This window comes from Pezoporus flaviventris, unplaced genomic scaffold (assembly GCF_033815535.1).
Source record: "Pezoporus flaviventris isolate CSIRO_AGI_PZ_B2104156 unplaced genomic scaffold, CSIRO_AGI_Pfla_v1 ptg000057l, whole genome shotgun sequence".
NCBI classification, from domain to species: domain Eukaryota; kingdom Metazoa; phylum Chordata; class Aves; order Psittaciformes; family Psittacidae; genus Pezoporus; species Pezoporus flaviventris.
Window position 1 is genome coordinate 7,612,091 of NW_026892605.1, and position 141,637 is coordinate 7,753,727.

Sequence of the window (141,637 nt, forward strand, 5' to 3'; positions counted from 1 at the left end):
AACACCACCAACTGGCTGCATACCCTTGCGACAGGTCTCCTATCCTGAGCACACTTCGTTTCTGGTCCATGGGGAAGCTGCCTTCTTCTTACAACCCCTCCATCATTGCCTTACAGAAAGGCTTGATGCCAATTAATACCAACAGTAAACCACCAGGTCAGAGAGCACCCTTGTCCCACAGATTTTAAGACCAATGGAAGGCATACTTACAAACCCTGGAGGAGAGCTGTGACCCTCCAGTTTCACACAAGCAGTCCTATAGCACTTGGCATATTTGGGGTGAGCAGCAGGTGCATGCTGCTTGTGCCCTGAGGTCTGTCCTCCCTTTTCCTCTCCCCAGAGCAGAGGGGTTTGGGCCCTGCTCTTCAGGACACAGACTTACAGGGATTTTTATGATACACGTGAAAACGCAGAACAGATGAAGTTGCCTCAAAAAACTGTGTCAATTTCCCACCATTATTCCCCAAAAAACATTCTTCCTTCCCTTCACCAGAAAGTTCTTCCTTGTTTTCGTGGCTATGCCAGTAAATTGCACTAGCAGCAACGTAAATGTAGTCTGTAGGACTACAAACTGCACCACAAAAATCACAATGGGCTAGAGACAGAACTTTATACTTTAATCCCCACTTTTTTACTGTGGCGCTTAGGTCCCTTGAGTAACTGAGCAGAAGAAGTAATTGCTCTATATTCAATATTAAAAATGGACACAAGAGATCCACATGGATCAGATTAATGCACAGCTAATAAACTTGTAGAGAAAACACGTAAGAAAAATCACAAAGATTAGCAGTGATCAAATTCCACAGGATCTGTGGGTCAGCTCTGCACAGGAAGCAGACTGGAAAGAGTCAGACATTCAGACAAATGAAAAGAGATTTAACCTGAAACTGGCTTTAGGCAAAGCCACAGGAAGCCAAATATACATCTAAACACTACTCCATCTAAGAGTTTAAGATAGATTTTGATGCTTGCTTTGTAATATTTGTTTAAGAATGAACTAAGACATTGCTCTCTAGCTGCAGCAGGTTTATATGCAATCAGTCATATGTTGCTTAAGTTGCAGATCTTCCAAAAATAAGGAAAATATTATTAAAACCTGAAAGAAAATATTTTAGAATTATATTTCAATAAGCTAAGAAAAGATACCCAGGGCCAAATTAATCTGTTGCAATCACAGTGACCACAACAGAATTGCATTTGGAAAGTTTTTCATTAGCTTTGCCAGCCATGTATCTACATCTTACGAAACTAAACCTAATGCAATGAGCCACATTTCTAGTGCTATCTACTATCTTGCAAGCTTATTTGCTTTCACAGCCACTCAGAGGGAAACCTGTCAGTTCAGTTCTGTCATTGCATAGGGCTGACCTGCCAGTTATCAGAAGAAGAGCAACAGAGCTGATGAAGGGTCTGGAGCACAAGTGTGATGAGGAATGGCTGAGGGACCTGGGGGGGTTTAGTCTGGAGAAGAGAAGGCTCAGGGGGGACCTTATCACCCTTTACAACTGCCTGAAATGAGGATGGAGCAAGGGGGTGGTTGGTTTCTTCTCCCAGATAACAAGCAATAGGACAAGAGGAAATGGCCTCAAGCTGCAACATTTAATCTAATCACTGCTCAGGTTAATCAGCAGGTGCTCAGCCTGACACAGCTGGGGGAGATCCTGCTCATGAGTGAGAACCAGGAATGGGACCGCCTGCTCCACCCGTTACATGTCCATAGAATCACAGAATCGTGGAATGGTTTGTGTTGGAAGGGACCTTAAAGCCCCTCTCTGCCAGTTTAAAGCCATTTCCCCTTGTCCCATCCCTACAGGCCCTTGCTCTCCCTACAAGAAAAGAGGGAAGATCCCAGGATTTAAGGCAGCCAGAGCGCTTGGCTGCCGGCTCAGCCAGCAGAACTCTCATACCGTGTCCAAAGCGGTGACTCTGGTGAAGTCACTTGAGGTGTTCTTAGTAACTCCTAAAGCACCCCAAGAACATGATTGTCACCCACCTCGTTCCACGATCATGTGTCCACAGGCATCACCAGCACCAAGACACCGGGACAGGAGCCACCAGAGGAGCTGCTGTTGCCTCCTCCACCCGTGGCTTGTGTTTCGTGTGGCCATTGTTGTCTCTCGTTGCCCTGGTGATGGGTTCCATGGAGTTCCATGGAGTTCCATGGCCTCGCACACCCCATTCCCACTCCAGAACCAGAGATGTTAGCAACTACATTCCTCCTTGTTTTTTTCCCCTTACACACGTGCATTTTTCAGATCATTTTGGGCCTGCCCTTACCACCCCGTGTGGCAATAGGCTGCTGAAGTGCTTTCCTTTTCCTGTCTTAAAACTCTCTCGATAGACTACATCTAGTGCCACCTATTTCTTCTGTTGGGGGACATGTGAGAACAGCAATCCTCCACTTCATTTATCTGCCACCTTCTCGATTTCCTAAATTTAATTGTAAACCTCCCAGCTATCTCCTCCCGAACTGGGGAGACCCAGTCTTTGCTGTGGCCTCAAACAGCCACAGCAACACCACGGATCGATCTAGATGTTCAAGAGCATCTGCCTTTGAATTAAACTAGTAAAGCTCTTGGCTTTCGGCAGAAAGCAGACAGGCAGGAATTGTCGTTGTTGCAGCATACATACATTCAGGATGAAACCCAGATGGAGAGTAGGCAGACATAAGGTTGGAAAGGCAAATATTTAAAATCTCATTGAGTCTTTGAAATGTTGTTTTCTAATAGCATAAATAAATAATTAATAAAAAAAACCCACAACACTCCTCATTATGGACTTCACAGCATCCTGGAATGGTTTGGGTTGGTTTGGGTTGGAAGGGACACCTTCCACTAGAGCAGGTTGCTCCAAGCCCCGTCCAACCTGGCCTTGAACACTGCCAGGAATGAGGCATCCACAACTTCTCTGGGCACCCTGTGCCAGCGCCTCAGCACCCTCACAGTAAAGAATTTCTTCCTAATATCTAATCTCAATCTCTCCTTTGTCAGGTTAAAGCCATTCCCCCTGTCCTGTCGCTACACTTCCTAGAAAGCCCCTCTCCAGGTTTCCTGCAGCCCCTTTAGGCACTGGAGCTGCTCTAAGGTCTCCCCTTCAGGAGCCTTCTCTTCTCCAGACTGAACCAGCCCAGCTCTCTCACAGCAGAGCTGCTCCAACCCTCGCAGCATCTCCATGGCCTCCTCTGGACTCATTCGAACAGCTCCACATCCCTCTTGTGTTGAGGGCTTCAGAGCTGGACGCAGAACTACAGGGGCAGGTCTCATGGGAGCGAAGTAGGGAGGGAGAATCACCTCCCTCAGCTTACACTAGATGTACATTACTGAAAGAATTTTTATGTTGTTAGGCACAGACAAGTTGGATTTTAGTTAAAACAGATTAGAGCATCTTCCATAGAATCTCTGGGAAAACTGTAATCACAAACCAGCCAGTGGGAACAGCCATTCCCTGCAGATCCTTTGGATTAGATTGCCCACCTGGAGCTGGAGTTATGCTGTCAAAGATAATCATACTTATACACTAGCCTTGCCCTGGGGCAATCAAATTGTAATAAAGATTTCTCAGTCATCACCTTGTCACATTAGGCCTTTGCAATTGGTTTTAACAGGGCATTCAGAACTGCCAGGCTCCACTATGTAATGCGGTCACGCTAAAATGTAATGTACAGAAGCCCTCTAACTGAAACTACTGGTTAGAAACTGTGAGATTCAAATATACAGTATAGTGACTGCAAAGTAATGAAGCCCACATCTAAAATAAATCACAAATGTCCTGACAGGAACTGTGGCAAGGAATAACCTCGCTTAGCTTAATGAAAAGCCTTAACAACATTCTCCACATTTCCTGTCTTTTCTAGCATGAAACAGTATTTTGCAAAGCAAACGAGGAACCAGCTGACATTTTTTCCCTTTCAGATTCCTTGCAAAGCTGAGGGTCTAAACAAATCGCACTCACATTTCAGAAGACATCAGCCTCCCACCCTGAATGCGCATCTGCCAGATTTCAGCCTGAAAGATATTTGGGGCTAGGGGGTTGACATAAAATGTAAACTTCACTGGGTGTTGTAACAGAAGCACTGACAGCACAATGACATCAACGCAATTCTATCTTGCTGGATGTTCCATAGGACCAGCTGTCTTTCCCAGCTCCTGGTTTGAAACCAGGAACTGCTGAGATGTGCTGTTTCCAGCCCTATCTTGCGTTACTTGCACTCGGTGTAAACCCCTTCCGAGGACTCGGGGCCCCTTTCTTGCAAGCTGATGCACGTGAGCCTGCACAAATTCAACATTATCCTCAACAGGGCTTTGTGTGGGTGTCAGGGTTTGCCTGAACAGATCACTTTGCAAAATCAAAGCCTAAGAGACTGCACTTAAGTGCATTTTCATCTCTGTCTCCTCTCCTCCCTGCAGCTGGGACCTACTATCTCTCCCCCTTAAAACATCCCTCCTCTTCAACTCAGTCAATCAGTCGAGGCTCATATCCCAAAGTTCTCTGCACTGAAGTACAGACTTTCTTGATCTCCATCTTTTTATTCAGAAAGCAATATGCTTCATTCACCAGTTTTTTTCTTCTCCTCATTACCAACCGCTTCTTTAACCCCATTAAAAGCTCAGTCTGCTGCCCAGTGGATCAGCTTAAGATCAGCCTCACCTCATCATAACCTCCAGGTCTGGATCACAGCTGACACTTTCATGAACTAGAACAGGGTTAGGCTATCTGATTCCCCAGACAAGGATTTGAGTCTTAGGGTCATATGTTTATGATCAAATTCTATTCTAGAATAAACTTCTTACAGATTTGTTTTTAAACTTACAAAAACCCTTGTTTGTACTAAGCTCTTTAAAATGTGTTTCTAAAGAAAAGCTATAGGTAGTGTAACCAGCAAAACTGCCCTTTTAAGACTGGTGTAGCAGCTTTCACTTTGAACATTTAATTTCAAGGCCAAACTTGCAAATCTACGGATACCATGACATGGGGGATCCTTAATTCTCTTTGATTTCAGAGCCTGGTTTTCACTGTCATTGTTGCTGCAATAGTAAGAGTCAGGTTGTTTGGCTTTTGTGATTAAAAAAAAAATGTTGCTGGAAACTAAATATCTGGTAGGAATTTTTGTTAAATCTTTCGCAAGGGGCTCTGCAACCTAGTTCTCAATGAAATCAGTTTGTCACAGAAAGGATGTGGTTGGAAGATGATCTGCAGATCATCTAGTCCAACCACCCTCCTGAAAGGGGACAAATGGAGGACGTTAACCAGCATCATGCCCACCTGGGCTTTGAATATCTCCAAAGCTGAAGACTCCACCAGCTCTCTAGAGAACCTATTCTGGTGTTGAATTGCCCCTGGGATAAAAAGGGGGCTGTATGTTTAAACAAAATTTCCAGTATTTCAAGTTTGTGCTCACTGCCTCTTGTCCTTTCCCTAAGAGGCGTCTGGCTCTGTCATCTTTAGTCCCCTTCATCAGGGGTCATATGCATTGATAATCCCTCCTCAATCCTTCCCTGCTTCAGGCTCAGCAGACCCAGCTCTCTCGGCCTCTCCTCACAGGACAGATGCTTCAGTCCCTTCATCGTCTTTGTGGCCCCTCATTGGACCCAGCTCAGTAAATTCATCTCTCTCATCCTGGGGCATCCAGCACTCCAGCTGAGCTTCACCAATGCTAAGCAAAGGGAAAGGACCACTGCTCTTGACCATTTGCAATCACAAATAAATCCTCGTCATGAGGAGCAAAGCCACACAGCTGATCCTCCCTCTGATCTCAGTTTCTCACCTCTTCTCATGGACACCCTAAAAACTCAAGTGATTGGTCCTCCTGTACAGAGTTATTTGCCAATGTTTTCACTGGATTGGGGCACTCATGAGGTATTTACCAGTTAATCCCAGGTCTTGCTTCTATCCAAAGCAACTCCCTTGCATAACAAATTTCCCAAGTGTGCATATCAAATCCAGAACTCCATGGAGGGGAAGGCAGGCATGTTTCCACACTGATTTTTCCAGCTCCATCCACTACTACTTGCATTCCTGAACCTGCAATGTTTTGTCTCACAGACATCATCTGATTTTCCTTCACGATGAGGTTTAACTCAATTTCTTTTTTTTTTTTTCCTTTTGGTGCATTTTTCAGATTGGCAATTTTAGAATACACTCTTTTCTGCACTTCCCTGTGTTTAGAAAACTGGAAAGAAAGACCCAATATTGTCTGAGAACTCACACTGGATGAGAGATCTTCCTTTATGTCCGTAAATTCTATACAAGCTAGAAAGCATAAAACACTCCACAATCATTGGATTTTAAATGTGAAGAGAGGCTGCTTATTTTTTTGCATTTCACTGTAACAAGGTAAGTCTCTGTTGGTCAGTAAAGGTTTTTGCTCAGTTATCCTCAGCAATTAGCTCTGGTGAAACTCTTAACTACACAGAATAGCTTCTTGTCGAAATGCATATTTGGCATAACCCTGAATAACTTACTAAGCAGTTAGATTTTGCTCCTTTCCTAAATCTTTACTAAAGATTCCCCTTTCATGCTAAAGAGAAGGAAAAAAAAAAAACAAACACCAACCTGAGCAGCAGGTACAAGAAATGTACCTTCCCACTTCTATCATGGGAAATATTCACCTGGCTTTCTCATAGTATTTTATAACCAGACTCTTTCCTGAAGTTTTCTGTAAGTACCATGGTGAGAGGTATATTGATTTAGCTGAATGTGGCAGATCTTTTTCAAAAATGTAAATAACAAAACAACCCTTTTTTTTTGCTCATTTTTTCCTGTCCTCAATCCTGCAAACCCCAAGAATCACTTGAACATGAGTAAACAAGTTATCACTAACAAAACAGATGCGCTTTGAAGCCCTACTAACAGTATCACTTGGCTACAATTCACACACAGACTCCCCACCTGGGGCATCCCAACTCCCTTCTGTCCATCTGCTCCCCCCCAGCAGCCAGTCCTCATGCACCTACCACACAACAGGGAGTTGCTTAATTATACCGTGCCTTGGTTCTATGCAATGCAGGAAGCCTGCACCCCAGGGACAGGTACATGCATTATAACTTCTGAGACATATAAAAGGTGTAATAAATTCAGTGGCTGAGGCCCTTTTGAACTGACAGGATTTAAAGTTCAGAGCAGGGATGGGGACTCTCAACGTGTTCAATCTTCACAGCTTTTGAAAAATGCTAAAGGGTTTCTACCTGCAGACCCACAGGAGAGGTGTAGGAATAAGATGCATCTTGTCATTGATGCAATCCAGATCTATTTATCCCTACTTTCCATCTAAATAACCTCTAAAACTAGAAAAGATATTGCAATTTATTACAGTTTAACAAGATTGAAAAATCCTGATCTTTTCCAATATTTAATTGAAGTAGAACAAATTATGATGTTCACCCATTTTTCAGTGCTAATTTTCTGTTTCTCCCTTGCCCTCCCAAAACAGCAACAGAAATTATGTGTAAAAAACTGTTTGTTTGGGTTTTTTTTTAATTAGTTCTGGGCTGAGATCAAGTTTCTAAATGGAAGCAAATTTTCATTTCCAACTTATAACCTCAGAAAAACAGCTTATAATGGGAATGCTGACACAATTCTAAGTGGAGTGACATGAATGGCGCCAATATAATGTAGTCAAAACATGTGGGAAATAAAGTATTTTGTTTCAGAAGGATATGAAATTCCCAACTCAGAATAAAGTGTACGTCTGGTATTTACTGGATTCTACCAAACTTAACAACTTTGCAAAACGTACAAGTGCTTCAGGGAGTATAGGATTCAATCGCAATTCAAAACCGCTTCATCTTGGCCACATTTGAGACAAAGGGATTCACGGGCCACAGGGGATAGCTTCTTTCCTTCCGCCAGAAACTCAAGTGGGCTTTATCCCAAGCGAATAATGGTAATAGATAAAATAGGAGTTTAGCAAAAGATCTGCCTAGGAGAAGCGTTCATAAGCCCACATAAAATCCAAAATGTTATAAACCACTTAGAATGATAAACTACATCGTAACTACACAGCCTGGGAACCAAAACGATATACCAAAAAGGAAGAGGATGGGAGCTCATACATCTTTGAAAGTCAGCAGAGGTAGTTTCAATGCTGACATGAAGCAGAGCCTTAGATGAGATATTATCAGGTTATTCTTTATTTGTTGTTAAGCACTGATGCTGTATTCTGTTCTTTGCCAGAGAGCCCTTGTCCTAATGGATTTACAGTTGCAGGCCCTCAGCCATTTCTTCCAGCCAACTCTTAAGTCTTCTCAAACTCCTAATGTCAAGATGGATAAAGAGATCTGCCAACACAGTGATTGCATGATAGAGCACACCGGAGAAATGATACAGTGCTACAAATACAGAAAGAGTTAATTGCACTTCTACAAATCTCTTACTTTGGGAAATACAGAGAAAGGAAATGTTTAAGAATGATGTGAATGGGAAGAGATGGATTAGTGAAACAATGGATTAGTCCCCTCCTGAGGACAAGAAAACTGGCACAGAGTAGAGAACTGCAGAAGACACAGAGCTCTACCCAGCCTCTTCAATAAGACAGACACAGGAAGGAATAGCCATGAAAAGCAAAAGGAGCAAGAGGGGATGGAAACCAAGGTTTGTACAGGATAGGTAGCTATTGTGACCCCTGGGCAAAAAGAGCAAACAGAAATTAAGGAAAACCTAATGATTTGCATTTGTCAAAAAGAGTTGCCCCTTTGCTGTGCAGCTGAGGGCAGGTCTGATGAAAGGCAGAGGAGTATCAGTCCTGCCCTCAGCTGCAGGCCATACCCTTTGTGCTGACACAGGCATTCATCTGATGGGAGAGGGATCATCTTCCCTCAAAAGAAACTTACCTGCTGTTCCTGATGGGTTATTTTTCTGCCAGATTAGCCACTTGAAGTGCAATGGAGAGAGGAATGGGACAGTATCTTTTCTACATCAGAGAGCCAGTAAATTGGTTTAGCCCATTTCCCACCTAGGTGTAACCCTCATCTGCACACAAAAGCCCTTCAGCTTTGCTGGGGTTGGGGGGAGAGGTCCAGGATGCAAAACCACTTTTGCAGGCAGGAAGCTGCCTCCCTCACCTCTTTGATGGGTACATGCTTGAGTGCAAGCACAACTGAACGTCAAAGGTCTTATTATTAAATCTTGCTTTTTTAGCTTCTTTTCACAAGGTCTAAAATGTAGGAAATTATTAGGAAAAATTAACCCTGGTGTGCAGCTAGCAACATGGGTTTCACTGAGCAGTCACAAATACAAGAAGCTGCAGCCTCTTGGTATTAGCTACCAAGTTTCATGTCAGAAATCAACATCGCATCAGCACATTTTAAGCAGGAACGGCCAATTGGTTTCTCAGTTGTTAATATTTAAAATAATGCTGACATCTAGTGGCAGGCTGCACTCATACATGTCTGTGCAGGGCTCTCTGTCCAGCAAGATCTTTACCCTTTGGAATCAACAGGCTCACTTGGAAGCGTCATGGCCCTCCCAGTTGGGCACTGTTAAAACAAAGAAAATACATCCTAGTTCTACAGAGATCATAAATTCAATTTAAAGAGATGGGTGGGAAGAAAGGACAGGAAGAAGATATTATTCCCCTTTTGCTTCTCCTCTTGAAATTACCACTGAACAAAAGAAATTATATGCCAGATGATTAAAAGCTGATGGGGTCAAGACTGCAGCCAACTAGAGCTGAAGAAAACTAAAGCAGAGTCCAGACTTTCCCAAAAATCAGGTGCTTGGAAATGGTCATATTTGATGAGCTGGAGTGAGGCACAGTGAATACTGGCCCTACCCCAACGTCTCCTTGCTGTGAGCTAACAGCCCCCTCAAAGCACATAGCTGCTGGCTGGCTCTGCATTAGAGCACTGCTGCTCCTGCTCTTTCAAGGGGAAGACTTGCTAGGTTGAAGTGTCTTAAGTGGGCCATGTACAAAGGGAACACACCCAAAAGAAGCAGCCAGACCTCAAAAGGCCCCAAAGATAGTCAAAGATGAGCCTGAAACCCAGCTAGCACAAAGATTAACAATGTCTTATACTGTCTTATCTGGACAGTGAGCTTTCTGTTGAAAGACCTATAAGCTACAAATTAAATAAAGCTATGCAAAAGTAAGCCTATTCATAAGAAGTCCTGCAGAGACAACTTGTGTGGCTCCCTTTCTGCCTCCAGACTTCAGTTCTGCTCACTTTAAGCGCCATAAAATCGGAAAAACCTAAGTAGATACATCTCCAACAAGTTGATATAACTGTCCATACATCCCTCCCGCATTGCATTTGCCTCCTACTATGCCAAAAAGCAAGAACAGACCCTTGCTTATGCAGCACATTTAAATTTTCCGGTATAAGTTAAACATCAAGCCCTTAAAGATGAGACTGGAAAGCTTTGTATATATTCACATGCTAAACTGTGAGGTGGCTCCCTGTCTTCAGATATATGCAAAGCTGGTCGGAAATTTCTTAAAATGTTGATTGTTAGTAAAGCCTTTGATGATAGAAGAATGGAGACTGATCCTCCATCTTACCCGATGCAGGAGAAAATCAGATAATAGACTGATGAGAAAGTCATCTTCCTCAGGATGGAGAAAGAGTTGTGGCTCTTTCTAGTGACAACAGGCACATATTCATGTGGAAACAAGTTACTGGACTAGACATATAGTTTATACAGCTGCTCTTGCATTATTTTTTTTCACCAAGGATAGTTCAAAGAGACTATCACTGTATTATGCAACAGTGCCTTGCCTCATTTCAGAGCCGAGTTAGGTGAAGAAAAGCTGTTCTCCTTTTTCCAGGTGCCAAGGAGTGCTGGAGGGAACAAGGAACAAAGCAGACAGCAAAATCTCATAGGTGACCCAAGTGCATCCCAGGAGGTATGCCCACTGCCACAGAGAAGCTGACAGGGATGAAAGATAGTTTAGGGATATTACAAAAGGCAGGACCATGGCAAGGTCCTTCAGGAAAACCTGTTTGTAGCAGAAACTGAATTCTCAATCCATATCACAAAAAATACTATATTTAAGTACCAGAAGATATATGAGCAGAGCCCACCCCATCAGAGGATGAGCCATGAAGTCCACATACAGACAGCAGACAGCAAAATCTTCACAAATTTCGCAAATTTTCTTATACTTTACAGCAGTAAATGCTCATTGTTGTTTGAAATAGTGAAATCCTGAGACAACAGAGGCATTAGGTGGCTCATGTGGCCTGCACTGCTTTTCAACTCATTGCTCTGACAATGTTCCTATAGGCTAAAACTAAACTCTTAGCAGTACTAAACACATACTACTCTAAACATCTTGAACCATTATCTTGTTTTAACATATTGCTCAAAGTAGTCATATTGAGACTAAAATACATCTCCAAAACACTGGCCAATTAAGTCATCAAAGGGAATGACTTAAATTGACTTCCTGAGGGCTAAAGTCAACTGTTCTCTAATATTCCCAGTCCCACCATTAAAACAGTAAGAGGGTGTTAAGACAATGCTTTAATTTCAACTCTCATTACTTTGAAAACAATTACTCAAATCCCTGTTTCACTAAAGTCAAAGTATTGACTGAAGGTTCATGTGTCAAGAAGCAGTGGAAACATTCACTTCATTCCTAAATGCTGCAAGTGACTCCTCACTACTGGCAGTAGTAGCAGTAGAGCACTTAAGCAAGCTTTATTCGCAACTATTTGCTGTCATAACTCAATACTATCTCTGAGCTGACTTTACTCTTTATACAGTACAGTCCTCTATAAAACAAGGAGCAGGCTGACTCTAAAAGACCAAGAAAATATCATGGAGATTTAGAAACACTTTGAGGATTCCAACCCAACAGCTCAGCATTGTTATAAGTCACAAACATGCAGATTTTCAGTAGTTCTACAACAAATACTTGCAGTGACCTTTCTAGTCTACAACATGCAAGAAATCTGAGTGCAGATTGAGCACTTAGTAGCTGTTGCAGCTGATTTATTAAGAGAAGTCATTGCTATGGAGATAATTAAAAAGGTTTTATTAATGATTAAATTATCAAATGATTGAATGGGAATTAAATGGTGGTTAAGCAACTACTGAATTGTAATTTAACAGTGATTTGGCAATTATTTACAGGATGATTTAAACAGTAATTTAGGCAGTGGTCAAACACTGCTACTTACTACACTTCTGATAATTAAGCTATAGCTGGATATATACAAATGTTGATAGCATACAATATACTTTGAGATGAATGTAAGCAAAATGCCACTTACCTTGCTGTAGGTGCTTGGCTGAAGAGTTTCTCAGTCTCCATTGACAGACATCCATGCCCTTGGGCACTCTGCTGTACAGGAGAGTTCGATGAGCCTGGGGAAGCTACTGGTATTTATAGCATGAAGCCATGGACTTGCAGTCAAACCCTCCTTGGTGCTTGTGCTCCTACCTCCTGATGCGTATGGACTCCTTGGTCCCTGAGAGGATGCGTCCTCGCAGGGTTCTCATGGTTTGCACAACAGGTCTGGTGTAGGTCAGGCCTGCTTGACTGTGATGTCTGAACCAGAGCGCTGCTCACTCATCCATGGGGCTTTAGTCACAGTACCACTTGTAAACTCACCGGTGCATGCATACGCTGCACTAACCTCTACTGAATCATTACTGAAGTATTGTTGCCAGCTATTTACACAGAGGTTTGGCTGAATATTTGTAACAGAAAATGTAATACTTACTAAAAAGTAATTATTGAGATTTGCGCAGGAAAAAATATACACACTGTTGAAGATTGACCAACAAATTGTCAAACTGTTTTATAGGGTTTCAGTTCAGATCTGGTATACTTTTAATGTGAAAAGCAAGCAATATGGGTTATTTTATTCCACTTCTTTACACCTTTCATACATGTTGCATTCAAAAGATCTGTAATGAAAAATATGCCTGGTAACAGGACAGTATTTCCTTACCTTGCACCAGGCCTCCCATCCTAAGCACTGCAGCCATCGATGATGCCTACAGAAGTGCATTAGCAATGACTCAAGCAGGAACATAACCAGATGCAAAACAGAACTGAAAATTACCTAAACTGTATGTCAATTTCAGATTTACGGATTTTTGACTATGTGCTCATCTCAAGTTTCTTGGAGACAAAACGACGCAAAATCAAATCTTCCATTAATAAAGCTAAGTATCCATCCAAATCTGATTCCAGTAGAATACACCAAGAATGCTAAAAAAAAAAAAAAAAAGTCAGTTGTGCTCTTCAATAACATGGCAGACTGCTGATGCCAAAGTTCCAAGGCAATACTGACCTAAAGCAGATCAAACTCATTGCCCAAAGCACAGAGGAGCCCCTTTGTTCCAGAACTGCCACATAATAAGTCAACAGGTCTCTTCCTTCACCTTCCATCTGTGGAAGGCTCCGAAGTTCTCGCAAAGCTTCACAGAAATTTACCTATTCAGTTAAAATGAATGCTTTCATGCATCAAAACCATAAATAAACCACTTAAAAACTATATATTGGTATAGATACAGTTAGCTTTAAAAGTTCTCTGGTGCCAAGCACAGTGTTTATCTAGGCAGATTTCTAAAAAAAAAACAACAAACAAACATTGCTATAACATTTACCAAAATATTACATAAAAAAGGATATGCCTGGCGAACCTGCATTTGAATAGCAGTTCTGTGTTTTTTAACAGTCTGGAGTTTAGTGTTTGCTTTCAAAGTGAGAAAAATACTGTTTCTAGAATATGTCCTGAAAAAGTTCAGAAAACAACTCACTTCAGCTGCACTTTTCCTTCTCTTCACTTTTTCATGTGGCACATTGCAAGCTTGCAATTCTGTAGTGTTAACAGGCAGCTCTCTCTTTTCAAGTCATTCAGACTAAAGAGCAAACAGACTCAGGCAGATAACAACCTAGGAATCTAACAAAATCTAGTAAGAAATGCAGCCATGCATAATCTTTGCAAGTTCATTTTCAAAAGCTGCAACTGGACCATGTTAAAAAGGGAGTTGCAAAACTCCTTAATGATCAGAGACAAAAAAAAAATCATTTTGATTTCCTGCAAAACAGTACCATAAAATTAAAATACCAAGGCATGAACTAATTTATAGGAGGTACCAAGAAAATGCCTAGGTAACAGGTTACAAAAACCTGACCCCAAACCCCACAATGTTTGTTCAAAAATGTTTTAACAAGTAAGCCACAAACATTTTCCACAGGTTACTACAAAATGTTTTGATGGATGAAAGGCACATTATTACGGAATAGTTGCATAACAGATGGTGAATGGAAACAGGGAAACGATACACACTTTCCCTACACAGAGGAGTGACTCAAGAGTGATTAGCTCTCCCACTACTGAAACAGGCCTACAACATACACCAAAAAATCTCTCTAGAAAAAAAAAGGAGGGTGAAAAGTATTGTATATGTAGGGACAAGCATACTGCAAATTAACGCTGTCCAAATTTTTCTTTGAATAGACAGGAGCATTTACGATTTCATCAGAATGCTGTTCATGTCCTACACGGCACTGTAGGAACTTTTCAGGCTCCCCAGGCAACTGTCTTTTCTTTCCATTACCAAACAATCGCAACTACAAATACCACTGTTTATGGCAAGCAGAAATCCAGGTGAAAACTCTTTTCATTTTAACCTGAGAATAGTCTCATTGCAGCTATTTTCTGAGTTGTTAATAATTCACTTCAGGGGAAAAAGCATTTCACCAGTTCTTTCATTGCAGACAATAATCCAAGCTAGTATGAGGAAAATTATTTCCTTTGGGAAGTATCATGTCGGCTGGAGTAACCCAACTCTTTTAAGTATATTTTATCACAATGCCGAAAAAAAACCCAATATATATATAAAACCACTACCATTAATTAGCCAGTGTTAGCAACAGCAGCTTCATCTGCCAACTACAATCAGGATCCAATTCCTCATACTCTAGTAACATGAATGCAGCTAGAGATTCTTGTGTTCCAAGGAATGGAAGGATATTTCCAGTCAGAATACAAATAGCAGAGAAAATGCAAAGGCAGCTGCAGATATCAGTAAGAGATGGCAAATGAAAAGCAGACTTAACAGCAGAGCCCTGCAGAGCCATTTCAGGTTGAGATAGCTGGCAAAACGCTTCAAAGATTACATAAAAATCAACACCACAAACACACAGCGAAGTTTTATTGCTACATACCACCTAACTTCAAATTTCAAACAGTTAATTGTTAGGGTCACATCTTAGGCCTCAAGTTTGTTGTCAATATGCAGTGTCATTCACCTCTCCCTGAGATATACTGTGTGTTGACTCAGCGAACAGCCCAACTTCGGAGTCTTTCTAGTCTTAAAATGTCATGGGCTTTGTTTTCAACGGCATGAAAATTATTCTGACACTTTAGCCCATTAGCAAAAGTATGAATCATTTAAACTCTTCAGGTGTGAAGGAGATCTTAAGATAACACACAAGTAACAGGGTTATGTAGGAATCTTACCATTTCTTTACTTCAGAAGTTTTTTATCTCATTAACTTCTGTGAATTGGTAACAGAAGACTACTAGGCACAGTAGCTGTGTCAGTGACAGTAGATAATGGTCCGTGGTGAAACACACAAAACCAGAAAAGTACTGTTACGCATGGGTTATGAGAACATAACCTTGAAAATAGCTGAGTTAACACCGCTGTTAGCAAAAGGGAGTCTTATACCAGTTGCAAGACACACGAGGTAATGGTCCGTTGGTGGCTCCTTCCTAAAAATCCCCTAAAAGTCCTGCAGTCAGCTTTGGAAATCCCTGAATAGAGACCCTTTTGTAATAGCTGCGCAGTTGCAGCAAACAGCCATAACTGGCCACTCCTTCTGGTGTAGGCTGGCCCCCTACGTTGGAGTAAGTATGCATTTTTGCTAGCATAAAAGCCCAAGCCTCATGCAATGTGTGGAGGCAGAACCTCCTACCACCCAGGCCAATGCTGCCTCTGCGGGGATGCCTGCTAAGGTTGAGCCTGCCACCTCGCACACCGCAATGCGATGATGTCTCTCAGAGCTGGTTTCCTCACTGGCATCACATGGTCTTTGGGGTTAAGAAAAGCACTCACCAAAAATATCCATCACAGTTTCTTTTACCCTTTGCTGGCTCTTCCTCCCTCTCTTTTCCTGTAGTAATAAACTAGTTGGGGTTTTTTATCCACTGTGTCTCTTCTCTCTCTCAACCTGGAATCCTTGAACTCTGGAAGAGTGGCCAAGGAGGTATAAACTTTATTTCTTACTTAGCCTTACCAAATACACCTAGAGATTTCCAAGAACAGCCTGTTCATTCCACCAATTTTTGCAGTTTTTACTGAGATGAGGCACAAAATCACAAAATTAAATAGAAACCTTTGTAAATAAGTAGAATCAGTTTTAACTAATATTGATAGCTTTGTAACAGTAGCAATGGAAAATCAACTGAGGCGCACGATTCACAGAAAGAAAAAAAAATAAGAGTGTGGCTAGAGAACATACTGAGAATGTGTAAGATAAACCACTGTAGTTGACGTAGTTGCAGGTCCTTATGACCTTATTACAAAATAAGTGTAAGAAAAACAGGACAGTAAAACAGGAGGTGGGGATGGGGAGTATCTGGGAACAGCAGGTGTCCAGGATGGGCTGCAGCTAAATTAACTGACAAGTAGAAAGACAGGATGATTGCTATGACTGTGGTGTTAATGAACCAATCAAGCTGGTATAAACATCCACTGCACATGCATCAAAGGCTGCCAGAAGTGATGGAGATTGTTAGAAGAAGTAACGACCCTCAGAAACCACCACCACATTTTTGTATGCATGCGGGGAACTTTCTGAAAAATGATGTAATTCATAAGTATCCTCGTGAATATGCATGTATGTAAATAATTACTATGTATGCTTAGCAACTATGTAAGGACAGCTTGTTTAGCAATTCGGGGAGACACACTAGGAGGAGCTATCCCCCATGTCCCCCGGTGCCACAATAAATAATCCCTGCTTGTCAACTTAAGCTTTGTTGGCGAGTTCCTAGAGATTTCTCCAAATCATCACAGAAAACTCTATTCACCTTTACGACTGAGAGAACACCTCCTTCCAAAAACTTGAGTCCTCAAGCCAGCCTCAGCTCCTACCTCATTTGCTATCCCATTCATGATTAAGTATAAGGATCCAGTAAAAGTGAGAAAGTATAATGAAAACCTAGTTAAGCAGATCTTAACAGAAAAATTATGGCATTTTTGTTAAATGAAGCACAATACCAAGGCAACAGCTGTCACCGTTCCAGGCCTTTCCATTATTCCCATGACTAATGGCATGTCCTTCTGCTCACAAGACAGAGCAATTTAAGCTTCCCTGACAAACCACCACTAAGCCAAGGACCATTTATCTCAGTTCTTCAGCAGATGTCTTCACACTTTTACATGACAGTACCAAGTTGAGAGCAGGGGACACACAGGCTTGCTTCGCAACAGGAAAAATTGCCTATCAGATTGCTTTTCCATGAAGTCACCAGAGCTACAAAGGCGAATCCTATCAGTAAGTGGACAGCAGTACACAAGGAATAAGTAGGACACGGTAACGCTCCATTTCTTCCCTTTGAGCCACAGTAATTTCTGCTTCTGTGACTATAAATTGCTTATCAACATTACTTGAAGAAAAATCCATTCAGTTGAAGGCTACAGTTAGTTAATCCACTCCCGTACAAACCAGTCACAGCATGCATGTGAAAAACAAATACCCTTCCCAGAGAAGCCTACACTGACCTAACTTACCAATGATAGTAAATAAATGGGTGAGAAGCTTTTCCCCATCTCAACTATGGTTACATTTACTGTCAGATCAAAAAGAAATTCCACTGAAAAAGATAATCAGCCATTTTCTTAACAGTAGCGATTTATTAGGCACTTCCCTTCTGTTTGATGTTTGGAAGTGTGTTTACATCTTCTTATTATTTACATGACATTTGCCATACTATCATAGTGAAAAACTTCTATCCCTCCAGGCTACACAATCAATTCCCCCACCCACAAACACAGACCATGTACGAGACAACGAAGTCTTCAAATTTGCAAATTGACAGCAGTTGCAAGAAATACACAACAGTTTCTTTAAGAAAAAATAAGTTTTAGTGCAGCTAAATGTCTATTAATAATAACACTATGGCAACGGAAGTCTTCATTTATTTCCACACATTCAAGTTGTTATTACATGTATGCCATTTAACTATTTTTTTATTTGAACATTAAGGTAATTACAGTTGGAGGGCTCATATTCCCAGTGGCCTCTCTGCAGCAGATACCACCAGAGCAAAACATGAAACATTCCACATGGTTAACAATGACATGTGTGTTACCAGAAGTACAATAATCAATTTTTTTGCTAACAGATCACATAAAGAGTATGTAACTGGATCATTTCCTTTAACAGAAATATCAGACTTAGTACTGCATTTGTTTAATTTCAATATGAACATCTCCACATAAGAGCAACATTGTACATGATATATCACACATATGGTACTTTGGCAGCTCTAACTGTGATGAATTTTCCCTCCTAAGCTCCACAATAGGTTTAACTTGTAAAACATATTGCTAATATGTCCCACATAAATATCAAGAACCAAATGCATCTTTCTTTTGCTACCTTAATAGGAAAGGGAGCAGTGTTTTTATCTCTTATTACACAGCCTTTTCATACATGCACCATCTTCTTCTACATGTCCCTAACTACCCTTTTGTCTGCAAGAGAAGTCTTTATTCAAGAAAGTCTGAATTTTCTTCTCAAATTAGAAAGACTACAGCCCTAGACAATTTCATGACGAATCACTACCAATCACTATATTAAAAGCTTTTCACTTACTCCCACTCAAATTAATGAATTTAATTCTCCACCATCCTGAACACTATCATATTCTCTGATAGACAGCTGGCATCCAATGACCTGCTACCACAGCAATCAAAGTGAGGACAACATTCCCTCTAACATAATCATGTGCTTTGGAGTAGTCATGTGAAAGTATTGAGGTAAAATGGGTGAAACCTGGCTAAAAAAATTTCAGATTTAAAGAAAAAAAAAAATCATACGTACATACCGCAAACACCTAGAACCTGTTGATAGCGATCTGAAGGAATTTATTTCATTCACTCATCTGTGAAATTTTAGCATATTTCATATTTATTCTATTTGTCCAAAGATCCCTACATTTAAGAGACACTCAAAGAATAATGTTGTGCTCAAAAATGCATTTGCTCCCACAAAACGCCTCTTTACCCTTTTATTCACTCTTAAGCAGTTCTTAAAAACTCGAAATTTCCTGAGCTGTACAAAAAACAATCTTAACTTTCAATATGCCAACAACGGGTACGTTAAAGAGCAGGCAGAGGTATCTGACATAATATTAAACTTAACAATATGTATTTAATTTGATGAAGCCACCCTTCCTCACCCTTCAACAAATATTTGCATTGGATTAAAACTGTGCAACACAGGAACAGTCTGTGTATGCACATCCATGCATGACTGCAATAAAACCGATCCTATGAAGATATTCCAGAATTAAATACTAAATTCTGTCTGTACAAAACTTGAAAACTACATTAACACTGAATGAGAAAATTACAGCCAAACCAATTAGGTAGTACATTCACTACGTAGTCTTGAAATGTCAGTTCTTATGAAGTGGATTCATCTTCTTCCTTCGATTAACTGAACTAAGTCAGAAAATAAACTCTCCTCCTATTATGCTTATGTACATGCCTTCACTGTAGGCATTATGTCAGCTAACTTTGATCTTTCACTATTAACTTCCGTACTGGTGTACCCTTATCTCTCCAAGTTCTACTCAAACATCATATTCTCCCTTCTTCATCCCATTGTTTGTGACAGCTATCAAGAAGCCCCTTCAAATGGGGCAGCATCTGGTCTAACAGAGCTTCCACTGGGCAGCAGCTCATCAGAACAGTACAATGGTTGACAGCGAAGTCCACTATAGTCATGATGCACTATGCACCAGTGCTCCGCTGTAAGTGCCAAGTATCTTCTGTACAAAAGATAAACCAGTTGTGTACATGTAAGCCACACAAAGCAAGGTAAGTGGTTTGGGCAGGCAGTATGGACAGAGCGAATGCTCCATCCCTGGCAGTGCTCACAGCCAGGCTGGAAAGGGCACAGAGCAACCTGGTCTAGTGGAAAGCAACCATGCAGGGCAGGTGGAAGTAGATGATATTTAAGGTCCCTTCCAACCCAAACAGTCCTATGATTCTATGGTAGCCAGACCATTTTGGCTGAGGAAGTTTTAATACTGTTTAACTGTTAACCTGTGTTACAGCCTAGTTTAAGCATCTTTGTTTATGCAGTACACTCAAATGAACAAATACAGGTTAACTGTTCTTTTCTGTAGCTGACTAGTTAGTGTGTTCAAGAATGATCTAATGCAAAGCTTGAAAAGGGTACGTAATAACCACATCTGGAGCTTTTCAATACTATCTTACTCTGAGGTATATGTCTATTACTGTAAAAGTTTATGCATCACATTCTAAAATCTAGGGTCCAAGAAAAAAGGCTAATTTTATTTTCTAAGTCAAGCAAGCTAGAGAAAGAATTAGAAGAAACAGCATGTGGCTTGTGTTCAAGTGTTATTGTTTAGCATAACACTTCATGCAAGTAATGCAAAAAGTCTATACTCAGGACTGTTTACATCAGAATAAATACGGTAAATTAACAAATACCGTATTGAAAATTATCTACAAAAATGTGTTTTACCAAGTATTTGCTGTTTGTATCAAGTCTTAGAGCAGAAAACTGTCAGGACAATACCATGGAGTATGAAATAAAAGAAAAATTTAAATGGAGACATTTTAAGAAATGTCCTCAGAAAACAAACTAAACTGCTAACTAAACTGAAACTAAAATAAAGACTAAAGCTATTAGGTGGCCTTATCAGCAAATACCTTCAATCAAAAGGCCATGAACAAGTATCCTTTGCATATTATTTATTTTACATCATGAGGCAAATGCAACACGTTTCCTTTTAGTAAAGTATACACAAATAGCCTCACTCAAAATACACTTTTAATGCACATAAAAAAAGTATTCATCTTACAAATTGTTTTGCAATCCAAATATACAATAGCTTGGAAAACAATGTTTTAGAAAACTAAAGCCAATGCAAAAAGACTGCTTAGAACAACTGAAGTGATACATGTTTCTGTATGGCTCTCTTTAAAGTTTTCTTACTGCATCATCAATATCAGAAATCTGTTCCTTCAGCTGGTTCCATTGTTCTGGATTTAAAGAAATACCTGAAATGCATTAAAAAAATGACACTTAAGACAAAAAAGAAAATTGTGGTACAGGATCTTGCATATTTACTATCAAGGCTGGCTTCATACACAAAGTCTATGTCATAACTACTATCTTTGAGCTACTTCAAAAAGCATCTTAATTACTCACCTGGATCACTTCAGTTTAACCTTTGACTTTAGCTTATCTCTGGTCAAGTTTAAATTACAAAGAAAATGAGTACAGTGCAACAAATCCATTCACAAGCAGGGAAATACAGGTCTGGCCTTGACAAAAGGCCGCACAAAAGGCCTGCGTTAGAAGTAGGAAGTCACTGGTATTCCCATTGGCTCCCAAAAAGCTATACCTCTGTGGACTAACTGAACTTCTATGCACTTTTAAAGTACCGTAATACTGGGGGGGGGGCGGTGGTAGGGGGGTGTAGGGGAGAATGTTCCTCCTATTTCTTAAAGCACTGTAAATAATTCATACTATAAGTAACATTTTGAGTTACTCCGCTCCCTAGCACTCCCAAGCAAACATGGAAGTTACTTTCCCACTTCAAGTTCACCACAGTTTCTAGGGACAATTAATAATAGTTCAGTGCCACACATCCCATCTTCTCAGTTCTAAGTTTGTACTGCCTCAAATTTGAGTCCGGGCACATAGTTCCTTTGTGCATTAGTCTCCTCATTCTTCCACTACAATCTCTATGCCACATCTATGCTAGTACAGACTCGCAGGCCTACCTCTCATACTCTCTCCTGCCAGGCTCTTCTACTATTTACCCCCACTCTCCCCTCTCAGTGATCAGGCTTCCTTCCTTCATTGCTTTCTCCATGTAGGTGGAGCAGGACCTGAAAACAGGTGAAACTCTGAATTTCCTTTCTGGGGCTCATTATCTTTTTTTTCTTCTACCATCACTGTCTTATCAGAGCATCACCCTAATTTTGAGCAGCAAGTAGTCTGCACGGAACAAATCTAAGAAGTTTTCCACCAGTCTTTAGTGGGCAGGTTTCTTTAGAAAAAATTTAGACCAGATGCATTAACCACTTTAGGGAACCAAATGTCCCTGAACCACATACTAGATGAATTGCATGCAGTTCAGATCTGCTGTTTTATACAATCTGACACAATAATTTAAACAGACTTTTATTACACAATTTCAACTGCTTATACCGTGTTTAGGATAACTAGGTAAGCAGCTTCTAAGTACCTAAGTATTCTATTTTAATAGAATGCAGACCCTTTTGCCACATAGATACACATTTCTACCTTATCGTGTAATTCTTGTCACTTGGCCTACCCATCAAATTTCACTGTAGTCTGCCACTCAAACTGCATACACTTTTGACTTCCACCTCAAAACACAGCAGGTTAAAGTCCTTAGAAGACAAAGACATCTTTTTTGTTAAGTAGCAATAACAAATCCAAACCAAGGTATTTTCCTGTACCATACCACTGCACCTGTTCATACAAACCTATTCTCAGTGGTCATCTAAGAAATTATGAAAATGCTTCTCAAGCTTTCCAAACGTCTGTTCATTGAGTTGCCCCAGGACGCATCAGAAGAATGTGACAAACCTTACATTGATTGTACATAAAATGTCTAGAGTCTCCATAGCAGAATGTTTCATACTTACCTCTTTACTTCGCACAGCATGGAAACCATTTAAAAGTAGGCTTTTCTAACAGAAGCAGTATGAAATTAATTTAAGCATTGCTACTCAACTAGAAAGAAGTGCAGCAGGAGGGCCAGGAGACCTCCTTGGATGGATAAGGAGCTGCAGAGGAATATTCAAAATTAAAAAGAGACTTATAAAAGGTGGAAGCAAGGACAGGCAGCCTGGGAAGAATACGCGGAAGTTGTCCAGGAAGCTAGGGACCAGGTTAGGAAAGCTAAGGCCCAGTTAGAATTAAACTTGGCTAGGGATGTGAAAGATAACAGGAAGGGATTCTACAGGTACATAGCAAATAAAAAACAGACTAGCAACAACGTAGGTCCCCTCAGGAAGCTCTCGGGAGAACTGGCTACACAGGATTTGGAGAAGGCTGAGGTTCTGAATGACTTCTTTGCCTCAGTCTTCACTGGCAAAGGCTCTGACCAAACCACCCAAGTCTTGGAAGGCAGATGCAGGGACTGTGAGAATGAAGACCTTGGGCCCACTGTAGGAGAGGAACTGGTTCGAGACCATCTTAAAAATCTGAATGTGTACATGTCCATGGGACGTGATGAGATCCATCCACAGGTCCTGAAGGAGCTGGCAAATGAACTTGCTGGCGAATGAAGTTGCTAAGCCACTCTCCATGATATTTAAAAAACCATGGCAGTCAGGTGAAGTTCCCAATGACTGGAAAAAGGGAAATATAACCCCCATTTTCAAGAAGGGGAAAAGGGACAACCCAGAGAATTACAGACCTGTCAGTCTCACCTCTGTGCCTGACAAAATCTTGGAGCAGATTCTCCTAGAAGGCATGCTAAGGCACATGAAAAACAACAAGGTGCTTGGTGACAGCCAGCATGGCTTCACTAAGGGGAAATCCTGCCTGACCAATTTGGTGGCCTTCTATGATGGGGCTACAGAACTGATGGACAGGGGTAGAGCAGTTGATGTCATCTACCTGGACTTGTGCAAAGCATTCGACACTGTCCCACACGACATCCTTGTCTCTAAATTGGAGAGACATCAATTTGATGGATGGACCACTCGGTGAATAAAGAACTGGCTGGATGGCCGCACACAAAGAGTTGTGGTCAATGGCTCAATGTCCAGCTGGAGACCAGTAACAAGTGCTGTCCCTCAGGTATTGGTGCTGGGACCGGTCTTGTTCAGCATCTGTCAGTGACAGGGACAGTGGGATTGAGTGCGCCCTCAGCAAGTTTGCCGATGACACCAAGCTGTGTGGTTTGGTTGATACGCTGGAGGGAAGGAATGCCATCCAGAGGGACCTCGACACACTTGTGAGGTGGGCTGATGCCAACCTTATGAAGTTTAACCATGCCAAGTGCAAGGTCCTGGGTCAGAGCAGTCCCAGGCACAGCTACAGGTTGGGCAAAGAAGAGATTCAGAACAGCCCTGCAGAGAAGGACTTGAGGGTGCTGGTCAATGAGAAAACGAACATGAGCTGGCAGTGTGCGCTCACAGCCCAGAAAGCCAATTGTATCCTGGGCTGCATCAAAAGGAGCGTGACCAGCAGGTCTAAGGAGGTGATCCTGCCCCTCCACTCTGCTCTCATGAGACCTCACTTGGAGTATTGTGTGCAGTTCTGGTGTCCTCAACATAAAAAGGACATGGAACCGTTGGAACAAGTCCAAAGGAGGGCCACGAGGATGATCGGGGACTGGAGCACCTCCCATATGAGGACAGGCTGAGAAAGTTGGGGCTGTTCAGCCTGGAGAAGAGAAGGCTGAGTGGAGACCTGTCCTGGGTTCGGCAGTAGCAGTCATGTTTCTCCTTTGTGTTAGCTGGTGCAGTGCTGTGTTTTGACTTCCATCCTGGGAGCAATGGTGGTGAAACCGATGTTTTCGGTTGTCGCTAAGTGATGTTTACCCTGACCAAGGACTTTGTGAGGCTCATGCTCTGCCAGGGAGGAGGGGAAGCTGTGAGGAAGCGGAGACGGGGCGCCTGACCCAGGCTAGCCAAGGAGGTATTCCATACCACAGCATGTCATGCCCAGGGTGGGGGGCAACTGGGAGTTACTCGGAAGGACACGGTCTTCCGGGTGGGACTCATTTCTTGGCCGGTGGTATCGTATTCTCTTCCCCTGTTATTTTCCCTTATCATTGTTGTAGTTGATGGTAGCAGTGGTGATTTGTGTTGTACATTGGTTGCTGGACTGTTCTTGTCTCCACCTGTAGGAGTTGCACGCTTTCGATCCTCCTCCCCGTTCCTCCGGGAGCGGGGAAGGGGGGAGCCCTGATTGTTGTCAGCTCGGCACCACTCACTGGGAGTGAGTGAACAAGTTGCCTGACTGGGTTTAAACCACGACAAGACCTCACAGCAGCCTTCCAGTATCTGAAGGGGGCCTATAAGGATACTGGGGATGGACTATTCATTAGGGACTGTAGTGACAGGAAAAGGGGTAACGGGTTAAAACTTAAACAGGGGAAGTTTAGATTGGATATAAGGAGGAAGGTCTTTACTGTAAGGGTGGTGAGGCAGTGGAATGGGTTGCACAGGGAAGCTGTGAATATTCCATCCCTGGCAGTGTTCAAGGCCAGGCTGGATGAAGCCTTGGGTGGCATGGTTTAGTGTGAGGTGTCCCTGCCCCTGGCACAGGGGTTGGAACTTGATGATCGTAAGGTCCTTCCCAACCCTAAGTATTCTATGATTCTACTCCCAACTGTCCTTGTGCCCTCACGCTGCAGGTGGCAAAGCTCTGAGAACTGTTCAGTGAAGGCACGCCATAAAAAGCTAGCATGGGAGTGACAAAGGTAAAATGGCTTATGCTGTGCTGCAAATTAGAAGCACAGTGAACACCCGAGGTATTTGCACCTCAACTAAAATCTTTACTCATTTTTTCCAAAATTAATCATATCAAATGTCTTAATTAAAATTTGATAGAAATTGAAGGGCATTGTTTAAAAGAAATTAGAATCTTATCACAAATGAGTAGGTTAATTTTTTTCAGTGAATTTTGAAAAAAAGGTATGAAATTATAATAAAAGAAAAACTGCATCAATTTAATCAGGGTGGTGGAGTAGGGTGTGTACAGCTACAGATGTAAATCCCACACTGAATTTGTTTGTATTTGATGCTTTGTTTTCCATAAGTCATGGAGAATCCATTTCAGAAAAACAGATTCAAGACAACAAACCCAATTTGCTTTTGTGTATAATCTGCAGACAAAACTAATCATTTTTCAAATATAAATGATAAAGTAAACTGAAAAACAATGCAGCAACAAAGTATAAAGATTTCATATACAAAGCACTCCAGCAAACTGCAGACAACATTTTAATACAAAGTAACACAAAGCAGAACAATACCTTTTCTGCCAGGCTTCATTTCACCTTCTTGATCCATCCAATATTCTCTAATATCAATTAAGACTTTCCCTTTAAAGTCACGAACACTGACATATCTCATTTTGCCAATCTGTCAAAACACATATAAGGGCATTTCAGGTATTTTACGTATTACAGCATTCACTTTTCACAGCAGTATCAGGATCTAACACGTGACATTGCACACTGCAAGCTTATTTTAGACAGCAGAGAAGCAACTAGATAAAAAGCTTAATCCAGAGTAGTCAGTAGGCTAATAAATAACTTCAAATTAGTTGAGCGCTCAAAGCTTAATGCAAAAATAGCTCTCCTACAACAAAAATACCTATACTTTTAACATGCTTACTTCTTACAAAAGCCACTAATTCACTGTATAATTTGTGGAAATAAAATTTTGCCTTAAAAAAAATAAAATACAAGTGTTTGCTGAAATAAAGTCTGTCTCTAAAATTTTGCTGAAATAAAATTTTACAACCACCTTCATTTGCAGCAGCTGTAAACAAACAGGGAAAGAGGGAGCTCTCCTCCAAAACAGCTTTTAGTCAGTTTCATGCGTACAGAAAGCAAGTTAGATACTCACATGTAATAACCGCAATTTTAGAGGTTTTTGGTTTGGGGTTGTTTGGTTTTTTTCTTTTTTAAAATACAGTAAATACAGATGGAAGTGAAAGTTAACCAGCTGTCCCATGCCCACTCCCAAGTCCTCATGGCACTTCTCATGGGAACTGTGGTTAAAAGACTATCTCTACCAGGTATCCCAAAGGAAATATTCAAATCCTTTAAGTTTACCAATATGTAGCATTGTATGAAATGACTTTGGAATTTCAAATTTCTGCACCACAATGGCTTGAGTTATGAGGATGCAAAGAGCAGGGAGCAGGGACAACTCATACTGACAACTATATATCACACTACATGTTTAGGCTTATTAAAGATCTTTCCAAATCTGATTTAAAAAAAAAAAAAAAAAATTTGTTAACATAAATTCAAAGTACAATGTGAATCTGAGAATCAGGAATTGGATAATAAAAACACAATCAAATACAATTCACACAAAAAACTCTTTAAATTCTGTATACACCTGGATACTTTTTATGAGGAAAGAACACATTCTAAAGTAAACAGTTTTAAAACAGAATACTACTTCCTATTAAAACATTTCACTTTAATTTTCAGTTTCACTAGCTGATGCATCTTGCATTTTGATACGATTTTAAAGGGCCCACACATATCTGCATTTCATAAAATAGATATAAAGAAAAATGCTTTGTGTTTGCTTAAAGCAATTTTTCTTACGTAGATCATTAACTCTGAAACTGATTTTAAAACCATTAGGACATCTTTAGATACTATAAGCCTGAAGCAGTTTTCTTGCTTCAAACCACCCTTTAAAAGGAACAAGATCTTACAGTTTATAAGATTAGTATTTTTTTGAGTGATTTATTAAATACGTTCACAAATTTAATATTAAAAAATAGGGTACAATGTCATGATAGAAGAGTTCTTTCAGACCAAATTTGGTACCATGCCCAAGTCCACCAGCGCTGCTGGCAAAGAATATCCTAAATAGCCTACATGAACAACATTTCTCGGTTTTACACTTTAATGCATCAGTGACTTTTAAAGTCACCTCTAAGATCAGCTTTAAGTAGTACTACACACAATGCTTCCCTCCCTCCTGGCATTGAATAATTTCTGACCAATTCATTTTCCACACAGCAGCTGATAGTGCTAGGATAATTTCTCTGATCCAAGACATCTTTGTATCTCTATAATCACCGTGGTGTTCCATGGGTTGTACTGATTTAGCAGCATAGTTACTGCAGTTCAACCTTCATAGACAAGTTTGATGCTTTTTTATTACATATTACATTGAATTACATACACCAGAAGACACTGAAAGCATTGTTTCCAGGTTTCTATTTCTTTGAATAAAAGGCACTGAACTGTATCTCGGTTCCTTTCAATGGAACGGACTTCCTGTTATGAGCTTCAGCAACAACCTTCTTCACCACTTTTCCCATTTCCAGTTTGTCTTGATTAAGTAGAAATGGCCAAAAAACACCCCTCTTTCTTAGGTGATAACTACATGTACTGCATTAGGAAGAGCACAATAAAAAAATCCTGTAAACAGTGAGATCTGCAACACAGCAAACTGATTGTGGTACACATCAGTGACCACCTAAGCTTCAGAATTAATGTGCTAAACCAATGACCCTTCCAGAGCATCACAAATTTATATTTCTCTACTGTCAGAATATGATAAAGACATTACACTGGGAAACTGACGAACTTATTTTTCACAAGTCACAAAGCAAATAAAACCCAAATTTAAAAAAAAAATTATATATATACATATATACACACACACATACATATATGAGAGAAAGGAGAGGGGGGAATAGGCAGAACAACTCACAGACAACTTTTGAAGTAATAATTTCACTGAATGTGATCATGCAATGTGGTTCCACTCTGGGTAGTCATTAATAACACATACTGACAGCATTAAAAACCTTATCCAAATCAGGCACAGGTAGATGACAGGATTTGTCAAACTAACCAAAGAACATGATGCAGAGCTCATGTTGGCTTGAAGTCACAGACAGGAATCCAATGTATCAACACAAAACCCTTCCACATAATCATGAATAACACTTGTCCTTTGGGCATCCACTAATACATCACAAAAAGGAGTAAGATAAATATCCACAACACAACTGCACCTAAATCCTTCAAGAAATTCCAAAGTATACTAGGCTAACTATAAAACCCAGAAAGACCAATACATCTAAATAAACAAAATACACTTGGTCTCTTATATTGAAATAATTCTCTCCAACTTACGTTTATGGTATTCTCCATAAGTAGTTTCAAAAAATACCATCACACCAACATTAGACACAAACAAAAAAAATTGTAAAATGCACATCTTGATGAAAACGCTGAATCTTCTGAATACAGCAGTCACAATGAGCTCTATATGAAGGAAAGCTGTATACTTCAGGGTACAGAATAAAAAGCCTTTAAGTTTCCCATCATTTGGTGCCACTCCCACACACAATACGGAATTAAAGAATTTCTGTCCTACGAATGCTTTACAGCCTGATCTCCATCAAATGCAGCCACACTTGTAAGTTACACTGCCCTTGCATATCAGACACGATTTTACTGCCATAGCAAAGCAAAAAGGAAACCTTCTTATACTAGTAGCAGCCCTAGAACAAACAAAATACCTAAAAAAAAAAACAAACCCAAAACAGTAAAACAAATCTAGATCTTCTAGCATGCCCTCCTGGGGTGGAGGGAGAGAGGTGTAGTATCCCTAGACCTACAGTGCTGTTTGTACTTTTAACAGTTACATCCTAGTTAACACACATAAGCTGATGTAGTATGAAAAAATTCACCAAGCTTCACATAATACAATAAGCGATCTAAAAAAAAACTTTTGTTGTCCACTAACTGAAAGGCAGGCAGAAACTAAGTAACACTGATGTTTTAGGTCAAGATGATTATCAAAATATTTTTTCTATATTGCACTCAACACTGGAAGAATCCTGTTAGACTAACAGGAGTCCCCTGCTGTCTGTTTTTAGTAACTTTTTATTGTCTTAGGTCAAAAAGATTGAAAGAAATCAGAGCACGCAAATACTTTTGCTTTTATCTGAAAGGATTTTGGGTTTTTTGCATCAGGGAGAGTTAAAAATTTAAACATCTTTCTCCAAATCTGGAATTTCTGAACTTATTACAAACTTGGCATAAAGCTTATACATAGCTTTTTTGAGTTCTAACTGCAATTCACCTCATAATGCGTAGAAGACATGATCTCATTTTTTCTGGCATGGCTCAAAACATGCCCCAGGAGAGCCAGAAGCATTATATTCTTCCTTTGATGAGGAAGTCCAGGCATTGCCTTCAACTGAACTTCTCTCTCCCAGATATATATGAAGAGGAAAGTGAGAGCTGATTCAAAGAAAAATTATATATATATTAAAAAAAAATCCTGTATTACAGTGTTAAGCAGATCTTCGCTCAGAAAAGACTGTTGGGGGGGGAGGGGGGGGGGGAGGGAGCCGAGGCTGTGCCACATCACTTTGCACAGCTGCAGCCCAAAACCATTTATTTTGCCTTACTCAGTGTCGGTGCCATCTTATTAGGCACCTCTCTCATACCCTTTCATAAACTTAAGAATCAAAGTCTCTAAGTTCCTTTCTCTAGGCTGCTACTCAGAGACATTTAGTAAGTCATGATCCATAACCATAAAACAGGTAATTCCAAGCCATGTATATTGATGCACAGAGCTTTTAGCACACTGCTGTTGCCTTGGCCAACCGCCGGAACTACAAACACACTGACTTCGCAAATGCATCTTGCCACTGAGAAATATACATTCACCTTGAACTGTACATCTTAAATACAAGGACAATAAATTACAATCTTTCTGGAAGATCAGTAGGAAAAACAAACAAAAAGAAAAAAACAAAACAAAAAAACAAAACAAAAAATCCCACAAAAAAAAATCCAAACCCCTGAATCATAAAACAAAGGAACAAGCAAAACTTAGTCCAAGACACTGTCTTATAAGGAGCGAAACTGCCCTTGACCTAGATAAATGGGAACAGAAAGTCCCTACTTCGGTTTCTAAGAACCTTTCTTTCTAGAGTCCTGAATAAAAAACATTTCTATGTAGAGACAAGTCCTGATCTAACATTTAAAGCATGTAAGTGCTGTATTTACCAACAAAATGACTACCCAGAATTAACCATAGGCAAAGACACAGGGGTCAGCTCAACTGCTACAACTCAGATACTTTTTACTCTGCTGAAACCTGACAACTCCTTTTTTGAGCATCTCATCTGCATGCTACCATTGCAATCCCCTTCAGTAAAGGCTTCAGGAGACCAAGCACTGTGCCCCCAAAATATTCAGAGCACCTCATAAAACTTACCCTGATTATGACACAACATGTTAATCAGGCTCTAAGAGTCATCAATTTTACCTGAAACATATTTTCATCTGTGGTACTGCTTTGCTTAGAAGAAGCTGCAGCACCTTTTGAACTTTCTCCAGTCTTTTGTTTCTTTACAGGTTTTTCTGGAGTTGCTTGTGTTTTCCTCTTTGCCTTGGAACAAGAATAACAAAAAAAAAAAAAAAAAGCATGAACCACAACTCATAAGTTACAGAAAACTTCGTGCCAATGGTCACAAACTACTACTACGCAATGCACATTATCACATTCCTCCTGTGAATGCAGGAATGCAATACTGTACATTTAGACTGGAATTTAATTAAAAATAAATTATTCAAATGACTTTAATTCTGTTCACAGAGAAGCTCACCATAATACTTCGTCTTTAAAGAGAACTGAACTAGATCAAAACACATTTCAAATATCCTACTCTTTCTGTCCAATAAGGCTGTCAGTTAGTACTTTTAATGAAAAATTTAAAGTCTGACAGAAGTTTCACCTTCCTTTCCACCGAGTAGCACAAAAAATGCAGGACAGCTTAAAAAACTCTTCCAAAAAAAAAAAAAAAAAAAAAAAAAGATGAGATAGTGAAGAAAAAGCTGGAAACCATCTTCAGAGTAATAATTTATTTTTTTTTTTAATTAAGTCAGTGTTGAATCTCTGTCCATAGCACAATAAATAAAATGTCTTTAAATCATTGGGGCTGTAAATCTGATTACCCACGGATGCTACAAAGTCTCTATTTCTACTAATGGTTATATGGTAACTATGTCCATTCCCAAAAAAAGAGTAAGACCAAGATACCAAAAGCTAGTCTTACGTGCTAGAATCATACTAAGGATAACGGCCTTTAAAGACAAAAAAATTCCAGCAAGTACGGAAGGCTTAAATTGGGTGGAGAAGGGGAAAATGATACACCAAGCCAAAACACCACCACTTCACTGCCCACGAAAGCAGCTAGGCTCTGTCTTGTCAGGAATTCAGTTCCTTATCAAAAAATAAATTCACCAGCTTGTTTCCTCTTCTATTAAGATCTCACAGAACACCTAACTTGCAAAGTGCAACAAAGTCACATTTGAACCAATTCAATAAAGCAGATTCTTTTCATACACTACATTAAAAGACCCGATTTCTGCATTGTAACCTTGCATTTCTTAAGATAAATTCAGTTTTTTCTGGTTTTGTTCATAATGACTGGTACATCTATACAAGCTTATAAATTAAGTAACCGTTAAACATAAATGGGAACACAGAATTCATGTAACAGTCAGCATGTTAAAATTAATAATCTCTAAAACATCAATTTCAGTTCAGCTTTTAAGTGAGGAGCTAGCAGATGGTAAATGTAAGAATCTGAAACAGAAAAAGAACATGCAAATAAGATAAGCAAGCAACACATGGAGGACAGGGCAAGTGACGGTTTTTGGTTTGGACAAGTAATCTGGATACCAAATTGAATGAGGCAGGCACGGGGGTGTTATCTTTGTCTTCAGAATTAGTCCAAATTCTTGCCACCAGGGCCACAGAAGCCTGCTATCACATGCCACAAAGCAGCAAAGAATTCCAGAAAGCTTACAGTTAGATGTATCACATCAAAAACATTGACAAGAGCAAAACTTAAGGAAAAAAAGTTTACTGCAAGGCAGAAAGCATCCTATACACCCAAACCCTGATCTTGGGAGGTGGAGGAGTTTTTTTGCTGCTGTTGTAGTTCTTGGGTGATGTTAGGGTGCAAGAGACAGTGTTTTGGGTTAGGTGCCTGACAAATCACATGGAATGACATGCATGTTGTGACATAATGCTCACCTAATTCCTTAAGACCAGCCTAAAATCTACGAGTTAATACAGTAGTAATAAACTACACATAATGTTCACCTTTTTGTCAACTTCACTATCTGAATCACTGGCAGATGAGCTTGACGACACAAGTTCCTTTGATTTAGGCATTCTAGGAAGAGAAAAATAACATTAGAACCCTGCAAAAGAACTATATCCCTTTATGGCTGAAAAGCCATCTGCAAACCTGTTTGTAAAGGCTCATCTTCTCTAAAACTCTTCTAAAGACTTTCTTGCCTTTTTATACAAGTTTTAATACACACTGTAGATGCAATATCAAACGCTCTTCCTGTTGATACCTCTTCCTCTTTTTGGCGCAACTGCATTAAATGCAGTGATTTTGTTTCCAAGTGATTTACAAAGAGACAATTTTTCACCAGTTTCACATACACCTAGATATGGCAGAAACCAAAACGTAAAAAAATACAATAAAATATTTTCCTCCAGTTGAACTCCTTACATTATATTCACAAATATAAACTATTAAGCCCCCTAGCATTATCTCTACTCTTACACATCCATTTCACCAGCTGGATTTGCAAGCAACGTGACACATAATCGTCACACATAAAGCTAAACCTCCCACCAATAAGACAAAAGTCTGAAAAAAACACCTCAGTTACAGTGAACTACGGTACTGCAATTAATATTTCCACTGCAGCTTCAACGCATCAGACACTAGAGTCTATTTATTTGCAAACAAGAGGGCATTCAGCCTTCCTCGAAGGCATGCCACCAGGTGTGCTTCTGTATCTCTCTAGTATGCAAACGTGGTTAAATATAGCAGCCATACATCTTGCCTGCTACTCTCTGTAACAAGTAAATAGCTCATTTGTTGTTTCACAATAAAAATAAGCATCCCTGAAAGAAACTGTATAAAATAACTACAGCTAGGAAAGGCTAACAAAAGATTAAACAAGCATAGCTTAGGGGAAAAAAAATAAAAAAGAATAGTGGTGTTTTTAAATTGGTAGAGAAAAATCCATATGCAAATTAGAAAAAATTGAATTTAAATAATGATAATGGATCAGCGTGATTCTAAAGAAGGGTAATTTCTGCCGTAATATCTTCAAGCACGATGGTGGAAGCTGTAGCACTGCAAATTAAACAGGGCACGGGGAAGCACAACTAAGCCACGCTGCAGGAGGGAGGCAGAGGAGAGCTGCAATGGGACAATGTAAAAAAGCACAGCGAGGACACGAAACCGGGTGAGCCGAATGAGAACATACAGACACGCGGTGGGGCGAGTGCAGCGGCAGTGAACAACTCCAGGGTCCAGATGAGGGAGCGACAACATGGAGGAAGGTGGGGGCGGAAACTGGAGGGTAAAAATCAATGGGGGGTGGTAGGGGTCCCTCAGGAGAGACTGGCAGGCGCAGAGTGACGAAACACTCAAGCACCGGGGAGAGCGAGGGCGGAATGAGACGGGCCAAACGAGGACGAGGGGAAAAGACAGAGAAGACAAGCCAGGGCGAGCTAGGAACACCAGGTAGGCGGATCCCAGCCGCCATTTTCCTCCCCTATTCCTCTTTTCTATGGCTCGTGTTGCCCCCCGGGGGAAAGCAGCGAGGGCCTGAACAGAGGGGCACAGGCAAGGACGCCCAGGCTCTCCCGAGGCAGGGTGGCAGCAAGCAGGCTGCACGTCACCAGCGAGGAAGTGGAGAAAAGGCAGCACAAAAAGAAAAAGGTCAGGGGTCTTCAAGCGAGCAGGGTCAAATCTCGCAGCGGGGGGGAGGGGGGGCCGTAGCCAGGCAGCTCTCCGCCGCCATTTTCTCCCTCACTCAAATCCTCTTTGCCCCCTCAACATGGCAGCTTCTCCTCCCGCCCCTGGCCTGCTGCAGAGCGGGGCATCCCTCCCGCGGGGCACAGCAGGCACTCGAGGAAAAGGGGAACCCTGACCACCACATGGCTAACCGGGCGCGACTTCCACCCCCTGCGCCCGCCGGGGTTACCAAGGAATCAGCAGTCAGCGACAGAGGTGGGGAGGGGGGGGAGGAACTGGCGCCGACCCCGATGGAGCCACACACGGACCCCAACACTTACGTCCCGCTTCACACGCTAGTCCCCTCCGCTGCGAAAGAAGCGGAAGTGACGTCCCGAGCAGTCCCCGCCCCTTCTGTATACCATGTGGAAGGGCTGGGGGAAGCGCTTAAAGGGGACGCGTCCCTTTGTTACGCGTGCCCGCGCATTCCCGTGGGGCCGCTGGTGCCGCTGCCTCCTCTTCCTCACGCCAACGGAGCACTGAAGGGCGCAGGAGCGCCCCTCCAAAGGGGACACCGGGGCGGCGGGGGGGACACGGGTAACGGCAGGGCTTTGCTCGCCCTTCGGCCCAGCCTGAAGCCCCCACGGTTGTGGCCTCGCTGCGGGGAGGTGCCGCCGGGGCTGGGCTTTCACCTGCCGCCTGCTCTCCGCTGGGGAACTGCGAGGGGAGGGAGGACAACTGGAAAGGAACAATTAAACAATTAACAGTAATCTGGCAATGGGTGTTTTCTTCCGCCCGCCGCAGCGGTTCCTCGATGTAGTCGCAGCGCTGGCCCAGCAGGAGCTCCGAGAGGCGGCTTTGCATAGGGAAACCGCAGCGGGGGGCCCCGCAGCGCTGTTGAGGAAGGCGCCGGTTCCTGTTCCCGTCAGCTGGTGGCGGGTTCCCGGCATGGCGGTCACCCTCGTTGGGTCAAGCGCAGGTTGGAGGGTGGAGGTTAAAACAACCTCGGCTCCTGTTTTAAACATCTGCTTTTCAAATGTCCTCCAAGCACCAAAAACCGCCCCAAAACAACAACTTGAAACACAGTTTTACAATGTTAACTATTTGTGTGCCATGTTACAGCAGAACGCGCTGCCTCCACGGTGCCCTGCTGATGCTGTCTCCCGCACCAGGATCTGAAAAGCAGCTGTAGGCTCAGCACACCTCCACAAGTAAGCATTAGTTTCCAAGATAAAACAACACCTCTTTGGAGGAGAGGTGAGGAAAGGTTCTTCTGCCCCCAACTTTGTGAAAGGAGAAGACTTTCAGCAGCCTTTGGAGGCTGCAATAGGCCAAGCAGGCTGTTGGAGCATGGGTGGTTTCATGTTGTGCCTTCCTGGGTCTCCTATTTCAGCCTGTACTTTATGATGAGATTTAACAATATATTATAGTCAACACAGCTTCACGCAGAACTAGCACAGCCTGTTACTGTTTGCTTATCACTGTTCATACTGATGGGTCACGTAGCTGTGCTGCAAGCATGGCAGGCTGCCAGTGTTTAAGATGCCTATTACCAGTCTTGTCCTTTTCTCAGTGCTATTACCTTTAGACCTGCTTTTGCTGTAATGTAAGCTTTTAGTAAAAAGTGCAAGCAGATTATCAGAAACGGGAAGTGGACTTCACTCCCAACACCAGTTTCCAGATAAAGCTATGTCAGGCTTTAGAGCACATGTTTTATGAGCAATGCCTGAGGGTACTGGGGTTGTTTAGTCTGGAGAAGAGAAGGCTCAGGGGGGACCTTATCACTCTTTACATTCTTACACTCTTTACAACCTGAAATGAGGATGTAGCCAGGAGCTGGGTGATCTCCCAAGTAACAAGTGACAGGAGAAGAGGAAACGGCCTCAAGCTGCACCAGGGGATGTTTAGATTGGCTGTTAGGGAAAAGTTCTTCACAGAGTGGGTGCTCAGGCATTGGAACAGGCTGCCCAGGGCAGTGGCGGAGTCACCATCTCTGGAAGTATTCACACACCGTGTAGATGAGGCCCTCAGTGATGTGGTTTAGTGGTAGCCTTCGCAGTGCTGGAGTAATGGTTGGACTTCATGATCTTAAAGATCTTTTCCAACCAAGGTGGAGCGGGGTGGTGGCTGATCGGCCTCTGTAGTTTCAAGGACAAACACCTATTAATAAAGTGTTTAAAATCAAATGTCTTGGGCTTTTTTAAACTCCAAAGATCCCTGTTTTTTAACATGGACCAGAAGGATAAACATAATCTTTCAAAAGACGATAATTTTCCCAAAGTCAGCATGAGCAGCTGCAAGTGATATAAGGAAAGCAAGTGCGTGGAAAACATAGGGTTAAAATACTTTTAACTTAACTTAGGTCTAAGATGGAGAACAATGTGTTGTAAGTCTGTGGTGTGATAACAGAATTTAGTAGTCTGACTAACAAGAGTGAATTGTTTCCTTTCATCCTTCTAATGTGTGAAGTATTTCTTACCATCCTTCTAATTATCAGTTAGTTTGGAGACAGTGACTCCTGAACATCTGCTAGCTTGGGAGGCAATAAATTTTGTATAGAAGGTCACACTGTTTAAATCTTTGCCAGCTATAGAAACTTGCAGATACGGTTGGTTTCAGCTAATTTGTGATTACTGGGACATCCACCTGTGCTAAAGGTGAAAAGTGCACCCTGAGGAAGACTGCTTACTTCATCTTGAAGACCCCTGCCCACGACCCTCGGAGGGCAGTGTGCAAGCGCCAAAAGGGAGGAGACGTATGATAATGAGTACCTAAACTAATTGTAATATCCCTGCCAAACTCTGGGGAACCTAATGAATATGTATGTTTGTGTGTAATAAATATCTGCTTTTTGCCTAACCCCTCGGTGTGCAAGTTAGGAGGAGCAATCCCGCTTGCACCTGGAGCCGTAATAAACATACCTGCTTTATAACTCTCTCTGAGTTGTAGAGCCTGATTCCATGCTTCACATGTCCTAAGCAGGACTTTCAGGTTTCTGAAAAAAAAACCACTTACAGGAGGTGGGCAGCAGAGGTTTGTAGAAGGGATCCAGGAAACCTTTACAGCCCTCACCATGAGGTGAGATAAACTGACTGCCACTGTGAGCCGGTTTTTCACCTTTTCACTTCAGTTGCAGGAAAACAGTAAGTCAATACCAGAAATAAGAAGTGCACTCTTCTACCTAGTTCTTGGAAACTGGCTGCTTTATAACATGATATATCTTGCAAAACAAATATAGGAAATGTACAGTTCTTAATTTGTGCCTGATGCTTTGATTATAATCAAAAAGCACAGTAAACGATGTGCATGCAAATATATTCATTATCACCACTGAGCAAATACCAGGCTTATCGAGCCATATGACTGAAGATGAACAGATGATACTTTAATACTTAATGCTTAACTCCAACAAAAAAGGAAAACAAAAAACCTGTTGCACACAACATAATCTCCTCATGTAGAATACTAATTTGAAAAAAAAAGCCATTCTTTTCAAGGCTTTTACTGACTTTCATATTAGAACACCAATGGCAGTTTAGGTCTTTGTAATAGCTGCCCTACTTTCTTACAGGGCAAGACCCGGTACATAAAGAATGCTATGGTTTTTGGAGCATCACGTTCAAATCAAGAATTCTTTATGCATTTTTAATCAAGTTCTTCAGCCTTGAAATAAATCAAAATTACTAAAAGAGATTTTCCCATATGACCTTAAGGAGTTAATTTCTCCCACCTGCAACATTTCCTCCAAAGCAAGCACCGAGTTTATTTTTACAGTTGAATTTCTGAATAATAGGTCAGGGAAAGGGAGTGTTTGTTGGAACTAGGGATTTCACATTCTGTTTTTTTCAGTAATGATAGGTTTCTTTGATAATTGTTCTGGTCATTTAGTATAGTGGCTGTTGAGCTTTTTGATAAATCACCCTTACTATATGTTAATCTATTTAAAGACAAGAAAGCAGCTACTAGGCTTTAGAAAAGTGGGAAAGAAGCCTTAATTTTCCTGAAGTAAATTTCTTCTGTTACCTTCTCAGTGAGTCATCTATCCCCCCAAGGGGTATAGCACATCTTCTGAGCTCTTAAAATAGATTTTTGTAATAGGTTTGTTGCCTCATCAGACAGTTTCCTTCTGTAGCTGCCTTAAAAGGGCTTAAATTCTTCTAGTTACTGCCTGATTGCCTCATTTCATATCACACATGTCTTTGGCTGAGAAGAACGTTGAAGCATTAGCTTTTTCTTCAAAGGGAAATTTTAGCATGCAGATTTGCACACGAATGCTGAGAAATACATGCTTACGCTTCTGATCACACAGCTATTACTAACTGCAGTGGCTTACTCCTCTAGCTACAAATAGTAGAGCTGGTAGGAAACACATTTAGTGGCAAGCAGAAAGAGAAAGAGCTCTTTAAATGTTTTAGTATTCGCTACTTACTAGTTTAAAAGCTGGATGAAGAAATCAGCTGAGAAAAGGAAGGATAACCTATAATACGGACGTTAACTTTATTGAAGTGTCAGGAAAGAAAGAGTGAGGGATACTGCCAAGCGGTATTTCGTTTGTGTAGTGTAACTGGTTTGTTTCTCATGTGCATACGATGTGTAACTTGAGTTTGCATTAGCACTTGCATAATTTTATCTTGCACTTGGATTTGGGTGGTGGGGTTTTTGTATGTTGTAATTTGGTATTCTAAGCACTGATAACTTCAATTTGTGATTTAATAAATTACATTTATTAACACATCTGTTGTTATGGTTACTGCTCAATGTCTAAATCCTGTTGTTAAAAGGTAACACTTTCTTGCTTTAATCACTTAAAATCTTAGTGAAAACATCGGGCCTTTGTTTTCATTGCTTAAAAAAAAACAACATAATTTCACTTTAAAATAAGAAGGTTGATAAGCTAATGAGGGTCCTGTCTCTGTAGCTATCAGATCTGATTTCCAGGTGAGAACGCAGCACTGGACTCCTTATACTGATTTTAAACCTCTTCCTATCTAGGACTTTTACAAAGAGAGCACTAAGTATTAAATTACCTTTTCAGGAAATGAAAGTGCAGCTTTTATTAACGTGGTCTGTCCTCTACTGAATAAGGAAGCTTCAATCTTCTGTTATACTTGTCCTGCCCTCTGGTGGTCGCACCAAGGCGGGCTGAGAGTCCGGTTTTACATAAACTGGAAGGTTGCCTCTAATAAATCTTGCCTCCCATCTGTACCAAAAAAAAATTTAAAAAAAAGAAAAAGAAAAAAGTTTATGTTTGCTTACTTTCAGTGGTTTGAAGAGAAGGTACAAAATATTTAAAATTTTAGCATTTTCTCCATCGTTTTTCAACCAGAGTTTTGCAGCCCTGCAGTAGAAGCAGAGACGCGTACCTTTAAGTAAAATATTAGGATTGATGACAGTGCATGTTACATGGTACTTTCTTCTTCGCACCATATTTTGGAGATCTCCTGTCCCATAGCTGAAATGAAGTTAAAAGATCTGTTTTTCTTAATGCTAGCTTGACATTTTTGCCTGTGATATTTTTAGATGCACTGAACTTTGCACAAGCAGAGTAGCTGTACTATCTAATTCTGAATTAAAGCTTTGTGATCCAGTGTGTGTTTTCATTCTGGAAATTCCTGGCTGACCTTCTGCAATCTTAACAGGAGCACAGGTGGAGAGGTTTCTTTTTCCTATTAAACAAATAAGACAAATAAGCAAAAATAAACACCACTGTGAATGTTTCACTAAAACCTTCCTGTCTTTCTCCCTCTTCCACATGATTTGCACTTTATCACTCCGTTTATTTTCCTCCCAGGTAAGGGTACAGAAATCAGTGAGGTTCAGAATGCCCTGAAGGATCTAATCTGAGTGTATTACTGTTTCATTTTGAAGCAAATCTGATACACGTCTCACAGAGATGCAATCTTGTTTTATAACCCACTGAGGTTTCTTAAGTGTAGACTATGAATCTGATCCTGCAAGCTAGTAGTAACATAAATAGATGTTATGTAATGGTTCACAAAGTCACGAGGAAGCATCAGGTTCTTATTAGGAAACTGCTGAGGGAAAGGCTTGTATAATACCACTGGGTTGTTTTATTTTTTTCCAAGGAAATGGGAAAGCTGCTTGAGTTTAATTTGGTTTTTGTTCACACTTAGTACATGTGTGTAGTTGTAGTCTTTCTAAAGTGATACATGCACTGAAGATTCAGTATGCAAAACTCACCCTGAAAAGTAACTGGAAACTTCTTCTGGAATTGCAGCTGAATTGGGCTGCCAAACAGGAGCTTCTGCTCAGACATTATGCATGGCTGAAATCACAAGATGTAGGGTGCAGTGTCTGAATTAGAACTACTAAGAATTGTTTGAATGAAGGAAGTTAAGAACCTAAGGCAGAATTCTGTATTGTGCATAAGAAAGCCTTTTCTTTTTCCCTTCAGCTTGTGGAGCTAAAGGTTGAAAGGAGGGTAAATATTCCAAGTTTACCTCATCAATGAAAAAGAAGTAGGCAATTGCAGACCTACCCACTTGCAAATATAGCTTTAGTGATACAGTGTTAAAAGGTGTGTGAATGTCTGTATGCATATAGATGCTTATATTTTAAGCAAAATGTATATTGAATACTGTATATTTATCAGTATATTGGGAGGTTTGTACTGAAAAAACTTGAAAAAACAATGGAACAAAGAAAATATCAATGTCCTTTTTATCAAAGCACCATGATCCGGTGGTCCACTTATGAACAATCTTTCATAAAAATAAAGATGGGAGAGTATAAATACTTCTCGATATTAGAGAAATGGCATGAGTCAATTGAGGTTCTCATGGCAGAAGAGGCCATGCCCTGTGGGAACTGCAAGCTGTCCTGTCCCCACTATGTGGATAACTAAAGAAGAAGAAGAATTGCTGACAGTGCACCTAGGTCTTGAGTAAGGCAGGGAGTGTTTGGGTGCAAGGTCGGGCTGGGAAGAAGCCTGAGGATTGATTGTTTATAGAATGGAATTTATAGTGACTGAAAACAGTCACTGGGAATGACGTAGTTGCTATTTGGCTTCACGGTTCGGACCCGTATCTGTATGCTATATATTACCATGCTTGAGTGAATAAAGGGGAACTAGTTGTGAAAGCAGTATGTATGTGTGTGTGTGTGTGTGTGTGTGTGTGTGTGTGTTTGTGTGTAGCCTCTTTCTTTACAGATGCCGCAATGCCCTGTAAGTTCTTCTACAGAAGGTTTGCATAAAGCCCTCTCCTGAAGTACTTTCATATATAACTTCAGGATTAGGGCTTTTTTTATAAGCATTAGCAATTAAGTGTCTTCACCCAATAGCTGCTTTCTTCACTGTAAAGCCCTTTGAGTGGACATGCACTGCAGAGATTAGAAACTTATTCCTTTTCCCATGCAGGTTCCTTTTCATGTTGTGCTTGATTAGGATAAAAATGAACAAAAGGTACAGTACTGTTTAGTTCCTATGCAAAACTAGTAATAATGACCAACAAATTATGTTCAGTGAATTGGCAAAGATGTTTGGCACCTTAAGTAGCTACAGTTCATCTGCAACTGCAATAATATAAGCTTTAGATGAGAAATTACTTTCCTCTTCTTATTTGTTTTATGAACAATAATCTCTTTGTTGAAGTCTTACAGCCTAAGATGCCCGCACATACCATGGGATAAAGGAAACCCCTGTTTTTGTGAGGGCGGTGGAAGGTCCCAAGCAGGGGTGATTTTGTAAGTGTGGCTTGCAGAAAATAAGTACTTCTAAAATGATCACTTATTAATCCAGAAATCTTTTGTAAGTCCTGATCAGTTTATGAAAAATCAAAGCACAAAGTACACAAAAAGATGCAAGTATTTAGGGATTTAAGTTTTGCTTTGTTCCGAGGCTTGAGAAGAATCTGCTGCTCGGAGGAAAGGGTTGCCTGAAGGTGGCACAAATGCGCATTCAATCACTCTCCAGGGGCGGTTAGTGCACTGGCTGCTGCCCAGCGGTTTTTAGGAACAATGTGATGGAATGTGGCTGCCTAGAAACTTCAGATTGATGGGCCCTGTGTGGGTGAGGCTTTACGTTGTGTGCAGTGAGCATGTAGGTACTATGGCAGAACTAATTTGTGGGCACGTCAGCTGTGGTGCTCGGGGACAGGTCAAACAATGTGCAGGAGGCTTTAGCTGGATGACAGTGATGCTCTTCGTGTATGGTAATGCAGTTGTATGGTGCAGCTGGAGGCCCAGGTGAATCTAAACTGTAGACAAATGATGGTATCATAAAATAGTTTGAGTTGGAAGGGACCTTTAAAGGTCATCTTGTTCAAGCCCCCTGCTAACAGCAGAGACATCTTCAACTAAATCAGGTTGCCCAGAACCACATCCAGCCTGGCCTTGAATGTCTCCAGGGATGGGGCATCCACCACCTCTCTGGGCAACCTATGCCAGTGTTTTACACCCACTTTGTGAAGAATTTTTTCATGACCTCCAGCCCGAATCTCCCCTCTTCTGGTTTAAAACCATCACCCTCTGTCCTGTCACAACAAGCCCTGCTAAGTTTTTCCCCATCTTTCTTATAGGTCCCTTTTAAGAACTGGGTGGCCGCAAGAAGGTCTCCCCAGTCTTCTCTAGGTGGAACCCCAATTCCCTCAGCCTTTCATCAGAGGAGAGGTGCTCCATCCCTCTGATCACTGTTGTTACCCTTCTCCAAGGTTTTGCTATGAGCTCTGCACACGTGTACTAAGTGCAGATGCTGCCGTCTACCTCTGTGGCCTTGCAGGAGTGCTCACTACCTACTTACTGCGTGCCATGATCGGGCAGACCATGTGCTTGTGTGGGGTAGCCGGCGGACACTGGCGTGTGCGGTCCACGCGCACAGACACAGCAGGGGCGGCAGTGACCCGCTTCACCAGTACCTCTGTTATTAAAACTACCCACTGCTTGCGATGTGCGCTCGCGGGCAAGAATGAGAAACCCACCCTTCCTCGGCCATACGAGCCCGCAGGCCGTGACGGATAGAGTAAGGCCGAGACCGGGCTAGTGGGGCCCGCAGCAACAGCCCGACAGCAACCGCACGTAGGCCCCGGGACTACAGCTCCTATGAGCCTTTGCACATCCCGCGCATGCTCGCGGGGAGGTCCCGCGGGCTCTCACGGCCCGCCCAGCAGCGCAGTGCAGGGTAACGGTGGTGGCGCGGCCGCGGGCCGGACTACAGCTCCCAGTAGCGCCCGTACATCCCGCGCGTGCGCACGGCGTCGGCCCGGCCGCACTCCGCCGTTGTCGCTGTAGGTGGGTGGGTGGGGGGAAGGCAGCGAGCGAGCGCGGCCCTGAAGAGGAGGAGGCGGTGGAGGGAGGAGGAGGAGGGGGGGGGTGGTGGTGGTGGTGAGAGTTGGAGAGTTCAGCCGCCGCCGCCGCTGCCAAGGCCGGACTCATGATTCCCATATGCCCGGTAGTTTCGTTCACCTATGGTAAGTAACGGCGCTCGGGGTCTTGTGTCCGTGCGCGCTGAGGGGGAGGGGACTGCGGCCCGCGCGCGCGGGGCGGGTGTCCTGAGGCGCTGTGTCTGACCTGGTGCTCACGCGCTTTTCCTGTCCCTTGTCTCTCTGTCTGTTCCCTTCTGCCTCCTCTACCGTTCCCCCACCCCCTTCCCTCCTTCTCTTCCCCTCTCCTTCTCCTGCCGGGCCTCCTGTCATGGCCCCGGCTGCCGCTGCCGTCTGTCGGTTGTCGTCGCCACAGTGCCCAGCCGGCTGGGAGAAGATGCCAAAATGGCCACCGGCAACTACTTTGGATTCACCCATAGCGGGGCTGCTGCCCAGTACAGGTAACCGCCGGGACCCCTCCCTGCCCCACCCCGTCCCTCCCCCTGCTCGGGCCCGCAGCCCCCGCCGTCTTTCTCGCCGCTGGGCCCGCGTCTCCCCGCGGGATCTCCCCGCCCCCTCGGGGCGGAGAGCTCGAGGCTGCTACGGTCTCCCGCTCCGTGCATGGGCCTCCTCTGCGCCCTGCTCCTCCCGGGGGTGGTGGTTATGCCCGGGACCCTTCTGCTTGTGTGCCCCGCCCGCGGGTGTGTTTTCTTCTTCTCCCGGTAACGCTGTGTCCCCATGATGCGAGGGTGGGGAGGTGGAGCTGAGCACGGAGGAGGAGGAGAATAGGCGGCAGCATCAGGTCCCGAGGCCCTTAAATTAAAATGGCCACTTGCAGGCAACGTCGCCAGCACGTTACCGGCAGCCGCCTCCGGGCCCTCCTCCTTCTGCTTCACTGAAGATGGAGCTTGCTGCCCGTGTGTTTGCTCCCACTTCGGTCAGTGTGGGATGACAGAATCCTGTTTAACATAGGTTAGAACCCAACTATGGAAGACTAGATGTTTAAGGGAAGAGCTGAAGCACAGCAAGATACGGGGCACTTCATTACATTGAATCAATGTTATAATTAATATGTTTAAGAAAGTAGAAAATGTACTCGCAGGGCCAGGCACCTTTAAAAAAAGAGTTCCTAGTGTGATATCTAAGGCCAGGAACAGGTCTTCTTAGGGAAGCTTACGTACCTGAAACTACAACTTTTATAGTCACACTGCCATAAGTCTTTGTAGGTTTTGTGAATAGAAATTGTGTATCAGAGTATTAAAATAATTGGTAACATCCATCATCTCATGTTTTCAGACATGAGATTACTGCAGTTGGCAAATACCAGATAGGAGCTTTCTCACATTTTTGGCACGTGTTCGAACAGGCACTTAAATTCTACATTTGAGTCTGTGTTACTTTTTTAATAAATCTGTAATATACAAAGACAGATCTTCCTTATTGCGTAAGTCCTGGTTAATGAGGAAAAAAAAAGACAACTAGAGCGAATATGAGGGATTAAATATATATGAGGGGTTATTAACAAACAAAGGCAGATGTGTCCTACTCTTAACTAGGAAACAAAAATCACATACTTGAGATAGGTTTGGGAATATACAGTTTTATGGAGGTCTTGGAATGACTCCTAATCTATTATTTATATCTATTGTTTTTCCTGGAAATGGACATAAATACATTAATTTACTCCAGTGTTTAATAGTTAAAAGAGAGATTTAAAGTTAGTTTGTCTTCTAGTTCTTTTAAAGTTTTGTGCTCACAGTATGTTTGTTTTTTATGTGACAGTTATAGTAAAATTTGAAACCGAGTTGCCATGGGGTATGAAGGAGTTTCTAAATAGGATTGTGTGGGTTTTTTTTTTTTTTCTTTTTGTTAAAGTAAATTAACTTTACATGAATAAGTGGGGATGAATTTTTAGAAGTATTGACTTTATTGTAGAGCTGAGGTGGTCTCTAGACTTGCGAACCTGAAAAGCTTGTTTGACATTTCCTTTTGAATTACAATATAAAAACATATAGTAATTGGAATAGCATTCAAGTTCAAAGCTTGCTGTCAGAGTTAATCCTAAATATGTTCTTGAGATAATGGAAAACTGGTCAGAAGAAGCTTTTTCCTTTGTTATCACAAGTGCAAGATGCTATTTCATTTGCTGTTTGGAAAAAGACGCTGTATTCTGTAAGTGTTTTGTACGTTTATCATATCTGAAAACAGTGTTGAAGCAGTCTTCTCACAAGAATTAATATAATATTTTGAGCAGAAAACAGAGGAGTCTCTTAAAATATCAAAAAGTGAGCTTACAGTCAAGAAGGCAGACTTGGCAGGCCCTTAGCAAGTTGTTTGCAGAATGCTACAAAATGTGTATTCCACTTGATTATATTTGAGAAAGAGATGGTGGTTGCAGGGGTGGATAGCAGAAGATTTAATATTGCAACAAGTCTTCTAAGATTGTTACTGGTATTTGAAGTAACAGTTTATTGAATTATAAAAATTCTACATTCTAAGGAACCAAGATAATAAATAAACAAATGGATGTTTATCTGCATAGTTTAAACATAGGTGAACCTCATAAATCTAAAAAAAAAAATAAAAAAAATTCTGGTCACAGTACTAATCCATGGACTAAAAAAAAATGTTGCTCAAAATAGCAAGATTTTTAGGAGGGCACATCGGACAATTGCAGTTGAAGACCTTAGTTCTTTGGTATTTGCCATTTAGATATACTAATGCTATAGCTTTTACAGTAAGTAACAGAAATATTCAGTCAGTGGTTCCTAGTAGTTATATACTGAAACCTGTTGACTTCACCACTTTAAGTGCAAAAAAATCTGTGCTATTCTTTTTAGGAAATATATCTTTCTAGGAGTATCTCAAGGTATGAAACTGTTGAATCTTTAGCTGGAGACATGCAGGAAAAGTTAAAAACCCCTGCCACATCAGAAAGAAGAGAATCTAAATAGTTTCTGATCATTTTCAAAGAATAAAATAAACTATTCTAATTGGAAGGGATCCACAACAGTCACCTAGTCCAACTGCCTGACCACTTCAGGGCTAAACAAAAGTTAAAGCCTGCTGTTAAGGGCATTGTCGAAATGCCTCTTGAACACTGACAGGCTTGGGGCACCAACCACCTCTCCAGGAAACCTGTTCCAGTGTTTGACCTCCCTCTTGGTAAGAAAATGCTTCCTGAATCCAGTCTGAACGTCTCCGGATGCAGCTTTGAACCATACCCATGTGTCCTGTCACTGGGTACCAGGGAGCAGAGCTCGGGGCCTTTCTCTTCCTCTCCTAAGGAAGCTGTAGGAGATCAAGGAGGTCAGCCCTCAGCCTCCTTCTCTCCAAACTAGACGAGCCCAGAGCCCTCAGCTACTCCTCACAGGACATTTCCTTCCAGTTCTGTCACCAGCTCTGTTGCCTCTTCTGGACACATTCAGGACCTTCACCTCCTTTTTAATGGTGGGTCCCAGCACTGCCCGCAGTGCTCCAGGTGAGGCTGCACCAACTCTGAACACAGTGAGAGAATCACCCCTGCTGACCGGCTGGTGATGCTGTGCCAGATGCACCCCAGGATGGGGTTTGCTCTCTTGGCACACGCTGCTGACTCACAGAGAGCCTGCTGCGGACCAGCATCCCCGGAGCCCTTTCTGCAGGGCTGCTTTCTAGACACTCTTCTAATCTCTGCTTATGCCCGGCATTATTTCACCCTAGGTGCAAAACCCAGCATTTGGACTTGTTAAATTTCATCCCATTAATGATTTCCCATTGTTCCAATCTGTCTAGATCCCTCTGCAAGGCATCTTGTCCCTCAAGAGAATCAACAGCACCTCCCCATTTGGTATCTTCAACAAACTTGCTAATGGTGCATTCAACTCATGCATACAGATTGGTGATAAATGTATTGAACACAGCAATTTGTACATGACTTTCCCCTAATTTCTCATACTGAGCTACTATGTTTCTATGGTATCAAGAATGTCACCAAACATTTTCATTCCCAAATGCATTGTTTCCAATGCATCTTGTTTGAAGTCCATTATAATTTTGGTGGTCTTCTGCAGAGCAAGGACACACATGTTTTAGCATCTTCATCAGATTTGTTAATGGTGCATTTGACTCATGCATACAGATCATTGATACATGACTGAACCGAACTGTCCCTAGAACTGAAGCCCGAGGAGCACTGGTTACTAGCCAGATGTATCCCTGTTCCCTAAAGCCCTTCTGAGACCTGCTGTCCAGCCAGTTCTTCACTCAGTGTACCATGAACCTGTCCAGGCTACTGCTGGACAACTTTTCCAGAAGGGTGCTGTGAGGAACAGTATCAAAAGCCTTAACAAAATCAAAAGTAACTACATAGTAGAATCATAGAGTAGTTTGGGTTGGGGGGACCCTTCAAAGCTCATCTAGTCCACCCCCCCTGCAATTAGCAGGAATATCTTAAATTAGATCAGGTTGCCCAGAACCACATCCAGCCTGACCTTGAATGTTTCCAGGGATGGCACATCTACCACATCTGTGCCAGGATTTTATCACCCTCGTTATAACTAATCTTTGCATCACATCCAGCCTGAATCTTGTCTCGTTTAGTTTCAAACCATCACCTCTCATGACAACAGGCCTCCCTGTATTTATACAGGCCCCTTGTAAGAACTGAAAGGCCACAATAAGGTCTCCCCGGAGCCTTCTCCAGGCTGAACAAGCCCAGCTCTCTCAGCCTTTCCCTATAGGAGAGGTGCTCCAGCCCTCTCATCATTTCTGTGGCCCTTCTCTGGACCCTCTCCCAACACATCCATGTCTTTCCTGTACCGAGCACTGCAGAGCTGGACACAGGTGGGGTCTCACCAGAGCAGAGGGGCAGAATCGCCTCCCGTGACCTGCTGGCCATGCTGCTTTGGTGCAGCTGAAAATACAGTTGGCCTTCTGGGCTGCAAGCGCACGTTGCCCTCTCATGTAAAATCTTAAATTCATACAATCAACTAGGTTAGAAAAGACCTTTAAGATCATCAAGTGCAACAGTTACGCCAGCACTGCCAAGTCTGCTGCTAAACCATAGCACTGTATCTACACGGTTTTTGAACACTTCCAGAGATGGCGATTCCACCACTGCCCTGGGCAGCCTGTTCAAGTGCCTGAGCACCCCCTCTGTGAAGGAATTTCTCCTAATACCCAGTCTAACCCTCCCCCAGTGCAGGTTAAGTCTGTTACCTCTTGTCCTGTCACTTGCTACTTGGGAGAAGAGACCAACCCCCACCTTACTACAACCTCCTGCAACTTTCAGACAGTTGTAGAGAGCGATAAGGTCCCCCCTGAACCTTCTCCAGACTAAACAACCCCAGTTCTCTCAGCTGCTCCTTGTCACACTTGTGTTCCAGGCCCTTACACCAGCTCCATTGCTCTTTTTTGGCCATGCTCCAGCACTTCAATGTCTCTCTTGTAGTGAGGGGCCCAGAACTGAACACAGAATTAAGAGCTGCAGCCTCACCAGTGCAGGGAGATGCTCACTGTCCTGGCCCTGCTGCCACACTATTGCTGATACAGGTCAGGATGCTGTTGGCCTTCTTGGCTGCTTGGGCACCAGCTGGCTCCTGTTCAGCTCTGTCAGTCAGCACCCCCAGGTCCTTTTCTGCCAAGCAGCTTTCCAGCCACTCTTCCCCCAGCCTGGAGCATTACATGGTTGTGACCCAAGTGCAGGATCCAACACTTCGATTTGTTAAACCAGTATGCCCAAGTCCTTCTCAGTGTACATTTACTTCATCCCCTAGGCAGGTGACTTTGTCGCACATGGGTATCTAATTAGTTAAACAGGACTTGCTTTTCCTTTGTTAACTATCACTGTGCCAAGTGATTGTTTTGTTCTTTGAATGTCTTTCAACAGCACCCAGTATTAATTTCTCCATAATTTTTCAAGGAACTGAGCTGATACTAGCAGGTCTGTAGCTTCCTGGGTCTTCCTTCACACCCTTCTTATAAATTGGAGTAACAATGGCTAGCTTCCAGTCAGCAGGGACCTCCCCAGACTCCCAAAATCTTTGGTAGAGGGTTGAGAGGGATCCTGTCATAGCATCTACTGGTTCCTTCAGTGCTCTGGGTTGAATCCTGTTGTGCCCTGTGGACTTGGGAACATTCATTTGAAACTGCTGATCCCTTAGAATTTCAGTGTCTACACATGGGAAATCACTATTCCCACAGTCATGGTTTTCCTACTGAGAGGACTCAAAGAAGAAAATCTGCTATATTAAGTGATTCTTGAAAGGTGCTTGTGCTAAAGGTTTTCTGAATTTAATTCTAGACTTGTTGGAGCCCAGTATAAACCCCACTGGAATTCCAGTTTCTCAAAATGACAATATTATAATTTGCTTTAATCATAGTAAAGGGACAATGTATTGGGTTCAAAGAAATAGCTTCTTTAAATTAACTGAAAAGGTGAAGCTATTACTGGCATAGAAATCACTGTGTCTTCCTGTGATTATGTATGGCCATGGTGGATCATTTAAATATTTTCCTTCATATGAAAGATAATTTAAAATTTGTCCAAGGAATATAGTCTTAACATCAAATACTTAATATTTGAGGCCATTAGAAAGGCCAGATTGGTAGCTGCTCAGGTGTTAGATCTTGCATTTGGGAAAATTATGAGTAGTGTGTGCAGGAGTTGGTAAACATACTCACTGTGGTAATAGTGTAAGCAGTATAGTTCCCTAAATTGACTAGATAAAAAAGGGATTTAGTATCTGTCTTTATTAATTCAAAATACGATTTTTTGTAAAACACATTTAGAATTTAACTTGTTTCATTACTCAAACGCAGCAGAAGAGCTGAGTGTTCTTTAAGCCTGTAAGTAACAGATTAGAAGCAATCTTGTTGCTTTCAGTGTTGTCAGCACATAAAATTTCCTGCTGCCCCACTCATTCAGAATTCTTTGTGTGCGTGACCCGGTAATAACTTAATGAGAGAATCATTAAATAATGCAAATACCAGTACAGGAAATTTCTCTGAATATTGCAGTACCTTTACAATATGTGCTTTCTGCTAGTGGTGGTTTTAGGGCCTTAGGTTATAAAATTCCATACAATGCAACTGTTACTCATTCAAGAAACTGTGTTAATCTGTCTATTTAGAGCCTGAAATAAATGTGGAATTTGGTGATAATAGTCCTGTTTTCTCTGTGTGTGTGCATGCTCTGTATGTCGTCGCCTGAACCACTGTGTGTCTGTTCAGTTTGAAGCAGACAATATTGACTGGTCTTTCATATGTAAAAAATATTAATGTTCTTGAATCAGTGGCGGAGGGAGGCATAGTTACGCTTTTTCTCTAAAGCTGGCTGATTGAAATGTGGGTATGCTGGTGAACAGATAGGGGCATTGAGAAATGTTTGGACAAAGAAGTGTGCAAATGTGGTAATCTCATTTAATTAACCTTGTGTTAAGATTTTAGTTTCTGTGAAGAATATGAAGAATCTTTTTAAGTGTCTGAGTTTCATCTATGTCATACTGTGCCCCTGCTCTAGTAAGACAGGACACAGACAGATGGGAGATTCTGGGGTAGTTAGGAATGATTTGTTAACTTTGAATTGCCTTCAGGTAGCATGACTATTACTAAATCTGGCAAGCCTTCTCAGATAAAGGCAGTTCTAGCAGTTCATGTCCGGAGCAGACCACAGTGCCTGTGAGTTTAGGTTAAGATGCAGTCTTCTAGGCAGCCTTAGGAAAGCGAAGGTGAAATGCTGCGGATGGACAAGCTGGCTATTGAGAATTGTTTGGGGGTGGAGTCTTTCTTTTCACATTTGATAGTACTTCTGATTAGCTTCAGTTTTGTTGCCCCACTTACCTCTTCTTACAGCTAGATACTGGTTTCAAAAGTGTTCAGCCTTTCAGAGGCACTAGGGGTGTAATTCACACAAACCTACTTGCCCAAGCTTAAAGTATCACTAAACATATTCAGGCTTGTACTGGTGGATAACAGAAAAATAAAGACAATATGGAGCAGGACTCAACACTTCTTCTGAAGTGTGCTACTACATTTAAACTTACGTTAACAAAAACATTTCTTCATCTTACAGGACTGTTACATGCACCCCATTCTAAAATGCATGGGAAATGAAAATACTTACAGTTTTATCATAGGATGAAGGTACCTATATCATTGTATAAAAACGTCAGTTGCTTCTTTTTTTCACCATGAATATTATGCCCATGCTATCTGGAGTTGTGTCACATCTTAATGGATATGTGTTTCTAGTTAAGAGAGTTCTCTGAGTACAGTAGAGCTGCATGGTACAAATTCTCTTTTGTTCAACCAATGTTAGTCTTAAGTGCTGTCCTCAGTGTGCTGTTCTAGCTTACTTAATGTACACAGGAAGCCTCCAGTAAGCTACTACTGTTTATAAAAATATTTTGATAGACTTACTTTCCAATCAGTGAGGTCCGACTCTCAAAGGAGGTATTCCAGCATTAGAAAGGCAATAAGGGGCTCTCGGTTTGTTAACAGACTCTGGGCTCTGTGCCAGTATTGCAGTTGACTAATGATGAGGAGTCAGAGAACATGGTGGTAACCAGGGAGGAAAGGTACTTCACTAATTAGAGGAGCCTTTGTCATTTTTAGAAGGGAAGGCAGCCAACTAGCTGAAATTTGCAGCAGGTTCATGGCTTAGGAACTCAGCAGCTGGGGTAACTTCTCTGTAATGGCATGGCTGCGTCCTTTGTATAGTTGTAGCCTCAAAATGGGTTGATGGTTGTAGGCCTTAACTCTGGGGTATTAAATTATGTGTAAAATTTTGTCTGCTAATAAATGCACTAATGGTAGGTTGAAGTGCGGTTGCATTATTGATACTAGAAAAGTGAAATAGTAGCTCAAGGCAGGAAATACAGAACGTTTTAAGAATTGAGTACAGTTTTCTATACTAGTGAAGTTTCTTTACTTTTGTAGAGAGCTTGCAAATTTCAGCATTTTTTTCAGTTTAACATCTTCATTAATGGTCTGGGTGACGGGGCAGTGTGTACCCCCTGCAAGTTTGCCCATGACACAAATCTGGGACAGCTGGCCCACATACCAGAGGGTTGCACTGTCATCCAGAAACCGGAGATCTTGATGGTCTGGAGCAATGAGCTGACAGGAGCCTCATGAAGTTCAACAAGGGGAAGTGCAAAGTTCAAGAAGGGGAAGTGAAAAGTTCTGTACCCAGGGAAGAGCAACCCCCTGCACCACTTTATGCTGGAGGCCACCCTGCTGGAAAGCAGCTTGGCTGGAAACACCCTGGGGATCTTGAATGTGGGCCAGTAATGTGTCCTTGAAGCAAAGAAGGTGAATGTCATCCTGGGCTGCAGTAGGCATGATATTGTCAGCGGCTGGAAGGAGGCGATCCTTCCCCACTAACTCCACCCTGGTGTGAGGCCGCTCCTGGAGCCCTGTGTCCAGTTTTGGGCTCCCAGTACAAGAGAGACATGGACATATTGGAGAGAGTCCAACAAAGGGCCCAGAGAGATGGTGAAGGGACTGCAGCATCTCTGTTCTGAGGAAAGGCTGGGAGAGCTGGGACTGTCTAGCCTACAGAAGAGCAGGTTGAGGCAGGATCTTAATGTTTAGAAATGAGTAAAGGGTGCAAAGAGGACAGAGCCAGGCTCTTTTCAGTGGTGCCTACTGACCGTACCAGAGGCAGTAGGTTGAAATACAGGACATTTCCTCCGAAACACTTTTTTACTGTAAGGGTGATTGAGCCCTAGCACAGGTTGCCTGGGAAAGTTCTGGAATCTCCATCCATGAAGATACTCAGAAGTTGCCTGGACACGGTCCTGGGTGACTGGCTGCTGCCATTTAGGTGGCCCTGCTTCAGTGGGACTGGACCCCAGGACGACCTCCAGAGGTTTCTCCCAACCTCAGCTATTCTTTGATTCTGCGATTTTTACAGGGAAAATCTTGGTGGTTGGTACTTTTTTGGACAAAACATCTCAAGTTCAGTACTTTTTGTCTTGCGTGTTACCATTGTGAACACGGCTTTTGTCTTAGACTTTAATAAAATCAATGTCTTGATAATGAAGAAAGCAATATAGGCAATGAACTGTCTATTGTGTGTAACTGAGTAAAGGGAACTAGGTACATGAGACAGAACGTTTGTTATGATGTACAGTAAGGAAAAGATAACAGAATTTGATTGGATTTAAATCAGGTTGTGAGATTAAATATGAAGATTAACAAAGCAGTAACAGTATATGAAAACCATGAGGATGTTTGTCATTGTGGTGAATTATTAGTAGTACATGGTTTAGATGTCTAGTAGTAAATGTTACTTTTTGTTTGTAATGGAGTGACGCAAGGCTATTTGTAAAAACAAGGAAGAGAAAGGAAAACTCAAAACTGTTATAAAGAACTGTCATTTTTAGGCCTTGCGTAGTTAAACCATAGGCTACATTACTAGGAGCTGCTGAAATTTAATAGAATTGAAGAAGGGATTGCACATTTGCATGCTGTCAAGCCTCTCTGGATTTTTAGTGAATTGCATTACAATGTTCTGTTCACAAAATTGCAGCAGTAGGAAATAATTTTCATTAAAGTTCTAAAAAGAGATACTCAGTTTTCATCGAAATTTAATGCCTGTAGTGAGTGACAGGCTTTAGAAAAGCAGAAGTCACTTCTAAAGTACCACTTCATGTAGCATGATATTTCTTTTCAGCATTTTATGCTGTTTATTGTCAAGTATGTTTAGGAGGAAAAAACCTATCTTGTTCTTCTTTGATTTTGATTGTTAATATTTTGTTTTTACATTGCCCATGTTAGATTAACACACCTGTAACTTCATCTGACCAGTTACTCAGTAATGCCTCTTCCTAGGTTAGGGTCTGAAGAAGCAGCAGATTAGTGCTGCTTTCAGTTTTTGTAGAGTTAGGTCATGCTTGTTTCAGTCTTCATACGCCTGAAAGAAAAACTGCAAAAGTGTATTTTTTTGCTATTCTGCCATGTCCTGGTTTCTTCTGGAATGGAATTGTTGTTCTTCCAAGTAGCTGGTGCAGTGCTGTGTTTTGGTTTTAATCTGGGAATAATGCTGATAACACACCGATGTTTAGTTGTTGCTCAATAGCGCTTACCCTGATCGAGGACTTTTCAGTCTCACGCTCTACCACTGAGGAGAGTCACAAGAAGTTGGGTGGGAGCAGAGACAGGACTCCTGACCCTAACTAGCCAAAGGGGTATTTCATAGCACAGCACATCATGCCCACTGTATAAACTGGGGGAGATTGGCTGGAAGGGGCTGGACACTACTTAGGGATGAGCAAGGCATCGGTCAGAAAAAGGTGAGCAATTATATTGTCACTTTTTTTTTTCTCCTTGAGGGATGGTGCTTATTTCTTCTTTTCTCTATATATTTCCATTACTGTTGTTATTATTTCAGTTATTTAGCTGTTACTATCTCAACCCATGGGTTCTTACACCTTTTTTATATTCCCCTCCCCATCCCACTGGAAGGTGGCAGGGGGGTGAGCAAGTGGCTACATGGTACTTCATTGCCAGCTGGGCTTAAACCAGTGTGCTACTAATAGAATAATCTATGAAAACTTGAGAAATTTGACAGATCTCAACAGGTATGGTTTCCTTAATGCTAAAATGTATAAGTGTTCTTTAAAGTTAGAATTTACTTTAGTAAATTAGTATTTTTTTGTTTAGTATTTTAAATTTTAGATTTAGTATTTTACTTTAAAGTTAGAATTTACTTTTGTGATTTCTTGAAATTTCAAGAAATAAGTCTTAATTAGTGGGGGAATTTAGTTCAAGATATTCATAGTTTAAAAATTACTTTAGGAGGGTCAAAATTTTGGTCCTGATCATTACATCAGAATAGCACTCTTCACAAAACTAAAAAATTTAAGATGTTCTTAGCCTCTAGGAGAGTTTTTAGTGTTCAGCACCCTAAAAAGGGCTGGAATAGCAGCATTAATGTCTGTGTGTGGGATCTTCTCTTGAATTCAGCAGTAGCAGTTATTTTTCTTCTTCCTAGTAGCTGGTGCAGGGATGTGTTTTGGTTTTAGCCTGAGAACAGCGCTGATAACACACGGCTGTTTTAGTTGTTGCTCAGTAATGTTTACTCTCTCCAAGGACTTTTCAGTCTCTCATCATCTGCTAGTGAGGAGGGGCACAAGAATCTGGGAGGGAGCAGACACAGGACCCCTGACCCAAACTAGCCAAGGAGGTATTCCATGCCACAGCACATCATGCCCAGTATATAAACTGGGGGGAGTCACGCAGATCACTGCTCAGGTTGGGCTGGGTATTGGTTGACGACTGGTGAGCAATTGTATTGTGCATCCTTTGTGTTTATTGGTGGGATTTTTCCCCTTTCCCTTTCTATTTTATATTCTTTTACCTTGTTATTTCCCTTATTATTAGTAGTAGTTTTATATTATACTTTAGTTATTGGACTGTTCTTATCTCAGCCTGTGGGTCTACATTCTTTTGATTCTCCTCCCCATCCTGCCTGGAGTGGGGGAAAGGGAAAAGGGGGGAAAGTGAGTGAGCAGCTGCATGGTTCTGAGTTACTGTCTAGGCTTAAACCACAACAGTTGTTAGTTCAGATATGCACTGGGGTTGTTTTTTGCTTTTATTCAGCTATGTGCACATGAGTTATAATTCTCTTTTGGTTTTATATCAGTCGTGTGATGAAAAACAAGACTTAGAGGGAACCTTATATGTGCTTCCTCTGTACATTTTACGGAGCTACAGTGCTATCTATCTTAGATGAAAATATGTTGTATTTCTCTGACAATAATTGCTACAAATAACTTACTAATTTTCTTAATGCGTGACTTGCTCCACAGATAACTTAAAATGGAAGCTGAAGTATCTTACAATCTTAAGTCATCCTAAATTATTACTTGGCAAAATAGATGGCATTATGTCACAGTGTTTTATTTTCTTGATATTGTTAATGTGCAAAAAATAAAGCTTTCTGCTTTCAGTTTACTTTTTTTCAGAAAAAGCCTCAACACATTTTTACTAGAAATAGCCAGTAGCTGGAAAAGGAAAAGATCATAAACCGGATGTTCTACAGAAGATAATTCAGTATTGATTTCTTAATTGCTCTTACTTCTCAGTCATTCTTGGGCTGGTACATCACAGGAAATCCAGACCTAGCAGTGTTGCTACATAGGAGTAACCAGCAAGTGACGGTTCTGCTATATGTGATCTAGTAGTTATAACGTAAGTTCTCATCTAAGCATTTTGTGTAAGAACGTTGCCCATTTGCAAACCTACATTTTGTGGCTATTTAAGTTAGACAAATCTGTGATTTTGGAACTGGTTGTTAAGTGGACTGTTTATTAGTAATTTCTGCGTCCTGTCCAGCTTCTGATTTAGTAATTTTAGGTTGTGCTGCTAGCTTGTTGCTTCAGCTTGGAAGTCCATGTTTCTTTTTCTGTATTAAAAACACTGCTACACTGTCCTTGAAGATCTTTGTGGAGTTCAGAAAAGGTTTTTAATTGCTGCTTGAATATTCTGGGTGTTCACAAGGAGAAGAAAAGTTACCAACAGATACATGAAATTATTGTAGTTGGTTTAATAACTAATATGGAGTAGTGGTGGCTAACAAATTCTGTTGAGAGCTTGTCAGGGTGTGGACAGTTTGTTGCTGAAGTTTTAATACAGCTTGACTAAATATAAGTGTTCAGGCTGGAATTTTCCTGGCCAAGTATCTACCTAGAATTAGACTTTTTTAAAAGCTGTACTGTAGCTGAATTGATTTTGTGATGTAGAATTGGGCAGGGAGTAACTCTTTTAAGTTACCAGATCAGTGAGTTAGCTTCCATGTTTGCTGTGGTACCTGTTTGTTTGTGTGTAGCCCATAGAACATGCAGAGTAATTTGTTTCAACGTTTCCTCGCTGTGTTAGGGGATTAAGCTAAACTGAATTACTTTCTTTGTTGCGGTGAAGAACATGCTTGTGGTTTGTTACCTTAGCTCAGCTGACATACTCTATTTCATTGTTGCTCTAATAACTAGATTATGTGCCTGAATCGTTTGGAGTCTTATTTATTGGGACTAAGCTGAAATACTTGATGTGGTGCAGCACAGAAAATCATTACTTCAGGTAGAGATTAGTAAAAGAATTGTGGAGAAGGAACTGGTACAGGTGGTTAGTAGAAGAGATTTCTGTTATCAAATAGAAACAATTCCAGTGGAGTTCTCAGTCGTACTTAGTGTATTAGTATGGCATGTCATACTTTATGCAAGGAAAATGCTGTCAGTACACAGGTAACTTTACAAAAAATTGCCCTGAGGAAACTAGACTGTTTGAAAACACTGGGACAGTAGACTTTTAGTGTAGCACAACTGAAACTTCATCTGAAATGAGGCATATGGTTCTTGCCATCTTTAGTCAAGAGAGAAGGTTAGAGAATGCTAGGATAGGTGGAGAGATGAACAGCAAGGAAGATTAATGGAATAAGGAGTTCAGCAAAATAATTTAGGAGGAAGTAAGTTCATATCAGCAAATGTGCTAAGGCAGTAAACAAGATGATGAAGTTGGCACAAAAATCTTTTTATGTAAATTAGTTACATGAAAGTGTCTGGTCATCTTTATTTCTAAAGGTTTTCAGTAAGACTGCGGGGAGAGAAAGGAATGTCATAAATGTAGAAAAGATGTCACCATAAATTTCAGTAACACAGCCTAACATTTAAAAAGGAGGAAGCAATCCACTTGTAATATTTTTCTTGTAGTCATGCAAACTCGATCACTAGCTCTGCATGATGTTGCAGAAGCAAGGGGAACAGGTTTGCTAAAATAAACATGGTCATAGAACTGTATTAGCCCAATAAATGAAATGATTGGGGCTGTTACTTCTATACCATGATAAGGAATCTTGGTACCAAAAATAGCACAGAAGATATTAAGTTGTCTATACCAGAATCTTGTTAATAGCCCTGCTGAGAATGATCATAATCTCTTCACAATATTAAATACTGAAAACTGTCACATAGCTTTAATCATACGTATTCTGAGAACAAAAGCATTTCTTTGACAAACTGACTGGTAGTATTACTTCACAGATGTTGTCAGCACTTTGTTGTATTCAACGCAGTTTCATGCAACTTGGGAGAGCCAACTTAAAGCTTCCTGGACAGGTCCCTGTTCTTTCTTCTCTCCACCCCCAACCCCTCATCACCTTTTTTTTTCCTCCTTGTTTCCTTATGTATAACTTATGTGAGTTATGGCACTCAGCAGACTTGTTTTGTAAGCTTCAATGTTTCTAACATTTCTACCATGTTAGAAAATGAGCCCAGGATAAAAAAACAGCATGATTTTGTTCTAGATTAATGAGTTGAATCAGTGCATTGAATAGCTTGAGAAGCAGCAGAACTAACACCAGGGGTGGAATAGAATGGCATAGCTAGGTTTGGTATGTGTAAGAAGGGAAGAATAAGAGTGGAGATAGGGGGAAGCAGCACTTTCCTTGTTGGCAGTATTGGACTGTTGAGGTGTTCACCTACAGTCCAAGTCTGACAGTCTGCTGTCCATTTTCTCAGTTCAGTTTATTTTTAGTTGATATATATGATAATGGTAATGTCTTAGAATTAGCGAATATTTTACACTTCTGTACTGTTAGTTATGTACGTAATACAGACTAATTTTATACTTTTACCATCATAAAATGATATTCCTGAATTTTCTGGTGAAGCTTGATTTCTGACCTTAAACTGACAAAACAGAGAATCTTCCTATGTACATCAGGTAGGAGGAATTGTTTCAAATGGTGGGAGCTACATCAAAGCGGTTTAGGTCTTTTTGTTCTACTGTTATGTTAAGAAATTAAAATGAAATAGAGTAGTGAGTACTATTCAAAACTGCCTTAAATTTGGATGGAATGCAGGTGATCTTCTAAGCAGTTATGGGCCTGTAATGGGAAGAATGTGGAGTTCAGCTATGGAAGCAATAAAATTTTCTCTGTTTCTGCAGTGAGAATTCTTTTTAATACATTGAAGTTAATGGATTCTTCTTTAATTAAAATGCCAAAATATTTTTTTATAAAAACACATAGTTTTACTAAATGTAAGGGAGTTACAGAAATGTCTTTCACAAAAATAGTAGTATGTGTAGTTAAAAGGTACTTTGTTTCTTGTAGTTGTGTCAGAGAGAATATTGCAGTCTTTACTTAAAAATAATGTAATTTGTTTCTTTTGGATTTGAGCATAACCATATGTCCTGGTTTCAGCTGTAACAGTTTTTTTTCTTCTTTCTAGTAGCTGGTGCAGGGATGTGTTTTGGTTTTAGTCTGAGAACAGCGCTGATAACACACGGATGTTTTAGCTGTCTCTCAGTAATGTTTACCGTGATCAAGGGCTTTTCAGTCTCTCATTCTCTGCCAGTGAGAAGGGGCACAAGAAGCTGGGGGTAAGCAAGTAGAGGACCCCCGACCCAAACTAGCTAAAGGGGTATTCCATACCACAGCACATCATGCCCAGTATCTAAACAGGGGGGAGTTACCCAGATCGCTGCTCAGGTCAGGCTTGGTATTGGTTGATGAGGAATCGGTTGATGAGCAATTGTATTATGCATCCCCTGTGTTTATTGGGGTTTTTTTTCCTTTCTTCCCTTTTTAGTTTCATATTCTCTCCCTCTGTTATTTCCCTTAGTAGTAGTAGCAGTAGTTTTATATTATGCTTTAGTTATTTAGTTTTTATCTCAACCAGTGGGGCTTGCTTTCTTTTGATTCTTCTCCCCATCCTGCCTGGAGTGGGGGAAAGGAAACGAGGGAAAAAGTGAGCGAATGGCTGCGTGGTTCTGCCTTACTACAGGACCATACCGCAGCTCCATTGTGCCACTGAGTATATTTGCTTCAAGTGAGATTTCATTCTTCTATTTTCTTCTGAAAAACAGGGGATTCTACCTCTTTGATAGTCATGGAGCTGGTTTTTAATTATCTTGTTTTAATAGTGCTGTGGAGATGTGAAAGCCCACAGAGGTTCTTAAGTATTACTGAAGAGCAGTGCAGGAAGTGTACTACAAAATTCAGAAAAATCACGCAGTCGCCACTTTTACATCGTTGTTCCAGATAGTGGTATTTTGCCTATTTCACTGTTTAAAAATTATAATAACTATTCTAAGCTTCTAATCAGAAGACATCTCAATGTTGGACAATATTGAGGTGTTTTAGTTATTGCCTAGTAATTTAGTTTAAATAACTAAACCTTTGAGGCCAGAATTTTTTATTTCCACTGTTAATAGTTACTCATTCTTAGTAAATAGCCAAATGTTAATGTCCTACCTGCAAATTTTAGAGAGGCAGATTAGTCTCAGTATGTGCCTGGAAGATTGCCAGAGCTCTCATAGCAGTTGTCTTGCTCCACCTCATTGTCTGTTCTTTTGATGCAACGTATTGTGAGACAGTGGATTTCTGTATGAGAAACCAGGGCCAGCTGTTACAATGCTAAAGTTCTGTGGGAGAAGTTCCCTATCCTAAGTGTGTATTTAATGTGTCTTTGCCTTAATTGTAAGAGTTCTGAGCTAATTTTTGTGGAAGCTTTAAAATCTCATTACTTGAATATGCTTTATTGAAAAACATGCAAATGCAGGTCAGTAATGAGCTCTTACAGAAAAGTTGTGTTTTTCTTAATTTGACAGGCAGGTTAGTTTTATTGAAGAACTACATCTAAAAACTTGTCAGTTACAGAAAGTTATCAGTTTAAGACTTCTGTATTACTTTGAATTAAAGACTTGTATTCCACCACTTGGAAAAAAAAAAACCAAACGCCCTCCCCTTGCTAAGAAAGTCTTCACCTACACAACATAACATGCATCTACAGAAACTTCAAATGGTAACAGCCTTTTTAGTGGGGGTGAAAGAGAGGTAGTAACAGCCATTCGAGTGTATGTATACTAGCTACTTCAGATCTGTTTTTAGAACAGGCAACTATTAATAAAATCTTGGATTTTGAAATGCGTAGGCATCAGTTTTGTGTGCCGGATTAATTAATTATTTGCTTACTGTCTTTTTCCCATGTAGCCAGCAGCCAGCTTCGGGTGTAGCCTACTCCCATCCAACTACAGTTGCTAGCTACACTGTCCACCAGGCACCAGTCGCTGCACACACTGTTACTGCAGCCTATGCTCCAGCAGCAGCCACAGTTGCAGTGGCCAGGCCTGCCCCTGTAGCTGTTGCAGCTGCTGCAACAGCTGCTGCATATGGAGGCTATCCTACAGCGCACACAGCTACAGATTATGGTTACACACAGAGGCAACAAGAAGCTCCACCACCACCACCTCCTGTCACTACGCAGAATTACCAGGTGGGTTCCAAGAGTTACTTCTGTTGTATGATTTTTAAATGATGCATTAAAAGGAGGAGGCCTGTTTGGGTAAGTAATGTTGATATAAGTAATGATGGGATGATATTTCTGGGGTTTTCACTCTCTGAATCACAGTTCAAGTATGACTCAAATTACTTCGTAGCAAAGACTCATAGAAGGTGAAATGAGTGCGGTCTCTTATGGCCCGTATAAAGGACTATCAGCAATAGTACTCCAGGAGCTAAGATTTAGACATTCACACAATCAGCAGTTAATTGATGTTTACCTCCAAGTGATTTTCTGAAACTACTGCTGAAAAGAGTAGTTTTCCACCACTTACGGAAAATGATATAGGTGATACAATAGTCTTGTTTCAGATATTTTAAATATTCAAGTGGCGTGCAGTAAACTATGCCATGGAACTGATGTAGATGAAAAAAATGGTCCAATAAAAATTTTTGGTGCAGGTAGAAGTAATTCTCTTGTCAGACTTGTGCGTGCCACTTGAGTTCTAGTACCAAACATACAAGAATAAAAGATTGCCCTGGAAGAGGAACTACACTTTTGGTAGTTTTTGGGTACCTTTTGTGAGACCACTGCCTAACCTCTTGTGGCTACAGGCTTCTACAAAAGGAAACTGTTTTTCTGTGTTCGTGTAGGATGTTAAAACAGTATGTCTCTTGTAATAATCTTAGCTTTCTAATTCTAAATTTAAGGCATTAAGTTTAAGCATAGTATTTTGGTTTGTTTAAGAGGACTATTGCTGCATGTTCTCAATTCTTTCATATAGCTTTTATGGTTTGTTACATATGTCAATGAATTGTAACTTAAGAGGCTTTCCAGTGGTATGTATACTCATAATTACAAATAATTTGGTAGGGAAAGAGGTTTAATAGAATCATAGAATGGCTTGGGTTGGAAGGGACATTAAAGATCGTGTAGTTCTAACCCCTCATGCCAGAGACAGGGACACTTTCCACTAGACCAGGTTGCTCTAAGTTTCGTCCAACCTGGCCCTGCTGGGGATGAGGCAGCCACAACTTTGGGCAACCTGTGCCAGTGTCTCACCACCCTCACAGGGAAGAATTTCATCCTAATATCTAATGAGTTTAAAGCCATTCCCCCTTGTTTTATCCTTACAGGCCCCTGTAAAAAGTTTCTCTTCATATTTCCTGTAGGCCCCTTTAGGTACTGGAAGGCTGCTGTAAAGTCTCCCTGGAGTCTTCTCCTAGGCTGGACAACTCTAGGTACCTCTGCCTGTCTTCATGTGGGAGAGACCACAACTCTTTTAGTGGAACCATTGACCTCATAGCATGAGGTTAATTCCTGTATCAAGTCTGAAAAAGACCATCAGGGTTGTTTTCAGGCTTGAAGTATCTGTAAACATAAATCTTATTTCTTTAATGTATTTATTTGTATGTACTATATCTGCACACTTTTTTAATTCTAATGGACAAGAAGAAAATACATTGTTTGTTTGACTCTGCTAATGGCTTTTAGTACTCCAGGCATATATTTCAAGGAGAAATCTGCTGATTTTCCTTTTTTTTCATTTTTAGGATTCCTATTCTTATGTTCGGTCTACTGCACCAGCTGTAGCTTATGACAGCAAGCAATACTATCAGCAACCAGCAGCAACTGCGGCAGCTGTGGCTGCTGCTGCCCAGCCGCAGCCTTCAGTAGCTGAGTCGTACTACCAGACAGGTGGGTGGCATTATTCAGACTGCTGTCATTCCACACAGTCTGTGTGCTACTTTAAGAGCTGAAAATAGTTTTCTTAGTATTTCACATTATCCAGATATGTTGGGGTATTTTTGTTTTATTTTGTCATGTAATTGGTGTCAATGAGTAGAAAAATTTGCTGCACTTAGACTTTGAACATTAGTATGATGTTGCCATAAGTAACTATCTCTCAGGTTTATACTGTTAATAAGTACACTCAAAACACACTTGTAGGCAAACTTTTTGTTGATGTTTCTAGAAACCTTACTGAAATAGGTTCAAATAGTTCATGATGGGTTCAAACGATAATTTGATTAGAAAGACTCATTTTTAATTCTTTAGTTAATGCATGTAGTTCTTTATGATTGCTGTATGTAGTTATGTCATGATTGCTACAAAACATAAATTCTGTTTATTTTAGAAATAATAGAAAAGTTTAGGTTTGCTTTGGTTTTGTGTACTCTAGTAAAACCATGGAAAGAAAACATAGCAGCACAGTTAATACATCTGATGCTTACTAGTGTGAGCTGTGACACTGATTAAACAGTTGTGTGATACACAGTATACATGTGTGAGACGTGCATGACTTTAACTAAAAAAAACAAAACAAAAAACCCACACCAAAAAAAGAAACTTCAAAGAAAAACAACCCAACAAACAAATCACAACACAAAGCCCAAAAACCAATCAAAACAAAAGCACCAAAACAAAAACCACTTGTTACACTTTTATTCCCCAGCATATAGTTAAGTATCACTTAATATGGTTTGCATTTCATTCAACTAAAACATGGCAATGTTTGCACATTTTTATTTTCTATCCTAATTAGCTCCAAAAGCAGGATATAGCCAAGGAGCAACTCAGTATACCCAGGCCCAGCAAACACGGCAAGTGACAGCTATAAAACCCGCAACCCCAAGTCCAGCAACAACTACGTTTTCTATATATCCAGTATCATCTACTGTGCAGCCAGTAGCAGCTGCAGCTACAGTGGTTCCATCCTATACTCAAAGTGCGACATACAGTACAACAGCAGTTACTTACTCTGGTAAGAATTTTGCATATTATGTTGCTGGCATCTTTGCAGTTGCTACTTTTGAGTACTCAGGATATTATCAGTTGATGTTCAATTACATCATAATTTACTGATAAGTATCAACCAGTTACATCACTAGAATGGCAAAATATTTTGCTGTAAAAGAAGTTTGATGTTTTTATGTGCCTATTGTGTTATATGTATATACAAAGTGAGAATATACAAAGTGTTTGCATTGCTGTGTGCATAGTGTACTGTGACTTCCTGTAAGGTTTTAGAAGAAAAGATGGGGGATAGAAAAAATAAGGAAACGCAGCCACACAAATACTACCCAAGGAAATTGGAAGGGAGCGTACTGGAATCAAACAGCAGTTACAGAGACAGAGAGGAGCAGTCCAATGTAAATTTGGGGTATCTTGACACAAAATGGGAAGAGGATAAGTGCTGAAAACCCCACTTTCCTTCAAACATGAGAAATCCAAAAAGTAGTTAAAGATTAAAAGATGTTAAATTTAAAGCAGATGTTAAATCAGCTGGCATCTTACAGCTGTCTCGAACTTTCTGGTTTTTCTGTTTAAAAAGGGATTTTAAGACTTCCTTGAGGCAGAGCCTGATCAGAGGATTAAAATAGTAGAACCAGTAGGTATAGAAAGTTTATGGGGAAACTGGCTTAAAGGTATGGAAGCCCAGTTTCCTTGATTTAATCAACTTTGGTACTACAAATCAAGGACTGTATAATCAGGCATTAGCAGGCAAACAGCTTTTCTGCACAAAAACAGCTTAAAGCAGTGCGATAGAATGGAATAGTACTTATCCATTCTGCCTTTTATCTTAATTTTTCTTTTTTTTTTTTACACTTCCTGTACATAGTGTTTCTCCTCCTTGACATTTGGAAACTTGAACAGCAAATCTGTTTCTGGAAGACTGCTTATTTCAGTTGGCCTTTGATAAATCTTTTACAGCGTACTTGGTCTTACCAGACATACCAGAAATTTCACATATTCTTTAGGGATGCTTTGACGTATGCAATACAACTGTGTGTCTGCAGAGATGTGTCTAGAGTCAAGTACATTCCTGATAAAACTGCTAGCTATATATTTGTGTAATTTAAAACATCAAGGAAAATTCAGACTGCCTAAGAAGATCTCAATAAGTCATTTATGTCCTGTCCCCTACCTTCCAAATCTATTATGCAACATGTTTTGATATTAGTATATTATGTAATTGATACATGGTGAACAGTGATGTAACATTATTTTATTTTGATCTTTGAGGTACCTCTTATTCTGGCTACGAAGCTGCAGTGTATTCAGCTGCATCGTCCTATTACCAGCAACAGCAGCAGCAACAGAAACAAGCAGCAGCAGCCGCTGCTGCTGCAGCTGCAACAGCTGCTTGGACAGGGACCACCTTTACTAAAAAGGCACCATTCCAAAATAAGCAAATGAAACCAAAACAACCTCCCAAACCACCCCAGATCCACTACTGTGATGTTTGTAAGATCAGCTGTGCTGGACCACAGGTACCTTTATTATGTAATATTCTGCTATAAAGTTTAGTCATAATTTATTCAGCTAAGAAACTGACCCTTTTAAGAATATGTGTTAACTTTTAAAGACCTGATTCTATACTTCTGTCAAAGGAATAATTAAATGAAAATGTGAGCTATTGTAGAAAGAGTTCCTATGCGAAGACATAAAGATACATCCCCTGAGCTTCTACAGAGAAGCTTCAGCTGTACTTTGGACTTCAGAATTATTCTAAACATTAAATTTGATTTGCTTTTTTAGCATAGCAAACCCGTTAGAGAGTATTTTTTTTAAAACTGTGGAATTACATTAGTTTTGTTAATGGTAAGCCTGCAAGTTTATTCAGATGCGTAGGAAGTAGATACCAGTTCATGCAGCGTGCTTATGCTTGTGCCTGGCTGAACAGTTCTTAGTCTTTCAGTAAACTTGTCAATACTTCCCACCCTGCTGCTCTCTAGATTGCCAGAGAGCAATCCAGAATAACTGTTGTGTATGAACGAATACCAACTTCTGCATTTCATTTTCAGCACAGCTTTATTTATGCACTGCCTTCTTTTAAATTGATTTTTTTCCTTCTCTTGATCACTGTGCTCTTGTTCAAGGAAAATTCAAATCAAGGAAGTTGAATGCAGTGCATTCTCCATGCAGTTCTCTGATCATATCAGGTTTTCACCAGTAATATGTGTTGACCAGTATTTGATTGAGGAAGTGAGACATCAGAGGAGAAAAGCCCACATTGTATTACCTAATGGAATCCTGGCAGTGGAGAAGACAATATATTGGTCTTAGAAGTGTCCTGCTAATGCCTTAGAGCATGTCATGTGGAAGAAATGCTCAGTGTAGGAAATATTTGTTATACAAAGCATGTGTTTTATGCCATGTTCTGTATTACATGTACTCACATGAATGATGCACAAGCAGTACTTAAGACAGCTTATTGTGTGCGTATTGTTTAAACAGACTTATAAAGAGCACTTGGAAGGCCAGAAACACAAAAAGAAAGAAGCAGCATTAAAAGCTTCCCAGAACACCAGTAATAGCAGCACTTCTGCTCGTGGAACTCAGAATCAGTTGCGCTGTGAGCTTTGTGATGTGTCTTGTACAGGGGCAGATGCTTATGCTGCCCATATCCGTGGAGCCAAGCATCAGAAAGTAAGAGATTTCTCTTGTTCTTTCTATACAAGTCATTTGTGTATTTCTTCACATAATTTTTTCTCAGAGAAGAGAAAATATGCAAAACCCTATAATATAATTATTTTGTTTAAAGACATTTGGTTCTGCTTTTTATTTCAAAATAATCTTTCAGCTTACTGTTGGAAGGGCCTTGTTGGAAGAAGGTGGGACAAATGCTACCATGTATCATCAGTGGCAAGAGGGTGTATTGGGGGCATGAATGAGAAGAGGGTGTCTTGGGGTATGTGAATTGTAGGAAGAATGTAGAGTAAGTTGGGGAAAAGGGTCAATGAGGACATGCAGTTGCATGTTTGTGCCTCCTCATTCTTTTCAGGACTTTTCTTGGTATTTTTCTTAATCCTCTGGTGCTGTGAAGCTTTCAGTGCACTTTGAAACACTGTAAACTGAGTCAGTGCTGAGGGACAGGAATATTATGTATTTTCCTGCAAAGAAAATTGGCAATTGGGAGTGAAGAACAATGTCCTGTAGTAGATCTTATAAGGAAATTGAAAGACTTTTGATAATCATGTTTTCCCTATTGTTTGGGTGCAGTTAGGTGGGTATTGTGGAATAAAGACTGTGGGCTGCTCTGCAAACCCCTGTGACCTGTGTTTTAAATTCAGCTATACAATAGTAAATGCAGTGTCAGCATACGGATTTTCCTCATAACTCTGGAGAGATTAATGTTAGGAATAAATACAGTATTAATATTCAGGTTTTGTAGCTGAATATTTTGCACCTTAGAACACTGTACAAAGTGGCATCACTAATTGTATGTATTAAAATACATAAATCTCACTAGATTTAAAACACATTTCCCACAAGAGCAAAGATTGTATTTAGATAGACTTGCTTAGTGTTCACAGGAGGAGTTCACAGTACTGCTGTGATTTTGCATGGTTTGTTCTTATGGACTACGTATTTTGCTTTTTCAGGTGATAAGCTGTCACCAAAAAGCAGTATTACTCTATTTCAAGGATGTTGTGGAAAGGCCTCTGCTTGTTGCTTTTAAGAATAAGCGTATACCTCTTTACTTTCTGTGAGATACTAAAGAGCTCTGAAGTACACCTCTTGCATACTCCTTAACTATCTCTGCAGATAGGCCTTTTTTTTGTTGTGGTTTTTAAAAAAAGAAAACCATTGCCTAGGGAATCTGTTTGGTTTTGCTAGGCAACCTGGAAATTCTTTAAATATGAATAGTCTTGAAATACAGCGATCAAGGGAGACAGTGTTGTTGAATCTCTATTAAATATCTCTTTATTTACAAATATTACTTGAAAATGAGATATTTCTATGCACTACACTGTTGGAGGAAGAGTAAAAGCAACCAGGCAACAAAACAATCACATTGAAACAGTTGGAGCATTATGTTTCCTGGAGTTGCACTGACTTCTGAGTTATTGGCGTTCCGTTCTCATCTGCACAGCTTTAGGAGTAAATGTCTGAATTTCTAATGGAAATGAGCAATGTGAGGTAACTGTTAACTACTTTCTTGTTACAGATGACAAGAGCTTTTACATGTGTAGGGATTTTTTTGTGTGTGTTTGTATGATTGCCAAGATCACTTTTTGTAAAGAAGCAATAACTAACTTTTAGTTAGTTGATTTTTTTTAGTTACGTGATGTTTGTGTTACATAACTTTTTATAGTTATTCCAGGGGGTTCATATTAAGATTTTTTCTTCATTTTTACAGGTGGTGAAGTTGCACACAAAACTTGGCAAGCCCATTCCTTCAACTGAACCAAATGTGGTTACACAAGCTACTTCTTCAACATCTACATCTGCTTCTAAACCAACTGCCTCTGCTTCAAATATAGCAACTAGCAGCAGTACTGTGAACTCCTCTGTTGCATCTTCTGCAGTGAAAATTCTTACTCCCACGACAAACACACCACTTAATACTGCATCCAGCAACAAAACATCTTCAACTCCTGCTAATATACCTGTAAAGAAAATATCTACACCGAAAATAAACTTTGTTGGCAAGTACAGAAGTCAGTCTTTATTTTGAAACCTAACCTATTCTATATTTGTTTATAAGACTTAATGCAGTAAATACAAACATATTTAGTTAACTTTATACTTGAGTAACTCTGTGTTTAAGAGAATTACTGGTGAATATAAGAATTTATATAAAGATTGTGCTTTAAAATTTATGGTGTTTTCTGCCCAGTTGTCTCCACCGGAGCTCTCTCAGAGGCTTTTCCCACCTTCATAAGAAACCTTCCACCTTTGGTTTCTTACATTGTAGCTGCTGCTGGTTCATAGTCCAGTTGCTCTTGGTTTCAGTTTACAGCCTGGACTGTTAAGGCAACCTGGGGGAGGTTGGCAGTTGATAACTGGGCAACTGAAACATCCTTGTAACAGTGGAAACTTTTTTGAAGTTTCTTTTTAAAATGAGCATGACAGATATTAAGAGTTGAGAACCAGCAATTCCACAATAAGCTATCCTGCTCTTCAAGGAAAGACCTGTGCAATTGCAACATTGAGAGTATATTACATTTGTTAGTACAGACATTTTAAGATTTTAAAGTGCTTTTTAGGTTTTTTGTAAATGGATAAAAAAATGATGACAAAAAGGGTATTATTAAAATATATTTGCTGAGTTGTTCTCATTTAGTCCATTCAGCATGAAAATTATTATGTATAATATATCTATAATATATATAATAAAAATGTCAGTTATATAAAGCAGAAGTTTTTCTTGCTGAAATGAAAAGTGAAGTGTCTAAGTAACTTGAATATTGTTAAACTTATTTTCTAAAATGTTTAATTGTATTTGAAATATGTTTAAGTTTTAATTCATTTTAAATGACTGATAATGCTTTGGCCGTTACATTGATATTTGCAGAAAAAGTCTTCAGTTTGCACATTATGTGTAATCGTATTCTCATTTTATGAAAGTTAATGATTTAACTTTTTTGATTTGTAGGTGGCAATAAGCTTCAGACAACAGGAAGCAAACTGGAAGAGATGAAATCAGCCGAAACTGTTAAAACAACTCCTCCTGCTACAGTACAAACACAGGAAACAAAACCAGAGACATCAGCTGAACCAGTGACTCCCACAACTCTTGCTGCTTTGCAGAGTGATGTCCAGCCAGTGGGCCATGACTATGTGGAGGAGGTATTGATATGAAAACATGTAATATTTTTTAACTGTATTAGTGAAAATTTGTTCAACATTAACCAGAATCACAGAGTTGTTGAGGTTGGAAGGAACCTCTGGATGTCACCTCATCCAGTCTTTCTGCTCAAGTGGTGCCACCTTGAGCCATTGCCCAGGACCAAGCCCAGGCAGCTGTTGAGTATCTCCATAGATGGAGATTCCAGAGCTTCCCCAGGCAACCTGTGCCAGGGCTCAGTTACCCTCATAGTAAAAAAGTGTTTTGGAGGAAATGTTCTGTGTTCCAGTTTGTGCCCACAGCCTCTAGTCCTGTCCTGGGAGCCACTAAGAAGAGCCTCGCTCTGTCCTCTTTGCACCATTCCTTTACACATTTCTAAACATTAAGATCCTGCCTCAACCTGCTCTTCTGTAGGCTAGACAGTCCCAGCTCTCCCAGCCTTTCCTCAGAACAGAGATGCTGCAGTCCCTTCATCATCTTTGTGGGCGCTTTGTTGGACTCTCTCCAAATATGTCCATGTCTCTCTTGTACTGGGAGCCCAGAGCTGGACACAGGACTCCAAGAGCGGCCTCACCGCCTCACCAGGACAGAGTTAGTGGGGAAGGATCACCTCCTTCCAGCTGGTGGCAATACCGTGCCTACTGCAATCCAGGATGGCATTCACCTTCTTTGCTGCAAGGACACACTCAGCTTGACTCACATTTAACTTGGGTGTCCACCAGGACCCCCAGGGTTTTCAGCCAGGCTGTTTTTCAGCAGGATGGCCTCCAGCATAAAGTGGTGCAGTTGTTCTTCCCTGGGTACAGAACTTTGCACTTCCCCTTTTTGAACTTCATGAGATTCCTGTCAGCTCATTGCTCCAGAACATCAAGATCTCCGGTTTCTGGATGACAGTGCAACCCTCTGGTATATGGGCCAGTCGTCCCAGATTTGTGTCATGGGCAAACTTGCAGAGAGTGCACACTGCCCCGTCACCCTGATCATCAATGAAGATGTTAAACAGTACTGGATGTAATGGTGATCCCTGGGATGTACTGCCAGTTTCTAGCCTTCAAACAGGCTTCTTTCTACCGATCACCATTGAGCCAGTTTTCAGTCCACCTCTATATGCTTATCCAGCCCACAGATCAACTGTTTCTGTATGAGGATATTATGATGAGGCTGTGTCGAAGGCCTTACTTAAGTTCAGGTGGGCAACTTCAACTGCTCTCCCCTCTACCAGGCTGTCATTTCATCACAGAAGTTTATCAGGTTGGTCAAGCATAACTTCCCCATGGTGAAGCCATGCAGACTATTCCTGATGATTTTTTTTTTGCCCTTATTATGCCTGGAAATGGTTTCCAGCATTAGCTGCTCCGTCACCTTCCCAGGGATCTAGGTGAGGCTGACTGACCTGTGATTCACTGGGTCCTCCTTGAGTATGAGAATGACAAGTCATTGAACCTGCAAAGGCTTGTGCATGTTTGCATATTTGTATTGTGTGTGCTTCTTTTATGCTCAGTGGGACATTCTTCATGTGAGTGACATGAGAAAGGCAAGTGAAGTCTGATTTAAATTTTTCATGATTTGCAGGTTTGTAATTCAACTGAGCATATTCAGGCTTCTGTTTAAAGATATGTACTCTCTGAGATGGAAGAACTTTGTTCTTCATTACCAAGCAAAATGGTGTGTCTGTAAATTGAAAGCTCTATTTTGCCTTCTTTCAGTTACTGTGTGAACTTTTTAGCATGTAGTCTGAATCTAGTGTCAGTGAATTAGATTAATTTTTACATCAGCTTTGTTTTGGGGATTTTGTTGGTGTGGCTTTGTTTTTTTTTTAAGCAAATATCCCAAATAACACATCCCAAATGTGGTATCACTTTATTTTCCAGGTAAGAAATGATGAAGGCAAGGTAATCCGCTTTCACTGTAAACTTTGTGAATGCAGTTTTAATGATCCTAATGCCAAGGAGATGCACTTAAAAGGGCGGCGCCACAGACTTCAATATAAGGTTAGTAGAAATGCTGATGGTTCTGTTGCAGTTCGTGACAGCTGACTGACTGCAACTTCTTACATTTACAGAATTGAACAAATCAGGTACTCTTGAGTAAGCAGCATATAAAAAAAGATACAGGAATATATTTCTTAACAAGTATAGCCTTTAAAGAAGTAATGCAGACTGTGAAGTTGGATTTTTGTGGTTTTTTTTTTTTAAATATTTTGAACGTTGCTTTCAAGTAACCTTTGCAACACTAAAATACAGTACAACCTGTGCAAGCAACAGTAGGTCCTTTGTTATTTACCATGAATAACAAATAGTGTAAAATAGTAGTGCTCAGTGTTTTTGGCAGGATAAACCACATAAACCTTTTGTGGAGTCACAAGTGTTGCAGATTTTTTAGTCATGAATGATACCTCTCTACTGACATATGGTGTGCATGCTGATTATTGTAAGATTATATTGGAAGAATCTACTGTGATCAGAGGAGAGACAGTGGACCTGCATAATCGTGAAAGAGATGAAAGAAGAAAACTGCCAGAAAATTTTACTCAGTAACTCATGGTTATGCCCCTGTATGAGGAACCCTTGAGGAGCAGGGCATCAAAAAGCATACCTTAGTTAAGATGAAATGCTTTTTCATCTTGCTACAGAATGAACAGCAAATTATTTAGTATTTCACAACACTTAAGTCTAAAATTGCTTTGTTCTCACGTAAGTGAAGAGGGAATTATGCTGTTTGTAGTATGTTGATATTTCCTTTCTTTAAATTACTGGAAGCAGTTCCATAACTGCATTTTACTCTACTTGATTTTACCATAGACCAGTAGTGTGTGCTAAATATTTCAGAAGAACTCTGTAACCTTGAAAAGAGAAAAAACAACATTTAATTCATTATTTTTTCTGAACTAGAAAAAAGTAAACCCAGACTTGCAAGTAGAAGTAAAGCCCAGTATTCGAGCAAGAAAAATTCAAGAAGAGAAAATGAGGAAACAAATGCAGAAAGAAGAATACTGGCGAAGGCGAGAAGAGGAAGAACGCTGGAGGATGGAAATGAGGTAATGCATTCTCTTTTATCAATGAACAAGACAAAGCTGCAGTCAGATTATCCAAAACTAACCCTGCTTCTGTAGTTACGTTTCTTGAATACTTGTTTTGGGAACTCTGTACTGTCTTAAGTTTCTGTAATACCTCTGGTGTTTTTGTTTTAGTGTTCAGCCTCTCAAGAGGAATGCAGACTTACTAGAATTATTTTGCTGTAAATTCAGACTCACTTCCAAAATAACCATTCATTTTAGTTAAGTCTCTAGAGTTCTGTGGTATTTGCTTATGACTATTAGAAATGAGTTAGTGAGGACCTACAAGAATTTATTTAGAATGTCTGCAAGTAATAACTGCTGTGTAAAGAGAACACTTTGATTGATGTACTTCAGGAGATATGAAGAAGACATGTACTGGAGGAGAATGGAGGAAGAGCAGCACCACTGGGATGACCGTCGCAGAATACCAGATGGAGGATATCCTCATGGTCCTCCGGGACCTCTAGGCCTGCTGGGAGTTAGGCCAGGAATGCCTCCGCAGCCCCAAGGACCAGCTGTGAGTTTCTTAACTTGAAGAAAAAGACAAAATCATAACTTACCAGGAAGCATAGTTAAGAGCTGTAAATTATTCAGTGCTACTTCTGTTGTCTCCATTACTTCTTAGAGGATTTGGAAAAGTGAAGAAAAAATTACATGCTAATGAAACTGTGTAGGTGGACTTGTCTTCCAAAATAAGTCCACTGAAATGACAAAAGGATGCCTTCGTGACAAATACTATTTCTTCTGAGATAACAAGTCACTCTGGATTTGTGTACTCCTTTTATTTAATTGCATTATACAATATTATTAATCTAATTGTGGACAAATGTATGGATAAAAAGTGGTTGGATTCTTAGTCTCAGAGGATAACGGTTAGTGGTGTGTCATACTCTACCTGGAGGTCAGTAACAAGTGCAGTAGTACGTGGGTTTTATCCTGGGTTTTGTCTCATTAGCACTTTATCAATGATTGAAAGGTGATGGAGTGAGTGCGTGCTTATAACGTTTGGAGCTGGCATGAAACTGAATCATTTTGGGGTGGAGAGAGTAGTTTGTACCTTTGAGGGAAGAGCTGCTAACCAGAGGGACCGAGGCAGACTGAAGGAATAGACTAACAGGAACTTTACAGAGTTCTGCAAGGACAAATGTCTAATGCTGCACTTGGGAAGGGATAACCTCGTGTTCTGATAACAGGCTTAGGAGTAACAACAGGCTGGGGAGTGACAGACTGGGTACCAGCCATGCTGAAAGGGGTTTGAGGATCTTGGCAGGTAGCAAGCTGAACGTGGGTCAACAGTGTGCCCTGGCAGCAATGAAGGCCAACAGCATCCTGGAATTTATTAACAGGAGCATAATCAGCAGGTGAAGGGAAGTCAGCTTTTGTTAGACCCAGTCTGCAATGCTACATTCAGTTTGGGGCTTTCCAGTACAAAAAAGTATGGGACTACCAGGATGGTCAGGGGTCTGGAGTGTGTGCCCTCTGAGAAGAGACTGAGGGATCTGGGCTTCTGCTTCTTCAGCCTGGAGAAGAGAATGCTTCACAGGGACGTAATAGCCTTCTAATATCTGTGCTTTACAAAGACAATGGAGCCAGGCTCTTTACAGTCATGAGAGGGTGAGATACAGCTAGCTTAAGCTGACACAAAAGAGGCTCAGATTGAATACATGAAGTAATTTTTTGTCCACATGAACATTGTGCAGCCTCTGTCTCTGGCAGTTTTCAAGAACCAACCTGATGAAGCCCTGAGCAACATGATGTGGTTTTATAGCTAGCCCTGGTTGCAGAGGAGGTGAGGACCTCCTGAGGTCCCTTTGTATTTGAATTATGCTATCATGGATACTTTATTCTGCAGCAATATGCAAGTATTTCTCAGTTTATAGACAGGTAATAGATATTTGTGTTGGGGAGATAATTTTGATTCTGGGGTTGTTAAATTTATTACATTTCATGTTTTTTCAGCAGTGATTGATTGTGACCAGTGAAAAATGCTAAGGACACCAGTTCATGTTTTGTTACATTTCAGTGATTTAAGGTTTGAATATTCTGTTGTTTAGCCACAATTGCTTTTCGGTCATTTATTGGTTGTGAACTTAGAAGTATACTCAGATTTCAGAAACATGCTTTTTCATCTCTTTAGCCTCTTCGCCGCCCTGACTCCTCTGATGACCGCTATGTGATGACCAAACATGCCGCTATATATCCAACAGAGGAGGAACTTCAGGCAGTCCAGAAAATTGTTTCCATTACTGAGCGTGCTTTGAAACTTGTTTCTGACAACATGACTGATCATGAAAAAAGCAAGAACAAAGAGGGAGATGACAAAAAGGATGGCAGTAAAGACAGGTATTTTTGATTTTTTACTTCTTAAGAATTTCATCATTTATTTCTAAAGTTTTTCCTTGCACTGTTATCAGTGCTTCTGTTTGGGTTTTGATATGGTATATGTCATTATGACTTCAGAAGTATGTGGAATACTCTGATTTTATTTCACTTTTCTACTTTCAGGATTAGTTTTAAGGTTTTCGTATTATTTTAAATGCAACTTTTAACTGTAATTCACAGAGCTTTGAAAGGAGTTTTACGAGTAGGCGTTTTGGCTAAAGGTTTGCTACTCCGTGGAGACCGAAACGTCAATCTTGTTTTGTTGTGTGCTGAGAAACCTTCAAAGACATTACTCAGTCGTATTGCTGAAAGCCTTCCCAAACAACTTGCAGTAAGTAGAGTACAGATTTTTGGATTTAGTATTTTTGTAAAGATACTGTGAAACCTATCCTGAATTCAAACGTCTTCAGGGCTCACTGTGCCACATTTCATAGCTCAGGTTTAGTTTCTTTCCATTTTCTGGGTGATTCCATATGAATTCAGAGACTAAGCTGCATGTTTGGCTTTCTGTATATTGTGCCCATACAAGTATCTAGGTGTGTATGCTAGTGGTTTAGTATCAGTCATCATTTAATAGATTTCATTTAATTGAGAAATAAAAATTAACAGAAGAAAGACTGTTACCTATTTACAAGCAGCAATAAAGGTAATCTGTGCAGCGTTACAGGAAGCTTGTTGCCTGAAAGTTGATGTTGTCCATTAATGCCAGTCTGTTTGTACTCATAATCTTGTTTCCAATTGGTGTCAGCGGCTTGTGGTTCCACAATTAGTTACCTAAGTCTTGTGTGGTTTGTTTGTAATGTGTTTTTTTTTTTGTTTTAATTTGGCTATTTGAAATAAAAATAATAAAAAAGGAAGTACTTCAAGTACTTAGACCATTCATGGGAAGTAATATAAACCATTTGCTGTATTTCTACCAGAAGGGAAGTACAGAATAAAGTCTGTTCTCTGCCGAACAAAACCTGTTCACCATTGTTATAGAATGCTTGTCACAGCATTAGTATTTCAGTATCGCCTGCTAAATTGTTCGTCAGTATCGGTGGCATGGTAGAAGCTTTCGCAGGATCAGGTTAATTAGAAAATAAGCTTGGCTTAATTCTTGTTAAGAACAGAAGAAAATTTTAAAAAATACACATCTTGGCCTGTCTTTGCGGAGAAGTCACTTGTCCCTCTAGTTTGTGGAAGAACGTGACAGATGTGTCTACAGCTTCCTTTTGGGGATATTTAGAATGATTAGTTGCAAGAAGCAGTTCAGAATCACTACCTTGTTAGTTAGTCTTGCATACTTCTCCCTCTCGTTTGTCTTGTCCTTTGTTCTTAGCACATTGTGACAGCCAAGTATAGAATGTACCTAGCAGTACCCATGCTGTAACTGCAAGCTTGAAGAACAACCACTGCATCTTTGTGCTTTTTAAAGGCTCCTATGTTCCAATGAGAAACATATCCAGCTGACATTTTAAGTGGCACTGAGGTTTTTCTTTATCTCAAAAACTGTCAAGATTCTTATTGTGTAACTTACTTGTCTATGAATTTCCTTTCTGGGTAGTTCTTGTTTTTTGTCTTTTGCATGCTAGTGACTGCTCTGTATTTTTTATTAATGATTTGGAAACAGTATGGAAGTCCACATGTATGTCTAATTGTGTACACTGTGGTTTCTTTGAATAGAGAGGTATCTGCTTCATGTAATTATATCATGTTTCTGTTTTTCTGTTAAGAAGACTGTGTTGAAATCCATTTTCTTCCCTATGTTTTTATTAGCCACATGCTAACAGAAATTTCTGTTTCTCAATATTTAGGTAATAAGTCCTGAGAAATACGATATCAAGTGTGCAGTCCCAGAGGCAGCAATAATTTTAAATTCGTGTGTGGAACCCAAAATGCAAGTTACTATCACACTGACATCTCCAGTCATTCGGGAAGAGAACATGAGGGATGGAGGTTGGGAAGTTGTTAAAGATGTTACTTCTTTCTCACCCTTTTTTTTCATTTGTTTTTTTTGGGTTTGTTTTGTTTTGTTTTTTCCTTTTTTTTTTTTTGTTTTATATATTCTGCTTAAGATGGCATTAAGGTCCTGGAAGGCAACATGCTGGCACATGTATTTGATCGAAACCTTGTTTTTCAATGAGTCTTGGTAGAGAACAGTTGGTTAAAATAAATGCTTATATGATGAGTTTATTTAATTTTTAAAATTTCTAATTGCATGTCCAACCTCAGCTTTCTGGAAAAGGTACAAACTTAACTGCTTTTTCCCCTCTTTTGAAATTATGTGGAAAACTAAGTATTTTATAGCAAGTGGCTATAAACTGGCTTTCTAGAGCAGTCTTGCCCAAAGAGAAAGATTGTACGGTTTTAGAAATCAGATCACAGGTTTTGGGGTTTAAACTGGATCAGTATTACCATCACACGTTCCAAACAGGAGCACCGCTTAAAATGCACTTCTGTAATACTTTTGATGGTAACAGTGCTTCTAACTTAAAAAGGCAATGAGATTTTTTCCAGCTCTCTGAGGTTGCTTTTTGGTCTGGAGTGCTTTTTGAGTATATTTAGGCTCCTGGTATTACAATCAGTCTTCTATCCAACTGGCAAACCCAGACTAGTACAATGAGAAATGGCTTTGTCGTTGAGCTGAAGCAGAAAGGTGGAGCTTGTAAATCAATTTATATTTCTGAAATCCACAGTTTCTCTGGTGCCAGCAGTGTTGCTTTAGGGTCTGTTCTATAACACTTTCAAAGCTCCAAAAGCTTTTAAGCCAACAAGCATGATTAATGTCTGCAGTACGTTGGTTCTTTTTGTTTACGGGTCAGATAAAATTAACTTTTGTTTCCTTTTAATTCTGTATTTTCATAGTGGAAAGAGATCATGGCAAACAGGGTTCTGGTGTTTGACAGTGAACCTACAAATAGGAAATCTGAGACTATCTTAACACTTCTTATATGCAAGTTAAAAAAAAATTGTATGTGTGTATGTATACATGTGCTTGTGTATATACGTATTTATAAGTCACAGAGGTTGGGTTTTTTTATTTCATCTCATTACATGTCCTCTAAAATACTTGAGGTTTTTATATTGCATTAGTAAATGTCCTGTAGCTGTGACTAGTGCATTGTAAGCAAGCTGTGTTAACAAAGTCATCCTACATAATGAGGCAGAAAAATTTTAAGCTGCATTCTCTCACTTGGATGACTTCTGAAGAAGAGTCATAAAGAGTGTTTTGTACGTGATTTTTAAGCTGTGCATATTATTACTAGCTATAAAGGCTTTGTACATGTACTGTCACGCTCAACCGAATTTACTTGGTTTTTTGACAATCTTAAGTGTAACAACACTCTTGGTTTGCCTGTGCCGAACCCAACATCACATTTAAGTTTATAAAGACTACTTTAACTTAAAAGATTTTATGATTAAATTAGATTATCCATGAAATTAAGTTAACCTTAAACACCATGTTTATTTCCTAATGTACTGTGCAAAAGTGCAGTCAATACCGATTTCTGCCACAGTACTCAATTTCAGTTAGGTAGTTTCTGGCCTAAAATTCTGTGATGTCTACTAAAAATAAAATAAATTTCAAATTACTACCATTAATCCCTCAATTTATGCCACCTAAAGGAAACAAATCTCTATTTTTGTCTGACCCACACTTGAGTTAAAATGATCATTGTGAGTTTATTCACTGCTGAATGCAGTACTGCCTCTAGGCAAGCAAAATCAAGTTAGATTTCTCTTCCAAGACACTGAGCAGTATAAAATGGATGTACAGAAAAGTTAACTTTGAAACTACAGCTAATAGAAGACTGAACTGCAAATTACTGCAGCAAAGAAGGCATTATTACGAAGACTGCTGCTTATCTGCTGCAGAGTAACTGTATGTGTTTGTGTTTTTTCTTTCTGCAGCTTCTCATGCTCTGTGTCTTACAATGATTTAAAGTTTTCATTTTTTTTTAGCCCGCTTGGGGAGCTAGTTCAGGTATAAGGAAGGCTTTACCGGAAGAACAAGTTTGAGTAAAGATGAGACTGAGACTTGCACATGGAGTAGAATCATGTTTGATGTATAATTATGTGAGAAAAAGCTAAAAACAACACAGTGAAATAAAATTGTTAACCGCATAGCTACTGTTTCTTACAGTATTGTGCGTTTGACAGTTTGCCAAATCTGATATCTTCAAAGTGCTCTAACCCCTGCTGTGGATGGAGTCTTTCCTTCGGCAAAGTGTACATACTTATAAACACATATATGTGTGCGCGTGTGTCTTCTTTTATCCTTAGCTAACAGCCCCGGTCCAAAGCCTTCTAGCAGAGGGACTTGATTCCTGTCAGGGGTTGCTGCCAAGACATCGGAAGGATTTTTGACCAAGGTTTTCTAAAGCTCAGTGTCACACCTGCCATGCTTTAAAAAGGAGGGGGTTTGGATGCATAGTCCTAGCATCTACTGTTACTTTGTGTTTTGTTTTTATCTTTTTTTTTTTTTTTTTCCTCCTTTTTGTCTTTGTCTCTCTCCTAGAATTAAGCAGTGTTCACACTAGTCTTGAAATAGTTGACTGGGTAAAATGTATTTCACATAATAAAACTTACTGAAATTGAAATACCTGTTAACTTTTAATGAAGAGGTAGTGTGGACACAGCATGTCTAACTGAAGATTAACCCCTTATATTTAGGCTAGTAATAAATTAAGTTATACAGAGTAAGAATTCACACTTGTGTTTTTTAAATTAATTCATTTTTTTGTCTTAGCTTAACAGGGTGGTAGGTTAGGCATTTGAATTCAGTTAAATAGTCTTTAAGGGGTTAATCCTGAAATGTGAAACAGATGCAAAAATCCACAGATTAAATATTAAGAGTTTCCTTGATTAATTTTTTCAGTCAATGTATTCTCAGTGCAATAGGTGCCTTGGCAACTTCTGACTTTCAAAGTCTGTTTTAAGTTTCAAAGGTATTCCCGTGGTATCTATTTAGTAACACATTTTAGATCAATATTTCCAGTACGGAGTAAGATTCTTTTATGCGTATTTAAACTGTAGTTCTTCTTAGTAAAATTATTTACCAAATTGAAGTTTTTCAGAGCTAGAAGTAATTGGACTTTCAAATTATGTAATCATTGCGCTGAAAGTTTGCACAGTGTCACCTATTTGCATATTAGTTTTAGAAGAACATAAAATTATGAATGTTGATGTAAGCAATTGGCTGCCCATGGCAGGGGGTTGGAACTACATGATGTTTAAGGTCCCTTCCAACCCAAACCATTAGATGATGATGAGGCTACTAGGCCCATTTTTATTTTTCATTTCTCAGCCTTACTTTGCCACTTTTTTCCTGCTGTGGGTTTTCTCTAAATGTACTCCTTGTCTCTTATACCCAGATTGTACTTGTTTCATCAGTTATCTTACCTGGCACCTCCCTTGTATAGGTTTGAGGTTTTGTTTTGTTTTGTTTTAAAGGGAATACCACTTTAAATGTCTTCATTTGCGCTGTAAATGACTTGTTCAGTGCAGATTTTCATCTCTCCACCTTAACATGTAGTCTGTAAGTTTGAACATCTGTGTGAGAAGATACCTATGTTCTTCTCAGCTTTGTTCATATTTTAAAATCCTCTGCCTTTTAGGCCTGTGCAGAGCAATGGGACTAATTGGTAAAAAAATGCTCAAATCTGAATGTAATACTTCATATGAAGTTTAATTATTGTGTTGCAAAATTGTACCATGTTCATTCATGGCTTTTTAGCTCTCTGTAAACTGTTCTACTACTTGGTCTGCATTTGTGTAAAAACAGGTGGTTTCAGAGCTATCTTTCTGCAGCAACCCTAATCTCATTGTAGGCATGTTTCATGAGTTTCAGTTTTTTTAATCTTTTTTTATTCTCTGACTTGCCTAAATTTGTATCTTGCTGGAGTAAATTACATTGTTCAATACAACCAACTCCTCAAATTTAAAAAATTATCTTGTGTATCACCAGTTACGCTACCGATATACTTTGTTACTGGTCACAATAGCCATTTCCACAATCAGTAAATCAAAGATTGAAAATTGATCACTGCATTATATCTGTACAATTTTTAAGTAGCCCGAGGATACCATTTCACTTTGTTCAGTGGTTCCACTTCCATTGCTTAAACCACTTCCAAAAGGGCCTGTAGTCTCATCCTTTTTGGTAACAAAGCAGTCAGTTTGGCAATTAAATTCTTTCCTGAATACTTAAATATACAACAGCTGCTCTATTTTCTTTAAGACATTCTGCTTTTTCTTTATTTTCTTAACTAATCCTTTTCTTTTTCTGCTGAATCTTAAAGCAGTCCCTTTTCAGAACTTCCTTGCATCCTAAATGATACTGGAGCGCATATATTATGGGTTGAGGAATTTCATCTGTATAAGTAAGGAAAAGGTCCTAGAAAGTATTAGAAATCAGTAATATTGAAGAACATTTCATGTTCTTTTAGTCAGGTTTTTAAAGCAAAATAATTTCAAGTTCAAGGTATGGTAAAAATAACATCATTACTAATCATCTAGTGCTTTTAAGATTTGTTATTCTTAGTTTTTCTTTTAAGAACAGGTCCCAAATAACAGAGGCCTATTAAAATTTACAAGAAGCTAAGTTTGAATGTTTCTACTTGGTTAAAGTGGATTTTTGTGTTCCTTCTGTCTTGTGTTCTCTGTGCTGGTGCACTGTGTCCAACCATCCTTCCTTCAGTATTTAATTTTAGGGGATATGTGTTTTCCCAATGTTAGCTTAAATAAAGAAGTACTACGCATTGCATAATCTGCAGTGCATTTGAAAATAACCTCAGAGCTAAAGTATACTATGCTCTTGATCTTTATACTGGGTAGATGCCCTAATCCTAATTGAACGGCTTTTGTTGAGCATTTACATTTGTTGTCCAAGGGTTTAAACTTTAAATGGCATGTGTGACATTGAAGCTACGTTGAGGAAGTGTCTTGCTCACCTGGTCAAACACCCATTCCTCACTGCATTTTGCCAATTCAATCCATTTTAGATGTAACCTCGGGTATGGTGAAAGACCCACCGGACGTCTTGGACAGGCAAAAATGCCTTGACGCTCTGGCTGCTCTACGCCACGCTAAGTGGTTCCAGGTTCGGAACATCATTTTACTTTCTTCTTGTAGCCTTATGAGAGATTAGTTCAGTTGCAATATAAATGTTTAACTGTGTGAAAACACTCAGCGTTGTTCATGCTAATAATATTTTTCTGGTCCCTAAATTTAAATGTAGAAGGTTGAGTATGAAGGAACTGCTTTATGCAGTTATTGCTCATTTGACGTGATTTTTTTTTTCTGGTCATTGAGAAGGCGATGTTGAAAGCTTGACTCGCTTGGGGTGATCATATGTTGTATATTTGTTATATATTCCATAAGGCTGCAGAGTAACTTTGCTTTAAATAATGGAATATGTGTTTAAAGCTTTGTGTTCAGACTTAAGACTTTTTTTCCTATTTCTTTAATTGCATTAAGTGTAGGGAATGAAAGGTGAGAAGCAACTGTTTGGTTTAGTGACTTTGCCTTCTGGCAAAGGCACAACAAAGAAACCAAACAGATTCCCTTGACCTTTCAGTCTCTATACCTATTTCTTAGATCTTTACTTTATCCTTTTCATTTCTAATATAGAAAGATACTGTATTTATTGTTACAAGTGAACATAGGTCAAAAGTGTACAGGGGATCAAGAAATGTTATTCTTGTATAACCTGTGCACTTTGACTGCTACCACCTTAAATTACTAACCCTGTGTAAAATACTGCTGTAAATGGCAGCTCATGGAATAAAGTTGTAGAGTGATTTGTTTCAATCTTGTGTCTGAGCTTCCATTGAACAGTGGTGTTTTAGTCTTTCAGCAAGTCCTACTCGCTGTAGGTGCTGGGATTAATTAATTTGATTTTGTATTGCTCTCAAGGCTAGAGCTAATGGTCTGCAGTCCTGTGTGATTATCATACGTATTCTTCGTGACCTCTGTCAGCGTGTTCCAACTTGGTCTGATTTTCCAAGCTGGGTGAGTAATGTTCTTTTGAATGAGTCTTTTTAGTACACATAGTACTGCAAGTAAAGGACAGGGCAGTATTACTACAGGTTTTCAGTGTAGACTTTTTCATAAAGTAACGTAGTGTTTTGTTTGAATTTTGTTTGATTGGAGGTTTTTTCCCAACAAATAATCCAGATTCCCTCTAAGAAATTAATTTTCTGAGGTTTTGTTATTTTGAGCTGGATTTGTTGTTTTTTTTCCCAAAAGGAATTCTCTCAATTCTTTTGTATTCTTTGTGGGTAGCATTCTTATTCTAGATTTTAGCATTTTTAACTCTACTGTGTATGAAGAAATCCATTTTTTTGTAACCACCCACTCTAAATTGCTAGGAGTCTACTGAAGCACATTTAAAATAATTTAATGTGGGATAACAGAAAAGCTACTTGAAAGAATAAATCATAATAATTCCTATGATCATTAATACGTATCTTCTGCAAGATGAAATACCACAGTACTTCAGTACAGTCTGTGGATGTGTGACCATTAGCATTTTAATTGGTATCACTTGAATCTCTAGGTTGTCCTGGATTACCTCTTTTAATTCTTGCAGCTGAGCATTCTTGGAGCATTCCTTTTGCGTTGGCTATCTTAAATGATGCTCTTCAGGAGAGCAGCTTGAGCTCCAAACATTAACAGATACTCAGTGTGTGGACTGGACACAGTTAGTGTGAAATAAAATATCTGGAACTTGTGGGTGTCGTGTAGAAGTAAACTTAGCTCTAATTGTTTTCTTTCACAGGCCAAGTCCTGTTACACTGTGCTGCTTCCTTTTCAGTTTCAAAAGGAAGAGTGCTGACATTGTCGACCATTTGAGCAGTTGGCATTATTTCAGTGAACAGTGTTTTACAACTGTACTAAGCTTGCAGGCAGTTTTATTAAATTACTTCTGATAGTACGTATTGTTTCTGGAAAAAATAAGCCAGTTATTGCTGGGTTGTTTTAAACAGTTAAAGTAAAAGCCAGTTTCTGTGATGCATTTCATTAAAGGTGCACGGTACAAATACAGCAAAAGAAGCTAAGAAGTATGTAAGTGCCCTCTTAATGTCACTGTGATACTGAGTTGCCACAGAATAAATCCTGGCATGCTCTTAGAAGAGCATCCTTAGAACTACTGCAGCACATAGCAGGCACATAGATAAAGAACAATATTATTCCTCACATTATCTCGTCTAAGGCATGTCCAGAAGGGAAGAGAGTTATGAAGTAGTATGTTGGGCCTAGCAAAGGCTCATTTCTCTCCAAAAATGATTCCTGATTTGCTCCTGGTACCTGATGTACTGTCAGTGACAAGAATGAACACTGAAGTCTGTGTAGTCAGCTGTTCTTTTGGCCCATTGGCAAACTCTTACTGATAAAAACAATGGCAGAATGAAAATGGTGATTTTAAATATATGTAATTTCTGCCACTTACAGGTGGAATTTTGTAGATTGATGAAATATATTTTTCTGAATACAGAAATTTTCCTAATCTGTATGCTTGAAGCCTGTTATAACCCAGAGATGCCAGAGCTGTTCGAAAAGAACCCAAGCAGTTGTACAAATAGAAGTTGTTAGCAAGTCTGAATATGGATGTTAGTAACCTCCTCTTTATGTACCTAAAAATAGAAACTAAATTAGAAGAATTTTGTCAAGTTCCTACAAGTTAGAAGGAACAAGTTAGAAGGTTGATTTTTCGAACTTAAAATCAGTCATTCATTCACATAAACACCAGGGCACCATAATTCACATTTTCATAGGATTAAGTTGTGGACTTTTGTGAAGATCCAAAAGAGCTAGACTTGAGTAAATGCAAAAACATGATCTGCTTTTTTAATTTCCTGCTGCATTTTGCCTTGAACTTGAAATTAACTAAATTACTGTTGCTAAATCCTGAGGGACACAGTTGGAGTATAGAAATACTAGGCTCAAGAACTGAAACTTGTGAGTTAAATGGGGCTAAAAGAGGCAAAGAAGAGGCACCTTTAGTTAAAGATTGTAATCATCACTGCCTATAGTTACTTGCATGTATCAGAATAGCCATTTACTCCTGGAAAGTAAAAATAAAAGGCAACATTTAAACAACTGTAACTTGGTGAAGAGGGGGAGGGCTAAAAATAAAAACCAAACAACTCCAAACAAAAAAAAAAACATCAAAACCCAAGAGAGACACTCAGTTTGAGAATTACACTTGCAAAAAGGGTGGTATTGAAACAGCCATTTAATATTGAAAAAGAAACAAGGAAAGCTGTTCTTTACTTTTGTAAATATCTGCTATAGATTTTTCTGGGAAAAAAATGGTGTCTAATAAAAACAAACCATGGAAATATTCACAGTAAAAATGTTTAAAATACAATTAATAATTTAAATCATTTAACCAATACCAAATGATGTATACATTTCAGAAAACCTGTTTATCATCAAGGGTTTTTTTACACACACTTATTTAGCATTTGAGTTAGTGTTAGCCAATATCCAGGAGAAAATTTGCTGTGAACTTCAGTTTTGCTAAACTGAAGAGCTAGTAACCACTTAAACATGGAATTATCATTGAATTTTTGGTGCTTTAAATTTCTGTACTCTTGTAGAAGAGTGTCGTAGAGAAGCGTCTTCTGAATTTTGTTAGATTCACTGTGTGCTGTTTATTCATGTGATTGACAGATTCCTGTAACTCAGCATGCTTTATGGTCTCAAAAAATGGTCAGACAAGTTGTCTACCTGCATATGTATGCTGCTGCTGTATACATTCCTATAAAACTTTTGAACAACTTGTGAAGAGAAGTATCAGTACTCAGTGTTAATCTTGCACCATCTTAATTTTTATAAAATATTTATATAATTATTTATATAATTATTTATGTATAAATATGTGAGCTACTTACAAAATGTCTGGGGTTTTTTTCCATTTAACTGAAAGTGCTCTATGAAGTGTAATGTTCTTCAAAATTACGGATTCAAAATTACTGAACAACGTAGCACCTTTTTTCTGTTTAATCTGTCTTCTAAATTGGCTGGATTTTCTTATTGTTGGTCTAGGCTATGGAGCTGCTTGTGGAAAAAGCAATTAGCAGCGCTACGGGGCCACAGAGTCCTGGGGATGCACTGAGAAGAGTGTTTGAGTGTATATCTTCAGGAATCATCCTTAAAGGCAAGTTGCATTTGATCAGTGTCTGTTTACTTACACTTGACTGATGTAAAATCTGTAACGGTTGACATAATGTAGAGATATGCTACTAATTAGCCTAACCATTGTAGGTGGTCCTGGCCTTCTGGACCCTTGTGAAAAAGATCCTTTTGACACACTTGCTATAATGACAGATCAGCAACGAGAGGATATTACTTCAAGTGCACAGGTAAGGAAATATATGTGTGAAGTAACTAAATATGATGGCAGTTTTTGCGGGTGGTTTTTACTTGTAGTTTGGTTTTGTTTTTTAAATGGAGGTATTTGGTAGACGTAAATTCTACTTTCTTGGAATGCAGTTTGGTCTTAACAGTGTTAAGCTAGGCAATGAACATGTCACAATAGAAGATCTATAATCGTGTTCATTTCTGCACTATAATTAACATATTTTCATGAAAAATTTGAAGCACTCCCATACGTATATATCTGTAAAGATGCTCACTCTACAACAGTATGTTATTAGATTTAAAGTTACATTAGCGTTTAATATTTTATAAATAAATGTGTAAGTTTATTTTTTCATTAAACTTACACATTTTCATTTATTGTATACACTTACAGTACTGACCACTCACACTTGTTAACTTACAGGGTTACTGCCCCTATCTCGTCATTTGATCCTTTTGCTAAAGATTACTAATGTGTAATTGGGTGTTTGAAAAGCCTTGGCTGCTTCAGTTCAAGTCCAGTAGCTAAACCACAGTATTGTTATGCTAAGATGATGTACTTTTTACAGAAGCAGCAAATGTGACATAACACATTTTATAGCGTTGATTTTGTTGTGGGAAGGAAGAGGGGATAATGAGAGCTAAGAATAATACGTAGACCGCTAATTTTCTTCATTAATTGTTTGACAAAGTACTCAAGATTGACCTTTGTTTCTAAGAGAAATATCTTCTTTCGACCTTTTTTCTAGTTTGCTCTGAGACTCCTTGCATTCCGTCAAATACACAAAGTTTTAGGAATGGATCCGTTACCACAGATGAATCAACGCTTCAACATCCATAATAATCGTAAAAGGAGAAGGGACAGTGATGGGGTTGATGGATTTGAAGCAGAGGGGAAAAAAGACAAGAAAGATTATGATAACTTTTAAGAAAAACTTGTTATCACTGCTAGGATTGAAGGTGATAAAAAGTCCATTTGTTGCCTTGCTTTTACTTCATTCATAATAATGTCTGCTTAAAACATCCAGAACCAACTTGTGAGTTAATTTGGAAGAGAACAACCTAGCTCTTCTGTGGCATTCTAAATGTTTTAATGGATGTACTGTACCAGACAAATTATGGATGGAAAGACTGCAAATGGAAACTATATTATTATAGAAAAAAATAGTTTTCCCTCACTGTGTTTTCTTTAAATGTGTTGCTAATTTTAGTAATTTTTCTTTTTTTCTTTGTCTTTTTTTAACAAGTGCATTGTCTTCTCAACTGTATTTAATACAGCATTTGTGCTTCTCTTGCTATGTGTATTTTAACTTTTTATCTAGGAGTTTTTTGTTTGCCTTTGACACTAGTTGTATAAGTTACTTTGTGTTAGATGGTATAAACTGTTCCCTTCCCAGTTAATATTTTACAAAACTTTTTTTGTAAAGTGAGACTGCAGGATTATGGCTTTTTCTAAATGTGAAGGGGGTTACAACACAATTATCCTGCCATTTGAGTGCTCAGAATTCAATGTTTTTGCCCATCTTGTGGCATTTGTCTCCTTAGTGTGATATAACGGTGTAATTAAGACATATTTGTGTTAATCTAATCAAGTTTGCTGTTAGTTGTGCATTAGCAGTATAAAAGCTAATATATACAGTATGGTCTTTCAACAGCTTTAAAGCAGCTGCATAATTGATCGAAGTTTTGCATGATGTTTCTCATAGAAGGGCTTTTCAAACTATAATTTTAGGTTAAACGTGTAGGTCTTTGTATGATTGACTTTGTGATATAGCAAGGCCAAAATAAATAACTTTCTGAATTTCTTTTCTCAGCATACAAGCAGAAGTGGGCATTTCCCATTTAGACAAAGTTAGTTGTTCTTTTCAGTCAACTTTGTCAATCTGATACTAATGCCTCTCAGCCCTTAAAATAAATGTTTGTCATATCAGTGCCTGTGAGGTTATTCCTTATAGCTATTCCTGTATGACCTTTCTGTGATTTTTTTCTTTTTTTTTAATAATTCAAACTTTACAAAGTGAAGTATTACTGGAAAAGTGAAGGTTATCCAAAAAAAAAAACCCAGAAAATTATTTGATGTGGCCATAGTGTATGCTTATGTCTCTTTCAAAAAGCTAAATATAGCAGTGGTGTAAGTAAAGTTACATCATACTGTTGATGTATGCTCTGGTACACAGGTGTGATTTGTTGTCACAGCACTATAGTGGAATACACAAATAGAAACTAAAATTTATTAAATTACTAAAATGCATTATACACTGGAAACTGAAGTTTCACTCATTCTCTTCAATGTGTATTATGCTTTGTTGTAAACCCATAAAACACGGATTAATATAGACTAACATTCCGGTAACTACTTTATCAATGGCTGTAGAAAAATATCACACATTACAAAATCATTTGTTATTTCTGGTACAATATACTAAAAACACTCTTTTGTTCTGTTCTGAGGTCGAATTTATCTTTGACCTTTTTAATAAATGGAGTAGGGGGGATATTTCTGTTAGCAACACTTACTGCTAACAGCATAGGCCTGTGGAATAAAAATACAATACTTCAGCAAAATAAAGGGAGTCTAAAGACTTAAGGAAAAAATTAGTACAGTGTTCTTCAGGCATCAGAGTGCAATTTTTAGGGGATTGATTATTAGTCTTTAGCAAATGAAAGATTTCTCATTGCAGGAAAGATTTGTAATGTCTGCATCAGAAATCTAGAAAGCAGAAATGCTTGAAGTTACTTTAAACTTACTAGTTTCTGTAGCCTAGCCTTCATGCATAGCCCAAAGCATGTGCTTTTTCTTACTCCTTAAGAGGGTATCTTGCTGCCGTGGGATCTAGTTAGCCGTTACTATTTATTTCGAAAGCTACAGGTGCTATTCATGTGGCTAGTTCAGCTCCATACCAAAGTTTCTTTCCTCATAAATCAAACCTTTCTATTCAGGCACGTGACCATAAAATTTAGGATTAAAAAGGTCAAAGAGGTGTTTTGGATTTCCTGTATTTTTGTTCTACTGGCTTTTAACTCTTAACCAGTTTCTGGATCTTTTGAAATACTGTATACTTAAAGTGATTCCACATTAAATATGAAGCTGTGACCATGATTTTTCATGCTGTGTGGTGAAGAGTGTATTTGAAGTTTGTTTCTGGTTTTCCTGCCCATTTTAATGGGATATTTTAGGTAACTTCTGACTCTTCTTAATTCAAGAATTGAAAAACAAGGTTTTAAAAAGCTAGTTTTGACTTTAAACATTACACTATGCATGTAGGAAGACAAAACCAAGACCAAGTAATCAGTTTAATATCCTGTGTCTTAGTAATGTTAACAGTTTACAAGTAAGCAGTATTTGCCTTTTTCATTCAGCAACACTCTGTGTTATGTCTCAAAATTCCAGATAATATAGTTATCATACACAAAAGAGAAATACAGCAAGGATTTTCCCCTCAGTGCTCTCCTTAGAGGCACAGTTTGTGAAAACATAAGCTGTTCTGTTTTGAAGCTTTTACAATCAACTTGTCTGCCTAGTTTATTAATGTCCTGTCTGTGAGCAGTTAGTTTCACATGGATTTCGGTATAGGGGCGTTACTAGAACTTGATGTTTTTGGACACAGTCCATCAACTTCTTGCCCTCTTATGAAATTCTAAATGAACTATTAATCTTACAGTGCTATAGAATGAGAGGGGTTCATTTGACGCTTCCATTTTTAGACCAATTTCACTACTCGGAAGTGATGGAATAGTGCTTAAAATTGATATACCTGGCAAATTTCTGAGGGTTGGAATCTAATTCAGATATTCCTGCAACAATTTATATGCGTATTTAACATTTTTGATGCTGGTTGAATATCCACTGATCATTGGTCTGTTAAGTATTCACATGTCCTGGGTTCAGCTTAAACCACGCCAACAGTAAGCCAAGTTCATTTCTTTATTAAAAAATTAAGACTTGTTTGGACTACCCAAATGGATTTTAATAGCATAGCATTAATAATAGAAGGGGAAAATAAAGAAGCAGGCACAATTTGCAGTCTGTTTTTTTTTCACTTACATTGTAGGTTTACAAAGTACAGTGATAGATTCAGCAAAAACAGATGTTTTCCTTCTGTTTGTTGTGGTTTGGTTTTTTTTTTTCTTTGACAGCTGTAGGCCAAAGAGCTTTCTACCCAAAGGCTAGCAGCTTAAATGTCTCCTGAGAAATTCTCCTATAAATATTCTCCAGAGCTCCTTTTCCCTTCACTGTGGTATTTCTCAACCTCCTTAAAATGAAACAGATACCTGGTCTTTTTTTTGGGAATTAAAATCCCAGGATTTTAATCCCATCTACAGGGTTGTCAAAATGGTTTTGATTTATGTCCAATTGAAAATAAGGTTTCATTCTGTAAATATATGTTAATTGGAATTCTCACACTTTGTTCCACTTTCTCATACAGATTATGAAACGGGCCATATATATATTCCTAATACTGAGAGAAGCTTGATATTCTTTATTGAACTGCTTCCTTATGTTTTACTATTTGCATTTTAAGAAATGCTGCCCTAATAATAATTGGCAAGTGTAAAGCTCCTGGTAGGGTGAGGGTCATTGTCTGTCAGGGGTGCATGATGGGAACAGTGCACATTTTAATCTTTAACATAGCCTTAACACATCTGTGTTAGCAAGGGTCATCACTAAGTCATCTTTTTAATTATTACATGTGATTTCATGAACTGTTTTGCAAAGCCATGGCCATTAGTATTTATCCTGAAGCCAGCGATTCATTTATTGCAAGGTAGTTGAAAGCCTGTCATCTTCTAGAGGCTCAGCCTAGCTTAAATACTTGCACATAATATTCTACATCCATCCTATTTCAGGCTGATAACTTAAATCCAGAGAAACACAGAACAGATTTTTGAAGTTTCCTGTATTTAAAAATCTAAGATTGCAGAATGCAATAGCTGACAAAAGAGAGATCACATTCTCTACAGTAAAAGGTTACTCTAGAATTTAAAGAGACAAAAAGTTTGTTTCTACATGAGAATCACAAACCCTGCATGTTATAGAAGCTTTTTTTTTCCTGCATGCTCTATCATGTTTGTATTAATTGTATGCATAAACAATTAGGAAGCTCTGTACAGAATATATCAGACAGCCTTATCACAGACTTAACTTCTGGCACACATTTAAATTTGCCAGTAATTTGCTGGTTATACAAGTTAATGTTTTTTTACTGAGACATTAAGTTGAGCTGCATTGCTAACAATGCAAGTCAGAACAATGGGAGAGATGAAGGTGCCTGAGGTGAAGGGGTTTATTGTCATTTTTCATGCTTCTGTGGTACATACTGCTCCAAAAGGGGACAGTAACTTCAGTGTATTTTGTAAGTGGAGAGGCAATAGAATAGACTATTCCCATTGGAAGGGATCCACAACAGTCACCTAGTCCAACTGCCTGACCACTTCAGGGCTAAACAAAAGTTAAAGCCTGCTGTTAAGGGCATTGTCAAAATGCCTCTTGAACACTGACAGGCTTGGGGCACCAACCACCTCTCCAGGAAACCTGTTCCAGTGTTTGACCTCCCTCTTGGTAAGAAAATGCTTCCTGAATCCAGTGTGAACGTCTCCGGATGCAGCTTTGAACCATACCCATGTGTCCTGTCACTGGGTACCAGGGAGCAGAGCTCAGGGCCTTTCTCTTCCCCTCCTAAGGAAGCTGTAGGAGATCAAGGAGGTCAGCCCTCAGCCTCCTCCTCTCCAAACTAGACGAGCCCAGAGCCCTCAGCTACTCCTCACAGGACATTTCTTTCCAGTTCTGTCACCAGCTCTGTTGCCTCCTCTGGACACATTCAGGACCTTCACCTCCTTTTTAATGGTGGGTCCCAGCACTGCCCGCAGTGCTCCAGGTGAGGCTGCACCAACTCTGAACACAGTGAGAGAATCACCCCTGCTGACCGGCTGGTGATGCTGTGCCAGATGCACCCCAGGATGGGGTTTGCTCTCTTGGCACACGCTGCTGACTCACAGAGAGCCTGCTGCCGACCAGCACCCCCGGAGCCCTTTCTGCAGGGCTGCTGTCCAGACACTCTTCTAATCTCTGCTTATGCCCGGCATTATTTCACCCTAGGTGCAAAACCCAGCATTTGGACTTGTTAAATTTCATCCCATTAATGATTTCCCATTGTTCCAATCTGTCTAGATCCCTCTGCAAGGCATCTTGTCCCTCAAGAGAATCAACAGCACCTCCCCATTTGGTATCTTCAACAAACTTGCTAATGGTGCATTCAACTCATGCATACAGATTGGTGATAAATGTATTGAACACAGCAATTTGTACATGACTTTCCCCTAATTTCTCATACTGAGCTACTATGTTTCTATGGTATCAAGAATGTCACCAAACATTTTCATTCCCAAATGCATTGTTTCCAATGCATCTTGTTTGAAGTCCATTATAATTTTGGTGGTCTTCTGCAGAGCAAGGACACACGTTTTAGCAGGAGAGCGTCTGCTTTTCCCAGCCTTTCCCCCTTTGATAGTCAATCACTTCAACAGATGCATTTTTCCAGGGAAAAAGAAGTAGGTTTTGAGTGAAGATTAAGGAGAAGAAATGAAAAAAAAATTTTACAAAAACCAAAAATAATGATATCAGAAGAACAGAACTGATTAAATGGGCCCAACTGAAGAAATAAATGAGGAAGTGCATTAGAGATCTAAAAATTAATGCTAAATTAATAATGGAAGAAAAGGTACATGATGTAGTAATACAGTCAACTACAAACTACAAGAATAGTGTAAGAAAATTAAAAGAAAGGCTCTATTTGATGTGGAGAGAAGACCCAATCCAGTACGTGCTTTGCAAAACTCTCCACAATAACATAGAAGAAATAAAGCAGTACCAGCTGATGGAGGGGGTTGAGACTAAAACGGTTAGAGGCAGATGGGCTGAGGTCACACATAAATATGTGAAACGTCATAGCAAATGGGCTCGGATGAAAGGTGAAGGGAACGATTAAGAGAACAGACTGACCTTCCGTCCTGATTCACAGACAAAACTGTGCATCTAGTGTCTGTGCCTTGCTGCCATGAATGTGCTCCATCCCTAGCAGTGTTCAAGGCCAGGTCGGGCAGAGTCTTGGTCAGCATGGTCTAGCGTGAGTTGTCTCTGCCCATGGCAGGGGGTTAGAACTGGGTGATCTTAAGGGCCTTTCCAACCCTAACTAATCCATGATTCTATGTGAATGAAGAGGAAGGTGTTGGACAGGGTGCAAGGACACTTCTCCAAACGCCTGGAAATCAAAATGAATGCTGCACAGCCCATAAAAATGTGCCATTTCATGCAGAAAATCAACAGACCTATCTCGGCTGATACTTGCATCTCTGTATGCTCCCAGCAGAAGAGTGTGCTGTGTCATCAGCAACAACTCCCATTTGGAAAGGCAGAGTTCACTTTCACCTTGCTGTGACAAGCACGAAGTGAAAATTGTGATGTTTCAGCCACTTCAGCTTTCTATTGCCAAAGAATGCACTTTAAGATGATTTTGAGCCAAACAAATACAGAAGATGCAGCAAAGTTGCCATGGCAGCAAAATCCTGTGTAAAATCTCTGCTACTGCATAAGAAGAGAGCAGTGGTTAGAAACACAATCAGGACTATCTCATGAATAAATTAGAAGTAAATACTTCTGGGGGTAAAAAAATGGAACATTTCAGAGTAGGCACAGAAGAAGGGAGAAGAGAGATTCAATTTATCCCGAGTCACTGGGGGGCTGCAAAGAAGAAATGAGCTATCGAAGCTCTCTGAGGTAGGGATTCCCTCTGAGGAAGGCAGCCTGAGAAGGAGGTTGTAAAGGAAGACCTGGTAAGGTGTGTCAAAGAGTGTATATGGGAAATTCTTGAGAACAGGATGAGAGGAACATTTCAGATGCAATTTTTGTGTGAGGAGATCGTGTGCCTTCTTGCTTTCTTGCTTCCATTTCTTAGGCATCTTCTTGAGCTGCTGTCAAGGGTGATTTCAGGACAATAGAATCAGGATCAGCATTCCTCATATGGCAGTGGTAAATCATAAACCAGGATGCTGGATGCTTGAAATAATGTCCCCAGCATGTTCTCCAGCATATCCAAAAGCATAAGATGTGCCAATTTATAAACAATGTGACCGGTTCAGAGCTCCTATTACAAGAGTAGCTAGGGCTGAAGAGTTTCCCAAGGAGCAGTGAAGTAGAATGAGAGAAAACAGACCTGAAAGCCAAGGGCTTGGAACAGAGTCTGCACAAAAAAACATCCACTACCCCCTGCTGGTTTATATATTGTCCCTGAGGAATAATCCTGCTACAAATGTCACCCACGCACCAGAAAAGAACAGAAGATTTAAAATAACTTACTTCCTTGGAAAAGCCTCCTGGAGTTCTGGAAGTGTAGGCGAGTTCTGGAGTCCCCGAAACAAATGCTTCCAAATACCCACCCGACACCTAGGCATGCCAAATTCCCATGCACACATCAGTGTGAATACATTTCAATTCTAGAAAGTTTGGTCAAGAAACTTTCCAAAGCCCTGGAGCTGAAAACCACAGCAATTCTGGAGAGAACTGTTCTAGCAAATCAAAGGCAGTTGCTAACAGGGTAGAATATGTGGGTTTCTGAGATTTCCTTTACAAGATCTGCTGCTTTTATGAAGTTTGCTGTTTCAAAGATTCCTTTGTCTTAGTCAAATAAAGGTTTACCTTGCTTAGACAAAGGCCTTTTTGAAGTCATGTTTGTGTTTTACTATTAATTTCTGCTAAAGACCATGTAGCTTTCTTTAAGGGGTAGGTTTGTGCCTGTTTCTTGAATTATCTGGGCTGGATTTTTTAGTTACAGCAGCTGTATGGGAGTTGGGGACAACAGCATAAGCATTAAGCTGAATGGTTTCTCTCAATACTCCATGATCCATGACTCACACATGCATTTTTCATTAGGAAATCAAAGCCAAGAGTATGTCAAGGGCCTGGTAGGCAAAGTAAAACAAGCACATTTTTTACTGCAGTCATATGCTAGATACAATTTTCGCTGCTAAAGGAAAGAATAAAAGCAACAGCACAACACTAACAAAACCTTCAAGTCTCTATATGTACTTCACAAGGAGAAGAGGCTACTGTTTAGTCCTGAGTATTCCTCCCTATGGATATGCTGGGAGCTGCCTGTCCTGCTGTACCCTGTGACTCAGATGCTGGATGGTTCTCCTGATTTCTCCCAGAGCAGGAGCCCTCATGCCCAGTAGGAAAGAGCAGCTATTTAACTACATTGACCAGATTCCCATTTGGTGATGGGTAGTCCATGGACTTTCCATCTGCATCGTGTTTGTTGACTTACATGGGCAGAAAGAATCAGGGCTACCCAGTAACTCCAGCAAGGACCCCTTAGCAGCTTTTTCCACCATCAGCTTAGGATCTGGCATCCAAACTGAGAGATGAATGTTGATCTTCTCTTCCCAGGGGTTCATTCCAAGACAGAGGAGTCAATTTGAGCTCTTTAATATCAGGAGGACCATACAGCTATTTATCATTATCCTGTTTCGTAAGAGCTCATGACCCTTAGCACCTCCATTTGGGCTGCAGGTTGAGAAGAACTGGGGATGAGAGGCAAACCCTGGTTTAATTTTGCCTCACATCCAGCCATGGTGCAAGCTTTATCCTGATAGGGATGGGCTTTGGCTCACCCTTTGGGTACTGTTAAGGGGAAAAATTCTCCAGCCTGAAGTAATTTGGATTCACAGCCTTTTGGGGAATAAAAGGAAGAGGTTCACCACACAAGAAAGAAATCTTTGTGTGCTTGCGAATAAGTAACTGTGTATTGCTTTCAAGAGAGCTAAAAAAAAGGTGGGGAGTTTCCCTATCTCTTGTGTTCTTGTTTCTGACACCTGTGCTTCCTTGGGTGAGTAGTGTTAGTTACTCACTTCCTCTTCTCCCACTTGTAGCTAAGAAAAGGAGGTGCTATTTGCTATTAGATGTGAGGTGCCTTGTTCCCTCAATTTTCACAGCCCTCATAGCAATACTTTGTTTTCCATCCTCAGGTTTAAACTATGTAATTACCAACTGCATCTCTATGACTAAAGTAAACACCCTGTTTTGGGGTGTGTTCTCAGCAGTTAATGCCTCTGTCCTACTCAACATTATGTACTTGCTAATTTAGTCTTGCACTCTTCTGCATTCATGCCCCAGATGACAGGTCAACCCTCCTGGTAAACTGGGGGATGCCCCATGACCTTTCTACAGCCTTTTACTATGTACATTATCACTTGACCAAGATTTAAACTTTCCATTTGCTCATTAGCTCCAGGAGGCCCTTGTGGAACAAAACCACTTAGTAGTTAGAAGGTAGAAACACAACTGCAGTGGTCTGTATTGCTGAACTGAAGGAACTGCTGTTTGCCATGTGAGTCACTACCTGGCCACACTGGACCTCCTAACTGGCTTTACTTAAGAAATAAAATGCATCTCTACGTCCACCTTCAGGGAGGAATTGTGCACATTGTGGTCCAGGACTGATAAACAGGATACTGAAGGAGTCAAAGGTGGAGGTTTCAGCTGAGGACAGCTGGTATAGAGCTGCTTCTCCTTTACTGGGGGAGATTCACAAAAAACCTCCCCAAAGAAACCAGGTTCTCACAAGAATGAATAGAAAACTCTGCTTACAAAAATGGAACACAATACAGTCAGTAAAGAAAGAATACTGCAACAAAGATAAAAGATGAATTCATACGGAACAGCATTACACAATCTCTGACCATATACTTAGTAAATGAGAATTAAAACAAATGGTTATGTTCCACAGCTCTAAATAAATTACCTTTGTTCGCTATGAAGGTGCCAGACTGTAAAGGATGAAATCCAAACCAAGTTTGGAAATTAACTCCTTAAGGACACCTGAAAGTACTGGCAGATAAAAATGTCAATGTGAATCCAGTGCTAAAAGCATCATCTTAGAGCCCTTCTTTTATGTTCTCTTTTTTTTTTTGTTCTTAATAGAATACTCTTAATTTGCATAAAGCAAATACATGACTTTTAGTAAGAAATTACCTTAACCTGTGTGAAGCAGAGATGGCTGTGGGCTGTTTATAGGCAGGTTGATTTGCAAAACCTTCCCCAAAGGACACTGCAGTACATTCCTAATTTCCAATGTTCTTTGGTACATTTCAGTAACCTGACTTCCAGCTTCATCTTAACTCTTCTCCATTTCTTGCATACTGATTTCAGCTGCTTTAAGGTGGTCCCATACTGTTTAATATACTAAGCCCTAAAGTCAACAATAGTAATAGGGAGTATCAGACCCCGCAGGCATGGCCAATTTCTGTATACTTGGGCTAAATATAAGACTTCTGGGACACCTCCTACCTTTGGAGCAAGCATAGCCAACTGTGATGCTCTGGGAAGTGCCAGACTAATTATGCATATGCTACAGAAATACTCAGATTTCTACTCCTAAAGGCAATTGTTACGGTAATGCCCAGCCAAGTGTAAAAACAAGAAGAGTAATCTTCAAAATATACCCAGGTAGATTTTTCTGGATAAAAAGAGAGGAAACATTGTCAAACGGTAATTTTGTGGGATTCTCTTTCGAGCTGGGAAGTGCATTTACTAAAAGCAGCCTCCAGACCTAGATCCAGCCATGATGAAAGGTTGAAGGGGGAGCACAGCCACATTTCTGCCAGTGATTTACCACCCTGGAATGGAAGCTCTGCACACACTCGTGCCTTTGCAGGTCTTCAGCATGTCAAAGACTCCCTTTATTTCCTTCAAAAAGAGGAAATAGGGAGGGGAATTCAGATGTAGGCATGCAACTTTGCTCAGTGCTCAGGAATGGCTTTTAATACTTTACTCCTGCCCAACGTACACCAAAGCATTCACAGTGACCTGCAACCTGTGCCCACCCAAGCACCCCTGGGACTCTCCAAGGCACTGAGGTTTACACAGCCCCAGGGTCAGAAAAGCTGAAATGCGGTATAAAGCTGTGTTTAGCGATCTTTGCCAGCTGTGCTGCAGATATTGCCTGGGATAATACCTTATCCAGGCTACTCACTTCCCAGAGCCGAAGCAAGCCTGGCACGTAGGACTGCCACAGTGTAAAAATAAGAGGTACAACTTGTAGTTAAGAAGATCCCTGAAAGACAACTGATAGGAAAGCTGTGAGCAGCTCCTTTGTGGCTTCCCTGCACAGGTTCCCACAGAGCCTGGGCACAGATGAGAATTCAGCCCAAAGAATTACTCAAATTAATGGCATGTAGGTTTTTAAACAAAGCAATCTCTGTTCAGGGGAACAGCAGAGCTGCTCTGTGAGTTCCCCTCCTGCAGATGGCTTTAAAGGTAAATGCTGTAATTACAGCTTTAGAAGAAAAGGCAAAATATCACTGAAACACCACAGACAAACTAGAGCTTGACCTTTAAAAGGCTTTACTCTTCTATATTTGCATGGCTGTCATTGACATACATCTAAAATTGAACAAATTAAATTACATCGTAAGTTCACTTTTTTTTTTTTTTCTTTTTAATGGACAGAAAGTCATTGGCAGCATGGAACAAGACTTCCCATGTAGAAGTAACATGGAAAGATAAATCCTGTTTCTGCACCATGCCAGGAACTTCAGTTTGTTGCAGAAATAATTTTTTAGATAGTCTTTATTAGTGAAGAGAACTATCCCAAATGATACAGCATTGAACCACCTTATTTTCTCATGGGGATGGGGCAATTCACAGAACACTACAAAATAAATATGGTGGAGGGAGGAAGCACATGAAAATAGCAGAGAAGTTAATATATAGATCGATATATACTAACAGTAGATGGCTACAGGGGGAGTGTAAAGACAAGGCAGGGAAGGAGGACGCTCAGAAAGGCCAACTCCAGTCCCATCAAGCCAATTTCCTGAGTGCCCTGAGCACTGGGCAGTCTCTTGAGGCTGTTTCTGAACAAGAAGTTTATTTGGGTACCCCTCTGACCTTCATCATATCCCTGTTTCCACAGGAGGATCCACATGGGTTGGGTGGCTGGGCTGAAGCTGGCTTTTGTGAGTACTACTCACAGCTAAAAGAGAAAGGGAGAAGGGTGCACAGGGGTATTTCCAGGGAAAGGGAAGATCACCAAAGCCCCCAGTGCTCTGTAATGTGTTGGGGCACAGTGTCTGGGTTGCAGCTGCCCTTTTCAGATGCAAATGTACTTTTCTGAGGTAACGCAGATGTCTGATAGCTTTATTTGGTCCCTTCCAGGAAAGATGAACGCACTGACAAAGTGAGGATCTGAACCCGGCCCCCAAATTCCAGGAAGAAGGCTTCAATTCCCTTCAGCAATAGGTTCAGCCTAGCACATTCGGCAGCCTGGGGAGCAAACCCTAGGAAGGAGCACTCCATGTTCATTATTAGGGACTATGTAGACATTCTGCTGATACAGAATAGCATTTTTATTCCTTTTTTTTTTTTTTGGCTGTAGAGCTTTTTTTGATGAGATGTTGAAGAATGAATTCCCATGTGCTATGTGGGAACGAAAGCTCCTTTTGCACTTCCCACTGGAGTCAAGACTCTGGCTTGGTGTCAAAACATCCCTTCTGTATAATAAGTACAATATAATATATGCCAGTAAGTAATATATAATACATACAGTAAGTAATACAGTCTGCTGTAAACTTCAGAGTGTGCTTAGAGGTAATCCTGCTATTGTCACTGTAAATTCAGACACTTGGAAAGATGGGGTTTTTAATAGAGCTATTCTCTTTCTTTGTGTATTTATACTACACTAGGGTGCACAGAGATGCCGTCCAAGTCTTCCCCTCACCCTAGATTTACTTTTGACCTATGCAGCTGAGAACAGATGCTGTGTAGGGGGAAGATGTGGAAGCAGCTGTGGGGTGAAACATGAGAGCTCTACTGCGTGGGATCCCACACGAGGGCTGCCTTTGTTGTAAAACTCCTGATGAAACCCAACCTCTGAGTCTTCCTTCAGGCTGAAGGTGGCTCATTCCAAAGGACATCTCTTTACTTGAGTCTGAGACTGAAAACAGCGAAATCGATTTATTCCTGAATCAAAGCATTCACTCCATTCTACTTTTATAAATGCTGTCCTATGACTCCAAGTACCTGTTTTTCTTTGTCCTTTAGTTTTCCTCAGTTTGAGTTTGGAATGAGGTTAATAAAATAAAGTATTACAACAAAAAAGGGGAGGTGGAGGGCAATACGAAATGTGCTTATCATTAATATTTGAAGGAGCCATTGATTTCCACCTCCTGTGGTCTACTGACGCTTGTAAAGTATGTTTTATTTTTGTAAAAGTATTTACATAAGGTCTACCCTGTAAGCAAATTGTCTCCTGGCCTACCATTCATCATTCAAATTGCTGGGTAGTCCTGCCGCAGTGCTGCAGGCAGCTTACAATATTTGCATTGTTCCATATCCATATAAAAATTAAGCTTTCTAAAGTAACCTAGATACCTGCTAAACCTGGTGTTTATTTACAGCGCTGATTATACAGTGTCCAAAAAAACCACATTCCAGGGAGGTCATGTCTGTAACACTTTAATAGACATCAGGCAGAGGACTTCTTGGGGTGTATCCGCAGGCAGGTTTTAGAGAACTATTCCCTGGAGAGCTCACCATACGTAGTTTTCCTCACACCTCTAATGTAGGTAAAACTCAGCATCTCAGTGCTTTATGTGGATTTTACTTAACACTGAGTTTTCATCTCGGCATGTGTGGGTACAAGATGGGTGTTTTGCAGCTAAGCAAGAATCATAGAATGCTAGCATGGTTTGGGTGGGAAGGCACCTTAAAGCTCATTCAGTCCCAAGCCCCTGCCATGGGCAAGGACACCTTCCACTAGAGCAGGTTGCTCCAAGCCCCGTCCAACCTGGCCTTGAACACTGCCAGGGATGGGGCAGCCACAGCTTCTCTGGGCACCCTGTGCCAGCGCCTCAGCACCCTCACAGGGAAGAACTTATGTCTAACATTTAAACTAAGTCTCCCCTCTTTCACCTTAAAACCATTTCCCTTTACTCTTTTCCTACAGGCCCTTGTCCCAAGCCCCTCTCCAGGTTTCCTGCAGCCCCTTTAGGCACTGGAGCTGCTCTAAGGTCCCCCCTTAAGGAGCCTTCTCTTCTTCAGGCTGACCCAGCCCAGCTCTCTCAGCCTGGCTCCAGAGCAGAGCTGCTCCAGCCCTCGCAGCATCTCCATGGCCTCCTCTGGACTCCCTCAAGCAGGTCCATGTCCTTCCTGCTCTGCGTGTCCCAGAGCTGAACACAGCGCTCGAGGCGGGGTCTCAGCACAGGGGCAGAACCTCCTCCCTCGACCTGCTGCTCGCTGCTTTTGGTGCACCCTAACACACGGCTGGCTTCGGGGACGCGGGCGCGCGCTGCTAGCTCCTGTTCCAACCCCTGACGCGTGCAGGGACACCTTCCCCGGAGCAGGATGCCGGAAGCCGCAGGTGACACTGGGACACGGGCTCCACGGAGCCCACGGCTCCATGGGGACTCGCTGCGCTGGGACACAGCGAGGACCGTACAACCCTATGGCGGCGGGTGCGGGGGGTACGAGGAACAGCGCCCCCCAGCGGCCCTGCCGGCGGCCCTTTCCGCCGGCCGCCCTCCCGCCTCCCCCGGGCGCTCCCCTCTAGGCCAATAAGAGCAGAGCGCGCTTCTGACTGACAGCTGCTCTGCCCAATAAATGGGCGCGGCGGGGCGGGGGAGCCTAGGATGGCCGGCGGCCGCGGAGGAGCGGGCAGGCGGGCACCGGCTGGTGGGCGGGGTCAGTTACGTCGCCGGACGCCACCGCCCGCGCTGCTGTGGAGCCTTGAGGAGAGGCGTCCGGGAGCGGTGCCGGCCGTGCCGCGGGCTCCAGGGGCGGACGGGAGGCGACCGGAGCCATGTTGGGCAGCGGTGCAAGGGCGGCCAAGCCCTCCTTCGTGTCCTACATCAGCCCGGAGGTGCGGGGTTGGAGGGGCTGGCGCGGCCGCCCTGTAGGAGGCGGGCGGCGGCGGCCCCTGAGGCGTGCCGGGAGGGAAGGGGCCGCGGGTGAGGAGAGGAGGGCGCGGAGCTGTCAAGTTGCCGCAGCCCCGAGGGGTCCTCCGTGCCCCGGCGGAGGTCCCGTCAGGGCCGCGGGAGCTGCCGTGAGCGGCCGGGCAGGGCGGGGGGAGCTGCCGGGCGTGCAGCGGGTTTTCCGTGGGGAGTTGTGAAGAGTTGCTTGGGACGGGACGGGACGGGAATGTGGTTGGAACAAGGCTGGTGTGAGCGTTGTTCGGTGTGCTCTTTCCCCAGCAGCGAGGGGGAAGCGTCTTGTTTCTCCGGAAAGCTTAAAAGATGTGGTAGGCAAGTCATGTGTAAGCTGGTTGTTTTTATGGTAGTTCACATGAATAGTTTTGGTAAGCAGCGACCACATGTCATCGTGACTGTTCGTCTCGTAAGGTGGCGCTCTCCAAACCTGTTTCTCTTAATGTCCCTTAACATCACTTCATGCCCAGTGTGTGCGCTGTGTAAAGTCCTCGTTTTCACTAAAGCCCTGCGTGTCTTTCTTTAACAGCTCGATGCTGAACTCTTGGCTGTGCATATCGTTCCCACTGTTCTTCCTGTTGTCCTTTCACTTATTTATTGAAACTAACATTGGCAGTTTCACTAAAGTGGTTTTGGACTCGATTTATTGAGGTCATGTTGTTAGCAGATGGTATTAGATCAGTATTGTTACTCAGTATTCCTTCATTCTTATTCCTGGCAAACAGCTGTTTTCTAGGAAGACAAATCTGCATGCAAACTTGACATTTGTGGGGTTGCTTTTATCCCTTTCCTAGTTATTTGTAGTCTGTGTTAAACTGGTTCTTAGTTGTTCAATTCTCCTGACAGCCTCCTAATGAGATTTTGGCTATCTCGTTCACTACTACAGTTTGTCACTGATAGGACCTTAGAGAACCTGAGTCTTTTGTTTTTCACTGAGTCTGAAATAACGGTGTAGAGTTGTTGTGTCTGTAGTCAGCTATGTTGTTCAAAACTTACGTCCTTTGATAGCAGCTCTGGTTTTTATATATTGTTCAGGTCTGGTGCCTTGTTTCATTAGTTTACTTTAAAAGTTTTCTGTCTTCCTTGCATTTCCCAGTAAAAATGAATGTAAATGATGGCTACAAGTATTTCTGGAGTCAGCAAACATAGTTCTGTGTGAAGTCAGTCTTTCACCTTAAAGTCAGTTTTTCACCTTTGCTGCAAAAACTGGCCAGTGGGAAAAGGTACAAGTCAAATGTATGTGTAGTGCAGTAAGATACTGAATAATGGAGAACTTAAACTTTATTGTAACTCCAGTAATGTATCTCTTCAAATATGATCCTGATGGCTGCTGGAAGAAAGGTATTCAGTGTTGGAAGATGAAGCTCTTAGTGAAATGTCCTGATGCACAAGAGCTTGCAGTTATTCACTCTGCATGTGTTCATGCTGCTTTTAACAGTCTCCTTTATTTTTCTCCTTAAATTTAAGAATTTCATGGACTTTTGCAGTAGAAGCTTTGAAATACAGACCTGACTTCTACCACAGAATTGGTCTCTCTCTTGCACCTTCAAAAGCTAGGTGAAACTGAGGGTTGATGACAGTAATAAGTAAAGCATGTTTAAGTCTTTCCTCTGTTGGGTGTTGCTCTCTTTTTGAGGCAGCCTATGACTGCCTTAATGGGATGGTTACAGAATGCTGAAGACTAGAGGCTTTTATGAGGATTAAAAACAAAGCTTTAGATGTGTGATGAAACCTGTGCGTCTACTTGGGGATCTGGAAGAAGCATGTTGATTAGATATCCTAAAATAAACAGGAGTGAGCATCTCTTAAGGAGCTGTGTTCTGTAGGCACCTGAGAAAAATAACTTTTTGAATTTCCTGCACGTTAACTTTCTTGTAGTTGAGTTTTAAAATTTCAGCAAGACTAATAGAACAGTGGAGATACTTAATGTATTGCGTGGAATGTAGTTTGGTCAACCAGGAACTTTCCTTTCATCAAGATAGGGTAACTCCCAGGTGCTTGGGGAGGATTATAGGAGACAGGTATGTTCAGTGTTGTGCTTCCTCTATTAGACTCTGTAAGAATGTGAGAAACAGCAGTTCAGGAACATCATGAGCGTGAGGCTACACCTAAATAGCATCTGAGTTAATGGTCAGTGAAATTACGGAGCCTTGCCTCAAATCTGTTTATACTTCTGAGCTGCAGCAAGTTTTTCTGTGCAGTACAGAGCATATTCCACTGTTGCACTGTAGTCTCCCTTGCTTACAACTTCCAGATTCTTTGGGCTTGTTCTTGTTTGCTTGGAAAGTTGTTTGAGACCTTAAGCTGCTTCTTCTAGGTTAGGGGAGCCCTACAATAAGAAAATGGATCAGGCAGAGCTGAGTTTTGTTCTAGCCCCATCTTCTGTTCATCATCAGATACCTCAGGGACATGCTAGGTAATGCTCAGGAAAATAAAACCAAGTTAGCTTCAAGCTGCTGTTGTGGTTTGTTTTATTATGAGAAGAAACAGGAACTCTATTCATATTAGTATAGGCAAGATGGAAGTAAGGTGTTAAAGGAACAGAAGTAATTTCTGCTGTGAAACACCAGAATGTCTGGAAAGGCAGTGTTTTTGACATCTCACTAAATAGAACCTAGTTATGCTCTGTTACATGGAACCACAGATCAATCAGTGGTTTGTTGAGAGCAAGACTGTAGGATGTTGATATTAATGACACACTTCCGCTCAGGACAGACTTGGCTACTCTGCAGGAAGTGGGGTGAATGCTAGGGTATAAAGTCAATGTTTTGACATGTCTGATCACAGACTAGAGATATTTGTCTGTGGAGACATAGAAACAAGAACCAGTGAATTACTTCATGATTTCTAACTCTTAATATTTCAAAACTGAAAGCATTTACAAGGCAAACAAGCTGGATGATATTTTCCTTAAAAATTTATTTGAATAAAATTTAGATATTAAACTTGATTTGAAGATTAATGCTACTTTGTGCATGCATCCTTAAAAGTTAAATCCTTCATGTTAATTCTTATAGAATATTAGTTCTTGTATTAGCCCTTAATAAAAGTTTGCTCTGCTTCATGGTACTTTGTCTCTTAAACTGGGTATTGCTGTTGACTCATAACCACTGTGAATTCTTGCTTGTGAATCTAGGTGTTGTGTGTTCTGTAGTGATCACTTTTAAAATGGGATGATGTCCCTCCTAAATTGGAGTGATGGAACTGAAGGATGATATAAGGAATAGGAGTTACCACGGCAGACAGCTGGGCTCAGGACTGACATGGGGGAAGCTGGGCATTGATGTCAGAGGAGATGGACAGTACAATGTGAGGAAAGAGGAAAGGGTAAAAGATGAAACAGATGTGGAAAACATGTGCTATGATCTTATGGACTATTGGATAATGGAGCGGTGAAAGGAAGGAAAACAGATTATTTTTAGTACTTTAATAAAACTGTAGTAAATATCTCCTCTGGGTTGTATGATACAACATGGGATTAGGCTTGTTTGACCAAGACAGAATCTTTCAGAAAATACAAAGAGTGCATTGTGTTTTGTTTCTGAATACAAACTGTATGCTAGGCATACACACAGGTATTTCCTCTTTTGCATGAAGTTCCAGTGGAACTGTTAGAAGTTTGATTTATTTTACTCATCAATACTTTATTTGCTTGTAGGAGCACCACAACCAACTTACAAAAATTTCAGTCTACAGTTTGACTTTTACAACAGACAAAGATAAATGTATAGTTAAGAAAACTATCTCAGACCTCTGTTGCCTTTCAGTGAAGTATAAGTAAAAAAGAAAGGAATGTTCACAGTAAGCCTCGCCGTGGTGTAGAGCTTCACAGTGCAGAGATTTCTTGTGGAACACTGTATAACATTAAAATAGCTTGTGTTCTCATAGCACTGCTGTTTGCTGTCAGCCTTGAAAGAATGTGTTTCAGACAGCACTCTTGATATGAAGAAGAGATAACTTGTTCCTTCATTACTTGAATCTAATAAGCAATGTTTTTTTCCCCCAGTATGTTTACTAAAAATCTGTTTTTTATTTTTGGAATTACCTCTAGCACAAATGTCCAGCTATGACTAAGTGATGGTTGGGTTCAAAGTTTACAGCATATGGTTTGCTGCAGCAGATATCCATGGGCTCCCTGATGAGAGTGGTGAGCAACACCCAGCATCAATAGACCTATATACATCTTCTGTAACACTGATTAAAAAAAAAATACCCTGAAAAGATCTGGATTTGGCATCCAGGGAATGTTTTCCACTTTTTACTCATTTTCTGGGTATAGTTGTTTACTTCCCTGCTGAGTGGGAGATGAGAAATTGCTCTCAATTGTGGTAAGGTTCTAGGACAAAAAACAGGACTCATTTGGGATCCCTCTCCTGCCCTAACTTTCAAGACCCTATTAATATAGCTTAACTGCTACTTGACCTGACTGCATTTAACTTCATGATGTCTCACAAGTGGTGGCTCTCTAAGGCTTCAGCACTTGAGGAAAGACAAGTCTCCCTAGACAAACTTGGGGAATATATTTTGGGGGTAGAGCTGAATGTAGTCTTTGGGTATTGCAAACTGTGCAGTTATTCCCTATACTCAGGTAAAAGCCAAGAAGAAGAGGTTTTCCTTTAGGAAAACAGTGCCTTTATTGAACCAGAGATCTGTAAGCAGCATGGTGTCTCCCTTCCTTGGCAATTGCAGGTTTCATAGTGGAATCAGCTGACATTCATAGAATCCTAGCATGGTTTGGGTTGGAAGGGACCGTAAAGTTCATACAGTTCCAACCTCTTGCCATGGATATAGACACCTTCCACAAGACAAGGTTGCTCCAAACCCCGTCCAGCCTGGCCTTGAACACTGCCAGGGATGGGGCAGCCACAGCTTCTCTGGGCAGCCTGTGCCAGGGCCTCACCACCCTTTACAGTAAAGAACTTCCTAATATTTAACCTAAATCTCCCCTCTTTCAGTTTAAAGCCATTCTCCCTTGTCTGGCCCTACAGACTCTTGTAAAAAGTCCCTCTCCAGGTTTCTGGTAGCCCCTTCAGGCATTGGAAGCTGCTTTAAGGTCTCCCTGGAGCCTTCTCTTCTCCAGGCTGAACAAGCCAAACTGTCTCCGTTTGTCTCCTTACCCAAAGGTGCTCCAGCCCTCAGTGTCTTCATGCCTCTTCTGGACTTAGTCAAGCAGGTCCGTATCTTTCTTGGGTCTCCAGAATTGAGTGTAGTACTCCAGGTGATAACATCATGTGAGTGGAGTAGAGTTGGTTTGAACTAACAAGAAGAATGGTGCGTTATGAAACAGTACGGTGTGACACATCATCAGCCTGCAATTTTGGTATGATTTGGTACTCTGTAGTGTTACAATTGATAATAATGGGGTGTTGCTGTATTGCCTACCATTGTTTGACAGCCTGTAAATAGGAAAGTGCACAACTGCGAAGCATTTCTGAGAAAGAAGTTTTTATGAACCTTCAGCAAAGTTGAGGTCTTTCTTTCTGTAACTTCAGAGGCAATCCAAAATCCAAATTTTCCTCATTTGTGTGGTGTTGTATTCACATCTGCTTTTAGCTGTTGGCTGGTAGTGGTGCTTCCTATGTTGTATCTTCAATAAGAAGTGCCAACATGCTGCTTGAGGCATTCAGAACAGGGAAGCTACAGATGAAGAATTATCTAGAGGTGTGTATGGCTTTCGGTTGGTCATACATGGAAAGCACTTGCATGATTAACTTCAACAAATGGTCAGAAGGTGACCTTTCCTGAGGTCTGAGTAGATCTAACGGCTTGTGGAAAGGGACAGACTTACTTCTGGTGCTTCCCTTTCTTTTGTTTCTGTGCTCATCTGACCTGTTGATGAGCCAATTCTGCTAACAATAGGCAGTAACAACAAAACCAAATGTAGCACAAAGTCAGATTTTTCCAGCTGATCTTACAAATGGAATTACCTCACCATGTAGTCAGACAAACCCAGGGATAAAAGGGGTGGGTGAGTGAGTATGATCTGTGTGGCTGAATAAAGGAGTGTTGAGAAGGATGCATTTTAGTCTTCAGGCTCTTAAAGTAATCCGAAGATCTGTGTTGCCCCCAAACTGAAATCTATTAGAACAATAAGGTTGAAACACAGTGGAAATGTTAGCTAAGTTTACGAGTTTCCACACAGCTTGCACTGTATCAGGGCAAGTTAACAACTTTTCTTCATGAAGATCTTTGCATCCTTTTTTTAAAGGAACAAATGCAAAATGTGATGTTAGTGACATTAGTAGAATTTAATGTATTTTAATATCTTCCCTTAGAAAATGAGCAGCATGGATTCTTCAGCAATGTTCATGGCTCACATTCTGGCTATTCAAAGTGCATATTTATGAGTTGTATTTAAAATATGGTTTCGTTACAGGAACATAAATTCTGACTTTCAAACAGAAGTATTCTGGAGTCTTGGCTTTTAGAAGCTGTCGTATGCTATAGGAATTATGCATATAGTAAGCACTTCAAGGCCTGTGGGTTTTGTCAACAGAGTGAAACTGGATATTACAAGCTGATCTCTGTGTTTGACTGAGGTCTCTATGCTGCTGCTGCTACTATAGGATTTAATTAAAATTCTAATTCCTTTCAGAAGATAACCAATTTAGCTTGTAACCAAAACCCAAACCACTTGTTTGAAATTATTTGCCTCTGTGATATCAGCTATGAAAGCTTCATTGTATTTTAACAAATGGGTGTAAGCTCAAAGAACTTACTTGGAGTAAATTTTTTTTTTCCTCAGGTCTTATCTACCAACACTGCATAAACTGGTACTCATGGCAATAAGTACAGACATTCAAGCAGTATGTACACATAAGCAGTAGTTGTTACATGCCTTATATCTTCCGAAGTGAAAGTTACTGGAAAAGCACCTAGTTAGTATACTGCTTTACTGTTCTCTAGCAGTGATTGTTGGCGTTTAGTTTGTGAGCAAATAGTGTTGCATTTAGTTGCCCAAAAATAATGACAGTAGAAGGCATACTAATAAAGACACTAGTAAACCCAGTTTAGCTTAGAGCTTTGGTTTTACTTGGAGCTATCAGTGGTGAAAAGGCACAGTGGTAAACCTGTATGTATTTCTTTGAAGGCAGCAGTGTTCAGCTTGAGCTGTGTTTGCATAGTAGTTTATTTAGCTGCCAAGCATGGACTTTGATTAAAATTCACAATATCCAAACTTTGAAGTCCAAGGCAGTAAATTGTTTTGGTTTCTGCATTAGCTGCCAGCTGTAGCTACAGATTTCTTTCTTCACACTACCTCCTCTTTCATTTTATAACCTTTGACTCTTTTCAACCTGTCTTGAATGTTTCTGCCGTTCTCATGACATGGTTTCCTGGTGGTTTTAGTTTTGCTGTGCAGCCTGCAAGCTTTGTTTTGGGTCTTCTGAGTGATGGAGAGCAACTGAATGGGAAAGGGGGATTATTTTTATGCTCACAAGAGCCTTTGTTTCTTTGTGTTTAATCCAGCAAACCTGTTATTGCTTATGTCTCCTTTCTTGCCTCGATTTGCAATATCTGACTCCCAGTGTTGGTGGCAAACTAAAATTACTGTGCTTACTGCTGTGGCCCCAAGGGGGCTTCCAGTTAACTAATAGTTTTCCAGAAAGACTTCAATGCATGTAAAGGCATTACTAGACTTGGAGAAGGAAGTTCTGAACTGGCTGAGCAGGAAGGGTGTAGCATGTCCTTTAGTTTAATAATCTTTCAGCTGGAGATTTTAGCTCAACTATCAGTGCCTTAAGAGTAGAGTAAGTGGTACTGAGAACTTAAGTTTGTTTTGTGGAATTTGTGTCCAAACTAAAGGATATCCTGTGGCTGGTTTTACCTCTTGACTCTGAGATTCTGAAATACCTTTCCCTATAATCTTGGTAACTTCCCTATAATCTAGTAACTTTTGTACTTTGACTGCAATAATATGTGTAAGAAAATAAAAAAGTTAGTGAAAGATGAAGCTTGAAAAACTGTGAAGGATACCTTAGAAACAAATACTAAGTGTGGAAAAGCTTAAGAACAAACTCTGGGAGATGGTGTTGTAATACTAAGTTTATGCTTATTTATGTGTGCTGAGAGAATTTAAGAATTACTGGGAATGCTTTATTTCTGTCAGTTACTCACACACAATGCATTTCCTATTTATGTGCACAGCTGCATATAACTGACACTGTAGGTATCAAACCACTGACTTAATTGTTTAGGTAGTAGTCTACTGACCTGCAGTGGAAGGAACACATTGCAAAATTATTTCCTTAATTTAGGAAGTTTTTCCTTTGTTTTAGTTTGCTTAGTTTCTAGAATATGAGGAATTTAAGTGGGAAGATGCTGTTATGTACAGCATGTGTTGAAGGTACAGTCTTTGCAAAGTAATAATTACATTTTCTCTCTTTAGGAAGTACATGTAAAGGAACCCATAGAAAAAGAAGTAAATCCTCACTTATTACCAGGTAACTGCTGTATATTGTATTATTACAATTAAAGAATAAAAAATCAGTGAAGTAAACGGTATTTAAATATTTCAATGTCTGCAGCAAATACTTAAGTGACATCAGTGCCTCAGGTAGTAAAATAGGTTTGGTGTAACATGGGTTACGCCATAGGGTGGTGTTTCAATGTGAGTTGAAACGCATGGGTTAAAATGTTTCAAGTATCTGTATCTACAGTAATGTTGAAAAAATATATATTTGAATGTTTGAGTATAGCATTTTCAAGTAAGTTGCATATGGAGAACTGTCTATGCTTCAGTCAGCCCTCTTCTTAGAAGATAAATTCAGGCAGTTTTGTGTTTTGTTGTGGTGGTTTTGGATACTGAAGGCCAGTAACTAGCGGAAAGAATTCTAGTTGCTTTGCTTCTACTATGAGTTACATAAACTTTTTGATGCCTCATTCACTGTTAAGATTTTTGGTTTGGGTTGGGGTTTTTTTCTGATTTACAATTCTTTATTTTAAAAAATGTTTTCAAAGATGAGGAAAGATGATGTTACTAAGATAAAATACAAGTAAAAGTTTATAACAAGCTAGTATTGTTATGTTGTTTGTTTGGTTTTGTAATAGGAAAGACCAAGAGACTGTCTGATTAAACCTCCTAGAATCTGGTTTTAATTTCTTAAAATTGAAGTTCACTTCCTGTTAACTTAAAGATTAGAACTGCAGACTTGTGTTTGAGAAATTTAATATATCCCTGGGACCTGTAAAATAAGCAATATCTCCAGTCAAAGCTATGAAAAACTAACTGTGATAAAGTTGTAATAATAAAATCAAATGTTTCAGCATTTTTAGAGCTTAACAGTAAAGAAAATTGGAACAATTCTAAACTTGTTTGACTGTATAAACTCCTTTTGGTGGGGTTTGGGTTTTTTTTTTTTGAGTACACATTCATATAACTCGTCTTTGCAACTCCATGTGTTGCTCTCCTACCACTTAGAGCAGCCCATGGTAGAGATATTTCTGTTTACAGAACTAAGTCTTTGCAGTTGAACAGTGTTCAGTAATTCAGTAATACTAATAACCTGGAAGGCTTTCAAGGTACAGATTCCAAGAGCTGTCTCTTAATCTTTTTGTGTAACAGTGATGGAATATTTTCTCATGTGAGAAGCTGTGAGGAAGTTAGCGCTGAATTTAAGATAACAGTTTAAATAATTCAATTGTAAATGTCAGTTACGTTTCAAATCAGTGTTTCTTTTGTACAGGTGAACTGCTGCTTTGTGAGGCAAGCACAGTATATAAATATATACAAGAAGATGGCTCAAACCGTGGCACCTATGGGAAACTCGTGTGCACAAACTTCAAGATTGCTTTCCTTGATGATTCTGCTTCAGATGATAATGTAGGAAGACAAGTCTTCTAATTATGACCAAATAGGCTCTGAAGACATGTAGTATCTCTGACTAAATATTCCTTATATAAGGATACAGAATGAATATAGCTTTTAAAAACAGTTTTAATGGGTGCAGATTAATTTTAATGGTCTGCATCCACTTGATCTATGCAGATCCTTCCTCAAACTATCATGACTATTTAAGTAAAAACAGTGCAAGCCTGTATTAGACATATTTTATATAACTCTTTGTATCCTATGCATTGGTAATTTTGTGAAGATTAAGTTAAAAGAATGGTTTTGAAAAGTAATGGTCTGTTTAAACCTGATTTCTGATTGCTTGTCTATCACAAACTGCAGAAGTGTGAATGTTGTACAGTATGCATCTGAATTTAGGCTATATCTGCAAAACCATTTCAGGGCTACACAAGACTCGGTAAACTCTTACTCAGTGGAAATGCTGTATTTAACTGTTTGTGTGGCTCAGTAAAGCTCTGAATTATTCCATCCAAAGTCAGGGGTTGACTGCAAAAAATTAAAAATCAGATACTCTTGAGCTGTCAAACATTAAAAAGTTAAAAAGTTGCCAAGTCTTAAAGTGAATTAAATGTTGTTTTGTTTAGGTGCTCAAAGAGAGCTCTCATAGGGGACTGGTAATGCCACACCTTTTTTTGATGTACTTAAGTATCTGAAACAGTCTGGTCCATTTAGGTGATAAAAGTGAAGGAAAGCCTAGAATATGGCTCTCAAGTTCGATATGATCTTAACAGTGAAGAAGAAAGTGATTTGATCGTAGTTGGAAGTTTCTTGACGTAAAGTTTTAGGGAGATTAAATGTTACACTAGGGCTTCAGCAGCCAAATACAGATTTTTGGACCTGCAGAGCCCTTTTTACAGATCACATGAGATTTGTGCTAATGTTCATAGTAAAGTTGACCATGGTAATTTCTGTTCCATCACTAATTTTAAATCTTGGGTTTATAGCACGTTAAGTCAACTGTATTTCACTTAACAGAAGTTCAGTATTAGCTATCTGTTTCAGAGTATTACAGATGTGGAAATATCTTGAATGTGGTTGAATCTGTTCACAGCTGTCTTCGTGTAAAATGTAATTTGCTGATGTAGTGTACATCAACCTTCTGGTAATAATACATGTATAACAATAATAGATAATGTAACGATGTTTAATTGTGGCATCACTCAAATGCCATTTTTAAACTCTGAACTCAGGGAATTCTAAAAGTGAGTGGAGCCCCAAATTACTTAGTTTACCAAAATAGTAGATAAAATAATTTACCCACTCATAAATATGGCTGTTATGGTATAATATTCTTGGGATACTTGTTCTTTGAAGAGATTTTCTATTTCCTGCCAGGTTCTCATAGCAAGGAAACTTGTCATAAAAGGGCTTGGATTACATCAAGTTACTTTTTTTCCTGTTTACTGCTATGATTCTAGTTTGAAAAGCAACTCTCAATACAAATTTATGCTTTGAAGCTATTTGAAAAATGAAACTCTATCTACATTTCAGCATGGCTGAGACAAAACTGGATCTGCAGTTTATAAACTATGCCTATGTGTAACCTGCATCTGTTGGTATTTTAACAACTGTTCTTCAGTGTTCTGCCTTAGCAGCTTGTAAAATAAGTAGTTCTGACATTAAAATACGTTCTGAACACATCATGCACTTGTGTTTAAGGTGCTACTGTTTAGTATTACGACATTTCTAAGAACTTTTTTCATGTTCTAGGAGCCGCAATTTAAGAATAAGATTGTCGGAGAAAATGACATAACCCTGCAATGTGTAGATCAAATCTATGGAGGTAAGTCAGCTTTCTCCTCTTGTTTTAACGTGCCTCAGACTTCTAAGCGTCTTGTAGTCTTGTGCTGTTTGTACATGTACTTCCTTATTAGAAATCTGATTGAGTGGACATGGCGGGGACCAGGATTGGGTAGTCTAGTAAAGACAGATTCAGATATATTTGACAAAATGACAGATAAGAGATATAGAAAACTGAGTCTTATCCCTAACGCTTCTTAAAGCTACATTTTTATTATCTTGTCGGGATAGACAATACCTTCAAAATGCCATGCTTTGAAGAAGAGTGTACTGTGGAAAGTCTCTGATTAAGGTTGGTACACAAGGATCTTCCAGTGTGTTGACTAATCCTATAAGTATGGAGATGTTCATTTCATTTGAGCAATAGCACTGCAGAGCAGTACAGATAGCAAATTCCCAAACAATGCTTTGTTTGTTTAAAGGAGCTTTGTTTTACGAGATTCATGGTTTCTTCAAAATAACAAAGAAGATAGAAAATGAGGTTTTAATTTATAATTAAATTGGTGAATGTTTTGCAACAGGGTTTACAGATATGCCTGTATTGCTAAAAAAGCTAAATGAGAATGGGGCTGGTCATTTGTAATTAGTAGCAAAGGCTTTATTGAGAAGCCTGACCTTGGACAGGTGTCAGAGTATTTAGAATATGTATGAATGGTGGTGTGGATTTGTGAAGGAGAGAGACTGGTGAAAACTGGTTATAAGACACTGTTTAATCTTGTATACAGTGGCCTAGCTGGCAGCAGTTGAAGTTCTGAAATTATATATACTCAAACAGAAGTGAACAAAGGGCTCTCCTGGGGACTTATTTTTTTTTTTAAGCCACCACAAAGTAAGTAGTTTTTAGGAACATGGAAAGATCTCAGTTTGACTTTCCTTTGGGAAGAAGTACTAAAATATGTTCTTTGTGCATCTCAGAACTTTGAACTTACTATACAGTCAGGATGTGAACACAAATAATCACTCAGCAGCTGGCTTGTTGAAAGTTTGTTTTCTACCTTGCAGGAAGTACCTTGAGTTGGTTTAAGAAAAATAAAGTATATTAGCACAGGAGCTTGTGTGTTATAGGGTGTATGTTTTTACTTGTTAACACTTGGGCTTGAATTAGTTTCTTTTAAAATTTGAAGAGTCAAGCAGGGGTAGCTTTATCAACAGATAATCTTTCTGGTATTTACTTAGACTTTTTAATTTTGCAGTTTATGATGAGAAAAAGAAACTTCTAAGTGGACAACTGAGAAAATACCCAGAGAAGTTAATTATCTACTGTAAAGACCTTAGGGTATTTAATTTCTGTCTGAGATACACAAAAGAAGAGGAAGTGAAAAGAGTAAGTGTAGTAACTTAATTTTTCTTTCTTAAGCTTGGTGTTGAGCGTTTAGTTGTGAGGGTAAGGGAAGGATGAAATTCATTGAGAGATCCATTAATGTATTTTCTGATCATTCCCAATTGAGAGAAAAAAAGGCTGATTTCTAGCTGACCTTCCTCATTAAAGATTGTTATGTATAGCAGCTAAAGATCGGATGCACTGGCTTATTGAAGAAAATGGGAGTACTATATGAAATCAGCTCAGGCAAATTTGTGAAGCTGTTCTCTTTGTGATATATAACCTTATTATTTTAGACTTCAGCATTTTTCACGTGAAAACAGTTAGTTTCCTGTTAACTAGAGTCCTTTTGACAGGTTAATTTGAGCTCCAAACTAGGAGTCTATTGCCTGTATTTAAATAATGATCATTTGGAAGCTAAACATGTATAATAATACTTGCTGTTAAGCCACGTAGGTATAGTATCTTGCAGGCAGCAGAGACAGTTTTCTAAAAATCAGTTTTCAGCTGTTGGGAATAGAACCCATTGAACAGTTTTGTTTAAAACTGGACTGGTAAAAAGGTTGGGTTTTTTTTTATGTTGATAGTCTTGACCTGGTTTTGGATGCTAATTTTTGGTCCTTTCCTAGATTGTCAGTGGTATACTTCACCATAGCCAGACTCCTAAGCTGCTTAAACGCTTGTTTCTGTTTTCTTATGCATCAGCTGCCCCCAAAACCACAGGTAAACGTTTTTTCTATTTTTGATTTGTCTTTGTTGCATACTGTAAGTTCCTTAAGCAGTCTGGAATGCTTATTAGCTGAGTTTGTGACTCTGCTCTGCTGGCAGATGGCCCTCAGAAGGTTGATTTTTTTTTTTTTGTTGCTATACATTGTTGGATGTGTCGCTAAAAATCTCTTAATTTCTGCTGTTGGTTTCTGTGTCCTTCAATGTAGTTACACAGAAGCTTTCCAAGCAAGAGTAGCATGACTGGATTGAAAGCTTACATATGTGCAAATGTGTTTCATGTGCCTCCGACTGGAGTCGGAGCTTCTTTCTCATCTAGGAAATGTTTTGCTTATTTTATCAGAGTGGTTTTTTTGTACTTACTGTTGAAGTGAACCAAATGTCTTGCTCTTAATTATTAAATTATTACATTTTCAGTGGCATCTGACAAAGTATTTCCCTGTTTGCTCTTATTTGCAAGTGATCTGCTTCTCCTAGGCAACTGCAAAAAAAAGCACATAGGTTTGCGTAGCAAGATTTCATTAGACATTTGACTTCCTCTTATAGCTAACTTATTACATAATCTTCCCACTTAATCAATCTTGGCTGAGTAGTATAGTAAGCTGCAAAATTTAAGATAAAAAGTTGTCAGTGCACTTTCTAGCATTTCAAAGTTCAGACTTTAACCAAAGTAATAGCAATATGTTGAATTAAGAACCTGTTTCATAATTCACCAGGAACACCTATTCCTTTCACAAAGAGAAGTTTTGATGTACCCAAATTATTAATCAGACATTTATCAAAATATGTCAAGGGATTACAGAACCATTGAGGTTAAAATAAATGTGTGGAGATCATATAGTCATGTTCCTGTCCATCTGCACCTCTTTAGAGTAGGAGTAACTGTGGCAAACTTGCCAAGACATGTTCAGTTGAGTTTTGAACACCTCCAAGGAAGGAGACTCCACAACCTTTCCAGACAGCCTGTTTCATTATTTGACTGTCCTCATGGTGAGAAAGCATATGTTTAAATGGGATTTGCTGTACTTCAGCTTGTGCACGATGCCTTTTGTCATGTCACTGAATACAGCTGAATCTAGATCAATCTTCTTTATTCTCCTCCCCTGCTTACACCCCCAGTCAGGTGTTTATACACACTGAAAAGATTTATTGGCCCTCTGTGCCCTTGCTAAGCCTTCTCTCCTCCAGGCTGAATGATCATAGGTCTCAGTCTTTCCTTGTACCAAGTGCTTCCAGCCCTTTGATGATGGTAATGGGCTTACTCTGTACTTGGTCCAGCAAAGTCTGTGCCTGTCTTGTGCTGGGGAGCCCAGCCCTGGACACAGCGCTTCAGGCAAGGTCTTGCCAGTGCTGATCTGAGAGCAACAATCACCTCATTCAACCTGCAGGCAATGGTTTTCCTAATGCAGCCCAAGAATTCATTGTCTGCCTTTGCTGCATGGGCATATTGCTGGCTCAGGTAGTTCCTGCAGCCTTCATTTGTAACTGGTTTTCGGTTTGAACTACAAATGTCAGAAAGACTGTAAGCTTTTTCAGGTATAAAGTGAATGTGGGAGAAGCCTAGTCTTAATGGAATTGAAGTGTTGTGCCAAAATTCTTTCATAGTTTAATAACTATCTTCAATAAAAATTGCCTAGTTTCACTCTTTATAAAGTTGTTACAGGACAAACGAAGTAGAGTTTAGAAATTGGTGTTTATGCCTTTTAAGGCCTGATACTCCTAAAATCTTAAGTTGTCCCCTAGAGCTCATTAATAATACTTGGTTTCCAGCTATAAATTTTTCATCTACTTTATCTTGTTGAGGTGGAAAGTTTCAACTTGCCATTGTACCTTCTGTGGAAATTCTAACTCTGTTTGATATTTCCGTGTTAGCTGATGTTGCAGGAAACTTAATTATGATGGGTGTCTAAAACAATTGCACTTACTCCATAAATTATATGTCTATTATACAAGATCTGAGGCTAAATCAGCCTTCTGTTGTAATTCTTGCTGAGGTGGCTAAATAGAAATACAGAAATTCTCAGCTGAAATGATTGAGACTTAAATTGCTGTAGTCAATTTTCTTCTCTTATCAAGTGCCTGAAATGTTCTGTTCAGTGCAAAATTCCTATCCATGATAAAAGAATGAACTTTAAATGAAATGCAATACCTGAATTGCAGAAGGGCTTTTGGTATGATTACTTATTCTACATTTAAGTCTATTAGATGCCAGTCAGCTGCACTAGTATACAGTGGCATTTGCTGCTCAGCATCCAGGGTTTTAGGCTGGAAGTGAAGACAACCTCAACTGTATTAAAGTTCTTTAAGAACAGTAGGAGAAACTGTTCCTAAATTTTTTTGTTAAAGTGGTATTTGACAGAAAGATAAGCTGTTAAAGGTCAGACAGAAGCAGTGTGTTATACAAAGGCGTTTTGAGTTGGCTTTCTGTACATAAGAGGTCTTGCTTGCTTATCTTAATGAAAAATAGTTGATATAGGAATGCTTTCTTTTTAGATTTCCTGATAGTCTGCAAAGTTAACATTTTTATATCTGATAGATGGAAGAAACCAAACTGTAATGTTTGATACTCTTGAGGACTGGCGTGATGAGTTGGAGCGGACCAAAGGGAATGTGAAATACAAAGTAGTGACTACCAATGAAGGCTACAGAGTCTCTGAAAAGTAAGCTTGCCCTGGTTAATTGTGAGCTTTGGATATAAGTCTCATTAAGATTTGAAAAAATCAGTGCTACCTTTGAGCATTGTACAACTGTTTAGGGGTTTTTTTCTTTTAGGATCTGGTTTCCATTTTGATTTATGGGATACTTTTGATTTGGGACCTGAGGAGATGATCTTACACAACCCCTCTTCCAGCAGGGTTAACTTCAACATCAGGTCAGGCTGTTCAGGAATAGAAAATACGTAGGTTTGGTACCTACACTTCTGTCCTACTTACTGGTTAGGATGACATTTTCTCAGTCATGTACCTTTACTCTGGTAAAATTTTAAGTTAGATGCACTTGAGACTTTCTGTTTTACCTGTGGGACCTAGTGGGGAAAAAATGGTTTAAAGCATGTCTGCAGAATGGGCTGGTGGAAGTTGTGTTGCCTTTAGTAGAAAGTTAGAGATGTATGCTTCTACCAGTTCAGCTAGTAGCACCTGTTGGTGAACCTATTAGGATGTATACAAGGCTTTGTGTACTCCTGTTTAGTAGTCCGATCCTGAAAGGCTACAAAGACCTTGGCAATAAAGACAAACTTTCACTGGAGTCTTAAATATTTATTGTACAGCTGTCTTGAGAGACCCAAGCTGAGGTTAAGTACTTATCTTTGTTTCTTTTCTGGGCCTTGAACATTAGTAGTGTTGGTTAATATTGGAAATTCATAATAAAATTATATTCTTTTAATTGTGATGTGAATGGCTTAGAAGGCATGGAAACAGAACTAGTTCTCTAATACTAAAAAGGAAGCTTTTTGAAAAACCAAGTGAGAGAACTGAGGTGGTATTGACAGCCAATGTTACAATTAAATGTAGGGCTTAATTGCAGGCTTGGAAAGACTGCAATTTAGTGGGTAATGTTGCAGTGAAAATAATAAAGAGCTCAAGACTGGAAGAAACTGTATCCAGCTGAAAGTAAAGGGAGGGTGTTGAGGACAATATAATTATATTGCAGGAAAGATTATTGTAGCAGTAAGGTGAATATATAATTAATGTGGGCTAGAACACTCATCAGTGAAATGAACTTTGAGGTTGTTCTTTGTTCAGTTCTTAAGTGCAAAAAATCTTCTCTGTCTTAGGCTGCCTTTGTATTTTGTTGTTCCCATATGTGTTTCTGAAGAAAGTATCTTGAAGTATGAAGGCAGAGGCATTCCTGTAAGTATATATGTGTGGCTGAGGGTAAGAAATCTTATTGAGAAGACAAAATTCCAACTAGCATTTTGGATATTGGTGCATGTTATTTTCAAAGCTTGTTTTCTATAACTCACACATACCTAGTCATCTATAGAAGGGGAAACAGATGGTGGGAGAAGTACTCAAAGTAGCCTGTATTCTCTTAAGCAGTACAGAACAAAACTTACATATGGTTCACAGTGTACATTTACTTATCAGATGTCTGGTGTCCTATAGTCTACATATACTGGTAGTCTTTCTATCCATCAGCCTGTTTTTCATTAGAGTGGTTACTGATTGGCATCTAGCTGGGGCAGGATGTAGGGCTTCAAATGCTGTTTGAATACTGAGGTGAAGACCATGCATGTACAGGTAGAGCTGAATACTTCTAGTTATGTAGCTTGGGTGATGATAAGTACTGTAGCTGTGATGATGCATCACTTTTTCAAAGCCAAGTGGCCTAATTGAAAAACTAGCTCTACCAGTTTCAACAGAAAATTAAGTTAAATACATTGTTTTGCACCTCATAGTAGACTGGCTTTGCCTTTCTGCCTGGTACCAGAGTTCAAGAACCAGTAAAGCAGAGTAGATGGAAACAAGGAGCAAAGCAACTTCACTTATGAGGGCTTACATTGGTTGTGGCATGTCCATCAAATTTGCCAAGAAAAACAATGTTCTCTTCATGCATTTAAATTAATTGGCCCATGGAGTAGATAGTGCTCTACTGTTCTGCCTAAGGTGTCCTTTAGGATAGTGAAACTCAAAATAGTTTGATTCACTTGTTCTCAGTAGTCAACCAGGCAAATTACAGTGGCTGTTACACAGAAATGGAAGCAATTCTTTAACTGCATTTTGCATTCATGGGATCATAGAGTAGTTTGGTTTGGAAAGCACCTTTAAAGGCTGTCTAGTAATACCTGTAACTATGCAATCTTATTCAGTTGTAAAAAGTTCAGCATCTTATTTCCTGTGCCTAGATGACCCCTTATGCATGACTTGTGGAAAAGCATGACAGTGTATTTGTTATGAGTTATCTCAAGGCTGAACTATAAGAAAAACACAACTATATCTACGTGGAGAAACTGATGGCTAATATAAGAGTTATTTCTAAAAGCCATCTTGCTATGGCTTATCTTTCACATAATTTGGCCATAAATGTTATGATCAATTTGTTTTTTTTTCCTATGAGAACAGTAGAGGAAGTAATGTTCGGCTATAATCTTGCACTGTATATTTACCTGTTCATGTGTAAAGCTCAACTTAAAACTTCCAAGTGATAACACCATACCGAGGCATGCCTGTATTGAGGCATGGTGCCGGTGTAACAGTTTGCTTCTATTGATGAGTTCACTGAATATACGAAAAATTCAATGAAACACAGCATAGAGAAATTTCTTGTCATCACTTGTCACTTAGGAAATGCTTTGTACAGAGCAGTTTACCAATTTACATCACCTGGTCAATGTTTTTCTGCAGATTTGGTGTTGGTCTTGCCATAATGGTGCTGCTCTTCTCAAAATGTCTGCATTTCCCAAAGAACAGGATGACATCGCTTCACAAACACAAAAAGCCTTCTTGGATGGGTCAGTAATAGCTATTCTGTCCACAACGCTTTGCTTGGTATGGACCTTGCTTCTCTTTTTCCGTATATGCTATATCTTTAAGCTTGCACGCATCAGGAAACAAGTTCTAAATGTAAAAGTAGTTTTCTATAGTGGAATGGGTTTAATCCCTTGGCCTAACAGCACCTGTCAGTTGTGCAGGACTGCAACATCACTGGTGGCTTTGTGGAAATACACATCAGATGAATGTGTATAAACTGTGGTGTATTATTAGGTAAAGCAGCACTAAAGCCCATAGTTCTTAAGTACAGCTAGTGTATCATTAGCTGATGGGCTCAATTATGTCTGCAAGTAAGAGAAGTGTAGACCCCATCTCTAAATATGGATTTGCAAACTGAGTTTTGTTTCTCTGAACTCTGCTGTCTTATGAGAACTAGATTCATGTTCTTAAATAACTTTAAAGTGACCTGAAATGACTGAGACAATCTAGCAGCTCACTGCTGCTACTTTCAGATGTGATGACAGACAGCAGTTTGATTCAGCTGAGGTAGTGAGCTGAATTAGCTCAGCAGTTTGAGAAATGCCAAAGTTAACATAAGGGCAGGAGCATAGCTGCCTGGCTGAGTTACTGCAAGAACAAAAGATGGCTTTTTTCCTCTGCTTTCTCCAACCTGTTGAGTGTCCTTGAGAAAACTTCTCTTCTTGCAGCAAGATGTTAGATCAGGCTAGTATGTACAATTTTTGCTGCTTCACTGCTATCTCCTTTCTCCTTACAGGTGAAGAACCCGTTAATTGCATGGAACTAACAGAAAATAGCTTGATTAGGCTTTTAAAATCTTTCATTTACAAAATTAATTATACTTGCATGGGAAAGGCTTTTGACCCTTCCTGCATTTGCTTTCAAGTTTCTCTCCTGAAATGGAGACGTTTACATGAGTTATAAGTCTTCGTAATGCTATTTCATAATGTGAAAATAAGTAAAACTAGCAGTAAGCTGTAGCAAGGTATCAACTGGTATTTTGATCCCTTGTCTGGAGCCATCTGAACTTGGGACATTATTGGTGGTTTTCTTTGCTGTGGAGTACTGGTGGTTAACCACTAGTGCTTAAAAATTTATCTACAAATTGTCCGAAAGGGTGTGTTAACATGCCATTGTAATAGTGGTCTGAACTCAAGCACATGGCATGTGTTTACAATTAATGGCTTTTTATTGAAAAAGCTGTTCAGAGCCAGATCTTCTAGCACAAACTGTTTGCTTCATCGTGGAACAAGTGTTGTGATTGACAAATGATTGCTTTCCCTTAATTCTCTTATCTGATGCATCTTCCGCTAGGTCTAGTAAAATGCATTTCTGATATGGAACCTGTAGTTCTCACTTTAAGCAGGTTACGGTGCTACAACAAACAAGAAACAAAGTACTCTGTCCTGTCATAGCATTGCCTGCAAGGCTTCGCTTCTGAACCATGAGCTAAGGTAGCTTTTCCCAAATCTTGACAATAGAAAGCCAGTATGGCAACAGAGGTATTTACTAAGCTGATGTTCATCTGAGCTCAAGAGAGTGAATGAGAGGGGATGTTCAAGCATCAAGCAAAGCTTCATCTAGCCTGCTATTTTTTTCCTCTCCTTCTAGGGGAAAAAAATATTGGATACACAGGGAAGTTCAAGGCAGGTATACTGTCTTGTTTGAGTCCAAATTGTTTTTCTTTTACTCATGTGTTTTGCTAGCAGACCTAGCAGCTAGATATCGGAATGTAAGTGGTTGGTAAAAGTCTAGAAAAATAGTGTCTGCTACAAGGTTTATGTGTTTCTATCCATCTTTTCTTTCTGGATTCATCTCTAAACAGCCTGTTAGTGAAGTAATTTTAGTGTTATTTAGTGAAGACAACCCTAAAGAAGCAGTAGCAAAAACCAAGTAATGCTTGTAATATTCATAACTGCACAAATCTTTTATCAGTGGAACAGTTAAGAGCAGCAAGACTTGTCAAAAGCTTGTAGACAAGCTTCCAGCCAGTATTTAAAAATGCTTGAAGGCCATTAGCTTTCCAAGTGTATATCCTTTGGTATTCAGCTTTTTCCCAAAACATGCCCATTAACTTTGTCTTCAGTAATAATAGTTGGTGTATTATTTGGCTTGTGAAGCAGGTGGCTTTAATCTCTTGATGATTTGATTTAGAATCTATAAGACAATTAGCAAACCTCCCTATGAACTCCTGAAGATGGATGACTTGTCAAGCAGCCTTCCCTCTCTGCAAGATATCCAGACAGCATACACAAAATTTAAACAACTGTTTTTGATAGGTAAGTCAAACTTTAAAGTAGTCTTTTGTCTCTAAAGTGACTTAGATGCAGAGCGTAACAAGCATGTTTTATGTCTTATGAATGCAGTCCTTTTCTTGATTAGTGTCTTGATGGTGGTTAAAAGCAGATTTTTAAATATAACTGAGGACTGTGCTTGTGACTGGCATGTTAAGAGGTTTGTAATTTTTAGACTTGGTACCTCTGGCTAAGCAGTCACAGTATCTGCAAGAGTGACTGGACTTTAAATGGTAGTTGGAATACACCAGCTGGATCAGAATTTACAGGGGAGCTTTTTCAGTCCTGTGGGGCCCACTGAAGTTAAGCGTGAACCTTTTAAGCCTTTGTACCATGTCAAGAGATGAGTCCGAATGCCAATTTATTTTTGCACTAGCTTTTGTTACAAACTAGTCACGTCACAAAACGTGAAGCAGAGCTTGCTTAAGATTGTCACTGACTGTAGGACTGAAACATGACTACTGTAAATAGTAAGTCTACTTAAAAGAAGTTAGAGTTGTGAAAGTATAAGCTAGGCTTTTGGACATTTTTATGAGACTCTTAACTATACTGCTGTCATGAAACAGTACTTCAAGCTCACCTCTTGGCATGAAAAAAGCTCCACACGTTGCAGCTGTGCAATGTGCCACTGGACCATTTTGGACAGTGGGTCCTCTACAAGATAATGAGAGTCAATGTTGCAATAGCCTCTAGTGGCATGTGGAACACTGAGGCAGTTCACCTGTGGCTGTTGATGTGGGATATAACTGAAGTGATCATCATTGAGGAACAGTGTATTTGTAGCATAGCCTACAGACAATAACCAAGTCCTGCTGGTTTTATATGTTTATACTTAGCTGGTAAGTTCATATAATTGCAAACAAATGGTTTCTGTCAAATATGTAGTGAAGCTCTGGTTGTTCAGCTGTGGGCACTCCAACATAAGAAGGACGTGGAGCTGTTGGAGTGAGTCCAGAGGCGGCCATGAAGGTGTTCTGGGGGCTGGAGCACCTCTTCTGTGAAGGCATGCTAAGAGAGTTGGGCTTCTTCAACATGGAGAAGAGACTACTCTGCAGAGACCTTCAAGCAGCTTCCAATTCCTAAAATGGGTCAACAAGAAATCTGGAGAGGGGCATATAGTGATAGGACAAGGGGGAATGGCTACAGGATGGAATGGAAACAGGGTAGATTTAGATTAGATATTAGGAATATTAGGAAGAAAGTCTTTACAGTGAGGCGCTGGCACAGGTTGTCCAGAGAGGCTGTGGCTGCCCCATCCCTGGCAGTGCTCAAGGCCAGGCTGGACAGGACTTGGAGCAACCTGATCTAGTAGCAGGTGTCCCTGCCTGTGACAAGGGGGGCTGGAACTAGACAATAACTTTACGGTCTCTTCCAAGCTAAGCCATTCTATTCCTCTATAACCTTCCAATATAACTTAACTTCCCTAAACACATGCCTAAACTGAAGTTTCAATTATAAAAATTCTCATTAAGCAAAGTAGAAACCTCAGTAGCATAGCTGATTGCAAGAGGATTTTGATGGGAACAGCTTGGATCCTCTTAAATTGCTCCTTTTATTTGAAATGTGGCAAAGGCAGATGCTGGTTTTGCTAGACTGCTCACAAGTCTCAGTGTGTGCCACTTGCCCACATACTTGGAGACTTTGAACACTTCAGTTCTCAAATCCTTGTGGAGTACTTCTTTTTATCCTGCAAGATAGGGAGGAAGGGAAGGCTTGCTCTCTCTTGTGAGGTTATTAGCAAAATACCTTGAGTCAGAGGTAAAACAAGCTGCAAGTATTTTGTTGTGCCTTTGAAAAGAAGTTCCTGTTTTGACTTGGAGATAACTTTATCAGGGGGGAGGTAGAACTGCCAGACCAAGCAGTTGTTTCTAGAGACCTGCATACACATTATTGAGTCTAGTTGTGGCTGAGTGTGACAGAACAAATTGAACAGCCAGCCACACTTAATGATTTTGTGGAAAGCTAGTTTCTGTGGTCAGGGTGAAATGAATTAGGGAAAGAGATTTTTTTTTTTTTTTCCTTTAAATGCATCTTGAACAGGAGCAAGAGCAGGCATGGGGGTAGAACGGCTACAGGAAGAAAATGAATATATGCCTGTGCACTTGAGGATCGTAGATGCAAGCTGCAGAAAAGGCAGAAATGAGTATGTGTTAGAATTAAACATTGAAAGGGTACAGAGAGACACTGGGAAGTGAAAAGTTATACAGAAACACGCAGGACTGAAGCTATCAGGGGTAGAATAGGGAAGGAGGGGAGTGTGGTGTACCTCAGTTGTTCCTCAACAGCAGAACTGTCTTGACCTTTGGGGCTTCGGGGTTTGTGCCTTATGCAGGAAAGGTAGTCTGTTCTGGTTTTAATTGATTGTATCAGCTTGAGAGCTTTCCAGTTTCTGAATACTGGCTTTTGGGGGGGGGGGGGGGAAGGGGGAGCAGGGAGGGAGGGCAATAGAGATTTAAGTAGCATTTAAAAAGCTACAGAAAAGCTAGCAAAGTTCATAAGAGTTTAATGGCTTTGTGGTATTGTATTTGGCCTCTTTATCTTAGCTATTCCCTTCTTGATGTATTTCAGTGCCTCTTCAGCTGCAGTGAAAACTGTTTTAAACTTTTTTTTTTTTTGGGTAGTCTTGCATGCCGTAAATTTGTGTAACCTTCTGAAATCCATTTGTGTTTCTGACTGTAATGGTAGTGACTGTCAAAATCCAGCCTCCTTATGTTAAGGTTTACACAGATCATGCTTAAGAGTCAAGGTGAAAGAACCATCACCTCCTGTTAAACTTCTTTTCTTTCCCTTTCCCATCTTGTCAACAGACTTATTTACTTGATTTGGTTGCTGTGAGACTATAGCATACTTTTTGTTAAAGTCTATGGTTCTATAAAACTTTACTGGTGTTTGTAGAACTACTTCACTTCCTCATTTAGTTCTAAGGTGTTTATATACCAGTGATTAGAATTTACTGACTCCATAGTATTGATTGTTTCATAGCAGTTCGTAACAGAAGAGTAATACAATGAATGGCTGTTTATTAGCATTACACATGTGAACGAACCAATTTTTTTGTTGTTGTTTTTCAGATAACAGTACAGACTTCTGGGCAACTGATGTGAAATGGTTTTCGTTACTGGAGAGCACAAACTGGCTGGAGATAATCAGGTTTGCTATATCTCTAATTTCTTGGGTTTCAAATTGTTGTTAAGTACACTTGTCGGTTTTCTAGCTAATTTCTTGAAATATGATGACACTCTTCACCTCCAGTAGAAATGAAATTTAGGACAGATTTATAATCCCATTAAAGTACCAAGTTTTACAACTTGAGACACTGTTTTTATACTGCAGGTTTGTGTTAAGCCTCCACACCAAAAAACCTTGAAGCAGCAAATCATTCCAATTACAGCTCTTCCAGCATACTATTGAAACTATAGGTCCAGTAATTTCCTTCCCACATTTAGTCACCTTCTATTCAAACTGAAGAATATTATTTGTTTCCAGCATAAAACCTATTCTGTGTTTCTGACTAGCCCTGCCATTCTTCTGTGCTCTCTACTTCTGTAATATCCTTTAGGACAGGATGAACTGCAGTATTCAAGATGTTAGCCCACCAAAGATTTATAAAATTACAGCTGCTCTCAGTTTTGTCCCCTTCTTCTGGTCCTTCCTCAAGTTCTTTTTTCTCTTCTCAGCAGTCCACAGTGAGTAACTGTTGGAATGGTGTTGGCTAACTTAAGGCTTGTTACAGTGGAATGTTGAGGGGCTTTGTTTTTAGTGTTACTTTGTGCTAGCTCTATTGTCTGCTAGTTTATTCTGTGATAGGCTTGTTAGCATGAAGTGCTTCTGCAGTCAGCTTCAGTTCTTTCTAGTTTTAATAACAGTCAATACTAATAATTATTCATTCGTTAATCCAAAATTTAAATGTATGTTGAATGAGAGGTTTTAGTGAAGATTGTAGGTGGAGAAATGCACTGACATAATCAAGATTAAAAGTAGTTTAAAGTGAATACCAGCACAAGTTCTTATCCTTGCACTGTTTTGATACTGGTCATTTTCATACTTGGACCCAGTTGCTTCCTGGATCTGGCTCTTCGTGGCTCTTGCAGTTAGTAGGAGTGCCTTCTCAGCTATTCTAGACTAGAACAAGGAATTCTACAACTCCAGACTCAGGAAATAAACTGTCAGCTTCTATTAGTGACTAAGCAGTTGCAAGAATCCTAGCTTGTGTGCAAACTTTTGCTGAAAATAACTGACTTTATGATGAGTTAGGTCTAGAAACCAAAAGCATTAAATCTAGTTTTATGTGATCTTTAACTCCACTCAGTCTTCCTTGTGTAGTGGTAATCTCTGAATAAATTTTATCTGCATGTTTACAGGATCTGATTGCTGATGCTTCCCTCTTTGCCTCTTAAAACCATACTGTGTGAGAAATGTAGTAGGTAGTGGATTACAGCAGAAGTGTGGCGATGTATCTTTCCAGGATAGAGATTAGGCTCTTGGCAACTGTAATACTTTAGTGCGTGTGTGTAATGGCTGCTATTGATCCAGCAGAAAGTATTGTATTGCAAATGTACAACTTGAAATGCATGACCAACGGCCAAACAAAGATACCTCTTGAACTGTTAAGTCTCAAGAGCAAACTTTCTTCATTTGCAGAAGTTGAGAATGGTTTTGTTGTTTTAAAGGACTGATCAAGTCTCAGGATTATGACATTCTAACCCCTTTTAGGAGAAGCTAATATAACAAACCTAATTGTAAAAATGCCATGAAAATATTCACTTTATCTATACCACAACAGGCGAGTTTTGAAGAAAGCAATAGAAGTTGCTGAGTGTCTGGAAAGACAGCAGACAAATGTTCTCCTTATAGGTAAGAATTCAGTGAGATTATCATATATATATTTTTTTTTAAATTTATTTTGATTTTCTTTAGATACAGCTTAAGCTGTAAGTTTATAATTATGGTAAAGGCTGGTAAAATTCATAGAGTACTCAAAGTACTAGACACTTAAATCTTTCACCCTCCTGGAAATGCTTTCTGTAGTTAAAAAAGCTTGGTAAGCATGATTACAGGCTAAGAAATACATTGTGAATGACAAAGCTGCTGCTGAACTCGTAGTAGAGTCATGCTACCTCTTGTTTATGCATTCCTGTTTCCTAACTTCTATTAAATGTCTCTTACAGCCTTTTGCTGTACACTAAGGTAGGGGGGGCACACATACACAAAGAACATGGAGCATGAAAACTTTCTAAAAGGATGGTTTTTATGTTCTAGATAAACTACATAGTATTCAGTGTGTATTAAAAATTCATGAAAGAATACACTTATTGTAGACATCTTGAGCATTTTGTTTTCTTAGGTGGAGTAATAGCATGGAAAAAAAAAGTCAATGTTTAACCATTAAGCTGGTTTTGGATTCATAACTTGATTGGGTTTTTCCCCACACACTGCTATTTGAGAAACCTCGAATGGAGAAGAGATACGTCTAGAAGACACCTGAAGGGTGAAGAATGCGTGATGCATGATTTCACATGTTGTGAAAAGATGCATGGAGGGTAGGAAGGGTAAGGACAGATAGCTGGCCTGGTAGCATAGGAGGGGCAGTATGTGCCTTATGGGAGACTGAAGGGTGTAGTCATCAAAGTTATAGTAGTAAACCATAGGGTTTGCAGGTTTATTGTTAAGTATTGCCCTAGTGTAAGTGTAGAAGAAACCTTACACTTCTACAAATTAGAAACATGGATTAACTTCTCTCTGTAACACTTGGCAATAAATTGTGATTCTCTGACCTTGAAATACAATTTAGTTTATATGAAGCTAGCAAAACTTTGCTTTCTTACCCTAGTTTTAGGAATGGCTTAGTAGACAATGTGGTTTCTGTTGTCTTCTATAGAAGAGAGCGCTACTGATCTGTGCTGTGTAATCTCTAGTCTGGTTCAAGTGATGATGGATTCATACAGCAGAACAAAGTCAGGGTTTCAGAGCCTTATTCAGAAGGAGTGGGTAATTGGAGGACACGGCTTTTTGGACCGTTGTAACCACTTACATAAAAGTGACAAAGAGGAGGTATGATTTTTTTTTTAATTACTCTCCTTATTAGATAAACATTTACTCAGGAGTGATTTAGATGTCAGTCCAAAACTTCCAGTTAATCTGAGGATCTTTAATTTTGTTTTGGTTTATGCGTTGGTGTTTTGTACAGTGTCACTGCTTTTGCTTTTTAGAGTTCAGCAGTGTCTCTAAGGAGAACAAATGTGAGATTTCCCATTTGATCTTGGAGTCTTTTGAAAGATGTGTATCTCGCATTAAACTGTTAAATGGTACTAGTGTCCATAGAAATAACTCAAAAGTGATTTGCCTATTCCTGTCACATCTAGAGTTTAACTTTATACTGTCTTGCTGAATGTTTCAGTCTCACTTCTCCATTTTTGTTTATATTTTGGGATTGCATCAGATTGCTATTCAGAATGGACATCTAAGTGTAAACTGACTGATAGTTCTGATCAAGAATTGCTATAGCTGGTTTTGCTTTGCCAGCTTTAAAAGGCTGCATAGCAGCAGCTTTCATAGCAATTTAATGTGTACAAATTCAGGTTAGAAAGTGCTCCTCTCTTCTGTCAACAATTGGCCAAGAGTGTCTCGGATGATACTTCTGCAGAGTTCAGCCAAAGTTATATGCAGGAGTTCTGTAGTTAACCAGATTGCTTCCCTTAAGGTTTGTGTTTGGAGACACTGAATACTATAAAATAAACAGTCTGCGTGGTGGAACATACGTTTGTGGTTTGGTTTTTTTTTTCTGAAACTGATGTACCATTTTCTTTATTTAGGCTCCTGTTTTTCTGCTCCTGCTAAATTGTGTTTGGCAGTTGGTACAACAGTATCCTCCAGCATTTGAGTTCACGGAAACTTACTTAACTGTCTTGTCAGACAGCCTCTATGTGCCTATTTTTAGCACTTTCTTTTTCAACTCGCAACATCAAAAAGACACTAGTGCGGTAAGCGTTTGTTACTTTATGGATGGAATGTGTTGGAGAACAGGTTTAACCAACAAGCAGGGAACATTCAAAAAAAACAACGAAAATCCCTAGTAGCATGTTTTTCCATCCTTTCCCTTATTTGAAAGGTAAGGGGTCAGGTTCAGGACTTGGGGTGTTTATGATGACAAAAGGAAAACAACTCAGGAATATATTACTTCTAATGTATGAGTATAGGTTCATGTTTATTGTTATTCAGTGAAAATTGAGCTCCCTAACCTAAGAGGAATATCCTGTCCTGCAGGGTAAGTTATGTACAAAATTCTTGTATAGTATATTCTGTTGTATTCCAGAATCAGCATTTCCTGAATGTTGATATACATTTGGTCTATGCCTTTCTTTAGCCGAAGAAGCTGGAAGCAATAGGAGTATCCTCTGCAAGCCTGCACAGTGACTAAAAAATGAACATTGCTGGCTTGCATATAAATAAATTGTTAATAATAAAATTTTAACTGGTAGCACTGCATAACTGCAGTTGACTTTTGAAATGTGGAGAGGTTTTATCCACAATGAAGCGTCTGTCCTCTGCCCAGTATTCAAAACTTCATTTTTTCCCTTAAGATTATTCAGTCTTATTTTCAACTGCAAAAGGTATTCTCGGTGATGTCTAGTTGCACTGTTGAAATGGAATACCATCTGAAGTTAGAAAATAATGTATAGATAAACTTTGTGTCTGTACTCGCATCCAATAATGTCATTCAGCTATTGAATATATACAAATCATGAGTGTTGTTGCAACTCTGTGGCCTCTTCTGTAAAAAGCTGGTTTCTTAATTTCACCTTGACTTGGTCAGAATTCCTTTCCAGCAGTATTAATTGTGACCTGTTTGTTTTGGCAGAGTGGTGAAAGCCTCAAGACACAAAGCGGTCCTTTCAGATTTCTTACTGTGTGGGACTGGTCTGTGCAGTTTGACCCCGAGGCCCAGGCTTTCCTGAACAACCCTTTTTATGCAGAGAAGCCAAAACCAGATAAAAGTCAACGGAAAACTGCACGATTTAAAGTAAGATATGTGCTGCTTAACCATTTTTAAATTATAAATACATTTTGCACAACTCGTATGTCAAAGGTACCCATAATGGAAGTATTGGTGCAAAGTTTTTTTTAATTTACAAAATACCTGTACACCTCACTCACTTGCAACTTAAGAATACAGTTTGCACCCACCTCAGTTATAAATCACTGTGTTACAGTTAGTGCATGTAGCTGTGAACTCAGGGGGTTCTTCTTCATCCTTTAGTGCAAGTGTAGTGATAACTCGTGGGACTTAACATCCAGTTGCAGTGACGTTTTTGAAGTGAGTTTATTTTGTTGTTCCATGGAGTACCTAACTGAATTACAAATCAGGTCTGTAATTGTCTCCCTGATTTTCTGAGTGTAATTGTGGTGTGTGTGGACTTGGAGGGGGGACTACCACCCCCAAAACTGTCTAGGGTACAGGTGATTATGGGTGGACCATCTCATTGCTGGAAACTAGCACAAATTCAGTAAGAAAAGTTTCTTCAGAATAGCCTCTTGTGATTGTAATACCTCTGTTGGTTAAATTCTGTTCTGTAACAGCATTCTCAAGTGAGACACTGTCAATATGATCTACAGTGGTAATCAGAGAACTCTTACATTGTAGGATGCAATGAGGAACCACTGGATAAAACCTAAATCAAATTCTCTTTCATTTGTGTGGCTAGCTCAAGCTAAATATGGAAGTCCATAATACTTGAATGTATGCAAAGAATTCTCCTTTTTCACAGAAAAACACTTTATTCAGTGTTAGTTCATTGCCATAGTTGCAGTGCAGGGAAGGTATCTGGGAATACTAAGTATACTCTGAAGTATTTGGCATATCAGTCATTGAAGAGTAACAGTTTTAGACTATATGGTAAAGCAGTGTCTCTGTTTAAATGACTTTGCTGCTTGTAACTATTTTCTGAATACAAGTTAAGCTTTCACTTCCTCTTAAGATGTGTTCTAAAGTCCCATCAGTATTTATTTCAGTATATTTTTTCTTTCCTCTTAAAGCATCAGCGACAACTTTCTTTGCCATTGACGCAAGCAAAAGCTTCCATGAAGAGAGGATTTTTCAGGGAGGAAACAGATCATTTAATAAAAAACATTCTGGGTAAAAGAATTGGCAAGTTCATAAATTCTTCAGATGAACTTCCTAATAGTTTCAGGGAATTTTATGATAGCTGGCATAGCAAGCCTGTTGACTATCATGGTCTTCTGTTACCTCGCATTGATGGCCCTGAAATCAAAGTCTGGGCACAACGGTATTTGCGATGGATTCCTGAAGCCCAGCTTCATGGTGGTGGTACCATAGCTACAACTGCCAAGATTTTGGACTTGATGGAGGAAGTACAAAGCTTGCAGGAGAAAATGGATGAAAAACGTAGTCAAGCTGTTTCTGGAGATGTACATTCTGTACCAATGCTGAGAAATTCTGCCCGTCTGTCATCCTTGTTTCCATTTGCTTTACTTCAGAGACAGTCTATCAAACCAGCTCTACCCACCAGCACCTGGAAAGACTTGGAAGATGAAGATGACTTGGTCAAGAGGGATGATGAATTTGTTGATCTAAGTAGTGATATGTCATAAAGTGCTTAAAAATTGAAACTATGAATTGTATATGGCTGAACTGTAAATTTTAAATGTTGTGCTGTATCTTCCTATAAGGAACTCACTCAAGCATCTGCAGCCTGGTTTTGAGGTTAAAAAAACAGCTGGGTTGGAAAGAACTAATTGCCATAATTAGCTGAGCATATTTTCAACTTCCATTTCACTCCAACAGTATTTATTGCAGAAACACATTTTCAGCATAACTGATAAAACCAGAAGTCTAGGCTGAAGTAGCTGTATGGCCACTTTGTTAAAGAAAGAATTAACAAACAAAAACCCCATTATTTTCTGATGTAAAGGTCAAATACTAGATATGTACAGCAACAATCACTGTCTTAACATAAAACATCTTCCCCTTATGCCAAGAGTACTAGGGCTGGAAGTACTGTGACTAGGAAAATAATACATCTGCATTTCCCCTCATGTAAAATACATGGGGAAAGTGCAACTAAATATGCATTCACAAATAAGGTTTTTACAGCTGAGGTTTTTACATAAACTTGTGTTTATGTAAAACATAAAACACCAGGGGTTTTTCATCTACTGTGGCATCAGCTGAAGTCCCGTGCCTGCCAACATCATCTTTTCTGACAGCATTCATCTTTGGCTTGCAGCACTTCTCCTTGTGTGGTATTATAATGGCAGCTTGGCTGCTCTAAGCCTGTGCATGCACTTAGCTTAAGGATCAAATGCAAGTCTTACTCATTTCAAGTCTTACTGTGTGGCTGCTGTGCTATATGCCTTTGCTGCCTTGGAATATTATGTCCCAAATATTTGCTGTTAATTGTTAGAAGTGGCCTGACTGTGAGGTTCTAATTTGCTAGGAGTATTTTTTTTCTCCTTCTAATAGAGTGAGACTTCCATTTTTATTTTCCCTGTTTATGCCAGTTGCCTTTGAGGCTTTCTGTAGCTTGCACTGAGACCCTCCACATAGCAGGGAAGACTCTATTTTTCCTGTGATCCTGCAGTGAAGCTGGATTTGCAGCCTGTTGCCACTTGTCATGAGTTGGCGTTTATGAATGTGGTGTTCATACCATATGAACACTTGTATCCTGTTGCTGGATGTTGTAACAGTACCTCAGTGAAAAAAGCCATAAAGAAATGCCTGTTGACTTCTATCTACTGTGTATATGTCTATAGATAAAGTATTTTTACTGCAAATAATCGTCCTTTGTAAAGCTGAATATTAGTTGACTGTTGTTTCTATTTTGAACCCTTAAATTCTAGAGTACCCCAAGAATGGATGCAAGTCATAAAATCAGTTACACTGAGAGGCTAGTCATTGAATACTTTTAGAAATCTCTGCTGGAAAACTTAGCTGGTAGAGAAACTGTTGCTTAAATTGGATCAGCTCAGTGTGATTGGGGATATTAAACTATGTTACTGCTTAATCATTTCACACTGAGTTGTGTCACTATGTATAGCAAAAATGTATCAGCGGGCCTGTAAAAGTGAATTTAACATGTTAAAATAAATGTATCGATGGGGAAAGCGGGAGAGCTTAATGCAACTATGCCAAACTGAAGCTTCTGAACTCTTGATTGCCTTAATTCTTAGTAGAGCGAGGACAATACTTGAGTTTGTAGCATTTTACTTAAACATACACTAGTACTTAATCTTTGTTCTGTGATAAACAGGATCTTACAGATAGCATTTGCTAGGATGGGCTGTCCAGCACATGTTCTTCAGATTTTGTTGTTGTAGTTCCACTGACTCATGTATGCAACAATACTTTGCATGTTGAATGAGCAATGCGTTTTTATGGTGAAATAATACTTATCATTCTAAGATCATTTGGGTTCAAGGTTTAAACACTGCCATTTAAAAAAAAAGTAAATAGATTTTTCTATACTTTTGATCAAGCTGATGTAACGTTTCAGTCATGAAGATTACATATTTATATTAAAAAGCAGATGTTGGACATCTTATTTGTACATAAGTTATCAGAATTTTATATAGAAGAGAAACATATATGTGGAACTAAACATGGGAACACTTCTAATGTAGAATAAATACCATTGTTACTGTTTCTATGCACTGTGGGATTGGAAATTTACTTAATATTTTTACTCCAGGCTTCTGTTTATACCTCCAAGTTTTTACACTGAATGCAAGCTAGAAGCTTCACAGCTTTGTTTTTTTTAAATACTGTCATTTCTCTCCTCTCTTACAGGCTGTTTGGAGAGTATCAATAAAATATACTTTGTATTTGTCCTGAAATGATAATGTGTCTAAGGTCATATTTTGCAAATGATGCTTTAAACCACAGAGACGTGATAATCTGCCGTGACAAGGCTTTTCTCATTAGGTGCTGGGTTTTTACAGACTGCTATGTATAGGAAGCTGCGCAGTTTTGACTGGGTTATGCTACTGGGGAGGTGCTGTTAGCTCAGGAAAGAGGAAAGTTCAGTGCAAAGGGACAATGGTTACTAAGGTGGTCTAGAAAGTGTCTGTTGAATGTCAGTATTTGAGGCTTTATTAAACTCTTTATTTCAGTGTTCCTATCTTCCCCATTGCAGGGGGAACTCTGTGCTGCTGTGGGTATTTTCTGAAGAGAATATTACAAGACACTGACACACTTGCACTTGAAGTCTCAGGCAGCAACAGCCTATGCAGTGGCTGTGAAGTGCCCCATGGTGCTGTAACACAAGGTGTGTCTCTGCCTCACCCACATCTTGTAGGGATCGGTGTGTACTTTGGCCACTTAGCTTTGATTTAAGACTGTATTCACTAGTGAAAATGCTCAGCTATTGATTTATACCGTATTTCAAAGCAAATGCATACTTTATAAAGGTACTCGGGGCCAACTTTGCCTCCCACTCTCTTGCTCCAGTTAAAACTTTTTCCATTCTTCTCAAAGCACTCAAGTGTAACTTCAGGGGGTGGTGAAATCCTTCCTGCTGTGCATGTCTAGCAATGGATTAGATTTGTCACAGCAGAGATCACCTTAATTCTGATCTTTAGCTGTAAATGTCATACCCAGTACTTATTGCCTGGTGCTGTCTTGAGAAGAGCTAGGCTTTACCTAAAACTATTTGGGAATTATGTGGGATGGACTCTATTTCCTGGGACAGGGAGGAGATGAATTAATGAACTCTAAAAAAAAAGCATTCTATATACAGAACCTCATGTGCTCTTCCAGGATTAATTTACTGGTTGAGGGTGGGGTGGGAGGGGCAAACACCTTCTGATGGACTCGGGTCCTTTATCTTGGTTTATAGTGAAGTTAAATTGTGGCATATGCTTTTTGGCAGGATGGCAGAACTCTCAGCTAGAGGAGTTACCTTGGAAAAGAGTGGACATAGAAGGTGAGGATAGCTGATGTTTCAGCTGGAGAAACATTTCTGTGGGGAGAGCACCTCCATGCTGAATACAAAAGGAGTTGAAATGGGGTTGTCCAGGCTGTGTTAGGAGTATGTAGCAAAGACCACAAATAGTTGTGCCTCCTGGGGAGGCTGTCTTGAGGTGTAAGTTTGACTTGAAGAATATTAGCTTTAAACCTGTTAGGAAGTTTAACCATGCCAAGTGCAAGGTCCTACACCTGGGTCGGAGCAATCCTGACAGGTTGGGCAGAGAAGAGATTCAGAGCAGCCCTGTGGAGAAGGACTTGGGGGTGTTGGTTGATGGGAAAATGAACATGAGCTGGCTTCAGTGTGTGCTCACAGCCCAGAAAGCCAACCGTATCCTGGGCTGCATCAAAAGGAGTGTGACCAGCAGGTCAAGGAGGTGATCCTGCCCCTCTGCGCTTGTGAGACCTCACCTGGAGTATTGTGTGCAGTTCTGGTGTCCTCAACATAAAAAGGACATGGAACTGTTGGAACAAGTACAAAGGAGGCCACGAGGATGATCAGGGGACTGGAGCACCTCCTGTATGAAGACAGGCTGAGAAACTTGGGGCTGTTCAGCCTGGAGAAGAGAAGGCTGCTTGGAGACCTCACAGCAGCCTTCCAGTATCTGAAGGGGGCCTATGAGGATGCTGGGGAAGGACTCTTCATTAGAGACTGTAGTGATAGGGCAAGGGGTAATGGGTTAAAACTTAAACAGGGAAAGTTTAGATTGGATATAAGGAGGAAGTTCTTTACTGTGAGGGTGGTGAGGCACTGGAATGGGTTTCCCAGGGAAGTTGTGAATGCTCCATCTGTGGCAGTGTTCAAGGCTGAGTTGGACAGAGCCTTGGGTGACATGGTTTAGTGTGAGGTGTCCCTGCCCATGGCAGGGGTGTTGGACCTAGATGATCTTAAGGTCCTTTCAAACCCTAACTATTCTATGATTCTATAAGGCTGAGAAGAGGCCAATAGGATGGATAACATCTGGACGAGCACTTGTATGTGCTTGATGCTGCCACGTTTTGGGATACAGTGAAGCCTTGTTCTCACATGGAAATCCTATGGAGCAGTAAATGCTGCTGCTCTGTTGTGGCACAGTGCTCCACTGTCAGTAAACATTTGGTCCCCCAGGTTTTTTATTTTATCACTGCAGTAAAGTTAAACAGGTACTTGCCTAAATGTTATGCCTGGGTGCTCAAAGCAGGCAGATAACATGTACCTATGAAGTGCATCTGTTAGTTTGTGAACAGCAGAACTGTGAATGTTGCTGCGTTGCCCTGTCTGGCCATACCACATTTCCCTCAACTTCATCCTTTTTTTCTGGCGTTTCCTGCCCTTACTCATAACCATAGCATCTTCCATCCTCCTTCCATCCACCTCCTCTCTGTCCTTAAGTCACATGCTGTACTAGCCATTAATAGGTTTGTCATTGCTACTAACTTGATGGAGAAGCCAAATTCAGTATCTTGGCTCCTGGGGGACCAATTAAATGGAGGTGACTTGGCATGGCCAAGCTGTATCACCTCCAGACTGTCTGTTGGAATCGAGTAACGTTCAGAATCTGTCAAATACAAGCAGAGTTATCTCTTGGTTTCCAAAGCTTTGGTGGAAGCTGCGTGGTTACTAAAGAAATGGGGGTGGGAGAATGAAACTAAAATGCCTGTACCTGCAGCTCAGGCGTAATTCTAATCTGCAGTTTCCAGGCTAAAAGCAATGCTACTCCCAAACATGGAAATCTGCTGCTTTACAGTCTGATCAGGTAACCCAGTTTTCTCTTAATGCAACAGTTTTCTCCATCTTGGATAATGTCTCGTTTTGTGTTCTGAAAGAGACTTTTCATTTTACTGTAGGGAACTGTTGAGTTTCCTGGAAATCAAATGACATTTGCATGACTTCTGAAAAGTCATAATCCTTATTATTTTATTCCCGTCAGAAGAAAATTCCCAATTAAGAACAGCTAACACAGCTGGAATTAATATGGTTTTGCTAATTAAGTGTAGATCTTCAAATATTTTATAAATACTAGTAAGCTTTTAAGTGTCAGAGTGTTGTGGGCTTGCTAGCTAGCTCACTTTGCAGTCAGTGGGATTCACTTCCTTTTGTGTACCTACAGGTATTGTTTTACAGTATGTTTATAGATGAATGTGATGATAGGGAAGCAAATTTAATGCAGAGGGTGTAAGTGTCATTGCTTCGTGTTTTGGTGATGATGGAAGAATTTATTTTAACTTCCACTATGACTCCAATTCAGAAATTAAACCAGTGTGCTCCTCACCAAGCTCCTTAAGCTCCCAACACAGATAAACCCAGTTTGTTTCCTACAAGCCATTTGCTGCATTGGCCATCCAGTTTCTCATCCCGAACTTTCCACTGTGGGTTCACTCTTAAAAAAAATCTTTCTTGATGTGCTTTTCTGATGGCAGTTCATTTACCTTTGGAAAAGACTGGTTTTATACCTGCCAGCTATACTTAGTTTTAACATGTCATGATCTTCTGAGGTGGTGGGAATAGCTGAAGGTCAAAAAGTAAGTACTACGGGTCTTTTCTAAGGGTAGGGTCCCTTGCTTCCCTGCCAGTAAGGAGCATGGCATCTCTGGAAGTTGTCCTGTAGTAACATAAAAAATAATTATTTAAAATAAGTAAAATCCTCCTGCGCAGCACTTTTCACAAACAAAATCTGCATCAGGAAAAACCAGGGTGATAATCCTGAGCTGTGTTTTCTAATGCAGCGTGTCTCCGATGGCTTTGAGTAGTTTGCTGTACTGATGCCTGCAGCGGAGCGTCATGAGCTACCAAAGAGCAATCATGGCCTGTTCTCTCAGCAGGGTTTAGGTTACACCAGATGAAGGGCACCCGCAGACGGCTGCCAACGGGGGTCAGTCCTGCTGCATGCACTGCTCTCCCCCCCTTTGCCTTTAATGTCATGTAGCTGCCAGCTGATTTGATGGAAATGCGCGTTTTGGTTTTGTGGATTTGTTTTCAGATTGCTTCATTGATCCAAATCACAGCATGTTCCCCCTGCAAGGGGACACAACAATAGCAAGTTGTTTGAGGATGCCCTTTTCAATAGGCAACCCCCAGTTAGAGCAGATGAGGTGGAACCACAAGTGCAGTAAATCCAGCTCTCACGCTGCTGTGTTGTTGAAAGAGGTAAATCCTGGGAACCACATCTAATGTGCACCTAGCTGAAATGTAAATTACATGCACGGCTAACTCCAGCTATTCAACACTTGTGAGAAAATTAAAAAGCAAACAAAAAACCACAACCAAAACCAGCTTTGCTTTGTTTGAGGCTGCCTGTAGAAACCTCAATTTAAAGTGATTTAAAGTGTGGCTGCAGTGGATCTTACCTGTTTGCTGCAGTAGGAAGGTAAGGTAAACAAACCCAGGTACTTCAATCTACAGCCACACTGTGAAGCTCTTCAGGCCTGCAGATCCTTAGGCTGTGCTTTGGCTTGAACTGGCAGAGCTCTCAAACGCCGTCCTGCTGCCCAGGCTGTGATTAAGCAGTGATTGAGTGCAGCTTTTGAAAAGCAAAAATCATGTTCTGACTTGTAATCTGAAAACAACCATTGCTCAGAGAGTGATTTTG

The 141,637-nt window shown here is 40.0% G+C and overlaps 3 protein-coding genes and 1 non-coding gene across 10 annotated transcripts; 3 read left to right on the top strand and 1 right to left on the bottom strand.

Moving 5' to 3' along the window:
• Positions 1 to 18,088: 18,088 nt before the first annotated feature.
• Positions 18,089 to 33,214, bottom strand: SUB1 (SUB1 regulator of transcription). Of its 3 annotated transcripts, none has more exons than XM_061469543.1 (4): positions 33,058 to 33,214; positions 31,213 to 31,335; positions 26,196 to 26,304; positions 18,089 to 21,225 (listed from the first exon to the last, which is right to left on the bottom strand). In XM_061469543.1, exons 1-4 carry the CDS (start codon positions 33,127 to 33,129, stop codon positions 21,146 to 21,148), a joined length of 384 nt encoding a protein of 127 aa, XP_061325527.1. In that variant the 5' UTR covers positions 33,130 to 33,214; the 3' UTR covers positions 18,089 to 21,145. The 3 variants fall into 3 exon arrangements, with proteins under 3 accessions (XP_061325527.1, XP_061325529.1, XP_061325528.1); XM_061469545.1 differs by lacking the exon at positions 18,089 to 21,225 and adding an exon at positions 21,643 to 22,040; XM_061469544.1 differs by lacking the exon at positions 18,089 to 21,225 and adding an exon at positions 21,643 to 22,062.
• A 10,773-nt stretch (positions 33,215 to 43,987) lies between these two features.
• ZFR (zinc finger RNA binding protein) lies at positions 43,988 to 90,773 on the top strand. 4 transcript variants are annotated; one of them, XM_061469546.1, is made up of 20 exons: positions 43,988 to 44,145; positions 44,414 to 44,498; positions 62,015 to 62,297; positions 63,857 to 64,001; positions 64,849 to 65,067; positions 66,330 to 66,577; positions 67,545 to 67,736; positions 69,451 to 69,751; positions 70,690 to 70,883; positions 72,753 to 72,872; positions 73,773 to 73,918; positions 74,294 to 74,456; positions 76,077 to 76,282; positions 76,502 to 76,652; positions 78,118 to 78,259; positions 83,308 to 83,405; positions 84,221 to 84,316; positions 87,359 to 87,470; positions 87,578 to 87,675; positions 88,423 to 90,773. In XM_061469546.1, the coding sequence occupies exons 1-20, from the start codon at positions 44,109 to 44,111 to the stop codon at positions 88,600 to 88,602; spliced, it is 3,216 nt and encodes a 1,071-aa protein (XP_061325530.1). In that variant the 5' UTR covers positions 43,988 to 44,108; the 3' UTR covers positions 88,603 to 90,773. The 4 variants fall into 4 exon arrangements, with proteins under 4 accessions (XP_061325530.1, XP_061325531.1, XP_061325532.1 ...); XM_061469547.1 differs by having other exon boundaries at positions 69,451 to 69,739; XM_061469548.1 differs by lacking the exon at positions 72,753 to 72,872.
• LOC133277603 (small nucleolar RNA SNORA66) lies at positions 58,733 to 58,869 on the top strand. Its single transcript, XR_009746258.1, has one exon. It is a non-coding gene; the product is annotated as a small nucleolar RNA SNORA66 (small nucleolar RNA).
• A 12,650-nt stretch (positions 90,774 to 103,423) lies between the features above and the next one.
• On the top strand, positions 103,424 to 135,704 carry MTMR12 (myotubularin related protein 12). 2 transcript variants are annotated; one of them, XM_061469551.1, is made up of 16 exons: positions 103,424 to 103,584; positions 112,035 to 112,089; positions 113,332 to 113,468; positions 115,209 to 115,281; positions 116,492 to 116,622; positions 117,249 to 117,342; positions 119,882 to 120,005; positions 121,121 to 121,196; positions 122,691 to 122,797; positions 124,950 to 125,074; positions 128,161 to 128,239; positions 129,873 to 129,943; positions 130,968 to 131,140; positions 131,902 to 132,069; positions 132,948 to 133,109; positions 134,123 to 135,704. In XM_061469551.1, the coding sequence occupies exons 1-16, from the start codon at positions 103,525 to 103,527 to the stop codon at positions 134,696 to 134,698; spliced, it is 2,211 nt and encodes a 736-aa protein (XP_061325535.1). In that variant the 5' UTR covers positions 103,424 to 103,524; the 3' UTR covers positions 134,699 to 135,704. The 2 variants fall into 2 exon arrangements, with proteins under 2 accessions (XP_061325535.1, XP_061325536.1); XM_061469552.1 differs by lacking the exon at positions 103,424 to 103,584 and adding an exon at positions 108,872 to 110,454.
• The last annotated feature ends 5,933 nt before the right edge of the window (positions 135,705 to 141,637 follow it).

What these genes read in the sequence shown, in the direction of transcription:
- SUB1 (XM_061469543.1), bottom strand. Translation starts at nt 33,129, where the DNA reads ATGCCTAAATCAAAGGAACTTGTGTCGTCAAGCTCATCTGCCAGTGAT. An exon ending in ATAGTGAAGTTGACAAAAAG is followed by an intron (nt 31,336 to 33,057) that starts GTGAACATTATG and finishes TCTTGTTCCAAG; the next exon opens with GCAAAGAGGAAAACACAAGC. An exon ending in AATGAAGCCTGGCAGAAAAG is followed by an intron (nt 21,226 to 26,195) that starts GTATTGTTCTGC and finishes AATGCATTTCAG; the next exon opens with GTATTTCTTTAAATCCAGAA.
- ZFR (XM_061469546.1), top strand. Translation starts at nt 44,109, where the DNA reads ATGATTCCCATATGCCCGGTAGTTTCGTTCACCTATG. An exon ending in CGCAGCCCCAAGGACCAGCT is followed by an intron (nt 74,457 to 76,076) that starts GTGAGTTTCTTA and finishes TCATCTCTTTAG; the next exon opens with CCTCTTCGCCGCCCTGACTC. An exon ending in AGAGAACATGAGGGATGGAG is followed by an intron (nt 78,260 to 83,307) that starts GTTGGGAAGTTG and finishes AATCCATTTTAG; the next exon opens with ATGTAACCTCGGGTATGGTG.
- MTMR12 (XM_061469551.1), top strand. Translation starts at nt 103,525, where the DNA reads ATGTTGGGCAGCGGTGCAAGGGCGGCCAAGCCCTCCTTCGTGTCCTAC. An exon ending in GGCTACAGAGTCTCTGAAAA is followed by an intron (nt 120,006 to 121,120) that starts GTAAGCTTGCCC and finishes TCTCTGTCTTAG; the next exon opens with GCTGCCTTTGTATTTTGTTG. An exon ending in AACTGGCTGGAGATAATCAG is followed by an intron (nt 128,240 to 129,872) that starts GTTTGCTATATC and finishes ATACCACAACAG; the next exon opens with GCGAGTTTTGAAGAAAGCAA.